The sequence below is a fragment of the Amphiura filiformis genome, chromosome 20 (assembly GCF_039555335.1).
Source record: "Amphiura filiformis chromosome 20, Afil_fr2py, whole genome shotgun sequence".
In the NCBI taxonomy this organism is placed as follows: Eukaryota; Metazoa; Echinodermata; class Ophiuroidea; order Amphilepidida; family Amphiuridae; genus Amphiura; species Amphiura filiformis.
This window is the reverse complement of record NC_092647.1, coordinates 40139868-40260896: the sequence shown is the minus strand read 5'-3', so window position 1 is coordinate 40260896 and position 121029 is coordinate 40139868. Positions and strand designations below refer to the sequence as shown.

General features: G+C 37.9%; 3 protein-coding genes across 4 annotated transcripts; 2 read left to right on the top strand and 1 right to left on the bottom strand.

The window, feature by feature from the left end:
• Nucleotides 1-5194: 5194 nt before the first annotated feature.
• LOC140142312 (disintegrin and metalloproteinase domain-containing protein 10-like) lies at nucleotides 5195-46317 on the bottom strand. The gene is given in 15 exon segments (XM_072164281.1): nucleotides 5195-5358; nucleotides 6403-6614; nucleotides 7423-7643; nucleotides 8341-8499; nucleotides 10142-10271; nucleotides 11252-11417; nucleotides 12051-12216; nucleotides 16178-16332; nucleotides 19667-19859; nucleotides 19861-19898; nucleotides 22187-22765; nucleotides 27923-28056; nucleotides 28753-28912; nucleotides 45095-45186; nucleotides 46292-46317. Coding segments are annotated over 15 exon segments (2595 nt in total).
• On the top strand, nucleotides 36685-65334 carry LOC140142989 (uncharacterized). 2 transcript variants are annotated; one of them, XM_072165017.1, is made up of 5 exons: nucleotides 36685-36809; nucleotides 45082-45219; nucleotides 51696-51790; nucleotides 63536-63719; nucleotides 65225-65334. In XM_072165017.1, the coding sequence occupies exons 2-5, from the start codon at nucleotides 45115-45117 to the stop codon at nucleotides 65291-65293; spliced, it is 453 nt and encodes a 150-aa protein (XP_072021118.1). In that variant the 5' UTR covers nucleotides 36685-36809; nucleotides 45082-45114; the 3' UTR covers nucleotides 65294-65334. The 2 variants fall into 2 exon arrangements, with proteins under 2 accessions (XP_072021118.1, XP_072021119.1); XM_072165018.1 differs by lacking the exons at nucleotides 36685-36809; nucleotides 45082-45219 and adding exons at nucleotides 48664-48850; nucleotides 49484-49617.
• LOC140142987 (uncharacterized) lies at nucleotides 65290-92650 on the top strand. The gene is made up of 19 exons (XM_072165014.1): nucleotides 65290-66091; nucleotides 67508-67663; nucleotides 70470-70609; nucleotides 71454-71654; nucleotides 72556-72703; nucleotides 73475-73718; nucleotides 74278-74467; nucleotides 74996-75276; nucleotides 76164-76292; nucleotides 77020-77155; nucleotides 82629-82778; nucleotides 83660-83798; nucleotides 84798-85351; nucleotides 86005-86109; nucleotides 86414-86731; nucleotides 87696-87780; nucleotides 89183-89327; nucleotides 90305-92311; nucleotides 92370-92650. Exons 1-18 carry the CDS (start codon nucleotides 65683-65685, stop codon nucleotides 92307-92309), a joined length of 5535 nt encoding a protein of 1844 aa, XP_072021115.1. The 5' UTR covers nucleotides 65290-65682; the 3' UTR covers nucleotides 92310-92311; nucleotides 92370-92650.
• The last annotated feature ends 28379 nt before the right edge of the window (nucleotides 92651-121029 follow it).

Here is a 121029-nt window from a genome sequence, read left to right as displayed (position 1 = left end):
TTTCAAATGGGGTTACCAGAATTGTGACTCCATTTGAAATCTACACCCCCTGTGTGGGAGATTAAGGTCATGTCTTCCATAGGGGTGTATGTTTTCAACTTGAATAGACCATTATGAAAGGCAGGTGACAGGGCAGTCTTTGGAACCCTGTGATCGGTTTGTAAAAGAAATATTTAACTTTTTGACAATCTGTGATTAAACTATTTGACAATCCATGATTATTATTTCATTCAAGTATCCAGTTGTAAGCTTGCGCATGTAAATTAAAATTGGCAGTAGATTGTATTCAGATTCTGTACTTAATTCAGCATGACTCTTATATAATTCTACATTAATCAGTAGTGGCTGATATTGCGTTATTACAGTTAAAATACATACACCCCCATGGATGACATGACATAGTGTTAATTTCAAATGGGGTTACCTGAAAGGGTGGCTGAATTTGAAATCTACACCCCCTGTGTGGAAGGTTAAGGTTATGTGTTGCATAGAGGGTGTATGGATTTCAACTGGAATAGCCCATTTGTACTTTTTCACCTTGATTGAGTAGAAAATATGTGTAGCAAAAACAAACACATTTCAGAATTTGTATAGCAATTGTGTATTTATATACAAATCAACATAAAACTGTGTAGCACTTTTCTTAAAATAAGGAGCATGTCATACCAGTTATATTTGGTCCTCTCTGTGAGGGGCTGTCATGTTTTGGGAAAACCACCCTAAACAAGCATGTAATATGTGCATTGTAGTTTTATCTTCGTATTATTTAAACATCAAGTTATGATACCCAGAAATGTTAATAAAATTGAGCATGACTGATATGTTAAAGATGTTCTGCACATAGTGTTTGACAATTTTGTTTGGTTTTGTTTTGATCATCAGATTTAATCAGTTTCGCAGGTGAAATAAATATCATACGAAGGCTAGAGAAGTGATACATTGAAAAATCTGGGGTTTCTTTGCTATGACTTTTGGTACAGGTCGGCAATAAAACTCGAAAAAAAAGCTTTACAACTATGATATCTACTAAACTGTTTTAGTATGCATCGATTCTATATACGGTATTACCAAGATTAACAATCTGGGGTTTCTATGACTTTTGGTACAGGTCGGCAATAAAACCCGAAAAAAAGCTTTACAACTACAATATCTACTAAACTGTTTTAGTATGCATCGATTCTATATATTACCATGATTGATTAAAAAAATTTCACATTCCATATCGTTCAGATGTTTTTCTATGGTACACCAAGTTCAAATTTCTTGTCTTCACTTCCACGTTTTGTTTTGGGAATGTTTTTCTTGTTATTTTGCGATAATGAAAGACAGAAAATGTGCCAAATAGTATTTGAATTGCAGTTTAGAATGTGTACTTTAGAATTTTGCCATTCTAGATTTATATTTGAAAGATAAAAGTCATAGAAAACATGGATTAAAAAGTGCAGTAGTGTAGGCTAACACTATGTGCTAACATAGCCTGCTAGTGATTCAGCTGAAGGCTGTTTATTTAATTTAAGACAAAATAAGGCATTTACATGACTCTGTAATTTATATACGGACAGTATATAAGTTAGCTACATGTATTTAATTGGGCTTCAACTTCGTCAATACTCACTGCTGTTTTTTGTTTGTTTTTTGCCAAATTTTTCATTTGCAAAATACCAAATGACAATTTGAATGACTTATACTTCACTTTCAAGCAATTTATAAACAATTTTTTTTTTTTTTATACTTGCGCTGGGATCACTGAATCAGAATGTAAATGTACATTTGATGTTATTTTTGCCACACAAATGACTCTGCAAGAAATGTTTTGGACATAAACATGATGTAGCTAGAGCTTTGCTGTGGTATAAAAAACTCAACTTTTGGTTAGAAAAGTGGGAGGATGAGGCTGTGGATCACAAAATGCTGCTCATTTCTTTGTAGCAGAAGCCTTTTGATACAAAAGTTAAGCATGGGCACTACCAACATCTCTAATTTTAGATTATTTATATCACATTAAATGTAGAAAAGGCTGAATTTTATGAAACCATATTACTGCTAACTACCCTTTTGATTTCATTTATTATCCAGCTGCACTGAGACGTAAATATTTATATTAATAATTGTACCCAATAAGCTAAAATAATTACAAGTACTAAAATATAAAATAAAAGTTAAAGCACACACAAACCACCTGTAATAACGTTTGTTTTTTGTTTAAAAAAGGTCAACTTATTTTATTTTTGTCTCGCCTGATAAAGCAGGAGACTATATGTGACTGAACACCAAGAATCAGTGGTAAAATCGGCCCCTGGTCAATTTGGTTTTATTTCGTGTTTAGAAAATATATACTAGTATCATAAGCTTTAAAATGGTATATCATTTGACTTCAAATGATATCCAGAAGCGGGGTTATGGTTTGTTGAACTCTTCTTCTTCAACAAAATGGTACCTTTTTTTCGGTTCTACATGTGTCTTTTTTTTCCACATTGCTGGTAATAAAGTCATAATTGGCGGTCATTTCAAATCACCCCCAAGTCAACGAGGTTCAGGAATCCTCTCATTGTTGTTGGTTATACATACCTAGACAAAATACAATGCAATTGTAACCCACCACTTGAACAGGATTTAGCCAAAGCAAACAAAGACTATAGCTATTTAATGATTCTATAGAAATAGGTAGAAGATTATTATCCTCTTCAGCAATAGAATTATTGATTGGTTAAAACGCTATCAAATGAGAAACATGTCGCACCAAATTGAGATACCTATGAATACGACCTTCACACACATTTTACACTGTATCTCAGAATACAATTTGCTGAGTTTACGGCTCATTCGTAGTGTACGCTCACATATAATCAATTTTCCGTATGTCCGGCTGTGTGTATGTTAATTGGAGCATTTAAAAATGATGATTTTAGTGTCAATCTGATTAAGTTTATCACCAAAGCTAGACTCCATGTCGCTGAATCAAATTCATTGCTCCATGTTTTTCAAAGAGGATATATAGGGTCCATAACTTATAAGTTCCCCCTAATACTTTTTAAAATAAGATAAAATGTAAAAAGGTACGTATAGCCCTATTTGTTTTACACATGTGGACCAATTTGTAGCGTCACACATCATTGCGTTCAATCACAATGGCTAATTGTGTAAGAAAAGAGGCAGTTTTAAAAGTTGCACCTGAGTACATAGCAGTCCGGGTTTCTTTAACAAACAACATGAATAAACCTGGCTGACTGTATTGTTTGAGAGTTGAATCCTATGGACTCAGATGCAACTTTTAGTACTGTTTAAAACATTTTTTTTTTACACAATGAACCATTGTGACTGAACGCAATGACGTGTGATGCTATAATTTGGTCCATATGTGTAAAGCAAATAAGGCTACCCATACCTTTTTACATGTTTGCATTTCTTCAAATATTTTTCGATTTATTCTCAAAAGTATTTAGGGGGGAACTTATAACTTGTGGCCCCTATACTAATACATCCAATTAAAGTGATTCTAGCATCCTCTTTTGATGACATTTTCAGTAGATATCCATGAAAAAAGCTTATTCCCAAAATTTCAGTTGATTCTAATTTTGTGTGTGCAAGTTATGCATGATTATGTGTATTAAACTGCTCCATTGGCCAATGTATTGTAATTTTGTTTTGTTAAGCCATGAGCCTTGTCAATGTCTCTAATTATTTTAGATTATTCATACAATGTAGAAATTACTGAATTTTATGAAACTATATTGCTACAGAGTACCCATTTTATTTCATTTATTGCCCAGCTGCACTGAGCTATAAACATTATGGTACCTAAAATAATTAAAAGTACAATAAAAGTTAAGCACACACAAAAACTACCCTTAATAACATTTGTTTTTTGCTTAAAAAAGGTAACTTATTTTATTTTATTTATTAATTGTAATTACAGTGAAAATACATTACAAGGGTTCAAATTCAATGAGAAAATCAGGGAATCAATTATTGCAATTGACAGATTTGAATCTCTTGATTCTGATTATATTCACCAGACAAAAAAACTTGATGAAATTCAACCTCAGAAAGTAATTAAAAGCTGTAAATGTTCTATTGTCTTTGCTGTTCATTATTCATAAGTGTGAACTGTGATTTGTCTAAATGTGTCACATGAGGGTACATACACTGTGCACAACTTATAAGTTCCCCCTAATACTTTTTAAAATAAGTCGAAAAATATTTTACGAAATGTAAAAAGATATGTATAGCCCTATTTGTTTTACCTCTGTGGACACACATTGCGTTCAGTCACAATGGTTAATTATGTAAGAAAACTAAGAGGCCGTTTTAAAAGTTGCACCTGAGCCCATAGCAGTCAGGTTTTCTTTAACAAACACATAAATAGGCCTGGCCTGCTGTATTGTTTGGGAGTTGACTCCTATGGACTTTACAACTTTTAACACAGTTTAAAACGGTCTCTTTTTTTTACATAATGAACCATTGTGACTGAACACAATGACGTATGACTATAATTTGGTCCATACAAGTTATTACAAGTTTGCATTTCGTTAAATATTTTTCGATTTATTTTACAATTCTGCAATAATTTACACTGGTTGCATTTGAAATGCATTTAAAAAGGGAAATAAGCATAGTGATTTATAGCTAATAAGATGGCTGCATCTTTTTTAAGAGGTGGAAGTCTTGTTTTATATGGATGGAAATGATTATATCTTAGAAGTGGAAGCATGAGTTTCTTCATATGGAAACCTTCAGACAGTTAGGGTCATCACCACTCCCTTCTCACTACTGGTGGCATATTGTGCTTCAGCTGATGGGAGCTGTTTATGGTTCAATCTATATGAAGATTGTCTATATTCTCAAGTTTTGAAAGCTTGAATTTCCTGAATTTCACTGCTGGTGGCACCTGTGTATCTCTAGCTTATGTATAGTTTATCCAGATAAAAATTGTAATATCCTTTCAAGAGGGGGTAGCCTAAGTTTCTTGATATGAAACCCTACAGATAGTAGCCCCACGACTTTCACTTCTCAATGCTAATCTTCAGTTGGTGGGAGCTGGTGTATGGTTAATCTAGATAAAAACCTAAGTATCTTGATATGAAAGTCTTCGACTAGCTGCATAACTTTTCCTTCTCAATGCTGTTGTCAACTGGTGTATCTCTTGTAACTTCGGATGATAGGAGTTGTTTATGGTTTATCTAGATGAAAGTGGTTATGTCTTTTTCAGAGATGGAAGCATAAGTTTCTTGATATGAAAGCCTTCAGATAGTAGCCTCAAGACTGCCTCCTTTTCGTTACTGGTGGCATCTATTGCTTCTCTTATGACACTACCACCAGCTGATGGGAAAAGTTGTCCAAGCCAAGACATTTCAGAGTCTGAAAAAAAATATACAGGCATGAGAATACATTAATAAAAAAAAAAAAGAGGAAAATTCTAAAAAGAAATGAGAAAAATAGAGCAATTCTTGTTTATAACATGAAAATATCATGCTTGGAGTCAAATTAGTTAACTTTCAAAGAGGGCTAAACTGGTAAATCATCCTGCTGATGCACTCATGAAACGTACTTCACCATGACAAATGTGCACAGAGAGAGTGTGAAAGGCTGCAGTTCTTTTAAGAACACTATTTAAAGTGTTTAAAAACACTTAACCTAACAGTTTTGGAAAGTAAAGAATATCTGGAACCAAATGTTGCAGTTCTTAGCTTTACCTAATATATAGGACATGGATAAGTATACAAGTTGAAGGTCTTTTACTTTTTCAGGTCATGATCATGCAGATCAGACAAAGACTTGAAACTCTTGACACAAGTAGCTACAAGTCAAACTTTGCTATAATCCCAGAACATATTGTTACTACAGGCTGTATCAAAATGATTGGTACCCATCAATATCAATTTTGATATTTATTGAAAAGCCTACCTCTTCCATTGTAACATTGGATACTCTTACAATGTCCAGAATGTATAGTTTATGACTTGTTATACAATTAATCTTCAAATTATTTGGATCTTATCATTTGTATATTGAATTTTGATGTGTCAGACTCCATTATCAATGAAATGGGTATCAATCATTTTGATACGTACAGCTTGTAACTAACTTGTCTTGGTTCGAGGCTTCTGGGCTCTGGGATGGTGTGTGTGCACAAGAAATAATTAGAAGGAGCCTACAATGCACTGAGAACTTTACAGTGTTGTGAGTAAGACATAAACACTGGTTGGAATCAGCAATTTTCTCGGGTTATTTTCTCAGACCCATGACAACGAAGAGGTAGTAAGAGGTAGTAATCTGATATTATCATGTACAGATCAGAGGTGGGTGCATGGACAGGATATGAAGACACATGAATAAAAAAATAAATCGAGAAGCAAAAAAAAAAAAAAAAAAAAAAAAAGCGAACAGAGGCTAGTAACTAACCTGCTTGAAGACTAATGTGCGAGTGCATATTCAGTACTTGTTGCCTCTGCTCTGCTACCTTAGCTTTCTGCCTCCTAGCTTCTTTCCACACTGCAGCTAATCTTGTGGCTCTTTGAGTCATATGCTTAGACTCTGATGACACCTGATTCTGTACAATCTTACCCACTGTAGATACCAGAACTAGCCCTAGACTAACTGCAAGGATATAGTACCTACATGTAAATAAGAAAGAACATGATATAAAAATAAACATATATCTTTATCAAAACTTTATACAAAAAGGTGAATAAAAGTTCCTTGGAATTTTCAATGGGAAGGGCAAAATTGGGCTATTCTAGTTGAAAACCACAGTGTGAATTTCGAATGGGTCTACCAGAATGGGTAACTCCATTCAAAATCTACACCCACTTGGCGGGAGATTAAGGCTATGAGTTCCATAGGAAGTGTATGGATTTCAATTGGAATTGCACATTTTCAAAACAAATAAATACAGTGGGAAAAATCAGTTGTGCAACTTCTGTTATTCCTGGAAAGTCTTGCAACCCTGGCTAGAATTTTGAGTTCACTACCCAATTTGTGGTCAAGAAATAGCTTTTTCTTCATGTCATGTGTACCCAAGTTATGGAACTCTCTTCCTTGTTCAATGTTATAGCTCACTGTGTGTTTTCAACAAAAATCTAGAAACTTACCTATTCAAATGTCCTAAATTAATCATGCTGGTTTGGTGTTAATGTATTTTGTTAATTTTGATATATTTTAAGTTTTGTTTTATGTGCTATGTCAGAAATACAGAAATAGGCTACCTAGATAGATGGCACAAATGCATTAATGCTCTGCCTGATACTAGTGATAGCCATAGGCCTCAACATAAAACATAAAACATCCAAGTTTCAAGTTCAAATATTTTCTTAAAATATCAAGAGCTATCTTCAAAACTACTGAACCAATAATAATTGAAACTTATTGTCTACAGACGACACCCTTGTAGAGAGAGTCAATTTATCTGCTTTTAGTACTAACCAGTTGATTTGCATCCATTCTCTGACATCATCAACTCCCTTCTTGGTGAATAATTGTCTCAGTCTGTGCAATGCACTGTCACTGTCCACTATGATACAGTTACCATCAACATCACAGTAACCTGTGTAGTTATTACATGCACTTCCTGTTGGTTGTATTATATCATGTACATGCAATATATCTGGAGCGATGGTCGATATTGGTATACAGGTGTCATCCACCTGACGAAAATAAATGAGCAAAGTGTCATTTATATGCTTTAATTTACAATCAAGAGGGTGCTGATGAGTGTATCTCATGGATTCAGGGATATAAAAGCCTGTATAAAATCTACAAAAACCATGTATTATTGGCCTAATTTGGTCTATGATAAGAGCAGGCTGGTATGTAGGGGTTGCAAGGTGCTGCAGCACGATGCTGCAACCCCCCTAAAAATAAGGCATTCAAAAATATAAGGCATTCAAAAAGTCGAAAAAGGATAATTTTTAGGGAGGTTAAGTCTACTTTTTGCAAAACAATGTATGCAAGTGCACTTTTCATTTGAAAAGGTCCACTTTTTGAAAGTTTGCACCACCAAAATAAATCCTGCATAATAGCGTCCTGGATGAGAGCCATGGAGTACAGTTTTTAATGAATAGAAAAACACCTGACAGTGTAAATTCCTTGATTTTGCCATGGGTGTTGAGATAACTTGGACCTGGCAAATTTCAGTAGCCCTAGTGATAGCTAGACTGTTGGCCGTTATAGTCAAACATTCCTCCAGCTAACATCTTTCCTTTATTATTGGAAGACAGAATTCAAAAGACTAGTTTGCGTCTGACGTCAGGGCAATGGTGTGATTGGTTGCTAACCTGCGCAGCACTGTATTTGAATCTTTTGAATTTGGTCTTCAATTATAGCAGATTTTAGCATGCTTACCTGACAACATACTTCACACATGTTATCCTCTACACATTGACATGCCAGTAGCCCTATAGTAGCACAGATTCCACGTTGACACACACCATTAAGACATGTCTTAGCACTACCGCAGTGTGTCCCGTTGGCTTTAGACTCCGCAACTGGGCAGGTGGTGTTCTCTCCAGTAAAATGGTATGGTTAAGGATGGTATTTGGGTAGTTCTTGTAGGAAACTGGTCATCATAGACATTCAAGAGGGGTTACTTGGACAAAATGGCTTTGCTTTGTATCTGAACATAGCGAATTGTCCTAAGAAATGCATCTTTAAAGGAAAATTTCATTTGGAACTGCATTTGGCTGACACAGTACCTGTTTAAAGCTATAATAGCTGTTAAAGTACGTACAGTTCCATCAAATTTTGATTTTGTTATTCTTTACTGAAATATACTGAAATACCATAAACGTTTGCCTAATGGCATTATGGGCTCCCTTTATATAACTGGAAATTTAGACACAAACTAAAAGTGCCCTCCCATAAAAATCCCACCAGCAAATAAGGGCACATACCCTTAATTCTTGTTGGCATTTTTAGAGGAGGGAGCTCTCATGAAATTTACCTCACTGAGCCAAAGGGGCCGAGATGCGCCATTAGGCAAACATTTACGGTATATGCCAAAAATTAGGTTTGAAAAAAACAACAACAAAAAATAATAATTTCATATTATAAGCAGGTCAAGATTTGGAACACTTTCCTGCTTGATGTACGCATTTATTACATATACGTTTGCAAGCCTACATTTGATAAATGCCTAGTTCTTTCAACACAGTGGTTTATTGGACAGTATAATGTTTTTACAATGAAAATTTGTCAACTTCTCAGCTTGTTACAAGGACTCAATAAAGGAATGAGTGATGCCATCAATTTGTAGGGGTACAGGTTGATAGTCTGAAGGGTCATTAGTCCAAACCCCCGAAAAGCTAATATAAATCCAAATCCAAATCCTGACCCAAACCCCAACCCTAAACCTAACCTATAATTGAAGCCCTAATGCTAACCCTAAACCCAAACATAACCCTCCATAAGCTTCCATAACCGTAGTATAACCCTGATTATTAAAATCCTAACTCTGACCCTAACCTGGCTTAACCCTATACCTAACACCAACCCAAACCCTATAATACTAACCTTAACATTAACCCTAACCAAAAGTACCTTAAACTTTATCTTAAACCCTTTCTGGACTGTGAACCTTTGGACAAACATGTTGTTCCCATTTATAGGAGTAGCTTTCATTTACCAGCCTGAGGTGTTGCAAGAGTTCTCCAAGGGGGCCAGGGTTATCTGGTCTGATGGTGAGGACAATGAGCTTGATAAATTGAGGGGCACCAGTAATTTTTAAGATAATTTTCAATGGAAATTTTCATATTTCACTTTGATTGGGCTACAACCATGAGCCTGCAACCAGCCTACAACAAGGCCAGTATATGCCTATTGAGTACCCATGGGCATATTTGGGGGGTAAAAGTGGAGGGGCGGGCAAAAGAGGAAGGTGTGGCAGAAGAAGAGGCAGCAAAAACAGTTACTAAAGAAAAAAACAGTCATTAAAGAAAAAAGGGTGCAAAATTGTCAAAAATGTTTGAAAAACTTTCTGACTATAATTGCTCTTCTATTTTGCTCTTCACTTTTTCAAACTACCGAAAAAATGGATCAACCTTTTGGGATGTTAAAGTGGAGCTAAGTGGGGCAGCAAAATTGCACCTTTTCAATTTTCTCCAGCCCCCAGGGTAGGAGCGGCCACAGAACGCCACTGGTAACAAACACATTTCTCAAAATGTAAAGGATATTTACAAATGGATGGTTCAGCACACTGTGTCTCCTCCAAGCATACAAAACCTTCAGATGCTTCTCTCACCTGGCAATCCTCACTGCAGCAACTTGAAGAAAAAGGACTGCAAAAGATATAACATAATTATTATTAATTATTATGAATTCATATGTTGCTCTAATTTATTAATAGAAGACAAATAGGGGCCTAACTTTTGTGTAGCGAGCACAATTTTGTGTAGCGAGTTTATCAGTGACTCTATCAGAGCTTATCAGGGGTAGATAGCAAACTTCTGTGTAGTGAGTGTATTGGTGGCTATATCAAGAGAAGATAGCAAACTTCTGTGTAGTGAGTTTATCAATGACTCTATCAGGTAGATAGCAAACTTCTGTGTAGTGAGTTTATCAATGACTCTATCAGGGGTAGATAGCAAACTTATGTATAATGCACAGGTAGATAGCAAACTTCTGTGTAGTAAGTTTATCAATGACTCTATCAGGGGTTGATTGCAAAACATCTGCGTAGTGAGTTTGTCAGTGGCTATATCAGGGTAGATAGCAAACTTCTGTGTAGTGAGTTTATCAATGACTATATCAGGGGTAGATAGCAAACTTCATATGTTGCTCTAATTTATTAAAAGAAGACAAATAGGGGCATAACCAGTTGGGCAGACTGCTCTCATAGAAAAATATGATGATGGAAATAATGCAAGTTTTATACAGCCATTTCAGATTGTGTTTCCCCTCCGTCTGGAATAAAGTCCTTAACAACAAGACTGTTGCCCCATCAGAATGTAACATGGAAAAAGAAAAAAGAAAAATGTGGACCCACACTGTCAAATCTTTGCTGCATGTTCCTTTATTTTTTCCCAAAAAAACCTACAAGTTTAATTCGAGGACTGTTGAATATAAAAAATAAAATAAAATAAAAATATAAATTTTTGATAATTTGCCATCAAATTTGTATTATATCTCAAATTTATTTGATATCATCAGGTCATTCCTCGCATTCAGACTGCAATTCGATATATCTGATGTGCTCTCATGTCCTACTAAAAATACTGTGAAAATGTTGCTATTTGATCCCTTAACTGCAAATAATTACCTGCAAACACTGCCAATTTCTCTAGCAAAAGTGCATTCCATGTCACTTGCCTCACCGCCTTGTGGTGTACAACATCTATCGCTGAGTATACATTGAGCTGCTGTACCACAGTCGCACTCCTCACCATCCTCTACTAATTGATTACCACAGTAGGGACCGGTATAAACTGTCATATGGAAAGATGAAAAACTTTGTGATGCTACCATAGTGCTAGTAAACTATAAACTTTAATAGCAAGCAAGTGGCTGATCCAAAATTTTAAAATAGAGACTCTAAATTATACATACAAACATTTGAGTCATAAATACACCAAATATTTTTGCATGAAAGGCATCTTAAACTAAACACACTTTATCTATCATTTTCTATATGAAACCAGGCTCAGATATTTCAAAGGGGGAACTATTTCACAGATAGTTTGACAGTTAGTCTTTGAAAAGTTTACTTTGAATTATTAATTTTCCCAAATCTAAATTTATAATGGGTCAGAAGAAAATTGAAATGATAACATTTGGTAAGTCCAAATGAAGGGTTCAAATACAAAATTTTGAGATATAGTCAAATATAGCTCTTCAAAAATAAAGAACATAATAGGAAAATATGTGCTGTTTTTTTTATCATAGTTTTAAAAATATACATTGGATATTTTAAAGTAGGGTGTCAATTTAAAGCTATTATGATAGGGAAGATATGTTGGTGGCCTTATCACAAAGAGCTTGAAAAGAGTATATCCTGTTTTGCATCTGAACGCTTCAAATGTTTCAAAAGAAGAACAGGAAGAGCACCTTTCATCACTTACATTGGAAGCACATAGGACCCTTAGCTGCAATCACTGGTGCCATATAAGATGTAGAACATGGTGAGAACTGTGTATTAAATGGTTTATCTCCATCTGTTGCCTTGGGAAACATGATGTAGTTACCATAGCTACCATCAGGTGCACATTCACTGGTTGAAGGATCATGCTGAAATATAATGGATATCAGAACATATGGTGTCACAATGGAATTAAAAAACAGGTTTATAGACTTTGTTCATAAATATTACTTGCTATGGGATATTATATGTAGGAATTTTATCAAACTCATTAGCGGTAAAGTTATCAATGGCTATATCAGTGGTAGATAGTAAATGTGTAGTGAGTTTATCAATGACTATATCAGGGGCAAATAGCGTTTATCAATGACTCTATCAGGGGTAGATAGCAAACTTATGTGTAGTGAGTTTATCAATGACTATATCAGGGGTAGATAGCAAACTTATGTATACTGAGTTTATCAATGACTATATCAGGGGTAGATAGTAAACTAATATGTATAGCGAGTTTATCAATGACTATCATGGGTAAATAGCGAATGTATGTGTAATGAGTATATCAATGACTATATCAGGGATAGTAACAATCAAGTTTATCAATACCATGTCAGGAGTATACAGCAAACCTATGTGTAGTGAGTTCATCAATGACTCTATCAGGGGTAGATAGCAAATGTATGTGTAGTGAATTCATCAATGACTCTATCAGAGGTAGATAGCAAGTCCGAATGAACAGGTTTAAGATTCATTTTATTATGTGTAGTGAGTTCATCAATGTCTCTATCATGGATAGATAGCAATCTTATAATGTATAGTGAGTTTATCAGGGACTCGTATCAGGGGTAGATAGCAAACTTATGTGTAGTGAGTTCATCAATGACTCTATCAGAGGTAGATAGCAAACTTATGTGTAATGAGTTTATATATCAGGGGTTGATAGGAAACAAGTTTATGTGTAGTGAGTTTGTTAGTGGCTATATCAGGGGCAGGGTTGATAGCAAATTTGTAATGTATAGTGAGTTTATCAGTGACTATATCAGGGGTAGATAGCAAGCTGTTGTGCAGTGAGTTCATCAAACACTCTAACATGGGTAGATAGCAAACTTATGTGTAGTGAGTTTATCAGTGACTCCATCAGGGGTAGATAGCAATCTTTTGTGTAGCGAGTTACCAGTGACTCTATCAGAGCTTATCAGGGGCAGATAGCAAACGTATGTGTAATGAGTTTATTAGTGGCTATATCAGGGGAAGATAGCAAACTTCTGTGTAGTGAGTTTATCAGTGGTTTTATCAGGGGTAGATAGCAAATTTGTAATGTATAGTGAGTTTATCAGTGATTATATCCTTCATTCATAGATTCTTGTTCATTGATTGGTTAAAAGTGTGTCACATGATCAAAAATAAACACACTATTCTATTTACGTCCGTAAATAGTACCTTCAAGCCGTAAATAGTATTTCTGGATATTTACTATTTACGGATAGCAGCATACCCACGTCGCTGTCAATAAAGCCTAACAATAACATTGAACGTCGACATTGACTATGAGAGTATTTTGTCACTGCCGAGAAACGACAACACAAAAATGGCGAAATATAAATCAAGCTGGAGTGGGCTGCTACTGCTGAAGAAAATTCACGATTTCAGCTGTTTAATTTGAAATGTTACCAGTTCTAGCGCAGGAATATGTTTTAGACCAACACAGTCAGATTCAGAGCAATACTGACATGGTAAGCTTAAAAACAAACACTGACAGTGCGAGACTAGTCTTGGACCGCCGGCCGCCTAGCTAGCCGGCCTAGTGCCGTGCGTACGGAGGCCTATCCCGATGCATGATGGCCTTAGAGTTTAGGCCTACATGTAAATCTTTTTACATGTACATCTTTTCACTAATCTTTGTACAAATAATCTATGAATGACATGAATGAAGGCAAAGTGGATTGAAGATACAACTTGAACAAATATACACTGACAATGAGTAAGCTTAAAAAACCATGAACACATGGACCGCCTAAACCTGGCCTACCGTGCATAGTCTACCTAGGCCTTTCTCGCAACATGGTGGAGTTTTCATGTAATCTTTTAACCAATCAATGAACAAAAAATCTATGAATGAAGGATATAAAACAAATTTATACTGCCTTCATTCGAGGTACTAGTTAAAACTATGGTCCCTCGCTGAGATCAATAGTACTATTTTCCTTGGGGCTGCGCCCTCAGGAAAATAGTACTATTGATCTCACCTCGGGCCCATAGTTTTAACCAGAACCTCTCATGGCAGTATATATTTGTATAATATATCAGGGGTAGATAGCAAGCTTCAAGCTTATATGCAATGAGTTTATCAAAGACTCTAACAGGGGTATATAGCAAACTTATGTGTAGTTAGTTTATCAGTGATTATATCAGGGGTAGACAGCAAACTTATGTGTAATGAGTTTATCAGTGGTTTTATCAGGGGCCGGGTAGATAGCAAATTTGTAATGTATAGTGAGTTTATCAGTGACTATATCAGGGGTAGGTAGCAAGCTTATATGCAGTGAGTTCATCAAAGACTCTAACAGGGGTATATAGCAAACTGATGTGTAGTTAGTTAATCAGTGATTGTATCAGGGGTAGAGAGCAAACTTATGTGCAATGAGCTTATCAGTGACTCTATCAGGGGTAGACGGCAAACTTTTGTGTAGCGAGTTTATTGGTGGCTTTATCAAGGGAAGATAGCAAACTTCTGTGTAGTGAGTTTATCAATGACTCTATCAGGGGTAGATTGCAAAACGTCTGTGTAGTGAGTTTGTCAGTGGCTTTATCAGGGGTAGATAGCAGTGCTGTACGGTGCAAAAACTGATTGAGGAGCCAATGGCTCCTAACTTTATAAATTTAGGCGCCCAAATTTTGCTCCCAGGTAAAACATCTGAGGTGCCAACGTAAACTGAACAGCCACGTGTGTTGAATGTTCATAGCTGCTGTACTCTGATCTACATATTCCCATTGAACGCTACATACTTCATACGCAGCATGTACAGTGTAGGCCTATATGTTTTCCAGGAAGTCCCCATTGAGACATGATGATAAATGCATATTCATAGCATACATTCGTACTCTTGAATGCGACATTACATACATGTTTTGTTTTGGGCGATTAAAAGCTTCAGCAGTTGGTCGCCATTGGCACCAGGGATTGAATATTTAGTCGCCATCAGCAAAAATCTAGTCGCCAATGCGCCTAAAATGGTCGCACCGTACAGCACTGGTAGATAGCTAACTTATGTGTAGTGAGTTTATCAATTACTATATCAGGGGTAGATAGCAAACTTCTGTGTAGTGAGTTTATTTATTTATTTTTTTAACGACATGGCATAACTGGGCATTAACAGCAGAGACAAAAAAATCATTTAGAAGCTGGTGACGAGGAAGCACCCAGAAAGCGATTAACCTCCCTGCTGAAGCTGGCCCTCGATCTAATGGCTGGAATTTGGGCAGGAAGATAATTCCATAATTGGGCTGTAGATGGTAGAAATGATCTTTCATGGCTGACAAGGTTTGATCTTGGGACTTCCACTGCTAGGTCATGGAATCTCACAGACCGTCGCAACCTGGGGTCATGGACATGGATGTCTGGCATCAGCTGGCATAATAACTCAGGGGCCTCCTTGTAGAACATACGATGACTATATCAGGGGTAGATAGCAAACTTATATGTAGCAATGTTATCAATGACTATATCAGGGGTAGATAGCAAACTCCTGTTTAGTGAGTGTATTAGTGGCTACATGTGTATCATGGGTAGATAGCAAATGTATGTGTAGTGAGTTTATGTAAGCAATGTTCTCCAGGGAATGTTCATTTGGAATAACTTTTGCAAACATTTTATGTTTAGCTTTTCATTTTAGTTAACATGTGTTTGTGCTTTATTTTGGGTGTATGATACATTTAAAATTTGTTATTAGGCTCAGTTTAGGGTGAGATACATATTATCACTAGTACAGACTATCATCTTTGGCTTGGCTCTGTACACCTTGCCATGTATGATTTCTTGACTAGAGATCACCTGTATCCCACGACCAACCATGTCTAACAAATAATATTATCAGTAACCATGGTAACACTTACCAGACTGCCGAATGAATGACCAATCTCATGCATGACAGTAACGGAAGTAACTTGTTTAGGAACCCTATTACCATAGTTGATTGTGGTGACTAAAGCTGTGTTAAGACTACTAGGCAGATCATCATCACGGTAGATAACACGCTGTTGACATACACCTACAGAAACGGAATGCATATATCAGATACAGGGTGAGACTAGAGGGCTTTATATTTGCACACAAATACGGCTATACCCACATGTCAAATATCGGTGTACATAAACTTACAGTCCTTATTTGCTGAGGACTTAAGTTGCTGTTGTCAGTCTCTAATTCACAGTGAAGCTATGCAATTTGATAGATTGAAATTCACAATATGCAATTTGATTAGGGGAAAGCTATTCCAGAGGGAGTATGTAAATTAAATGGAACAGCCATTTCAGAGGGAGTATGTAAATTAAATGGAACAGCTATTTTGCGACCATTTCAGAGGGAGTATGTAAATTAAATGGAACAGCCAAAGGTATGTAATTTAAATGGAATAGCCTTAACGCTTCACACTGGTATTTCCAATTATCATAATTTATAATTATTATAATACGCTACATTATGTGTTTGGTGGAGGAGGAGGAGGAGGAGGAGAAACCACAGGATGGCAATTACCCGTCCATGCTTCGCATGCGGGTATAAAAAGACCATTACCAGAAATAATGAGCACTGTTTGCAGATCTGGTGAGATGGTGGTTGGTTTGCGGTTGAGATCTGCTAGACCAAGCACACCATTTATGCTAGTAAACACAATACCAATTCAATTAGGTATTAAAGTTGTACCCTAACTCCCTTCCTATCTCACTGTTCTCATATCTTACCTCCAGGAAGTCCATATGGATCTGCATAGCCATCATTGAAGTCTACGCTAGTAAACACAATACCCATGCAATAGGCATCAAAGTTGTACCCTAACTCCCTCCCTGTCTCTCCATTCTCATCTTACCTCCAGGAGGTCCATATGGATCAGCATAGCCAACCCAAGCTAAACCAAGCACACCATCATTGAAGTCTACGCTAGTAAACACAATACCCAAGCAATAGGCATCAAAGTTGTAGCCTAACTCCCTCTTCTCAACTTACCTCCAGGAGGTCCATATGGATCAGAATAGCCAACCCAAGCTAAACCAAGCACACCATCATTGAAGTCTACGCTAGTAAACACAATACCCAAGCAATAGGCATCAAAGTTGTACCCTAACTCCCTTCCTGTCTCTCCATTCTCATCTTACCTCCAGGAGGTCCATATGGATCAGCATAGCCAACCCAAGCTAAACCAAGCACACCATCATTGAAGTCTACACTAGTAAACACAATACCCAAGCAATAGGCATCAAAGTTGTAGCCTAACTCCCTCCCTGTCTCTCCATTCTCATCTTACCTCCAGGAGGTTCATATGGATCAGCATAGCCAACCCAAGCTAAACCAAGCACACCATCATTGAAGTCTACACTAGTAAACACAATACCCATGCAATAGGCATCAAAGTTGTAGCCTAACTCCCTCCCTGTCTCTCTATTCTCATCTTACCTCCAGGAGGTCCATATGGATCAGCATAGCCAACCCAAGCTAAACCAAGCACACCATCATTGAAGCTTACACTAGTAAACACAATACCCAAGCAATAGGCATCAAAGTTGTACCCTAACTCCCTTCCTGTCTCTCCATTCTCATCTTACCTCCAGGAGGTCCATATGGATCAGCATAGCCAACCCAAGCTAAACCAAGCACACCATCATGAAATCTACGCTACTAAACACAATACCCAAGCAATAGGCATCAAAGTTGTACCCTAACTCCCTTCCTGTCTCTCCATTCTCATCTTACCTCCAGGAGGTCCATATGGATCAGCATAGCCAACCCAAGCTAAACCAAGCACACCATCATTGAAATCTACGCTAGTAAACACAATACCCAAGCAATAGGCATCAAAGTTGTAGCCTAACTCCCTTCCTGTCTCTCCATTCTCATCTTACCTCCAGGAGGTCCATATGGATCAGCATAGCCAACCCAAGCTAAACCAAGCACACCATCATTGAAGCTTACACTAGTAAACACGATACCCAAGCAATAGGCATCAAAGTTGTACCCTAACTCCCTTCCTGTCTCTCCATTCTCATCTTACCTCCAGGAGGTCCATATGGATCAGCATAGCCAACCCAAGCTAAACCAAGCACACCATCATTGAAGTCTACACTAGTAAACACAATACCTAAGCAATAGGCATCAAAGTTGTACCCTAACTCCCTCCCTGTATCTCCATTCTCATCTTACCTCCAGGAGGTCCATATGGATCAGCATAGCCAACCCAAGCTAAACCAAGCACACCATCATTGAAGTCTACACTAGTAAACACAATACCCATGCAATAGGCATCAAAGTTGTAGCCTAACTCCCTTCCTGTCTCTCTATTCTCATCTTACCTCCAGGAGGTCCATATGGATCAGCATAGCCAACCCAAGCTAAACCAAGCACACCATCATTGAAGTCTACGCTAGTAAACACAATACCCAAGCAATAGGCATCAAAGTTGTAGCCTAACTCCCTTCCTGTCTCTCTATTCTCATCTTACCTCCAGGAGGTCCATATGGATCAGCATAGCCAACCCAAGCTAAACCAAGCACACCATCATTCGAGGTCGACAGTAAACACAATACCCAAGCAATAGGCATCAAAGTTGTAGCCTAACTCCCTTCCTGTATCTCCATTCTCATCTTACCTCCAGGAGGTCCATATGGATCAGCATAGCCAACCCAAGCTAAACCAAGCACACCATCATTGAAGTCTACACTAGTAAACACAATACCCAAGCAATAGGCATCAAAGTTGTAGCCTAACTCCCTTCCTGTATCTCCATTCTCATCTTACCTCCAGGAGGTCCATATGGATCAGCATAGCCAACCCAAGCTAAACCAAGCACACCATCATTGAAGTCTACACTAGTAAACACAATACCCAAGCAATAGGCATCAAAGTTGTAGCCTAACTCCCTTCCTGTCTCTCGTTTCTCATCTTACCTCCAGGAGGTCCATATGGATCAGCATAGCCAACCCAAGCTAAACCAAGCACACCATCATTGAAGTCTACACTAGTAAACACAATACCCAAGCAATAGGCATCAAAGTTGTAGCCTAACTCCCTTCCTGTATCTCCATTCTCATCTTACCTCCAGGAGGTCCATATGGATCAGCATAGCCAACCCAAGCTAAACCAAGCACACCATCATTGAAGTCTACGCTAGTAAACACAATACCCATGCAATAGGCATCAAAGTTGTACCCTAACTCCCTCCCTGTCTCTCCATTCTCATCTTACCTCCAGGAGGTCCATATGGATCAGCATAGCCAACCCAAGCTAAACCAAGCACACCATCATTGAAGTCTACACTAGTAAACACAATACCCATGCAATAGGCATCAAAGTTGTACCCTAACTCCCTTCCTGTCTCTCCATTCTCATCTTACCTCCAGGAGGTCCATATGGATCAGCATAGCCAACCCAAGCTAAACCAAGCACACCATCATTGAAATCTACGCTAGTAAATACAATACCCAAGCAATAGGCATCAAAGTTGTACAGTGCAAATGTGGAGAGATAGTCATCTGCTTCGTGGAAGGTAGAATGTAGAATGTAGTTCTCAGCGGTGACGCTTTCAAAAAATTGTTACACCATCGATGGACAGACCTACATTGTCTCCTGCAAGATAATGAAAGAATAGATTTGAATCATTTGAAATAAGAGCACCATTAATTTTAAAACCCTTGGTTGAAGGTTGAGAGGATGAACCATGCCGAGAATCAATCTTGCATCAAGTCAACTCAAGTTTCCAGAGCGAGTTGGCGCAGCGGTAGTTCCCTCGCCTTGCCCCACTGAGGTCCCGGGTTCAAGCCCCAGCGTGGCCCAAGGACTCATGTGCACTTGGTTTATCCCGATTCCATGCTCGCTCTCGCAGGTTTTCTCCGGGATCTCCGGTTTCCTCCTGTATTACAAAAATCTGTGATTAGTTGTTTGGTTATCAAAAACTTCCTTCACCCAATGGAATTTGGGGAGCTGCACAGATAATTGGTGGATGTTACGATCTAAGTGCGGATAGGTTTGCGCCGTTCGGCAGCAACTGGCCCAGTTGATGCGATCTGATTGTGATGATTCACCATGGCAGCAAAATTACAGCGCTTTGAGTCCTCTAAGATCTGGAGAAAAGGCGCTATATAAATCCACAATTTAATTTTTTTCCAACTCAAAACATGTAACACTCATGTAAAATAAATTTCCTAATTGTTCAGAGCTATGTGTCGAGCATATATTTATGAGCATGAACACAAAAAGTGATAAACAATCATGCTGTTTGGCTGCTCAACAATATTATGACAACAACACAGGTGGCCCATTGAGACTTTAATTCTTCGTTTGATGATCACCATCAGTACTCAGAATGCAGACAAAATTGCAAAATTTGTTTGAGTCCTATTGGGCTATTCCAGTTGAAATCCACACACCCTCTATGGAAGACACAACCTTAATCTTCCACACAGGGGGTGTAGATTTCAAACGGAGTCATCCATTCAGGTAAGCCCATTTGAAATCTCACTCCCTGTGTGGAAGATTAAGGTCATGTCTTCCATGGGGGTGTGTGGATTTCATCTGGAATATCCCAATCTGACAACACCCAGGGCCGTCGCTAGACCATTTTCTCTGGGGGGGGGGGGGGGGAGAGAAATAAATTTTGCTGGTATCGGCCTGTAGCCTGATTTACCTTTTACTGGCACTTGCGCAACATGATTGCCACCCCTGGCGCTGACACCCCTTACCCTCCCCCACAACTGTAACCCAAGTTTTTCCAAGCTGTCCCCAGAATTCAATTACCGGGAAACTAAGTGAACCAAATATTGATAAATTGCGCGCGTAATGCACAAAAATTTGCTATTTTAATGCTAAAATTCAAAGGGGGATGTACCGGAGTCACCGGGCCAGGGGCAACATTTCCAAATTGTCCCACTGATCTGCTACGAAAAGAACATTAATTGGATAAATGCGCGCTAGGCGCGCGAAAGAATTGCAATTTCAATGCTAAAATGACTTGAACACAATGAGGACAATTGTGTCCTAAAATCGTGCTGAAGGAAGATGCATAGGCCTTTGTTTTGATCCAGCTCGTGAGCTTTATTCCAAACGTCAGAGGAGCTGCCCTACTAGTAGCACTCATTATGATTTACATAATAGAAAGGATGGAATTATAACTGTCATTTTTAAGACTTTGTGATCGTGTTCAAGTTTGAGGTGCAAAAAAGAAGGAATTTCCTATGGGGCGACTCACAGAATGGGTTTGCCAAAATAAATGCGCGCGTAGCGTGCGGCAATTTTGGCATTTTAATACTAAATTTCGCATTTTTAAACTAAACTGGTGAAGTACGGATCAAAAGTGGAATAAGTTCGCGCTAAGCGCGCAAAAATTTGCACTTTTAAGGTTTATGTCACAGAATTAGAGAATTTAATTCTGTGGTTTATATAGCCAAATATGAGGTTAATTTGGTCAGAAACAGGTGGCGGTGTCAACATGTTGGGGTGATTGTATGGACCATTTTGGGGGGATTTGTCCCCCATTCCCCCGGGATCTACGCCTATGCCCATGGCTAATTTCCATTGGTGCTGATGAAGGGCGCGGTGCGGAGGCCGTCATGGGATGCGCACATAATTTTGTCGATCTTGCAAAATCATTAGTTCTTTGTGCACATCACCTCAACGCACCTGGCCAACATCATTGTAGGCCCCATATACCGGCCCAATAGGGCCTATATTACGAACTGAATGTAGTTTTTCCCCTACCCTCTCCTCCTCCTCTCTCTCCTTCCCTCTCTCTCCTCTTTCTTCCCCTTCTCTCTCCCTTCCTTTCTTTCTTTTTTCCTTTTTTTAGGGATTGCCAGGGGGGTGTCGCACCCCCTACCCCATGGCGACGGGCCTGACAACACCAGCCACCAGCTACTTACCTACACCGTCTCCATTGAAATCTGTCCCTCTATACACTGTATCTGATTCTTCTACATGATAAGCCACCTCTGCTAATGCTCTCATTAAATCCCTTCCAACCATCTCAAAGAATGTATGGTCTATTACAACATACAAATTACATGTCCTTACAGTCTCATCACCAGAATCCACAGATCTTTTCCATCTTGTGTCATTAGCATTTGACACATGTTCTGTCGTTGTGTCAGTATCTAAAGTATCATTGAAGAATTCCTTTGAGTTGTTAAATATGGGCGAGGCAAAAATATTTGTGTCTTTGATCGGAGTATTGAATGGTCTGTGATCCAGATGTTGTATATGGTGAATTTTTTCAAAATGATCGAAGTCTCTGCTTGGTCTGCCAAATGGTTCATTTCCTTGGTGATGTTGATGAAATTGGAATATGACATCACTTTCTTTGTAGATGACAGAGTGGTAGGAGGAGGAGATGTTGGTGTAGTACCAAGCAGGTTCAAGGAAGAAGTTTTCATCACTGGTCTTTATTACACCATCAAATGTGCCATTGATAATGCACCCATGTACGTGTGAATGGGCATCACCTACAGACAATAAACATGGATAAAACTTATTACACAAAGGCTTGCTATCCCTTGATATAGCCATTGATTTAAAATGCATTACAGAAAATTAAATTTCATTACACAAAAATTAGCAATTTACCGCTGATATAGTCAAGGATAAACTTGCTGTGCATAAGTTTGCTATCTACCCCTGATATAGTCATTGAAAAAGTCATTATTTACACATAAGTTTACTATCTACTCCTGACATAGTCATGATAAACTTGCTGTGCAAAAGTTTGCTATCTCCCCTGATATAGTCATTGATAAACTCGCTATGCATAAGCTTGCTATCTACCCCTGGTATAGTCATTGATAAACCTGTTACACATAAGTTTGCTATCCACCCCTGACAGAGCCATTGCTAAACTCACTGCACATATTTTGCTATCTACCCCTGATATAGTCTTTGATAAATTCATTACATATAAGTTTGCTATCTACCCTTGATATAGTCATTGACGAACTCACTACACATAAATTTGCTCTCTACCCCTCACCCTGATAGAGTGAGTTTAGCAATGTGCGAGGGCACGGTGGCTCAGTGGTTACGGCCTTGGACTCATAATCTGAGAGCTTGCTCGACGTGCGTGGGTTCGATTCCCGTCCCACCACCGTGTTGCGCCCTTGGGCAAGGCGCTTTGCCTCGCTTGCCTCACCCCACCCAGGTGCAATGGGAAGCTGTTAGGGGTAGTCACAGTCGTTGTACTGATGGACCCTGCGCCACTTGTAGGCTGCAAACGTGGTTCCGACATATTCTAATGACGGCGGAATAAATGTAAAGCGCTTAGAGGCTGTTTACGGCATAAAGCGCTATATAAATGTCTACATTTATTTTATTTTAATAGAGGCTGTCAGCCTTTTTCGCAGGATCCGTTATCCGGGTACTACCGTTCTGCATGTCATGCGTTAGACATTACGCCCCTGATTATGCGGAAGTTGCAATGCGTGACGCACCTCTTCAGTCAAGCGTCAACGCGATGATCTTAGCAACAAGGCACTCCATACCCACAAGATGGCGGCGTTGACGTCACAATGACTACCTCTATTGATGCATTACACATAAGTTTGCTATTTACTCCTGATATAGTCATTGATAAACTCGTTGCGTACACATTAGTTTGCTATCTACCCCTGATATAATTATTGATAAACTCAGTCACTGCACATAAGTTTGCTACATACCCCTGATATAGTCATTGATGAAGTCACTACAAGTAAGTTTGCTATCTACCCCTGATCTAAGGCCAAAACAAATATTGTTGTGTTGCCCTCAAGTGGGAAAAATGGGAAAGTTGGGTCGGTCAGATTTTCTTTTTTTTTCTTTTTTTTTTTTACCTTCAGTTTTTAAAAATCCCCTCAAATATTAAATGATGCTTCTTCAATTAGGGGACACTTGTCAATTTTGACTTCTGGATACTTGTTAGACATGTTAGATAATCAATTACAGACTAGTCTTTCAATAAAATATTAATTTTAAGTGAAAAACATTGATTTTTTGAACAAATCTATATAAATCATTGTTCAAAAAGAAAAAAAAATCCAAACCTGATTTTTCAGGATTTAGGGTCTGTCGATTGAGGGCAACACAACATTATTTTTGCGCAATCGTGCTAAGGTCATTACATATAAAGTTTGCTATCTACCCCTGATATAGTTATTGATAAACTCACTACACATAAGTTTGCTATCTACCCCTGATATAATGATAAACTCAATGCACATAAGTTTTCTATCTACCCCTGATATAGTCATTGATATAATCACTACACATAACTTTACTATCTACCCCTGATATAATCATTGATTAAGTTTGCTATCTTCTCCTGATATAATAATTGAGGAACTCACTATGTTCACATAAGTTTGTTATCCACCCCTGATATAGTTATTGATAATCTCACTGCACATAAGTTTGCTATCTACCCCGGATAGAGTCATTGATAAAAGCATAAGCATTACACATAAGTTTGCTATCTACCCCGGATAGAGTCATTGATGAAAGCATTACACATAACTTTGCTATCTACCCCTGATAGAGTCACTGATAAACTCATTACACATAAGTTTCCTAAACTCATTACATATAAGTTTGCTATCTACCTCTGATAGAGTCATTGATAAACTCATTACACATAAGTTTGCTATCTACCCCTGATAGAGTCATTGATAAAAGTATTACAAATAAGTTTGCCATCTACCCCTGATAGAGTCATTAATAAACTCATTACACATAAGTTTGCTATCTACCCCTGATAGTCATTGATAAACTCATTACATATAAGTTTGCTATCTACCCCTGATAGAGTCATTAATAAACTCATTACACATAAGTTTGCTATCTACCCCTGATAGAGTCATTGATAAACTCATTACACATAAGTTTGCTATCTACCCCTGATAGAGTCATTGATAAACTCATTACACATAAGTTTGTTATCTACCCCTGATAGAGTCATTAATAAACTCATTACACATAAGGTTGCTATCTACCCCTGATAGAGTCATTGATAAACTCATTACACATAAGTTTGCTATCTACCCCTGATATAGTCATTGATAAACTCATTACACATAAGTTTGTTATCTACCCCTGATAGAGTCATTGATAAACTCATTACACATAAGTTTGCTATCTACCCCTGATATAGTCATTGATAAACTCATTACACATAAGTTTGCTATCTACCCCTGATAGAGTCATTGATAAACTCATTACACATAAGTTTGTTATCTACCCCTGATAGAGTCATTGATAAAAGCATTACACATAAGGTTGCTATCTACCCCTGATAGTCATTGATAAACTCATTACACATAAGTTTGTTATCTACCCCTGATAGAGTCATTGATAAACTCATTACACATAAGTTTGTTATCTACCCCTGATAGAGTCATTGATAAAAGCATTACACATAAGGTTGCTATCTACCCCTGATAGTCATTGATAAACTCATTACACATAAGTTTGCTATCTACCCCTGATAGAGTAAGGGATCATGTCACAAAATGCACGCAAATCTGTGTGGAATTCTGGTGGCAATATTGCACACAGCCTGCAAGCACTGATAAAAATATCCGCGTGCAATTGGGTTTTGTATCAAACCCACTGTAGGCTGCAATTATCTGGCCCAGTATGGTCCTTTTCCCAAAGGTAATCTGGAGTTGGAGGAGGAACTCGACCTTATACTTAACCCTCCCCATAAAAATATATTCCCAGTGCACATTCTCAGATTTGGCTGGCAAAGTTTATAAACAGTTTGCCTATGTTTTACAATAATATTATAGGGTCTATGATTTTACCACAGATGTGATATAATGTTATAATATAAATTTTGTTACAAAATAGAAAATGTGTGAATTATGCATTTTATTCTTTATATTATCCCACCAACAGTCTTTTTTGAGTTAGGTATTCCTTATATGTATTGCACTTGGACATAAACTATATCTTATTACAATAGCAATGCATTCATTAACATGAATTTGAGAAAGATGAAAATTTTCTTTTAATGCACAAGTGATACACAAAAATAAACAAGAGTCTTCCACTCTTCGAAGGTAAGACAATAGTATATATTTGGGTAAATTTTAATGTATCAACCAAATAAGTCTTATTCTTTAAAGTCAACAGAGGCAGCACTTAATTAATTTAAGTTTTTAATTAATAGGTTATAATTATAGAGGCACGGGCACTGAAACATTTCAGCATCCCATTATGATTATCAAGCAATATGTGTTCTCTGTTGATTAATATTTTATTTCAGATACTGACGGCTAACTTACAGTTACCATGTAAATACAGCCAAATTAAAAAATCGCCACTATAGTTCCATGAGTTTATGGCAAAATGATTTATATAATAATTTTCTATACACTTTCCTTCGAAGGTTGATGCCAAATTTGATATCAAAAGCTTAATCATCGTGAGCATTAGGAACCGTTGTTTGGAAATTAAGTACAATACCACATTGTCTTCAACATTGACTGGTATTAAAACCATTGCAATACTAATGAATAATAACACAAAATGCTATAAATATAAAGGAAACAATTTCATAAATATAAAATAGGACAAGGTCTATTGTACAGTACAGAGAGCTGTGCAAAAATTTGAGTGTCAAATATTATCCATCATTAGTTGTATTGGTAACTATTGTGGGTCAAGTATGATACTGTATGGAACCAAATTGCTGCCAATTAAAGTACCAATATCTGGACATATCATGGTTTTGGAATAAGTTTAATGCCATTTGTGCCTTATTATTTTAAAATGACTGAACACAAATCAAGAAAAACATTACGAAACTACATTTCAAGTATTAAAAAACTGTTAACAAAATACCAAAACATGTTTGCCATTTAGCATTATGCTAATAGGGGGGGGGGGCCCTATGTTTCCTCTAGTTTAATCAAAACTTACTCAATATGATTTTTGTTTTCTGGATCAAAATTCAAAGCTGTCAGCGGCGCACCAGATAGGACTGGTGGATTTTGTAATGTCAGAGAGGGTTGTTATCCCCATATAGGCCTATACTAGGCACTGAACAAGTGCTAATTAGTAGAGGCATATTCACATAAATATGTAATAAAATGGAATGGCAGAAGAAAATTATGAGAATGACAACATCACCACAAGCATGTGTCAAATATCACTGGTTTGTGTTGCACTGACTGTGAACTCCCTGAGGTAATTACTACGCTATTAGCATGGTTAGGGGAGAGACCAGTTCACAGTCATCAACAGGTCAACCTCCTCCAGCGTGCCAGTGCTAGGTCGCAATTTCCAGTGCAAGATGTTATTGCCTGCATGCAAATAGCATTATCCGTGTGTGCAATTTTGCACTCTAGCCAGCAAAATTGCACACAGAAACTGCGTGCATATTGTGACATGACCCCTAATTGATAAACTCATTACACATATAGTCATTGATAAAAGCATTACACATAAGGTTGCTATCTACCCCTGATAGAGTCATTGATAAACTCATTACACATAAGAGCTAAATTACCTTACATCCAAGCAAATAGATCAATGAAGCAGTATGACTTTCATCACATTTTACCAAAATAATATGCTGTGGGTGTAAGTGCCAGGATAGCTCAACATATTCTAAATGAGAAAGAACAACATACCCTGTATATAGCCTTGATAAAGATGAACAACTTGCAAACTTTGATCTCTTATTGTTCCTTCTGAACTAACAATTTGTAGAGTGGCATCACTGGTAAAGGGCCTCTGGTATTGATACATATGAATTTTAAAGAATCTGCAAGAAAGAAGAACAAGATTTTTACATGCACTGCATTCATTAAACTTTTTAAGTTAAGTTGGTGCACTGCAATTGCTAATTGGAAAGAGCACCATCCCATAATCTGTCTCGACTCAAGTAACGCCATGTTGGATTTCACAGATTGGCAGATTTGATTTCAGCACTACAGGCTAATCCCATGGCGGGTATACACATTAGGGCCTACACAAGTGTATTCACACGCTGTAGGGCAACTTGTGCATTATACAAAACACTTCTTTACCCATAAAAATCAAAATATACACTGCCAAACTACTGTAAAACCTTGTCTACAAGCATAAGCGATGCCTCTAAAAAAGGTTTTTTTGACGAAAGAGACAAGACACAGACACTCTCCAGGTACAAATGCATATTATTGTAAGACCAATCTATTGTGATGTGTTTGTGGGGGTATATGCGCAGTGGTTTTCCTTGTAAGATTTTGTAAGATTTTTAGGTGTTAGGGTTAATTAAAGTGATTTAACTTGACAAAAATAACCATGTTTCTAAAATATGGAAGAAAGTCATTTCATAATTGCTGGACCCAACTGGCTTGCTACCTTTAAAAAATATTTCAATACAAGCTCCACAATGTCAAGGTACCAGTTGTTTCCGATGTTGTTTTTTTGTGTGAAATTGAGGATATGAGATTTTTCATAATTTTTTTTTAATTACCTGCCAAATGCTGTGAACGACATGTGTAATGATGACCCATTGGTGAAAGTCTTTTCTTGGTATACATCCGATTGCCTTTTCTTTATATGAGATTTGCTGAGGATCAGCTGATCTACACCAAGCGGCTCATAATACCTGATGAAGCTGCTAGACTTTGTACCTAGAACATGTTTTAAAAGAAAAATGGGAGAAATTTGAGAGGATTTTAAAAAGTGTGGCTTCTTGATCAGGCATTCCATATCTAGGCATATTCAAAGAAAATTGAGCAACATTTTAATTTTGCCAAATTAAAAGATGTATGGAGTAGCATAGATTTTTTTTGACATTGGGTCATTTGGGGGATGGAAATTGGATCTTAGTTTGTGAAACATGGTGATTGTGAATGTCTTTTGCTCCCAGAAAAAATTGATTGATCGGCTTGATGCTCTGAAAACGGAAGTAAACAGTTACACATAGCATGCGTGAGAATCGTTTTTCTGCAAAAGCTATCAAGTACAAATTCAGCTTAAGGGTATTTGTGATAATTTGTCCAGTACATACAGGGTTTAATGTGCACCCCCCCCCCCGGACTCTACCAAACCAACATTTTTAGCTTCCTTTTATGGTCCTATAACACATTCAAGATGTTAACAAAAAGTAAATCCCGGCACTTCGGCCATATTCAAGGTTAGCGGTCAACACAGTGATCAAATTTCAAAGTTCCTCAAATCTGGTTTTAAACAAGCACACCAAATTATTCCTCTTATTGCAATTGCAAGAATTCAGAAAAAGTATAGTTTGACCTACCTGCGACATACCGTTCTTGATTTACAAGAAAAAAGGTTGAATCTTGGGGGGTTGTCAGTTTTTTTGCCAAACAGGGGCAAAAAATTAAAAATGCTCCCAATTTCAATGCAAATGGTCTCAAATTGCTCGTCATGTAAAAAATATTGTTTGCACTGTCTCAAATGCTTCGTTATTGACAAAATTGGCCAATAAATAAAGGTCTTTCCCCATACAGCCTATTGACCACAACCTATATTGTGATGTTTCCTAGGTAACGAAACATCCTACATGATTACAACTATTCCTTATTTGACTTGTTTTTACATGACAAGCAATTTGAGACCAATTTCATTGAAATCAGAGCATTTTTAATTTTGGCCCCTGTGTTGCCCCAAAAAACTGACCATCCCGGCCCCCAAGATTTGACCTTTTTGCTAATTCAAGAATGGTATATGTCACAGGTAGGTCAAACCATACTTTTTCTGAATCCTTGCATTGAGAGGAATCATTTGGTGTGCTTGTTAACCAGATTTGAGCAACTTTTGAAATTTGACCACTGTGTTGACCTACCTTGAATATGACCAGAGAATTGTTTTTGTTAACATTTTGAATGTGTTAAATATTATAGGACCACATCATAATATGAAGCTATAAATAAAGTTGGTTTGGCTGGTCCTGGGGATGTATGATTAAACCCTGGTATGTATGGACTAAATGGAATGCTGCTGTCCTGCTGTAATTTATAATGTGCGCAGAGCACAAGAAATATTGCATGAATGCTACCAATTTGGTTACATACAAAGGTACAATTTCAACAAAGGTCAATTTTGGTATTAAAAGTCAGACTTTCATTATCAATTATGGTTAAATATGCGGCTTTTTATGCGCACAAAGCAAAGCATGCATTTTTTTTTATCAATAATGGTTAAAACTTTTTTGACCCCCTTAAATAAGGATCGAGTCAAACTTTTTGGTCCCCCCTTTTGAAGACCTAAAACCTTTTTGAATTTATCCCCTCCAGTTTGCCCAGCCCCCTCACCAAAGTAATCATGGTAATAGGAACACTCACTCAGTGTTCTTAGTCGGTTAATTAACCTCAATCTTAGTCTTACCGGTTAATTAACCGGTTAATTAACCGCATCACATTTAACCGGCGGTAAAATAGGTTAATTATGAATTTTGAATTATTCTGATGCTTTGTAAAGTTTTAACATTTTAGTATCACTGGAAATATTAAAATAGTATTTTTCTTCTTGCTCTCTAGTCCTTGAGTGTCATGCAGCACATCATAGACCATGCAGATACATGTATGCAGACTATATCATGGTCTATGAGCACATGTACCGCAATGTACAAATCCGTGGGGGGGGGGTCTTTGACAAATTTTGTACAGGGATGTGCCACACAGACTTTTGGATGCTGACTTTCTCTACATGTATGTACCTACTTCCAATCAGAATTTGTTTAAATATCAAACAAAAGCTAACACTTTTACTCCCTAAAAACACTTTTCCCCATTAGATCAACTGATCACGCAATTCAATGTTATAGCAGGTGAATGTGGTAAATATGTTGAAAACTACCTATCCATTCCAAGCACATTTTTTGACCAAAATGTAGGTTTTAAAAGTCAAAACCTCAAGTGTTCCTTGCAATATTTTTCAAATTTTATGTCATCATTTGAGGAATCATTTGGTGTGCTTGTTAACCAGATTTGAGCAACTTTTGAAATTTGACCACTGTGTTGACCTACCTTGAATATGACCAGAGAATTGTTTTTGTTAACATTTTGAATGTGTTAAATATTATAGGACCACATCATAATATGAAGCTATAAATAAAGTTGGTTTGGCTGGTCCTGGGGGGATGTATGATTAAACCCTGGTATGTATGGACTAAATGGAATGCTGCTGTCCTGCTGTAATTTATAATGTGCGCAGAGCACAAGAAATATTGCATGAATGCTACCAATTTGGTTACATACAAAGGTACAATTTCAACAAAGGTCAATTTTGGTATTAAAAGTCAGACTTTCATTATCAATTATGGTTAAATATGCGGCTTTTTATGCGCACAAAGCAAAGCATGCATTTTTTTTTATCAATAATGGTTAAAACTTTTTTGACCCCTTAAATAAGGATCGAGTCAAACTTTTTGGTCCCCCCTTTTGAAGACCTAAAACCTTTTTGAATTTATCCCCTCCAGTTTGCCCAGCCCCCTCACCAAAGTAATCATGGTAATAGGAACACTCACTCAGTGTTCTTAGTCGGTTAATTAACCTCAATCTTAGTCTTACCGGTTAATTAACCGGTTAATTAACCGCATCACATTTAACCGGCGGTAAAATAGGTTAATTATGAATTTTGAATTATTCTGATGCTTTGTAAAGTTTTAACATTTTAGTATCACTGGAAATATTAAAATAGTATTTTTCTTCTTGCTCTCTAGTCCTTGAGTGTCATGCAGCACATCATAGACCATGCAGATACATGTATGCAGACTATATCATGGTCTATGAGCACATGTACCGCAATGTACAAATCCGTGGGGGGGGGGGCTTTGACAAATTTTGTACAGGGATGTGCCACACAGACTTTTGGATGCTGACTTTCTCTACATGTATGTACCTACTTCCAATCAGAATTTGTTTAAATATCAAACAAAAGCTAACACTTTTACTCGCTATAAACACTTTTCCCCATTAGATCAACTGATCACGCAATTCAATGTTATAGCAGGTGAATGTGGTAAATATGTTGAAAACTACCTATCCATTCCAAGCACATTTTTGACCAAAATGTAGGTTTTAAAAGTCAAAACCTCAAGTGTTCCTTGCAATATTTTTCAAATTTTATGTCATTTTAAATGAATATATTGTCCACACATGTATACTAGCCTCATTTTAATGAGCAATGGCCAATTCTCTTTTAAAAATTTGAAATTTGATACAAATTGATATGACCCAAAACGTGCAAATTTCGGCGTTTTTTGCGCATCGCACATTTTCCCTGTCCTTACCCATAGATATACCAAAATTGCTGAAAAGGTACCCCAAAACCATGGCACATCCCTGTATACCTTCAACCAGGCAGAATGCCACCCCCCCCCCCACCACCACCTGTTGTACAAGTACCCAAAAATCCACAGCAGAGTGAGCAGATTATACCATTTTTGCCCAGGATTGCTTCAATCAATAAGAAGTTGATAAAATTAAAAATGTATTCACAGACTTACTGTGTCAATGAGTGTAAATTTTTTTAAACAGGTTGAATTGACATTATAAGTTTATATGAAAAGAATTTGTTAATTTTAAAATTCTAAATTGGAATGTTTTAAAGTTAAAGGTGGACAAGAACACTTCATCTGCATGTTAAATACTTGCCCAATGTTCTTCATTATGATGGCATATTGAATTCCGAGCTCGGATTTATTATATCTTCCAACCATAATAAACCAATCTTACCGGTTAATTACCGGGTAACGTTAATTAACCGGTTAATTAACCGCCGTTTATAATTAACCGGTTAATTAAGAACACTGGGAACACTCGATATCCCTATCATTTATAAACACATTGACATTTTCATTACAAACACTTTCTTTGAGCTAGCATGCTAGGAGTAGGGCTTTGAAAATATATAGGGGCCTCCCCGTTTTTATGACAAAGTCACAAAGCTTTTGCAAGCTTTTGCAATTTACAATAGCTGTAAATCTAATTCTAACAAAAGCTAACAAATTTACCAAATTAGGGCCTCCCACCACCAAATTTTGAGAAAGTCCAGACGATATATGTATACATCATCCATGTTATTTATTTTACTTGGTGTGTGTTGGTCTAAATGGCTGCCCATGCAATCATGCTATACTGATTACTGTGCATGTATAGCATGATGGACACGGTAGAGCATGCAGTGCATGAGATTGCGAGAGCCAGCCTACATGGCCTAGCATTTTTCTACTACGACTAGCATCAGTGGCGTAACTAGGGTTAATTGGTAGCGCCCGGGGCAAGAAACAAAATTGGCGCCCCTACCCCCCCAAGAATATCTTGCCTCCCTCCCCCATTCTTGAAACAAATTTGGACAAATAAAAGGCCTATACACTACTAATTAATTTTGGTTACTAGCATGCTAGAAGTCAAGGGTGAAAATAAGATTATGATGAACCAGGGGCTCCTTTTTATGCAAAATGGCCCCTGGTTCACTTCATTCAACATGGAACCAGGGGCCACTTCTAACCAATATTTGTTCTGAATAAATTCATCATGCATTAATGGCTATGCCTCCGGGCTATGCCTCCGGGCTATGCCTATGCCATGGAATTGAATTTTTGGGTGTAGTGACCAGGTCCAGACCAGGGGCCAGTTTCTGAAGAAAAGTGTCCCATGGACATGGTCAGCTTAAATTTAGATGGGACCAGGGGTCATTTCAGGGTTTCTGGGGGCTAAACGGCTCCCGTCTCCCACTTATTTTTGCCCTTGCTAGAAGTTGAATATCGATCGGTCTTAAAAATGTTCTTTCAATTGATTTTGTGCTGAAATGCGTGCGAAGCGTGCAAAAATTTTGACTTTCATCGCTTGGTCCTTGGAGGGGTGCAAAATCGATGCTGAATTGGTTAATTTGGCGCCCCCCCTAAGGGTGGCACCCGGGGTATGTTTCCCCCCTCTGCCCCCCGGTAGTTAAGCGCCCGTCATACATGTACATACTTTCCTGCCGCTTGCCGCTGCGGCAAGCGGGAGGGTGTTTCAACCAATAATGACAAGCCTTTATTGTGTCCGTTTGTCTGCAATGCTGCGTGCATACGCCCGCTCAGCGGCAGGGTAGTATGAAACCAGCATTACGCCACTGACTAGCATGACTAGCTACTAGCTAGCCCCCAAGCCATTCTAGCCTAGCCTGGCTAGCCCTACAGCCTGCCTATAGTAAGAATTCCAAATGAATGAACGCAGCTATTAACAGCTGCACTCGATCCAACCGCGATCGTATATTGCGTATTTCAAACTACAACGCGAACACACGACCTTGGATACAATGCTATCCAATCACGAGTGCGTTGGCATGGTTGGGTTCACTTCCGTGTTACTCACGCACAGTCGCACACGCTGGCGTACATCGCGCAGTGTACGCACAAATTTGTCACGCTATTGAAAGCTGCGTTCATTCAATTGGAATTCCCACTATAAGTTAACGGTCATAAAATTCATGAATTGTAAGCTTGTCAATAATTGGAAATAACTTGCAAAATAAGTTTTACATTCAAGCTTAAATTTAATTGATCATTGTAATCATAGTGTCATGCATGCATCCATTGTTCATGTGTTTAAGCTTACCTGCACTAGGCCTACCCGAAGTCAATCGCACAGGCCTAGGCCTAGTCCTACTTCTTGCAGCAAGTACAGTACGACTACTTGAGATTGAGAATGCTGCAAAAATAATTATAGTGAAAATTAAACTTGTCTGTATTTGACCCAACATCATTTGAAGTCGAACAAAATTAAGTTTCAATGGTTTTGAGCTGCCTGTCAAAAATGTCTGTGGCAGGCCGCGGATCGCGATCGCGGCATCATCAATCAATAAGCCCAATCGGCATTGGAAGTTTGCAATGCATTGTGGGACAGTTTTTGCAGTTTTAGGACACTTTGTCCTTTGACCTATCAGGAAAATTGCTGTAATTATTAATAATTTATTTATTATTGTCATAATGTTATCATTAAAAATATTTAAATAATTTATTTATTTAATAATAATGTTTTTAAGTTTGTTTTTATTCTAGTAACACGTTTTAAATTATATTTTGTACGCACAAAACCCAATTTTTTCTGAATTTTCCAGATAGGTCAAAGGGCAAAGTGTCCTAAAAAAACCGGAAGTTACAATAGCGATTTGGCTTAATTGGCGACCGGCAATGTATGGCATGCCCATAAAGAAAATAAAGAGAAAGCGCACATGTGTCTATTTTCTATAAGGAAGTGTTCATGGGGTGTGTGTGTGTGGGGGGGGATATATGGGGACTCAAAGAGGGATAAAAAAAAGGGGAATACAAAAATTCAGTCCGGGGGGGTAATGGGGGGGTAATGGGGGGTAATGGGGGGTAAAACAATTGAGGGTAAAAGTCTGGGGTAAAATGTACCACAAACGGATAGCAATGTTTGCACAATATTTTTTGTGGGACATGAGAGCACATAATTATAGACATATCGAATTGTACGGGGAATGTCCTTCTGATATCAAATAATTTAGATTTTTTTTAAAATTAGAGATATAATAAAAATTTTAAGGCAAATTATTCTAATTTATTTTTGATATTCAACTGTCCTCGAGTAATGTACTTAAAGTGTATGTAGCTGGGAGTGGGAGGAAAAGCCAACCATCATTTGAAAGTTTTGACCTTTCATATTGAAGATATACATTTTTCCCCAAATACCTAAAAAAATGTTTGGCTTTTTGGGGAAAAATGTAAAAATGCTGAACAGCGCAAGTCAGCAGCCAATCACACCACGCCTTTGGCCTGACGTCAGAGGCAAACAAGTCTTTTTAATTCGGTCTTCAATTATAAGTACCATAGGCCTATCATTAGATTGATAAAGTTTACTTCGAGGACTGTTAAATGTCACTTTTTAATAATTTGCTATAAAATTATTTTGTATTGCGGTATTTCGCAAATTTCAAAAAATCAAAAGCCGTGCCCGTAATGTACCGGTAGGCCTACGATCTTATCATGAAATTGTTGGTTTTTTTTAAACCTGATTTTTTGGCATATTTGTAGGGCCTAATGTTTACACATGTCCCTACTTGCACCCAAATGGATTCAGCCAAATTTGTTGGTTTGTAGCTAGTCCAGCAAAGTCATGATGAAATGACTTCATGTCCTCTTACAGAAATAGGCCTAGGCCTACATGTCTTAAATGACCAGTAGGGTTTCTTTCACTTTACCTTGTTAATTTGAGCTCAAAATGAACAGAAACCATTCCCAACAATTTTATAGTAGCTTTTAGTATTTATTATTTCAGCATTTTGAGTATAAATTTGAGCTACAATAACAAATTTAAAAATTAAGTGATACGCGCCCTGAAACTTCTCTAGTACCAGGTGTTGCTTTAGCTTCGTTCACAACATACAGCTGAATACAGCTGAATTCAGTCCTTATCAGCAAAAATGTTACCGCTGTTTTGGAAAAAAATGGAGATTGTTTTGATCGGATTTCGCCGGCAGCTTTTATGTGATAGGAACACTAGTATTTGATGACAATTCCTTCCTTTCCTTCAACACCGCCAGCTCCAAATTTTTTTGAAGGTAAGGTACTATATAAAATGTTGCAAATTGAAATCCCAGCTTGAGCTGAGACTGGTTCATCTTCGAGACTTCGGGTCTATGTATGCATGCCTGTCGAATTCTGCAACTTTATTTTGCTGATTATCTTTACTGATCATGCTGATACTGTCCACGATACGGTCGGGGTTGTTCCATCTATTGCCCTTGCAGGAAAGTTATTTAATATGTGTTCAACCAAGAACTTAACACTTTGCATGATTGGCTAAAACAGGGCTGTCAACTTTTTGGAATTGCTGGTTGGCGTGAGTAGACTCGCTCGCCAGTCCTACGATACATACCGTACCTAAGGACTGGCTCACGCCAGTTTGTCTGTCTATGGAAAAAACACACTTAACGGTTTGCGCAGGTCAGATATACGAAAAATTTCTTCAAAATTTCATCAAATGTATATAAAATTGGTACCCACCTTATTCAGTTATTGTGCTTGCTAAATCAAGACTCGGTTGAAACAAAATTAAGGATCGAATGCATTTTAGTGTCCAAAAGGCAAAATTATCGTCAAAGTTCTGCGAATTCTTCACCCCTACGAAAAGTGCAGAATTGGAATCGGGAATAAAAATATCCGATCTTTGCGATCAAAAACAAAAATTACAACTTTGGACGTACTATTGGCAAAAGACATTATTGCCAAACAATATAGAATAGAACATTTGATGTCAACTTGTCAAAATATTGAAGAAATGTGCTACCTAAACTTGTGGCGAGTAGGCAAAATAATTCCCATTCAAACGCATGGGAAACAGAAAGTGCATAACACCGACTAGGCGTGAGCATTGCCTTATTGGGCCACTCAATCATTGTTTATTGGCCATTGTTAGTCCGAATAATCAGACCCAGAACAAAATATTAATTTCTAATTCTGACATGATCCTGTTCTGGGTCTGAACTGTTTCTATTCGAAATCTTGATGGCAAAGTGGACAAAAGAAGCACATGACCAGTCCTACTTAGTACTTCACAGTTTTTAATCTTCTTCTTCTTCTTCCTTATACATGTTATAAGTGCCTCCCTCATGTATGAGTATTGTCGCACTGCGTACAGACAAGCTGTACTTATTTTTTACTCTGGAACCTAGAGTACAATGTAGCTAGTAGATGAGTGTATTTTGAAGTACAGTCAACATGACCGGGATGATCCCCTGCTCTTTTCGAATAGCCTGTGACGTTCTTTAACGTGCACACTACATTAATGTGAGAAAATATGCATGTACACGGGACCGACAGCTTAAAGTGCCCTCCGAAGCACTAAGCAAGTAGAATGAAGTGTCTTGCTCAAGGACACAAAGAGCCAGACCTGGGATTCGAACCCTTGACCCTTGGGTTCACAGTCCTATGCCTTAACCGCTAGGCCACGCTCTCCTCTTCAATCGTTGCGTGAATCACTCTATTGTGGACCATCCTTTTGATACTTGAGTGTTTGGACAAGCGGAACAGTTTTGACAGACCCTTTGTCTACCTCTCTGTTTGTAAACAAACGAGGAGGTCGAAATCACCCTCCTCGCCGAATAGGAAAGTCAGCGTAATACATGTAGTACGGCACTGGAGCATCGATCGTGTGAGAGGAAATTTGTGTGAGACACAGGCGTAACGGGATGTTGTGCATTTATTCTCGACCAAATGAGAGCTGCACAGTAATATGGAAGGAAGAAAGGAAGGAAGATTTGCCGGGATCTAGCTTTTTGCGTGAGATTTATATATGGCCATGCGTTTTGAGTTGGGCCGGTAATGCGTTACATGTTTTTGCAAGATGAAAATTGCATGTTTTTTCATTTAGATATGAATATCTTTCACATATTATACCTAACATATATAAAAGTATACATTTTCTGGCTGCAAATGAACCAAGGAATCCAAAAATGCACTTTAAAATGACACAGGGTGTAACACTAAGGAGCTATGAAACTGAAAATACCAAATATTTTAGGGATAAAATGTAAAATTTGACAAATTAAAAAAAAAAGTTAGCTTCACTCCACATATTTAAAAGTTCCATATTTGAATTCCTCTCAGTCAGAGCTTTAAATACATATATAACATCATAGGGTTCAATAAAATTAAAATGATTTTGCGCCAGCCTCTTTCAAGGCATATTTTCCCATTGACTTCAATGTGTAACCCGAATATGCAAAATTGCTTCTCAAAGCAAATTAAATTACCTGGAATATGATTGTATGGTGTTATAGTATGCAGTTTAAAGTGAATTGTAAAAATGTGAAAAAAGAAATGTACCTCTTGCATCATATGACCCCTGGGGTCACTTTTATTAAATTTGCTCCTCCTGATCCTCCTCCTCCTGATCCTCCTCCACCCCGCACATTATGCTAATTAGATGCAAATTATTCAAATGTTAATAACTTTTACAACTTTTTAAGGTTTACTGTATTGGTCTCATCACAAGCTTTAATTTGACACCAAATTTAACTACATAGGCTGCATATTAACTGAGAAAATTAAAAAGATGAACCCTAACATGTCGCGCGCATGTAACATCTCCACCTATTTACTGGCCCAACTCAAAACGCATGGCCATATACCGTACTAAAATTTTTTTTTAAAACTTCTGTGGTCCGGGTACGCGCTGGTGAATTGCGATAGCGTAGAACTTAGTGACAAGGTCGCATACTACGCGCCGCGCCGAAGACCAATGGGTCAGCCGGCTTGTTGTCAAGTGCATTGATCAGCCAATTGACAGCGTGATTGTTTATTGCTTTTGCGTTTACGCTCGTGTACGCGATACGCACAGGCACAACCACAGAAGTTTAAAAAAAACAACTTTACCTTGGCGTGAGACCGGGAGAAAGTGACACAATGCGTGAGACTCACGGCCAATGCGTGAGATTTGACAGCCCTGGGCTAAAACGTCAACGACATCGGGTCCCTGCATGCAGACACAAGTCTAATTAATTCTACAGCGGGCAGCCTTATTTCTATAGATCTGCTGCGCATTCAAATTGCATTGTATTGCATCATAATTTCATTTGTGTCCATGCTAATTATGTTTACACAACATTAATTCACATGTTTTCAAGCAAATTCGCCGATAATACATTGTAGGTGATCAAAACAAGCGATCAGAATGTTACAAACTTTGTGTTGATTACGTAATAATGTGTTATGGCAAGTTGCAATACATTTGTAAGTACCGGTACAATGAAATAATGAGTAGGGCGGGTTCCAGGACGGGTTTCTTAGAACTTTGTCTTATCATAACAGTATTGTTCTCCAAAAAAACCCGGGTTCTCTACCATAGATGGCGCTCTAGCTGAAATACAGCAAGATAATGTAAGATAGTAAATTGTCATTTTCACGGTAAAGGGTGTAACTTTGGATTTTTAACATTTTAATCCGTAGTGTTCTAATAAAGCCACAGAATTCCATGATTTTTGGCCACATAAGTCATCTAGTTAGCAGCTACCTTGGGTAGCATAATCAGCTTTGGGAGTTACTGCGTTCAGTTTTAGCAGGCTTAAATGTACTTAATATTGCCATTTTGAAAAACTATAAAAAACAGTAACATTTGTGTAAAACCCTGTGTTTTCTTCAGTTAGTTCATGGATAATTTTTCTTATCCTGAAAGTACAGTCATATGTTCAGTAAACACTGCCACATTAGATTTAACTGTGAACAGCCCTGTATTTTTGAGAACCGGACTTGATATTTGTCGTTTGGAGGCTTCATTTTCCGTTAACAATTGTTAACAAACTTTGTGGGTGTAGCTTTGGTTCATAATTCTTGGTTATTTCTTCACTTCTTCTTGATTCATAACAGTTGTTATCTTAACTTGAAATGGGTAACAAAAATTAGTTGATTTGCAAGCTTTTAAAATTTTATAAAATCTTGACTTCAAAGAGCCGTTTTCTGTTAACTTTTTGAAGCCTCGAAACAAACTGTTCAGCAAGCTTGTGCAAATATAAATAAAAGAGCTCATCCAATCTATTTATCAAAATGTAGCAAAGTAGATCCTCAAGTCACATGTTTTTAAATCGTGGAGATATATCACTGTTTGAAAATGGGACCCAATACAAACTTTCCGTTAACAATTGAAGCCTCCGAAACAAATGAAGCCTCCGAAACAACAATAAGATTAATTATCATCTATGCATATCTAAATTGGTGTGTTTCATACTGATATCTGCATTGTAATTATTACTTGATATGTGCAGAATGTCATAAATTTAAAATTTTTTTGACATTATGGTTAATGTTTGAAAAATATACTGATACCCAAAAAAGCCTGTTTCGGAGGCTTCACATGCAAAAAACACCATACTTAACCAATGGGTGAAAAAATTAACATGTGATAAATCTACAATATCTGCCGCATAGAATCATTGATTCAATGCACACAAGAAAATAACAGCTTAGATGATCCCAACACTGTTGTTTTCAAAAAAACTACTTCTGCAATGTTTAACAATTGTTAACATGAAGCCTCCGAAACAAAAAAAATGACTTGCTGTGATAATTTAATTTTTTTTTTATTTTAAATTCAATACTTAGAATCAAATCATGATAATTGGTAATTGTGATATTTTTTACCTATTTTTATGTCAACTTGTAGTAGTTAGCCAAATATTTTACTTTTATGATCACCTGTGTTGTTAACTGAAGCCTCCGAAACACACATCGCTTGAATTGCCGATTCTAAAAAATATCTCCAACTTCTGTGAAACTTGGCTGGGACGGTTCTTTCATCTAGTAGTTTTTGTACATGAAGTTAGACATTCAAATTATTTTAGGAACCCAATTAAAACTTAAAAAATATGTTTAAGGTTTGGAAATTTCCATTGTAAATGACACTTGATGTTAAAAATTTCAAAACTGCAATTACAAACATAGCAAAACATGGTATAAAATTTAACTTATATCTGTTGACTTACTTTGGAATGGGATTTCACATGTATTCCCGCTTTCATGTCATAATTTTCTGAGGTTATGTAAAATACATTTTTTCTTAGATTTTAACCAAAATGTTATGGAAATGTCAAATTTTTTATTAGAAATCAAAAGGTTTAAGCCTTGAAACATTATTTTACTGGAATTTAAGTTACTTCTATGCATGATTTCAGTAAACAGAAACATATTTGGTCCCGTGTCATATGGTGGGACCCCAAAATAGTGGGAGGCGTTACATTTTTCTCTCCTCTTTCAGATTTCACTTGTTGGTACAGAGCTATTCTTTGTCCAATTGCATTAAGTTTGGGCTCACTATACAGCTTGATTATTCTACTTTTCAAATATATTTCACAATTTGAAATTATCATTTGTTTAATTTGTGAAAAATATTAAAATGTTAACGAGGATAAACCTGGAGGATAAGCGGTGGAGGATAAGCGGTGGAGGAGTATATGCAATCTCTATGAGAAATATTGTGGAAACATAATATCTTTTTGATTTTTAAATTTTATCATTGCCAAATTCTGTGCTATTCATGTAAATCATATCTCAAATCAAAGCTTGTTCATTATTATATTATTATATATTATTCATATTCAACTATTAGTTTGATCTATTTCATGTTCACAAGTACTCACTGAGAACCGCAAGTCACAAGACCCACAATTTTTCCCTATTGACTACACACAAATGCCAAGATTTTCAGTCACAACACGCGTTTTGGCTTAAAAAATTGTTTATCTTGAGAATTATACATCCTAAGATAGGAAAAGTATACATTTTTGGAAAGCATTTTACCCCAGGAATCTAAATATGCAGTTAAGATAAATTAGGGGTTCATTCATATATTTTCATGACTAAACGGTTGTTTATGCCCGAGGGGCCGCTTGCGGCGCATAAACAACCGTTTAGTCATGAAAATATATGAATGAACCCCGCTCATACATACCAGAACAATTTGTGATTCTTATTTCATCAAAATATTAACAAAAAACCAAGAAACATCATTAAAACCATGAATTTCGTTCGTTCTCCCTACCACTGCAATCGCACATCCGGGCCACCGGGCATAAACGCTGTTTATGCCCGGCTCTCGACCAATCACGCGCGCCGTTATATAGCGTGTATTTATGAATGTAGATACACTCTAAAGAAAATATTTTCAAAAATGTAATCACCATTTTAACACCCTGTATCACCACTTTGGTCAATCATAACATAGCAAAAGTATACATTTTATTAAAGCTCATAGTGTTGCCTACCACAAAATTAGATTACATTAGAGGTATTCCATATCAGTAGCAAATGCAATAAATTATCAATTTACTAGTAAAATTAATTTTTTTCATGGTATCACCCTATATATTTTCTTACACACCCTGTATACCAACATCAATTTTGCATTGATGGATTCCTTGAAACATAAGCTTTCCGAAAATGTATAGTTTTGTTGGTGTGAGATGTATAGTTTTAGACATGTATTAATTTAAGTGAAAATGAGGACAAATTATCAAAATCAGTGCCTGTAACGCAAATGTGCCCCACCATATGACACATGACCATTTAAGTGGTTTGAAATTTTGACCCTAAAAATCAAAAGTTACACCCTTTACTGTGAAAATGACCAAATGTAAACCTGTATTTTAGCTAGAGTATCTCGAGAGCTACATGTAGGTCCCCGGGTCACAAACCAACCAGTTAAAGAAGTAATGTGTGATTTGCATAACGAATAGATTCTTATTTAAATGTTTGTTTTCACTGATCATATTATCCCCTTTTAATTTGGAGCCAAACAAATGAGGTATAATGAAGAAAATTGCGATTCATTCCAACTTCTACAATCATCATATTAAACAGTCAATGCGTGTACTACATGTACACTCTCCGATAACTGCACGGAGCATCGACGCATTGTGCTTGACGTGTGTCGGTGTGTACACGGTACATGCTAGCAAGTACTTGATCGTTGAACTCTGAATAAAACCGGGTCGACCCGGTTTTCATACAAAAAGTTAAATAGCAATCCAAGTAAAATTGAGGGCATCGCTATGAAGCAAATCACACATATGGCTTTAAGTTTACAATTACACAGGGTCAGAAATTTGATTCTTAAACTTTGAAGAATAAATTTGTGGGAATCATTTGGTTCTTGCAAATCAACTTATGTGTAAGTAAACTACAAAAGTTTGCAAGAATCGTTAGGCCCTTTGCACTTGATTATTAGTTTCCTGTTTACCGCCCGCATCCAAAATTGCAAATCTCAAAATAATTAATTATTTTATTTTTATTTTTAATTTGCTCCTGTAAAATAACTTTCAACTACTTCTACTTGTCATTTTCCGACTTATAATATCAACTATAATGATGAATGAGCAAAGAGTACAACTCCACCTTCACTTATTTATAAAATCAAATATTGTTGTGAAATAATTAAATACCCGCTCTAGTCAAAATGAGTTTAAAATAGTTGCTTGTTATAGAACTATAGTTCACACTAAATAAAGAAAATAATAATTAATAATTAAAAGTCACCTCGTCCTTTTTTCAAAATCTTTAACAGGAAACTAATAATCAAGTGCGAAGGGCCTTATTGAAAATTTTGCCTTGGTGGAATGTGCATGGGTGCGCTGCCTTTTTGAAAGCAACCAAAGGCAAAACTGCCATGCTCCCCATTGCTCCTTTGAGCATAAACTTTGTTCCCTGTTAAGGGATATCAACAAGCGTGTTCATGGTCAATCATGGATGCCGCCAGGTAATTGAGGTTTCTGTGTTTGCAGCGAATAGGTGTACTTTTATTTCTAATTTTTAAAACTTAGATTTTGATAGCAGTTTGAAGATATAGAAAACATTGTTTTTTATGTGAAAGTGGCATTTCAATTTCATTGTTCTAAATCTTTAAAAAATTTTTATCATGTTTAAACTTAAGTTCAAACATAGGTGACCCCTCTGGCATAAACAACCGTTTAGTCATGAAACTATATTACAAAGTTCAATGAACCCCTAATTAACACCTCAGTTTTAATATCAACCAAAATACTTGTCACCTGTACTGTACAATATGTATTAGAGATTTGTCCAAAGTAGGCCTACTGTTTGATGTGAATTCAACTGTACAGTACTTACATGTATCAAATCCATTTTTTGGTGACAACAGTTTCAAGCTATAGGCTACTTTATAATAGCCTTGTTTGAACTTCTTTTTTTCTAGTGCCACCAACGACCTAGGAAAGAAAAAAGCAAGGTAGGCAGGGTTGTCGGTCTGATGAAGAGCTGCATAGCAGCTGCTGTGACATTTGTGAATTCACTGAATTCACATGAATACCATTTCTTATTTCACAGATACTAGGCTAACCTCCTATAGGCTCCCAGAAGATGTCCATGCTGAATCCAGGGACAAGTATTAACTTTGATGGCCATGTATTGGAGGAGCAAGCAGAAGCGGAACTGGAAAAAGAAGATCAAAGATGTCAGCAAGAGGTATTATTGTAGGCTTATGTTATAACCACTGACCAGTAAGGCTGTGATTTACGGGTTTACAAGTTTGTGCATGGGTACCTTATTTAATTTACAGGTACCTGAGGTACAAGTATCACCAGGGATAATGCTGGTTTCATACTTTCCTGCCGCTCTGACACAGGGTTCGCAGGTTTGTTAAAACCACTTGGCAAAAACAGTTTTTGCCGGTAAATATGGCAAAAACTAAAAAAGTGATCTATAGTTCAGTTTTTTCGTCTCAAAACAAATTATTAAGTTACGAAAATTATTTCCTGAGTGTAACAAGGTCAGATTTTGTAATTATAAGTAACATATTAAAAGAAATTAAAGATATGGGTTTTCATTGCTCAAGTGCATTTAACCGATATGTGGCAAAAATCAAATTTTAAACTTGTTCCTTTTAAGGACTTGATAAGACAAAAAACTATTGAATGATTCACTAAAAGTTTTGTGATACTGTTTATGAGCTTTCTATGTTGCTTTTTAATATTTGAGTGACTATATGTGGGTTTTTGCCGGTTTAAACCAGGCAAAAACAGGTTTTTGCCAGTTTTTGCCACTTTGCCGGCAGGCAAAAAACGAACCCTGGAGCCTCTGAAGATGATTTTGCTTCACTATGCAGTTGCACCAGAAACGCCGGCGGTGACCAGCGGCAACCCGATATATTGATCACTCCACCGCTCTTTCCTTTCTTTTTTTTCTTTTTTAAAGAAAAAGGCTTAGTGGTACGACGGTTGTTGTTTTCAATTACATTTTTTGACCACTTTTTTACTGCTAAATTTTCAAGCACTTTGATAACATGGGAAGGGGGTAAAAATATGTTCTCAAGCAAGTGCATTATTTTAGAGAAGCAGTAGGGCCCTACACACAGGCACACTGAGACCCGGGCTGAGACCACCCTCCCCATTAACCTCAACATACTTGACTCCTACACCATGTAAAACTTATAACACTTGAAATAAATCACAGTTCTGTACATGTAAATATAAAAATTTTGTATGGTAGGTCAGCTCATTTAACTCTTCCTGTATTAACTCACCTTTTTTGAACTCACCCTTGACCCACTCCTTGCTTCTTCATAGCAAATTATACTATAAATAGCCACTTAGAGATCAAGATTGGCGAACAAAAGAAACTATTTTCAATACACTAATCCTGTAATATCATTGCTTTGAAGATCTAGAATATTAAATATCATTGATCTAGGCCTATTAATTATGTAATAGTTTGCCAAATGCGTGCAAGTACATGTGCCATTATGTTTATTTTTGTTTTGATGGAAATACAGTGATGCCAATACCTATCATGGCAAGATAGGTGATCAGTAATTCAAAAACTTTTTTGCTGTTCAAACAACTTACATTTTCTACCTGAGATGAGATGAAAATACCTTACATGTAGGTATCAACTATTTTTTCTTCCATGGTATCAACAAGTAAGCTGTTTATTTTTTTGAGAAAAACTTTATCAAAAAAAAATTGAAAAAACTTACCATTAGATTTTTCCTACAAAATGTTTTGTCTTTTCAATAAACAATATAATGTTTGTCTATTGAAGAACTTCTATGCCAAATGCTCAGTAATAAACTTTACTTCAGTGAATTCATTAGGTTTGTACTTCAAATTTTAAAAATATTAATTAGAAAATACTTACTGGTTTTGTCAAGCAAAAATTACCATTAAATGATAGATAAACTTTTGTTTGAAAACTGAAGTTTATTGATAACTGAAAAAGTAAGCTTAAAGCATGGCTTATTTCCTTCCAAATGCCAAATATTCCTGGGAGGGAGCAATGAGGGAACCCGAGCAATGATGTGTACTCAATACATTCACTGGCAGCAAGTTGGCTCATCTTCTCTGCTTTGAACAACAACTCTAGTACTATAGCCAAAATAATTAATTCTCGATCATGAGAGCCAACTTGGGTACGCAGAGTTATTTGCGTCGAGCGTACTACGCAAATACCGGCGCTTACTGCGCAAACACAGCTTCTGAGAATTGACCAATCACACGGTCGTTGCTAGGCAAGGTCAAGGTTCGGTCATGCAGGTCGTGTGATCTTGTTATTCTATGAAAAGTACGCTGACGCAGAAGGTACATCCTATCATGATCAAGAATTTGTTGTTTTGACTATAGTATTATCTCGATGGTAGTTTACTAATATTATATTCTGCTTTATTCATCTTCTAATATCAATATAAAAAAGCACACTTCTATTTCATAGTTATTGCCAGATTCATAATTTCTGGATCATTAAGCTTTAAAATGGTATGGTATGTAACTCAGGAGTCAGGATTGCTCCTTCAATTGGAGTATGAGAGTCAATATCTCAATTCTTTTGTTTTCTAGTATGTTCAATGAACCATATCTCCTTTTCTTCCCAGACAAATTTCCGCTCATTTTGTGAGAACGGGTCTCATTAAATCATGATCAGGTTTGCCAAAACTTTTCACCCCATTGAAAATCCACCCAAAATATAACTGTCCAGAAATCAGTAATACTATACTTTGATCAGCTCGTAATTGACAGGAATTATAGCGTTTTACCACTTCGCCAAAAAGTAGACCCACATATAATTGATCTACCTTGGCTATATTTTGCGTGTTAACCCCCTGAGCACTACCTGCTGATCTAACAACATTGTCTCTGATTGGTGAATTACATGATATCTTTACTTTAAACACCAATCAGAATGGAACTTTGCAAATAATTCACCCCAATTTTTTTGTGTGGTGAAATTATTCTTACAATGTTGCTGATTGGTCTTATTGATAATGAAAACTTTTTTTTGGCCAATCAGCATGTAGTTCTCATGGGGTTAAAAAAGTACAGTACCGTAGTCAAAGTATGGGACTTCAAATAGTAATCTGTAATACTTCTGGTGAAATGTACATGTCACAAGACAATTCTCCAAATAAAATATATTATTAATATTAATCCGCGATGTTTTAAGGCCCGCAGATTACGAACTGACCAAACTATAATCAAGCATTTTGAGAGACAAAATTGGTGTAAATTATATTAATTATTATTAGTTTTATGTTAAAATAAATTCAAAACTTTCTGATTTCAGTTGTGATCTTTGTTGCAAAATTTTGTAAAATGGGTTAAAATTAATGCTTATCAGCTCAAAAGTAGCTCAAAAGTCGCAAATCGCAGTGGCCACTTTCTGGTCTTGGGACAGTTAAAAGTAGCCTATTTGGGCTAGAAAATTGCACATTTGGCAACCCTGAATGTGCTATTCAAAGACCTGAATCATTAAAATTACATCAAGGTAAGAACTTCCTAGTTTAGTTCAAAAGAAATCTTGAAAATACTTGAACGAGTTGGTATTGATTACCTGAAAAGAAGAGGAGGTGCTGTCATATGTCAAGCTTATGAATAGATATGGATTAGTTATTGATATTGTTTGGTAGGGGTTGGTAGGGGGTGGTAACAATGGATCAGAGCTATTTCAAGTATGGAGTTCAAGGAAAGGTCATTATCTAAAAGGACACTGGAAGAAGGTGACATTATAAGGCAGGGGCAGTAGAATACTACTGTCCCTGAAATCAGGAAGGAATATTGAATTCTATCCCAGATGTTTTTTTGAGGATTTTCTGTTTGCATTAGGGGTAAGTTAAATTTTGTGATTTTACTTTTTTTAGTACAAAAGTTGAATTTACTATTTATTTTATTTATCTTTTTTATTTTTGTTTCAAATCAATTATGACTAAGCATTTTGCATATATACATGTAGTGTAGGCCTATGTATTTGGTATACCATTTTGTATTTTTGATGTAGCTCATTTTGTATTTTTAGTATAATAAACTTTCAATGATTTTTTTATTATAAATTATTTTGTGTGTATTTGAAGTTGTTTTTTGTTTTTTGTTTTAAATAAAATATTGAATTCAGTAACTGCATATTATAATAACATTATTTAAAATGTGTAAATTGTTGTTTTTATATATTTAAATGTATCTATCTATCTCTACATGTATAATTAATGTTTTATAGGATAGTAAATTAGGTTAATTTTTTGTTTAAAAAAACAAACATTTTTTTATACATGCATAAGATTTTCAGGTTGGGTGAAGTTCTGGTTCTATTTATTACTAGTTTAAAGTTTTTTTAAACAACTGCTATTTTACAATTTATTTAGGCCTACTTTTATTGCTTGAAAATATGTTTAAAAAAAGAAAAGAATTTCCATGAATTGCTTAAATTTTTAAGACTAAAACAATTAGGGTCCTTTTAACCACAGTATGATAAAACTAGGCTAGACGACTCTCCCAAAAGATGTGTGGCGATGAACTCGGAGTTACGATGAACATCGGTGAGTTTGATTTTCGCTCTCCATTTGAAGATCTTCACGATATCGAATCGCTCATATGCAAGGTATGTATTCCCAATGTGTAGATATCAAATCTTTCTTGAGGTGGAAACATGTTATAAAGAGTATAGTTTGCTGTACTAGCAAGTTTGTTGCTGTTCAGATGGAAATATATGGGTCTAGGTTTTTGGGTGACAGATCTAAGGGGTCTTTGGGTGACACAGCATGTGCTGGTAATGGGGGTCCTTGGGTGACAGCGATGATGAAAAAGGGGTCTTAACAGTCCTACATACGCGTCACCTCCAAAGTGAGAGTGCCCCACCCCCCCTAGATTTCAGCACATCACATTAAAGGTCCCATTGGGCGCCCCATTCCTTTTTTAAAGGAATTTTTATTTATGGTGGTTCGTACAGATAATTGATTGTTTATAGAAACACTAAAAACAGCTTGTGAGTGAATTTTCTAAATTTGATTTTTATAAATGTGACTTGACCTTGACCATGATGACGTTTAAAAAATGGCTTTAAAATCGAAATTTTAGCTTCCATTTTCTCCCTCCTCTCAAGATGTGTGTGATAACGGATATTTGTGATGAGTGAATTTTGTCAACAACTTACGGAACATTCAAAAGATCAAGCACAATGATAATATTATCATCATATCCTATGTTTTCAAAAATGCTGATATATTCATCTGATACTTTAATTCTTTTGGGGAGTGCAGTCTACCACAGTACCACTATGATAAAATGTCTCATCATCAGTCAGCTGCGGAGCAGGCGACTACAAGCTTTCCCCAACTGTTGCGATCTTAGGCAAGCAAAACAATTTTGTTTGGCTGTAGCATCCCTTCAGTATCTCCCAGGAGGTGCTGGACACACTGTAAGTACAGTGTGTGCGGCCGTCCAGGTTTCCACTTCCGGTGTGGTGAAATATAAAGGGCATATTCTTTGACAGGCTCGTCATCTTCAAGATGCAGTATATAGCCGAGAAATTTGACTTTGGCAACCAGTGGAATTAATAGTGTTGGTCAGATTGTAGATGGTTTCATTTGGAATCTGATTCACATGCTTGGTGTTTAACATGACTCTGTAGCAAGATGTTGCAAAGGCATTGATCTTGTTTTCCATCCGGGGGTACTGAAGTTTGGTTTTGGTAGGGACGTGCCGCTGAGATTTTGGAAGTAGACCCATAAATATACCAATTTTTCAAGAAATTTGGACCCATTGGTATACCAAAAGTCAAAAATTTCAGCCGAATTTACCCAAAATTGTCTTAGTTTTTACAAATTTTCCCAAAATTTTGGGAAAATTTTGGCTAGATTAAGGAAAAATTGGGCTGTTTTCCGAAAAAATTGAGAAAATTGTGAAAAAGGACCCATTCATATACCAAAATAGGCTTTGAAAAAGGGGTCATTGATATACCAGAAGGCTGAAAATGCTACCCATGTTTGCGTGCACGTCCCAGTATGGTCATTTGTACTGAGTACCCCCGGGTTTCCATGTCCTTGGTGATTACCCATGACTCACACCCGTACAGAAAGACAGTAACACAAGTTGTCTCAAACAGCTTGATTCACAATGTTTGCGCATAAAGTTACTGAAACCCAAAAATGGACCAAACTGGTAACATTTTACCCTTGATCTTTGTGCCAACAAGATCCCAGCCCATCAATTGTTTAATCGAACGCAAGTCTGTCATAATGGGATCTTGGTGGCACTCCGACCTTTCACAAACACTTGTTAGGGGGCTTGATGTAAAAAGAAAAAAAAGTTTATTTAGATATTAAATCCATGAGTGATGATGAACCGTCGATGTCAGGATGTAAAAAAATTGCCACTCAATATACATGTAGATAAAAATTGATTTTCCTCCCAATTTTACTCATATCTTCTACATCTATACCTGATAACCATCAGCTATTAGTTTATCCCTCAGTGTTTCATTTGTTGGAACCCCAGTATTACGATATCATCACATGACCCGGACACTTGCACAATTTTAGTCCTTTTTTCCTGATTTTTCGTCAGAAAGTGATATCGGCTCTATCGATATTATTGGATAGTCGATTTATCGATAATAGTACCGATATATTGACGGTCCTTAGTTAGTGATACAAGTTTTGTGATTTATTTCTCCCTTAGCTTCGAGATCTTCTGACTACAGCTCTTCCAGATGACCTCTTGGATGATGAGAGCTCCTCTTTGTCTTCATCTTTGTCACCGGACAAAAACTCAAGGTGAGGCTTACAAAAAATTATCTTTGATTTGATGAAGAAATGTGATGAATCTATTTTACCCCTAGATGAAATGAGGCACATTTTGGCATACTGTCAGGAGTATCTCCATTTATTTGTAAGCCAGAATTGGATTTAACTTCAGCTTATATCCAATAAAATACGGACCCAGAGGGTACCGTTATAATACATCAAACTTGGCTTAACTTTTCAAGAGAAAACTTCTCAAGAGAAGTTTACATACATTTATTGAGTCAATCCTTTAATATAAATTCCTTAGAAAAGTGCATATACATTAATCCTACTTTCCTGAAGCCGGAAACATTCAGGAAAGTAATCTGGATAATTGACATGACTCAGTACACCGGTCGATCTTACCGTTTCCGATGTTGATTAAGATACTTCTTGCATCGATCCCGAGATGCGGAAAAACCAATAGTCATTTTGTCCCACATAAATGAATAAATAACAAAAACCCCGATCCCCGAGTGGACTCACCCATTCGGTGACGTCACACTACGATAATCACCCTTATCCTCCTTGGTTTCTAGATGAGATAGACGTGTGGATTTTTCTTTACCAACGCTAAGTATCATTACGAACCAAAGGGCGAGATATACAGTTTGTTTGTTACACTGAGGTAAAAACCAACCAGTATAGTCGCTAGGGAGATAGTTTTGACGACATTTTTTCGCTAGAAAAGTGACAAAAACGATCCAAAAACTTAGCTTGTATGTGTGTTTCCGTTCATATACGGGACACACGTTTTCAAAATGGCCGCCCTTAGGATGCCATTTTATTTTTGTTCTCACGTAAAACAACTATAACAGACTAGTAAGTTACAATAGATGTTTGTACAGTACTGTGTATACATGTATGGTGAGTGATTATCGCTATGTTTATGGTGTGCTCTATCGTTATATCTTTCAGTGCGCGTCTGATGACGAGTTACTGCTAAGAGTTCGGTGGGTTTCGAAGGACCAGCCTGACAAATCTTCCCCAAAAGGTTTTCAGTTTTTCATCCCTTTGTATATATATTTTTATATCATACCACTACATCAGCGTCAGCCACTGTGCGTGTGGGTCTGTTTATTGGGCTTGAGCTTGTGTTCGGGGGTAGTGCTGTACGCTCCCGATTACTACAATGTCTAGGCCTTGTCAATCATGCCCTTCCCTTGTGCCAGAGTGGGACCCGCATCCACTCTGCTACTCCCACAGGGATTGCTCTAAATCAAATAAGTGTGCTTCCTTTTGCATAGGCTTATCGGACATCCACTTGAGGATTTAGAAAGTAGCGCTTCGTTTAGGTCTTGACACAGACAGAAGACGAAGACTAAGAAACAGAAGCCTACAGGTAAGATTGATATGGTAGGTACTAGCGAGGCGGCAAGGGCCACGCTAAGGTAACCTCTGGGGCTCCGGTCCCGGGCAAGCAGGCGGACCCTCCGGGACTGCTAGCGAGCCCGAAGGCCTAGCAGCCAGCGAAAGCACTGACTTTACGTCTAAGCTAGTAGCAGGCAGCAGGGCGGTACTTGCCCTAACAGGCGAGTACCAGTCTACCAGTGAGATCTCTAGCGAGCTTCTTGCAGGTGGACACCCGTCTATTGCTGGCGAACGAGCGGGTCTAGCACCCGCGAAGTAGCCGGCGACGGACAGTATGCCAAGGGTACCCGGGCTTGCCTGGGTTGAATCTAGCATACAGCGTGCAGCGGACTTGCCTCGGCGGTCTGCAGCACGCAGCGTGCGTGCAGTGGAACCCCGGCTTGCCTGGGTTGATCCACGCACACGCAGCACGCCTTTCGCCCCGCAAGGGTCGAATGAAAACGTGCATGGGTTTAGCAGAGACGATACCGGGGCTAACGCTTCAGGTGTAGTCTTAGCAGAACCAACTGGGGTTGTCACACGGCAGCGTTCCATGGTGGGACCGCCGAGTGATTCCCTGGGCCTTGGAATGGCTGCCGGCTGTCCTCCGGGACTGGCTAGCGGCTATACGGGGTTGGGCTCGCAGTCTCTCACGGGACAGCGACCCAAGTGCAAACAGTGGCAGCTACCGAGGCGAGCTACGGCTTGACTTCAGTGGTAGCCACTATGCACGCAGCCCATAGCTGCCGTGAGTGGTCCGCCACACACAGCGACCTTGGGCGAGGCTCAAGAGGTTAGGGTAGGTAGTTTGAACAGCCTGGCTGATCAACAACCCACTTATGTCCTCGAGAGCCAGCAGAGCGTGGGTGATCCATTACAGTCAATGGGTCAATTACCCTCTTATGATCGATCACTATCTATTCAGCGGAGCATGGCTCCATTGATTGATACTGCCTATTCAGGTAGCGAGGTGACTGATCGAGGGTATACACGCTCAGCTACCCGTGATACTAGGCAAGCTCCTTTTAGCCAAGGGACAGCCAGTATAGCGGGGCACCCATACACACGGCTTGATCCTCTAGCGGGGAACGCTGTGAGGCCTGGGTACAGTGGTACGCATCCGGGGGCCCTACCGGGCACCTACGCTACAACCACGCAGGTACCGCAGTACTCGTCCTGGTTACCACAGTCTCTGTGGCAACAGGGGAGGCGGTACTGGTACTGCCGTTCCATGGGGTTTCCCTGGTGGCGGATCCTTTCAGGGTCAGCTACCAACAGGGTATGCCCCGTGGTATCCGCCGCAGGGTGGTTTCTTCCACGGTCTTCCACCGTGGCAAGTGCCGCCTAGCGTTGGGCAAGTAGTACCACCAGTTGTTACCCAACCCGGGCGGCGAGTGGCTAACCCTGATACAGCTCAGGGTAGGCCGCACACTGCTATGGCTAGGGCGACAGCAGCGAGAGCGTGCGGATCCCGGGGTGCTATAGCTAGCATCTCGGGGTCTAGCGGGAGTACTCCCTCTTCTGCTGGTGTTCAGTTGGCTAGCCACACGGTGGCGACACCTCCCTGTCCACCTTCAGATGCCCGTCGTCAGATCTCTTCCTCATCAGAGAGTGAGTCAGAGTCTGAAGGCGAGGGAAAGGAGTCGGAAGATGAAACCAGTAGCGACTCACAGTCTGATGAGACTGTGCAGCTAGCTTCAGGTATCCTTCCCCGCTTCCCGTGAGGAACTCGCTAGCAATGGTCTGCCTGCGGACACCGCTGAGGTGATGAGCCGTGTGGCCCAAGGTTTGGGCCTGGCTTTCTCTCAGGAGGAGTCCGTTCAGGAGGACCAGGGCATCTTTTCAGTAGGATGCCCAGCTAGCGCGTCCACACAAGGGTCGCCTGCACTTGCATTCCCGGCGGACCTCAAGGGTAGGTTTCGTGGGGCTGTCAGGCTCGCTGGAGCTTCGGCGCCAGCGTGCTTGCACGCTTCCACTGCGTGTTTCGCAGGAGGACTCTGAAACCTACCTCAGGGTCCCTGACATGGATCAGAGTCTCTAGCGTTGCCAGCGCCTGCCGCTAAGCGGCCAAGGCGCCGCATGGGTTAAGCCAGTTCTCCCCAGTGGGAGGAGGAGCTAAAGCTCATCGATAGCGAGCACGCAGCGCTTATCAAATGGTAAACTCTAAGCGTCGCTACCACGCTTGCCGAGCACCTCGGTAGGAAGGTAGCGAATGATTTGATGAAAAAGCGACCACGAAACGTCGGAACTCTTCAAAAAAAAATTTTGAGGTTAGAGGTCAAAGATCCAGTCTCCTGTATTATGTACCCAAATCAGGGGTTGTGATACAAAAAAAAATAGGTAATTTTCTCTAAAAATAATTTTGGTATATTAGACCAACAATTTTTCTGATTTTAGAAAATGGACTTATATTTTGGAGGTCAATTTGACCTTTTTTCCCACTCGCTGCACAATGTGGGCTTTTACTGCATCATAAAAGATTCAACTTGAAAAATTCTTTTTCAGCCTCTCTGAGCCTTACTTGCAAATGCAAACTTTGGAGGTGCATAACATGAGGTCAATGTCATCATTTGTGCCAACCTGCATTTTGCATTTTTAAAAGTACCAAATGGTTGACATTAATAAAAACCAAGAAGAAAAATTTTTGGGATCTTGATGTATAACTGATAACAAGTAAAAAAAAAGTGGAATCATGTAAACTAATTTGATGGTCAAAGTTCATACTTTGCGCCCTTGGCAAACTTCAAAGCATCATAAAAGTAGAACTTTGACCATCAAAATCCCAAGATCCCATCTTAGTTTGAAATTAAACTTCCATGGCATTTCTGATTTTCAAGTAAAAAAAAGTGGGATCATGTTGGCGCTAATTCATTAACAGAGGTCAAAGTTCATACTTCCTACAAAATTAAACAATTTTTAGCCTAAATTAATTCAGCAACCTTTCACTCAAATTTTGCAAAATATGACTAAGTATTTTGACAAAAATTTTTTTCACTCTCACCAACTACCATGATGGAATCAGCATCATCTGAAATGCACTCACACAAGTTTCTATGAGACATGTCTGGTGATCCCTCTTTGAAAAAAATTCGCACAAAGTATGAACTTTGACTCTATTGAATTAGTGCTACCACATGATCCCATTTTTTTTTTTACTTGTTATTAGTTATACATAAGCCCTTTATCCAATCATCCAAAAAGTAAGATGGGATCTTGTTGGCGACATTTATATTATGGGTCAAAGTTCCACTTTTGTGCTGCACATAGGCAAAATAATGCCAATTCGCAACAAAGTATGAACTTTGACCTCTATTGAATTAGTGCGCCCACATGATCCCACTTTTTTTTACTTGTTATCAGTTATACATAAGCCCTTTTATCCAATCATCCAAAAAGTAAGATGGGATCTTGTTGGCGCACATTTTTATTGCGGGTCAAAGTTCCACTTTCGTGCTGCACATAGGCAAATATGCATCACTTTGGCACAAAGCGTGAGCTTTGACCTCTTTTATATTAGTGCGCCCACATGATCCCAATTAGCTGTTGCTTGTTTTTTGTCTACTGGTCGCCAAAGAAGCTAGACGATGAAAAATAAAATTGGGATCTTGTTGGCGCATCTTTTGTGATGCAGTAAAAGCCCACATTGTGCAGCTTAGTGGGAAAAAGAGGTCAAATTGACCTCCAAAATGAGGCTAAGTCCATTTTCAAAAATCAGAAAAATATGAAGATCAAGAGATCCCAAGCTAATTTTATCAGTTATAGAAGAGAATTACCTCTTCTTTGATGAAATCCTATTCGGAGAGTCAGGTGACATTGGCGCGCAATAATACAAGCGCGCAAAAATGTGCAAAAATAGGAAATTTTGACCTTTGACCTCTGTTAACTCTGTGCGCCAACGAAATCCCAAAAATTTTTTTGCTGAAAAATGAAACTTGCCATGGAGGTCTTTAATTTCAAACTTGTTCGGACTTGGGATCTTGATGGCGCAGCCCGTTATGATGCTTTGAAGTTTGCACGAGGGCGCTTTTCATCAAATCATTGGATGTGCTGATTTTGTGCGCCATCAAGATCCCAATTTTTTTTCTTGGTTTTTGTAATGTAACCATTTGGTACTTTAAAAAAATGCAAAATGCAGGTTGGGATGATGATGGCGCATGATGTTATGCACCTCCAAAGTTTACCATTTGCAAGTAAGGCTCAGAGAGGCTGAAATTTCAAGAATTTTTTTAAGCTGAACGAGGGCGCTGTGCAAGCTCATATTTTACATGTGAGTTGTTGGTGCTAATATGTACCAAAATAATTTTTTAGAGAAAATTCTATTTTTTTTTGTATCACAGATGGGTACATAATAAGGGAGATTGGCTCTTAATCTGTTAGCGGTGCTAACAGCTAACCTCAACGAGAGTTCTATGGGCCTAGCCCATAGGATGTCATCTCGCCGCCGGGAGAATGCCTGTCTGTCCCTCCAGTCAACTTACGGCTCCGACGGTGCTGATGCAATGAAGAAGTCAGACTCGGTGGGACAGGGGCTACTCTTTGGACAGGCCTTTGCGCTACGGTTGAGGACCGGCAAAGAAGGCCACCAATGAGAGCACTCTGAAGAAGTCGGAGGCTGCCCTGACCAAGGGGAAGGGCAGTAAGGCGAAGAAGAAGCACAAGAAGAAGAAGTCTTCTAAGCGTTCTTCAGCGCCAGCTCCGGCTTCAGCAGGACGCGCACCACAGACTACACCCGAGCCCGAGGCTACTCCAGCACCTCCCACAAAAACTGGGAAGCGCAAGAGTAGTGCTGGAGCGTATGGCAAGCCCCCGAAGAAGCGCAGTTCTTCTAAGGGTGGCAAACCAGATCGGTCCTGAGGGCACGGCGGTCGACAGTCCATGCCGGCAGGCCTTGGACTTCCACAGGATTCCCCTGTGGGCGGCCGCTGTGCATTACGCCCAGAGATGGCATGCCATCTCACCGGCGCCTGGGTATTGTCAGTGGTCAGTGGGGTTACAGGCTGGAATTTACCAGCCACCCTCGTGCGCCTGCACGATTCAGAGGTCCACGGTAGTGCCGCCAGACGGCCCCCAGCGTCGGGCACTACTGTCAGAGGTCACTCAGCTTCTCACGAAGCAAGCGATTGTCCCGGCCTACCCCCCCTTTCACCAAGGGGTTTTGGAGCACGTCTTTTCTGGCTCCAAAGAAGACCGGCGACTGAGGCCCATTCTGAACCTCAAGCCGTTGAGCGAGTTCATCAGGCCCAAGAGGTTCAGAATGGAGACTCTCGCCGGTGCTAGCCTGCCCCATCAAGGGTATGTGGGCGGCATCGCTAGATCTCTCGGACGCATATCTGCATGTTCCGATCGCACCTCAAGATCAGAGGTTTCTACGCTTCAAGGTACAGGGTCAAACTTACCAGTTTCGATGCCTGCCATTCGCTTGTCCACCTCCCCAGAGTGTTTACACTCCTGGTCAGGGCGGTGGCAGCGTACCTGAAGCGCAGGGGAGTCAACATGTGTTGCTACCTGGACGATTGGTTCATTTACGGACGCACCCGCTGGAGACACAGTGTCTCGTGGAGTTAGTAGTCCGGACGGTGCGGTACCTGGGATTTCTGATCAACGTCAAGAAATCCAATTTGGTCCCGACGCAGACACCACTATTCTTAGGGGCCCAGATCAACCTCAAGGAGGGGATCGCGGTGCCCTCACCCGAGAGGGTGACGAACATGGCGAGTGTGCCCGACTCTTGGCGAGTCAGAGGGGCACCCGCTGTGGCATGGATGAAGGTTTTGGGCCTTATGGCCAGTATGGTAGACCTCGTGCCGTACTGCCGCTTTCACATGAGGCCTATACAACTACACCTTCTAGCCTTTTACAGGCCCAGTCGTCACCCAATATCCCTCGCGGTTCCGATGTCGGAGATCGCGCGAGAGGCACTCTGGTGGTGGACCCATCAGCCCAATTTGACTCAAGGTGTCAGGTTTCCTGCACCAGCGGTGCGTCACGTAGTGACGACCGACGCGTCAAAGCTGGGCTGGGGGGCCACATCCACGGGACTCAGTCTCGGGCCTATGGTCGGCCACGGAGGCGGAGTTCCATATCAACCTTCTCGAACTTTGGGCAGTGGAGAGAACTCTCCAGCATTTCGAGAAGGTGATCGTGGATCTCATATCGTTGTCCAAACAGACAACACAACCGTGGTGGCCTACCTCAACAGACAAGGGGCACCAGGTCACCACGGTTATGCCTGCACGCACTACCCCAGATAGGGTGGTGCAAGGCCAGGCAGATTACGTTGAGAGCGATGCACATAGCGGGAGTCACCAACATCCTCGCGGACGATCTGTCACGAGGAAAGGTGTCGGGACCTACAGAATGGTCCCTTGCTCCGCAGGTCGCCCAGACGATCTTCGAGGTGATGTACCACCCCTCGATAGATTTGTTCGCATCTCATCGAAATCATCAGCTGCCGGTGTATTGCTCGAGGGTCGCAGACCCACAGGCATTCGCCGTGGACGCTCTGTCCGTAGACTGGGGAGGAATGACTGCTTACGCTTTCCCCGATCTCACTGCTCGCAAGGGTGGTGACCAAGATCGGGAGGAGGATTGCAACGTCATTCTGATAGCACCGTTCTGGCGAAACACCTGTGGTTTCGACCGATGGTGGATCTACTAGCGGCTCAGCCGCGAGTACTCCCCGAGTTACCAAATCTACTCCGGATGCCCGGGGGAGAGGTACCAAGTCTACCACTAGAGCACCTGCAGTTAGCTGCATGGCCCTTATCAGGGAACGTGCGGCGGAGGGAGGCTTTTCATCAGAAGCTGCTTCTCTCATCGCCGGGGTAGACGAGTCTACCCTCCGTGCGTATAGTCAGCGTTTGGCTCCCTACTACGCATGGTGCGATGAGAGAAATACATCTCCTACTAGAGCCCCTGTGCCTCTAGTGGCAGATTTTCTGACAGAAAAGTTCAGGTCAGGACTTCAGCAGGCAACGATAGCCAACTATAAGTCAGCCATTCTCTCGATTCATCGGGATTTGAAGACGGGTCGACTATCAATTCAGATGGGTCCCTAAGTCTTCTTCTCGACGGTATGTTCAACGGCGCCGCCCGGAAAGGAAGGTGGTCCCTCCATGGGACCTCAACACAGTCTTGGAGTATATTAAGGGTCCCCTTTTGAGCCCCTGTCAAAAGCGACCCTTAAATACGCACTCTTAAGCGGCCTTTCTTCTGGCGTTGGCTTGGAGACGGCGCTGCTCAGAGTTGCACGCAGTCTCGAAGTCAGCCTCCGTGTTACTAACAACGGAGCGACGCTGTTTCTTCGCCCGGATTTCCTTGCAAAAATGAGCGAAGTACATTCCGACACTCGCCCTCTTCCTCCCCAATATTGGGCAGGGTTCGTCAATAGCCGAAGACAGGTTGTGGTGCCCGGTGAGGGCGCTACAGCACTACCTTGGCCGAACACAAACCTTAAGAGGGGCTCATGACCGCTTATTTATCACGCACGCAGAACCGCACGGTCCAGCCGCTAAACAGACTCTGGCACGGTGGCTGGTCCAGGTGTTGGTGGACTCGGGGCGGCAAAAGACGCCGCCTTCAAGGCCCACTCAACCAGATCTATCTCATCTTCGAGGGCCTACCATAGGGGGAACCCCATAGAAGAGATTTGTCAGGCTGTGTCTTGGAAGAACCCGTCGTCCTTTTCCACGGTTTACTACAAAAACGTAAACCAACGACCAGGCGATAAGTTCTCCAGGGCTATTCTGCGGAGATAATATGGTGGTTGGGTATCAGGTGTTTTATGGACAATCAGAATTCCAACATGGTAAGAACCAGTGTTTCTATTCTTAACCACTGAACTTTCAGTTCAGGGGTTTTTGTCTGTTCACGTAGTCTTTCTGTTTCCAGGCCGTGAGGGGGGGGAGATAGTTTGACCTCGCGATTACCATGCTACCCACTCTCCCGATCCTTATCAGATGCTGGCCAATCTTGTACCTCCATCCGTCGGTTACTTGCTAGATCGATCTTTCAGATGTTGATGCAAGAAGTATCTTAATCAACATCGGAACGGTAAGATCGACCGGTGTACTGAGTCTAGTCCCAAACAAAAATGTTTGGTAGACTCATAACCGGTGCGATCTTACCTTTCCGATGTTGATTATCCCGACCCCGCCCCTACAAGTTTGGCGAGTATGGGCTGCCCAAGTCGGATAAGGGGTGATTATCGTGTGTGACGTCACCGAATGGGTGAGTCCACTCGGGGATCGGGGTTTTTGTTATTTATTCATTTATGTGGGACAAAATGACTATTGGTTTTTTCCGCATCTCGGGATCGATGCAAGAAGTATCTTAATCAACATCGGAAAGGTAAGATCGCACCGGTTATGAGTCTACCAAACATTTTTGTTTGGGACTAATTTCGTTCAACTTCTCATGCACTATTTTTCAAATTTATTAGTTACGAATTATTACTATTTGTAAACACTTATGCAATTACCTATGGTGATCCAATTATTTTCATATAATTGGATTCAAGATTAAATTTGTGGCCCTGTCCCTTTTTTACCGCCACAATTTTCGACCTGGATAGTCTTTACTTTCCCCATAAATACAGAGTCTGTTCCCATCTACACACAGTGTTGGCTCACCCGTAAGATACAGGACCCTCCCGGGAATTTTCCGAGCCAATTCCTACACTACTTACCCGTAAGGTACGGAGCCTCTCTGGAACAAAGTGTGGCCCAACTTATCACAGAGAAGTTAACCCAACTTAATTTTTTGTATAAGGTACCGACCCTCCAGGGAATTTTCCCGGGCCCTTTTGCACACACACAAGAGAAGTTAACCAAAATTAATTCCTTGTAAGATACATAAATGAAATGCAATGAAGAATGAATGAATGAATGAATGAAAATGAATGAATTGAATACGGGGTCAACTTCTCAGAGAGAAGTTAACCCAAGTTTTAACTTGGGTTAACTTCCTTGTACAATACATTTTAAATGCATGAAAGAAATGAATTAATGAAAATGAATTAATGAATATGGGGCCCTCCAGGGTATTACCCCAAGCCCTTTTACACACACGCAAGTGTGGCCCCACTTCTTGTCTCGCAAAGAAGTTAACCCAAATTCCTCGTGAGATACGGGGCCCTCCAGGAATTTCCTCGGCCCTTTGCACACATGCAAGTGTGGCCCAACTTCTCTTTTCGCATAAGTTAACCCAAATTAATAAATTCCTCATAAGATATGGGGCCCTCCGGGAAATTTCCCTGGCCCACACATAAGTGTGGCTCAACTACTCTTCTTGCAGAGAAGTTAACCCAAATTAATTTCTTGTAAGATACGGGGCCCTCCAGGGTATTCTCAAGCCCTTTCCACACTCGCCAAGTGTGGCCCAACTTCTTAAAGAAGTTAACAGCAATGTATTAACCGGCAAGCTACAGAACCCTTTTTAAAGGGATTTCCTGAACACCTAGATCTGTATACCCAAATGTGGCCTAACCTCTCCAAGAGAAGTTAAAATGTGCACTTATTGAATCCTCTCCCTTGGTCAGCTTAACCGCCCTCTTCCTGGTAATTTGCCCATGCCCAGGAGCTACCATTAAAACGCAGACTGCAATACCCTTTAGGTCTAGATGTACCTCTATACCCCGTACGATATGGAAGCCTTCCCAGCCAACTACTGCTCCCAAGTGACTGTTTACAAAGGTATTGAATACTGGGATATGACCTAAATTTTTGGGTGTGGTGGGTGGGAAAATTTTCTTCACATTGGAGACCCAACCTTCTCCATCCATGACAGATAAAAATGTGCTTAATCCCTGACCAACTGGCAGTGTCAGAAGGTTATTAACCACTTTCCATTGGCTACTTCAAACAATAGACCCTAAACTTCATTGGCCCTTACATAAAGCCATTACTAGGCAACCAATCAATAAATCAATCATATTGATTTGTCCAAGCACAAGGTAAAAGTTTGTTTATTGTATAGATACAATAAACTTCATTATGGAGGGGAAGGGGTACTGGTCATTAACCAGGGGTCTCATGCATGACTAAATGTTCACATAAAATGGTCTTTTACATACTCCGGTACTTTACATAGTATTGTGAATATGCTATCTAAAACAAAGACTCTAAGAAAATGGATATACTTTGCACAATAAATCTCAGTATTTAGGGTCCTTTGATGAAAATGCAACTTTTTCCTTCCTCTTTTCATAGATTATCTGTTTGTACTTGCATTAATCAATGAATATGAGGACAAGCATGGATCGGCACACAAACTCACATGTGGCAATTTGTGGAAGTGAAACCCAAGCCGAAGTGGTAGAAGACCACGACATTCACCTGCATAACCTCAACCCGTATAATCACACTTCTTTTTATTGTGATTTTTCAGTCCAGAACCATGGCAAGATGATGATGAGCAACATGAGCAGCGTAGACACCAGGAACAGTTCCCAGATTGGGTCAACAATTTGGAAAGGTTAAGGAATAACTTACAGCATGGTCTACATCATCAGACTTCAACTCCACAAGTCGGTGTTAATTTACCCCCTCTGAAAACACCTGCCGCATATCAGGTTTGTATTATGTCTTAGCAATCTGCAGTCTTTAAGTTCCAAGTAACAACAACAACATGTTTACAACTAATGCAGAAAATCATAATTATAATGCTAGATATGCTTCTGACTTTGAATATCCAAATAATAAGCTTGAATTTTGTAATAAATCTATATATTTGCTACCAGGGTGTGAAGATTTGGAACAATATTCCAAATCAAGTTAAAAACTCCAGAAATCTGAACTCTTTTAAATGCACTTATAAAGATTCTTTTATTTCAGATTATAAAAAGTTAGAGTAATAATATTTATAATGGAGTATGGGACTTGAGGCCTCTGATTTATTTCTCACTTTCTCCTCCACTATGTTTTTCAGTAATTATATACTATTAATTTCTTGTGTTTTTAATGTACATTGTACTTTGCACATGTGGAAAGAATAAATTATGTTATGTTATGTTATAAATCTATCTAATGTAATTGACAACACAAAGTTTATACAGCTTCAAGTTATGGTGAGTCTTTAGAAATGCATAGCCAACATCAAGTGGAGATATTGACTTTTGGATCAAAATAAAAGCAGTTTATTAGGAATTGCATTGTGTAAAAACTTGTTAAAGTTCTTGTTAAGGGTGTATTCAAACTTTGACCTACCTAGCTCAAACAGGACAATCATATTAATAGGGAGTCTATTAAGTTATTGTATAGTAACATTTAAGGGTTGCCACTATCTGGGTTGCCAAACCCACCAATTTGGCTAGTACATTTAAACAGTGATGCCAGTACCATGCCTTAGGCACACAATTGGGCTACTTGGCGATCACTTGCCGCCAGTGTCAGGCCATGGCAGTAATTGGAAGTGTTTTCCTTTCAATTTAGCCGATTTATAAAGGTTTTGAATCTCTGAAGCTCCAAATTGCAATTACAATGGGTTTTGTGACCATTTATGGATCGGTCCGTAACTTAACATTGTACATGTATACCGGAAGTTTTTTTTAAAAAGTCAAACTGCTTTTCCGCCCAATTGGGTGATTTGCACTATAAATTCAGGTAAATTCGCTCAAATATCCGGTATTGGGAGCTTTTTTTTGGAAGCTTAAAAATTGGGCTACTTGAGAGGGCACTTTTTCAAATGGCTGCCAAAATCCTGCATAACGGCATTTGTACAGAGCAGAGCTGAACTAAAATGACTTTTATCCACTGATCTGATATCTATTTTTTTTTAACAAAAAAAAGAGTTATAAAACTATGGCAGTATTTCTCCACTTTAATAACAAGTAGTTATGGGTATATAACTTCTTTTTTTACCGATCTGATATTTTACTGATGACAGGCAGATGGGTACCGATCTGGTATCCAATCGGTTCAATAATAGAGAGCTTTTTATCAATTGACTGACAAATGTCTAGTTTGATGATTCCCAATAATTTAAACTAGAATTAAGCAACAGCAGTATCATGTAGTAGTGATGTTTCAAAATTAGCCAAAAGTTATGTTCAAAACAATTGTTTTATTTCTTTTTTAGGAATATGATTATTTCCGGGAGCTCCAAATGGAAATGGTTTTTCTGTGCCTACTAATGGAGCCAACATAGAAATACAACGATATGAGAACACCGACATTGCTAGGTATGACAGGGGTGAAGTAGAGGGTGCCGATAGTGACGACCAAGAATACAACCATCAAGAAGTCAACGACAACAACAATATACCCCACCAAAAACAAAGGCAAGATTATTATAGTGATATTGAGAAAGATTTACATCGTAAACCGAGCCAGGATTATTACAGTGACAGTGTGGCATATACAACTTGTACGGAAAATACCGATTATGAAGAGCAGCAATATGGCGATGTGTCGGGTCATGAAAATCAAAACGGTGGAAACTATGTTCCAGCGCAACAACAAAATGGTGTTGCTCAAAACGGCATTGCTCAACAAGGTTTTGCTCAAAATGGGGCCTCCCAGCAACATTATGGACCTATGGGGGATACAGGTCATGGGAGTCATGCTGCAGATGGGAAAGAATTCCTCATTGATCAAAATTGGACAGAAACACAGCAGTTACGACAGCAAAGCCAACAGTCCAGACAGGCTAATGGGATTAAAGGGAATGGCCAAGGTCATGATGGTCACGATTATAATCCACGATCATCTGTTCCAAGGCAAATTCAATACAGAGGGGATGGTGCTGTTGATTTACAGCAAAATGGAAGTTTACAGCAGAATGGGTCAGCACTACATCATCAGCAGTGGGGTGAAATGAGCAGCGGAAATAGGGTGGAAAATGGAGTGGAACAAAAGAAGTTTCGCATCAATCCAATTCCAGAGAATCAAGTCCTACAGGGAAATACCAATTCTGGAAATGCGCAGCAACAGTTCTTACAAACAGGTTAGTGACAGCTTGGTAGTGTTGCCATCAATGGTTAGTGATTTTTGGTAGTGTATGTACTCGATATTCAATGATCGTTGTTGCTGTTATTCCATCTATATAATGTGGCATATTGGAAATCATTCCTTTGTGGTTGCATATTTGTCACTTCACTGGTTTGCTTTAGGATTATAGTTCAGGATCAAAGTGAGGAAGTTGGTAATCAATTGGCAACATTCAATAAATCAAAGAGTGGGGTGTGAAGTTTTTTAGCTTGTAGCAACAAGTCAACAATAATAGTTAGTTAACGGTGACTGAGTTACAGCATTCCCAGGCCTGAAGATTTGATTTTTAAACAACAACAAAAAACAAAACAAAACAAGGAAATATGGAAGAATCTTTGGAAGGAAATGATAATCACTTTGACAACATAAAACAAATGAAAAATAATGGGGGTTAAGCCTACATTGTAATATGTGACCCGCTCTGACAAAACCAGGAACAAGTCGCATATTTGACATTTCATGATTTGAATAAAAATGTAAGCACTAGATAATAAGCTTTAGAATGATACCAAAATTATATAAATAGCATCAATATATTTCAAGATATGGAAAATTTTATAATGATACATTGATTTTTTGCCAAATTGATATTCTGAGTAATGAGCCAATTAGTTTTCTGCCTTACATAGGATTGAATAGGGATTGTCATGGTACAACAATGTTAATTTATTGATTAAATAAACCTTTTTTTAATAAGTACTTTCAAGGATTTGAAAGTCCACTTAGTCCCACAGTCAAATACCATGAAAGTAAGATTTCCAAAATTTCATTTTTTTATGGGAATGGTGTCTTCAAAGGTCTATGTAAATAACTCAAAAACATGCCTGACGACTTGTTCCAGGTTTTGTTGCAGCTGGTCGCATATATGGTTTAAGTACTGCAAACAACGGCTAAAGAGGAAGAATTTAGGGATTTATTCACACCTCACAACAGCAAGCAAAAGTCAATTGGTGTTAAACTTCACAGGTTATAAATTGTTTTTCCATTTAATGTTTAGCCTACATGTATATGATGGACAAATATTTGCTGCTAATACCATTTAAGAAAATAACAATACAGCCTATACAAAATCATGTTACTGTATTGAACATTACATGTTAGCTACAACATTTAAATTATGTTATGTCAAAATCTTTTGCAACAGATATTAAAACTTGTTCTACATGTACCCTGTATTAGATGATAAAACTTAGATGACCCTGCTACATTAGTTTTACAGAACTGTTTCGTAAGGGCCGTAGCCCTCACTCCTCAGAAACTTCTTTTGTGTATGCTGTGATATTTGCGATGTTTATGAAATAAGATTGAGCTGTTAATTGCACTTATTTGTACACAAATAATGCAACTTTATTTCATTTTTTTTCATCTTTAGTCAACAATGAGCAGAATCGCCAAACAGCTCAGTTGGAAATCTTGTACAAAGCCAAGTCTAGGGAACTTGAACAAATCAACAGGCAGCTGGAAATGCTCAAAGATGAAAGTGCCAAGGAAAAACGCATTCTCAATCACCAGCTTGCCATGATTACTAGTAAGTACACAGTAGGGTTGTCACTAGAGTCATATTAATGCCATTTTGGGAGGGGTGGTGGAAAATTTTTCATATTTCAACTACAAAATACTACATTTTAAGGATTCTAGACCAAATGTTGAATATGTGGATTGTTGAGCCAAATTTAGTGACGGTTGGGAAGGCTTCAAGGAAGGCTAAGTGCCGGTCATTAGCACTGAGTGCTGGCTGTGCCTGTGGCCTGCTGATGTGGTGACATTGCGTGAAGTATATGGTTATGATTTAAAAAAAAATTGTGTTGCCAAGACCAGCGTCAGTCTCCAGACCATCTTCAGGCTGTCCTCATTTTGGTCTTGGTTTTGGATTTGGTCTTGGTCCTGACTTTCAAGGTCATAAAACTTTTAAGGATGTAACAGTAACTTTATGAAGATGAGACAAAAAATATGTTTACAAGCTTTCTGTGTTACTTTGTTTATGAGTTTCTTATAGTTTGTCCAATTTTTGCCATACTTTTGCCAGTTTAAACCAGGCAAAAATTGGCAATTACCAGGTTTTGCCACTTACCAGCAAAACCGGTTTAAATTTAACACTGCTCAGAGCTGGCAATTACTTCAAAGCTTCACAAGTTTGTCAAATCTAAAATTCAATAACTGTCATTTTAAAAACCACAAACATGCAAATTGTTATATTTATTGAATCCTAGAGATGTTGATCCAGATCAATGAAAAAGGGTGCTTATAACTTTAGAGGCATGCAACTCTCAAGTGTATCAATACCAAATCAGTCAAGGGGCTATTTTAACACCAATTATACTAGTGATTACTCCCCATTCCAGAAAAATACAGCACTAAGTTTTTTGGATGAAAAAAATATTATCCTGTTCTTCCAAATGAAACATAGCTAAATCCAAAGTCCTAACTGGCAATAAAAGTTAAAATTCACTATTTGGCCAAATTTATGAATTAAGGGCCAAAAACATGCATTTTCTGGGTGTTTTTCACGTGTTGTGACAATCAAGTCTAAAAACTACAAGTCTAATTTAAATTTACACATTCTAATATTTTGAAAAGGCATGCTTCATTCGTATAATCAATCATTTAATTAAAGTAACACAAAAAAGTGACAATTTCAGGAAAATTTTGTCATATATACTATAAGATTTTGAATGCTTAGATTGTTCCAAGTGATCAGCCTTTGATTTTTATGACTCAATTGTCAGAAAACATGCCGAAATGCAGGAAATTAGTAAAATAATGAACTTTTTCTTTTATCTCCATCCAGTTAGTACTAAATGAATGATTAGGATTTTAAAAGCTATGTTTCATTTGGCAGAACTTGATAATATTTTTTAATCCCAAAAAATTAGTGCTGTATTTTTCTGGAAATCAGGAATAGGTTGTACTTCAGAAAAACAAAAAGCACCCAAAGTTTGTATCTAAAAATATTTACTATCTAAAAAAATGTTGCTAGTTTTTTGTTGGCATGTTGGTACTTTTATGGCCATTTCCTGTTGCTTTTCTTCAGTCATTTGATTGATCATGGATGCTTTGTTCGCTAAGAAATCTTTTGTGTGTTCAATCTTGTGAGTTCAATAAATGTAATTTGATTAAAAATGGTTGGTGATTTTTATCCCCTTGGTTTGCAATTTAAGCAAATGGGGGGGGGGGTGATCTTACAATTGCGTATTCACTCTTTATGGCTGTAGGGGTGGATATATATACGTGTGTAATCCTGCTCCGTTTTGCTAATTAAGTAGCTGATTTGCATATATTTTTTTTCCAATTTATTTTTTTCCAATCTTTTTGTGAACCGTGAACTTGCCAGGGGTTATACTTGCTGTACATTTTATTTGATGGAGTTTTGTCTGCTTGCCACCACCACTCTGCTCACCATCTTTATGTGATATATGTTGCCGTATTGTACTGGTATAAAACATGCAGCAACTGTGATACAAGGAAAGCATGAAAATACAATATTGCTAAAGCAAGTATTGCATAAGGAGAAAAAATTACATTTTAGCTTTTTCCAAAATATGTACTGTATGAGGTTTATTAACTTAAATGAGGATGCATAGCATGATAAAGTGGGGAATATGAGAATTTCCTTCCCAGGAAATTTGGTATTTGGAGTGAAATTTTGATATTTGGAAAAAAATATTTGATATTTAGAGTGAAATTTTGCTTTTTTTGTACATACAGCATAGTGGGAAATTTGATGTCTTTCCCACTTGCTTCCAGGGAAATAAACATTTTTTCATGCTCTGTGAGGATGGTCAGAATATTTTTATATTTTAAAAATCATTGGGAAAAAGTAAGGACATTCAGGCACAATGCAGACTCCCAAACAAAATGGTTAAAATATAATGGAAAAAGAATCCAGCATGTTGCTTTGTTTATGCTTGCTTCAAAAACAACAGGTCGGCGAGTAGATTTTTCCGGCCTCTATTTTTGACCAGTATATTATTTCTAGACATAATATTGTCCAAAATGATGCAAACATCCTGCAAAGATTAGCAGTATCTTTGGGACTACATGTTGTATAACAACAGTTACTGGTCTCTGATAATGAGTGATATACTGTATTTGACTTCTGCAGTTCTATATTTATCCAATATTTTCATTCAAAATATTCCTTTATTATTCCTATATTTTTGCTGGCTTGAAGCCCTGTCTGTGAATCCATTGTCACTTAGGACACTTATAAAATTGCATTCACTAATTTCACTTGCAGTGTTCCCACAGTCTGGAAAAATCATGGAAGAATTGAATAGTCTGTTGATAGATGATATGTTGTTTGAACCACTTGTATTTGATTGTCTCTAATCTAGGTGAGAAGGATGGTGTAACAGCCAATTTTGAACAGAGCAGAGAGCTACTAGTGGCATGCAAACAAGAGAAAACAAGACTAGAGGAACAGTATCAGGCTCAAGGGGAACAGATGAAGGCACTGACTGCAAGTCAACAGGAGGTAAAACATCAAGAGTTTTCTATGTTTCAGTGGGGGACCTCAAGCCATATATCACAGGGGATTACAGACATGCCAACTACTAGTACAGTTTCACCGTATTTAGTATGGTAAAACATGAGGAATACGCTGGTATAGGGGAAATAATTCATTGGCAGAGCACCAGCGCAGTCACCTTCGGAGCCTTAGGGTGATAATACAGATGAGCACTCCATTATAATGCCTCTTTGAAGGCGTCTCGGGAAGTATTTCTTGACCTGCATATCTCCTTGTCTTAGGTAGGCATCAAACAATTCTCTGAGGTCTCTGGACTTAGGACCAGACTCTGGTGGGTTAAACCGGTTTTGAGGGATCCCAACCATCCCGCTTCCCTCAGATGTAGATGTAATTAAACCATCATCAGAGATTGGGCGCTCCGTCTTCAGGCTACATGTAGGAACAGCTGGTATGAGTGGCGTAAAGCAGCGTGCCAAGTCAATGCCCCTATATTACCCAGCAGACCCTTGAGCTAGAGTCAGTAAACTCCCGAAAAATACGGTATTTGATAATCTTGACCAAAATAGTAATAAGTCATACCTCAAAAAGATAAAAGGCTCCAAAAAGGCCTTAATCTGGACTACAGCACAGGACACACACAAACATATGGGATTTTACACTACTTGGGCCCAATAATGCACTGGGCAATTTATGTAAATTTTCTGCCGTACAGATTTTCTGAGCTGGGTCTGCCTAGTAAAAACTGTCCGAGGGTCACTTTTCCCCACCACAGGACTAATACGCCAAGTATGAGGCGCAGTAACCCCTTGACCACTGATGTTGAAGTTATTTTTCCCTGTTCTTGTTTCAGTTAATGGAGAAGTTACAGACAGCCCAGTGCACCATTGAGAATTTGGCTCAGCAATTACAAGCCGTACAGATGGGTGACCCACATTCCAAGTTTAGTCGAGATCGTGAGGATCTGCTAGCTAGCATTCAAGAGAAAAACCAAGAGGAAGTCAACATGTACAGGGAGAGGCTTGACAAAGCTAACAGGACAGCAGATGAAAAGGTACAACACCGCTATTCCATTTAAAATCCATACTACCCCCTATGGAAGATTTTGGAAATATCTTCCACAGGTGGAGTATGGTTACATTAGGTGGCTCCATTTGATACACACCCTCCCTCTTTGGAAGATTCAGGTTGAATCTTCTCAGAAGGCGTAAGAAATTCTAATAGAGCTGCCTAATGTGCTCATTCCATTTGAAATTCATACTCCCCCTGTGTAAGATATTTCCAAAATCTTTTCCAAAATCTTCCACAGGGGTAGCCCAGTTATTACACTTACTCAAAAATGTTTAAAGGATCAGAATCTCACAATCATGATTTTACCTTAACTTTCTATTTGTCCTTAAAGTGCCAACCAAGGTGTTTTTAGTGTCACAGGAGATCAGTACTTGGTAGTGCAGGTGTTCTGTTGCTTTTCCATTACTGAATGAAATGATACTCATCTGGTTTACAAGGATAAGTCTGATCCTTCAAATTTAGTAGTGTACTACCTAACATACATACACATTTAAAGTTTAATTTGTCAAAACTAATTGAAAGTTTAACCCTAGAAATACTGAGCCAAATTTTGTAACACAGACTACGAAGGGGGATTGTTACTACCCCCGTAATTTTCCATTATAAACATTGTATACTGTTATATTTGGTACTAATGTATAGCTATGGGTCTCCTCTATCCAGTGATACCAAAATAAGTACAAACACTTATTGTCTTGGAGGAATGCCAATGGAAAAAATCTTGCCCTGCAGGGCATTCATAGTTATACTCAGTTATTTTGCTGTGGTTTTTCTGTTTATTTCTTTTTTGTTTCCTGTGTCTTTTCATAGTTGTGGCTTCATTGCCATAGTCTTGGTATGTAGTCACTTTTGAAATAACAAAGATTCTGCATGTTTCTTCTTAGGATACCGAGTTGAAGTCCTTACAAGAGGAGTTGAGTACACTGAGAAAAATGCTGGATCAGACCAGGGTGGAACATGCTGAAGTTGTTAACAAACTATCCAAAAGTCTGGAAGAAAGTCAAGGGCAGTGTAGACAATATTTAGAGTCTGGTAAGTACACTAAGATGAACTCTGTAAACAGTGTTGGCATAGGAATAGGAGATGAGAAGCGGAGGGATTTGGACAGTTGGCGTAATGTCACCCACAATAGATCACTTCATCACATTGGTTCTTTTAGCTGGTGTGTTCCATCTTGCCCCCTCTGACATGAAGGGGACACTTACTGTTGCACTCGATAAGGGAAATCACAAAACATTCCAGATATTTTATCTGGGAAATCAACTTCTAAATTACAAAAGAAAAGGCAAGTTGGTATTTTCTATGCTGAGAAAATTGACTGGAACTGAAAGGCACTGTACAAACCAATAGGGATTTTGCAAGGGTGTCCCCTTTGACATGTGAGAAATGGGTTAGTGCAATTAGATCCGACCGACAAAATGTATCTTATGCCCCCACCTCCAATTGGTGTTGCCACTGTCTGGAAGGGGAAGTATGTTATCCTAGATTTAATTCAATTGGGGATCAAATTCTCTATGCAAAATTTGTGGAACTGAGTTTACTATACTATACAGTTGATCTTTTCAAATCAGGATTTTTGATGCACCATGACTAGATGTGTTGAACATGTACGCCATCAACATATGCCCTAAACAAGTATGGAAACAACTGAAGTGTATGTCATCATGAAAATTTACTACATGTAGATGCTGATAAGTTTTCAATTATTATCTAGAAAGAAAATCAAATAAATTAGCACATCTTGTGCTTCTCATTGGCAACAGATAGAGTAACCCAAAGTATTATCATACTATTTTATAACAGGTGCTGTTGATGAAATCAGTCAACTCAAACTTGAGTTAAAACAGACAAGTACCGCCCGTAATATGAGTCAGGATATGTGTAATAGTCTCCAGGAGGAGTTACAAGACCTCAAGGAACAGGTACATATGTATGAGTCTGCTGCTAGCCTAGGTGTGATGTCCAATAAGGCATCCCCTACACAGTCAGAATCATTTGGTGTTCGAAATCTTAACAAGGAAGATTGGGAGACACCTAAAACCTCAAGGTGAGTTAAAAGTCATTCTTATATTATCAATTTTAAAGCCAGTTGTTTAATTTGATATTAGTATAGGAATTTGCTAAGGGTGCAATGGCACAGCAGATGCATCATTTTGGGTTGTTCCAGTTGAAATCTATATACCCACCTATCGAAGACACAACCTTAATCTCTCACTCAGGGAGTGTGAATTTTAAATGGAGCCACCAGAAGTTACTTGGTCTAAAACATTCACAGATTTAAAACAATTTTGTACAATTCTTCAGTGTTTGGCCAAAAAAGTAAGGTGCAGAAATATGTGAAAGCCATCCTAGCGTGTAATCCTTTGCGCTGGACCCTTTTTTACAGGTTTTTTAGTTATTAAAAAAGGAACAAAAAAGTGGTCGCATAACAGCAAAAACAAGAAAAGGTGAGCTAAAAAGAAACCTGTGTAGTACTTGGCCCATTCATTTATTTAAAAAAAAGCATAGCATAGAATAAAACTTTTTTGCAAAATATTTTGAGAGACAAACCTTCTTTTGACCTTAGATATCATGTTCTATGTTATACCTGTGGTTTCTTACAACAGAACTGACACAAGCAACAATGGTGACATGATCGAGAAGTTAAGACAAGAACTGAATAGAGCTATTGCTAACAATAGGAGCAAGAGGACGCAAGTGAAACAACTGCAAGATAACCTGAAAGCTGCCCAGGAAAAATGCGAGGATCACAAGGAACAGGTGGAAGAATTACAATTTCAGAAGAAGGATTTACAGGTATGGACAAGATATGTAACATGGTATATTGAAAGCAGGCACTTTTGGGCAGGATTGTAAATAGCCAAAAATCTGCCTGGGGGTTATTTTGTTCACAATTTGGGTTTTTTTGCAAATTTGTGATGCTAATAATGTTTAAAATATTGTCTGATAGTTTTAGACCGGAATATAACTGGCATCAAAGATTGGTGCAATTTACTGGAACAAATCAACAACACCAATTTAATAATGATTTATAGAGTTATCACTTTTTTCCTAGTCGACTAGTCGGCAGCAAATAGTCACGACTACAACTATAGTTGCGACTATCTGTGGTCAAAATTGGACCTAAATTTGGCTGAAAGATTGGTGCAAATTTACTGTAACAAATCAACAACACCAATTTAATGATGTTTTCATTAGTTGTAGTTGCGACTACCAGTATGAGTCACGACTAACGACTATTGGCGACTTAGTCACCCAAGCCTAGCCTATACAGTGGTAAAATCTAATAAATATTTGATACATGTGCAATTTTGTGTGCTGCAGGTTCATATTAAAATGTTGCAGTCTCAAAGCAATGGACAATTGAGTGGTCAACGTTTAAGCCTCGGTAGAAGGCGATCTTCATGCGCTGAAGAAGGTCGCCGTGTGTCTTTTGGTTCCATTGAAGCTCGTAGAAATACATCAGAACTTGAAAGTCTGAAAGAAGATTGCAAGGATTTGAAGATGACGATAGAGACAAAAGTGAAGGAGAATGCTGACTTGAAACAACATATGATGGAGATGATCAGTGAACATGATGAGGATAAACAATCAACATTAGACAGGTACATATAGGGAGCCCCAGGACTCAAATTTCAGGGAATCTGCAGAGGCCATTGCCTGCAGTTTTTCAGTTTTGGCCTTGGTGCCCCAGATCATTTCTACTGACCAAGGCATTCTTCATGTTGTTGGCCTCGGTGCCCTTTTTGTCTTTGCCCAGTGGCCTTGAAAATGGGTGCCCTAACAAATTAAAATTTGAGGCCTGGGGAGCCCTTTTAGAGAGGTATGATTAGAGATGTTTTTTTTACTGCAATGCTAACTGTGATGGGGGATGATGTGTGTACCTTGTTGAATCAATTGAAAATCACTCTACTGTGACTGATTTTTCATTGGATGTAATTGATGTACACACATAAGCATTGGGCTATTCCAGTTGAAATTCAGACACCCCAAGTGGAAGACATGACCTTAATCTCTCCCACACAGGGGGTGTAGATTTCACATGGAGTTGCCCATTCAGGTAACCCCATTTGAAATCCACACTCCTTGTGTGGAAGATTAAGGTCATGTCTTCCATAGGGGTGTATTCATTTCAACTGGAATAGCCCATTTCTTTCATGACTTCAATTTGTTTTGTTTTTCTGGGCACTTGAATCATATCCTTGGATCTGCACTGATGAAGTCTTGGATCTGGTTCTCATCAAGGTACCCACAAACATGCTCTTGTCATTCTCCAGTAACTTGAATTTCCCCAAGGAACTAACTGCTGGGAGCTGATCCTGGCTGCAGTGGTTTATTGTGGTTTGTAAAAGGCATGCGATTCTTAGCTTGGTTTCTATGGTGTATCTTGGGACAAAATGGTCAGCAAATTCCTGTAAACTATTCTGAAGCTTGTGGGTTTATGCTTGTGCATAGTGCACTATAAATCAATTTTTTTTTTTTACAATTTCAGGGTGCAAAACACATGTATTCAGCTCCATGAGGATCGTTCCAAACAGATGAGAGAGAATCTAGCGAGTGAATGGGAAGCAGAGAGAGACATGCTGAAGGAAGCACATCAACATCAGCTACAAGAAATCAGGTAATGAAGCCATTGGAAACATTGAGATATGATAGTGTGTACCTTATGTGGGAGGTAAATTGAGTTATTACAATGGGCCATTTCAGTCAATAAATAAATTATTTTATTTTGGATTTATACACCCCCCTATGGAAGACATGACCTTGAATTTCCACAGAGGATGAAATTATTTCAAATGGGTTTACCTGAATGGGTGACTCCCATTTGAAATCTACACCCCCTGTGTGGGAGATTAAGGTCATGTTTTCCATAGGGGGTGGATGGGTTTCAACAGGAATAGCCCAATAAGTATTTTCTTTGAGGTAGCCTAAAAAATGAGATCAAATGTATCTAACAAGTCAATTCAATTCAATCCATAGGCTCATCCCCAACATTAAAAAGTTGAGATTTATACCAGAACCTGACTGAGAAAACTTGTTCAAAAACAATCAGAACATATTTCTACATTCCTGCATCTTATGAGCTGCATTAGCATAATAGTGTGAACAATTGTGTTGGCCACTTTCAAAGATGCCACTTTTCAGGTTTTAGCCTGAAATCAGGGTTTTTTTGTAAGTCCAAATTCCTGTCTTTTTTTGTGTCTATTTTCAGCCCTTTTGGGGGCTTTTTGGCCTGCATTCACATGCTTTTTCAGGGTTTTCTCACCAGTTACAGGTTTTTTGAGTGAAACTGAGTGGCATCTCTGCACTTAAAGTAGCCATGGTTATTTATCTATTTTTTATAATAGGAGTGAGCTGGAAGCAGTGCAGAAGGAGTTATGCAATGTAAAAGAAGATTATCTCAGGGTGTGTGAAGAAAAGAATCAAATAGAAGATGATTTGACTAAGAAACTCAACTCTGATGCAGAAAACCAACTCACTAAGGTAAGTGAATACAAAGATAATGAATAATAAAGAGGACAGTGAAAGATGATGTGACTAAGAAACTCAACTCTGATGCAGAAAACCAACTCACTAAGGTAAGTGAATACAAAGATAATGAATAATAAAGAGGACAGTGAAAGATGATGTGACTAAGAAACTCAACTCTGATGCGGAAAACCAACTCACTAAGGTAAGTGAATACAAAGATAATGAATAATAAAGAGGACAGTGAAAGATGTTGTGACTAAGAAACTCAACTCTGATGCGGAAAACCAACTCACTAAGGTAAGTGAATACAAAGATAATGAATAATAAAGAGGACAGTGAAAGATGATGTGACTAAGAAACTCAACTCTGATGCGGAAAACCAACTCACTAAGGTAAGTGAATACAAAGATAATGAATAATAAAGAGGACAGTGAAAGATGATGTGACTAAGAAACTCAACTCTGATGCGGAAAACCAACTCACTAAGGTAAGTGAATACAAAGATAATGAATAATAAAGAGGACAGTGAAAGATGATGTGACTAAGAAACTCAACTCTGATGCGGAAAACCAACTCACTAAGGTAAGTGAATACAAAGATAATGAATAATAAAGAGGAAAGTGAAAGATGATGTGACTAAGAAACTCAACTCTGATGCGGAAAACCAACTCACTAAGGTAAGTGAATACAAAGATAATGAATAATAAAGAGGACAGTGAAAGATGTTGTGACTAAGAAACTCAACTCTGATGCGGAAAACCAACTCACTAAGGTAAGTGAATACAAAGATAATGAATAATAAAGAGGAGAGTGAAAGATGATGTGACTAAGAAACTCAACTCTGATGCGGAAAACCAACTCACTAAAGTAAGTGAATACAAAGATAATGAATAATAAAGAGGACAGTGAAAGATGATGTGACTAAGAAACTAAACTCTGATGCAGAAAACCAACTCACTAAGGTAAGTGAATACAAAGATAATGAATAATAAAGAGGATAGTGAAAGATGATGTGACTAAGAAACTCAACTCTGATGCGGAAAACCAACTCACTAAGGTAAGTGAATACAAAGATAATGAATAATAAAGAGGAGAGATGACAGGGGAGGAGTATCGGCTCCATTATTAGTAGCATCCTTCAAACATGTTTGGCTCGAAAACATATTTTGTCCTTCACATACGCCATTATATCCTTCATTAATAGATTCTTGTTCATTGATTGGTTAAAAGTGTGTCACGTGATCAAAAATAAACACACTATTCTGTAAAGAAGTGAGAAAAAGTACTATTTACGTCCGTAAATAGTACCTCCAAGCCGTAATAGTACTTCTGGATATTTACTATCTACGGATAGCAGCATACCCCAGTCGCAGTCCATAAAGCATAAAAATAATATTGAACGTCAACATTGACAATGAGAATATTTTGTCACTGCCGTGAAACGACAACACAAACATGACGAAATATTAAATCAAGCTGGAGTGGCTGCTCTGATGAAAAAGATTCATGATTTCAGCTGTTTAATTTGAACTTTTTTACCAGTTCTAGCGCAGGAATATTTACTGTATTCAGACCAACACTGACATCATAATCAGCTGACATGGTAAGCTTAAAAACAAACACTGACAGTGCGAGACAAGTCTAGGACCGGCTAGGCCATGAATGATGAAGGCGGCTGGCCTAGGCCTACCGTGCGTACGGACAATGAAGGAGGCCAATCCTGATGCACAGGGGTAGCGCTGGGTTTTCAAACAAGGGGTCAAAAATTAGAAATTTTGTGAAATATGGATCCAAAACAATAGAAATAAAGGGTTCAAATGACCCTTTAACAGGTAATTTTGTGTGCCAAAAGCTAAAGAATGCGCCTATGACCCCATGGCGCAGGTTAGCGCTACCCCTGCTGATGCATGATGGCCTTCAAGTTTACATGTAAATCTTTTTTACATGTAAATCTTTTAACTAATCAATAAACAAAAAATCTATGAAAGAAGGCACAGTGGAATGAAGATACAACTTGAACAAATAAACACTGACAATGAGCAGTCAATGATGAGTAAGCTTTAAAAACCAACACATGAACATGACAGTGCGAGTCCTTGCCTTGGACCGCCTAAACCGGCCTACCGTGCATCATGTGCATATGCCCTACCTACAATCCAGGAAAAAAAGGTTGGCACAGTTTGCTTGTCTTTTGGTATATCGCTGCCCCTGCTCCCCCAATTCAATGTTGGACCAAGCCATGTTGTCAACAGGTCCGTGAGACCCTCCAACATTGAATGATGGGGAGTGGGGAAGGGTGAGATATAGGGGGGAGTCTGTACTTCACATATATCGCATGCATGTTTCCCTCGCCTCCCCAATTTTAATAGGGCACGCATTTCCATTGTTTAGTGCAAGTGTGCCAACTATTAATTTCGCGGATTGTCCGAATCAATTCCAAAAATATGCATCTAATTTCATATTTTGGCTTGTAAAATAAAAACCATTAAAGGTATGGCCACCATATTTTCGGGGAATAATCCTCACATTCATATCAATATAAGAAATTAATATTAACAAAAATTATTGTGAAATAAGGTATAAGTCAAAAGAATATTATATAATTGCCGATTATTTTCGAAGTTTAAAGCTATGATAACTCGTCCAAAATATGCATCTAATTTCATATTTTGGTTTATAAAATAAAAACCATAAAAGGTATGCCAACCACATTTTCAGGGAGTAATCCTCACATTCATATCAATATGTAAAGTTCATATATTGTGAAATAGTCAAAAGAATATTATATGATTGCCGATTATTTTCGTAGTTTAAAGCTATGATAATTCTTCCAAAAATGCATCTAATTTCATATTTTGGCTTATAAAATATAAAGCATTAAGCATATGGCCACCAAATTTTCAGGGATTAATCCCCATATTCGTTTCAATATGCAAAAATTAAAATTAATCAAAAATATTATCGATAATCAATTATTATCGATTATCGATAATCAATAAATCCTTTTTTAATATTCAATGTTTAAAAATGTATAGACCTACGCAACCAAAAAAACTGTATATCTGCAGTAATTTGAAAATATGACTTTCTCCTAAGTGCTATAAAAGCATCATTTTTTTACCATTTATATGCACATCATATCTCATGCAACCTGAAGGAACGAAACTTGTTTCCGGTTTGGATTGTAACACCTTAAAATTCACATTTTTCGTAAAATACGGTTCAAATATTTTTTTCTGAATTGAAAAATCTCTCATGGTATATAATGGCCATATTAGGCATTGTGATTGTCAACTTCAAACTTTTTTTTAGTTCAATCATCATGGCCGTGGACATGTGATGCTCTGTTTTGAAAGCCATCCGAGTTTCCATTTTGACAAACAACTCGGTGCGGCAATTATGGTGATATTTGTACAGTGCAGTAAAATAAAGGTGGAAATACAGAAAAAAAAGAAGGACGGACATTGGCAAAAATTAATAGAATGACGAATATAATATGATGAAGGATATTGTAAAATAATAACAAAAAAGAAAAGAAAAAGAAATCTAAATATATTCAGGGGCTCGAACCCGTGTTCCACTGCGGCTGTGGCAGATGCCGTATCCATTGCACCACAGAGCTGTGTTACTTCAACAGGCTTAAACTATAATATAATGCTATTCAAGATGCATGTATATAAATATACGCTCTACAGACGATAAACAGTCAAACAAATCACACTTTTACGGCATTTGTTTCATTAACTGAATATTTATCATATAGCAGTTGTTGGCTGACATTGTGCTCCACAGTTTCAGTTTCAGCTTCAGTTTTGGGCCGGGGTTAAATGACTTTGGGACAAAAACGAACGATATACACGTTTGTATAGATAATAAAGAAAGTAATATTATATTAAAATTCTTTACTCTTTAAAGACGTGTATGCCGTCCGATATTGTCCCGTAGTCATTTATCCCGGACAAAAACTGAACTAAATGTGAAGCACAATGTCAGCCAGCACCTGTTATATGATAAATATTCAGTTCATGAAACAAATGCCGTAAAAATGTAATTTTTTTGGACTGTATATCGCCTGTAGAGCGATATTTATATACATGCATCTTGAATAGCATTATATTATAGTTTAAGCCTGTTGAAGTTACACAGCTCTTTGGCTTAATTGATACGCATCTGCCTCAGGCTGTGGAACACGGGTTCGAGCCCCTGAATGTATTTAGATTTCTTTTTCATTATTATTTTACAATATTCTTCATCATATTATAATTGTCATAAGCCAATGTCCGTCTTTTTTCTGTATGTCTACCTATATTTTACGGCACTGTACAAATATCATCGTAATTTCCGCACTGATGATGTTTTTATATAAACATACGTAAAATTGCCCTATCTATGATACAGGTGCAATTACATTAATTTGATGCAATAATAGCTAATTGCTCATTCAGTTCTTTTTATTTATCATTTGAATTAGAAGCAATTCGATGTAATACTGCATTTAAAAATCATTCTTTCTTTTTTTTTTCAAAGAGTTTTCGCTTAATTCAGACCCAAGCCAAGACGCAAAACCAGGCATTAGCGACGTTTTTAATGACCACCCCCTAAATAAACAAATACATTTTTTTGTATTTTGTTTTATTTATCGTAAAGCCCTATCACTTATATGTTTTTTGTGTGAAATATGAAGATAATACAACATTCCGTTGCAAAGTAAATGAGTAAAACGGAAAACAGATGCAATATTTAGGACTCGACTCGGACAATCCAGGAAAAAAAAAGGTTGGCACAGTTTGCTTGTCTTTTGGTATATCTCTGCCCCTGCTCCCCCAATTCAATGTTGGACCAAGCCATGTTGTCAACTGGTCCGTGAGACCCTCCAACATTGAATGATGGGGAGTGGGGAAGGGTGAGATATAGGGGGGAGTCTGTACTTCACATATATTGCATGCATGTTTCCCTCGCCTCCCCAATTTTAATAGGGCACGCATTTCCATTGTTTAGTGCAAGTGTGCCAACTATTAATTTCGCGGATTATAGGCCCATTTCGAAGCATGGTGGAGTTTTCATGTAATCTTTTAACCAATCATTGAACAAAAAATCTATGAATGAAGGATATAAAACAAATATATACTGCCTTCATTCGAGGTTCTGGTTAAAACTATGGTCCCTCGGTGAGATCAATAGTACTATTGATCTCACCTCGGGCCCATAGTTTTAACCAGAACCTCTCATGGCAGTATGTATTTGTATACTATGTGTTGCGACCGACGAAATTAGAAGATATTTTAACTGAAAAAGTCAACTCAATCGCAATTGGACATACAGTTCCAGAGATATTATGGTAGTTTAAGTTGTGCTGACAACAAGAAAATACAAAGGAAGATGAATACTATTATTAGCTGTATCTGAAATTCAATATTAGAGACAAGCGACTCATTTACTAATTTTTGTTTGTAATATATACATATTTGTTTTTCTTATTTCACAGACTACAGAAGAACTGATTGCTGCCAAGGAAAAGGCTTTAGAGGATTTGAAACTGAGTCTGGAGAATGAGTATAGAGTGAAGCTAATGAATGCCAAGGCAGACTGGCAACAAGAAGCAAAACAACAAGCTGAAACTCAACTTCAGATTAAGGTTTGTAACATAAGGTGGGGCTTTCAAACTAGTGGGTCACCATGGCAAGACTACCATATGTGACCTATTTAGGGCATTGTCGTAGCCATGAGGAGCCGGGGGACAAACAGCCGGTCACTGCCCATCACAAGGAATTTTCAGGGGTGACTAAAATGAGACAAATTATGACCTCTAAATTGTCGTCAATAGTCGTCTTGTCACGATTATTTGGTGTCAACTACTAAAAAAGCTGAATTTATTCAACCCTAATGATGTGATTGGTCAAACTTTAAAGAGACAAGGTTGTGTTCCAAAAAAAGACTGGGCACCTGTGATATAAGTCCTTTTGCATTTTGTTTTTGCATAAATATCAAGTCAGTTTAGGCCCCAAGATTCAACAAATCACCAAAATATTTCCATTCTCACCTGAGCAACCCATCACAAAATTAGGCCCTGACTGCATCCTTACTATTGCTTTGTATTACGTGCTTCATTTGAAGCAGCGCTGGACATTTCAGATTTGTCAGTGCTACAGTCTTTGGCAGAAAAGAACAGCTTTTGTTTGCATTTTGAGAGTGTGTACAGTGTAAACACGGAAGTGAGGTTCTGATTGGCTGATTCAATCATCTGACAGTCATAACAACAAACCGATAATCTGATCGGTCAATTACGCATGAAAGCATTGGTCTGCACCAAGGCTGGCATTTTTGGGCGGAAATGACACCCCTAGCCTGCGCTGAGCAGCACCCTTGAAGAGAGCATAAAGCTCTATGTATGTCATTCATTAACGAACGCTTGCGTCAATCAGAGCCAACGACTGCCATACTTCTGTGGAAGCTAGTATAGAAATCCAAACTGATGCAGTTTTTAAAATTGATATCTATATAATAATTTTATTTTAGCTTTCTGATGCTCGTGTGGAATGGAATGCAACAGCTCGTAAACAAGCAACAGAGAGTGTTAAGCAGACCTTGGAAGCTGAATGGCAGACTAAACTAGAAGCAGAAGTTGACAGTAAACTCACAGAACAATTGATCCAAGGTAATGTCAGTTCATAACATACCTTAGAATTCCGTCTAGAAGCATATATGCCTCTAAACGAGGGTTTTTTTAACGAAAGTTATGAAAGGCCAATACCCTTCTCAAAAACATTGCAATAGATTGGTCTTACAAATATACATGTTTGTACAGCCGCCTTTATCAGTAATATAGTTGTTCAAACTCCAAATAATGTTTTTGTTGAGAGTGTCTGCCTCTTGTCTCTTGTGTCAAAAAAAACCTCGATTTAGAGGCATATATATGCTTGTAGACGGAATTTTACGGTACTAGCTTTGCTTCATATAGTTTCCCTTTCAGACTCTACCGTCCGTATGCACAAAAAAATTAGACCGGGTCTACAGTTAGACCTGGTCTAAGTGGAACTTAGTCCCAGGAAGAAAGGACATTTTCCTTTACATTTGCTTAAGTTATTTTGTATTATTTTTGAACTTGGCATTTTAATCTTTAAAATTTGCTAGCTACTCTAGGAAGGAAATGAGAGTGAAGGACCATTCCCGATGGAACAAAAATCCACTTAGACCAGGTCTAACTTTAGACCTGGTCTAACTCTTTTGTGCATACGGACCTACATCTGTACTAAATACTCCTTTTACAAGCCCTTGACACTTGTTTGCAATGAAAATCCTAGCATATGCTGCCAGAATTTTAAAACAGATGTTGTTCTTTTGGAGTAGGTATTGACCAGTTAAAGACCCTTAGTATTTACTCACTTTTTGAGATAGTAAAAATAGGGTTGAACTTTACCAGCAAACGCATTCATGTTTTGGGCATTATTTGCAAAATGTTAGAAAAGGTTGCAAGAAAATGTTTAAATGTCATTTGAAATATGACAGACTGTCCCTTTAAAGAGTGAGTGACATTCCTGGGGATTGAGTGAGTGAGTGACATTCCTTATTGTAGGCTGGACCTCAGGGCCAGGAAAAACTGGGTGATAAATGCCAGTTTGTGGTAACTTTTCAATGCATTTTCAATTGTTTTCAGCTAAGAAAGACCTAGAACTTAAACACAAAGAAGACAAAGATGAAGAATGTCGTAAAATCCAAACAGCTTGTGAAGAGAAACACATGTCTACTCTAGAAGCCGCTCTCGCCAAATCTGAGTCAGAATGGCAAGAAAAACTAAACCTTGTCACAAAGCAGAAAGTTCAAGAAGCCATCAAAGAATGTAACCAAAAGTGGCTGGCAGGAGATACGAACACAAGGCAACTGGTGAAGGAGCGTGTCGCCAACGAGCGCACAAAATGGCTGGCAGAAACCGTTGATTGGGAAGAGGTACGGATGACGTGGATGGATAAAGAAGGCACAAGTTTGATTGAAAGAGAAGTTACGCAAGCTAGAGATGAACTTCACCAAAAGTATGCTGAAGAGATTGCTAAGTTAGAAAACAAGTATGAGCATCTGGACAACGAAAGAAGAAAGTTGATGAAAGAGGCTGCTGATAAATTGGAAACTGAGCACGAGGAATTTCTGAAGGAACACGAGGAGACTATGACAAAGGCAATTCAAGCTGCGAAGACTGCGTGTGAAAAAGACAAGGTAAATTGTCAGCGATTATTTAGAGGGTTTCCAGCCACTCTGGCAAATCGGGGAAAATAAGAATTTATTTTCAAGACATGGAAAATTCTGAATTTTTCAAGACATGGAAAACTCGGAATTTGAGAAAAACAGCTAAAATGAGGGACAACGCAAGGATTGTTTTTTACACATTGGTTCGTGGTGGATGGTTATAAGGAGTGTAGGTATTTTCATACAAGTTGCCATGTGTATCTATCAGTAAATCAGTTCCTTTATTGTAACCACATCATGCTGTCCAAACAACCTTGGTACAGTTGAAATTTGTCATAAAATATGGAATTTCGGAAAATAATTCCTATGGGAAAACTCTATGAATTATGTTTATGTAAAATGCTGGGAACCATGATTTATAATATTTTGCAGTAAACCTTTGATAAGCGCGTACTAATGTGATGTTGCAAAGTCAGCGCTAACAACACGTACGGCACAAAGTTCATAAATTTTTACTCGGCCGGGCACTCAGCAACAGCAGATCACCTCAGCAAAATCCAAAGATTCCAAATTTGGATGAATTTTAGTGAATTTACGAGTGTTCTGGTTTAACAAATTGCTGAATAGACCTTTAATGATGATGGGTGAGTTGACATTGAAGTTCTTGTCTGTTTTACAATCAGGTTGAACGGATGCATCAGCAGTCGTTGGAATTTGAACAAAATCTGGCCGAGAAGGAGAGGCTTTGGGAGGGTGAGAAACAGGGACTTCTGGATAGACTTGAAAAGGTTAGTTACATCATCCCTATACTGTCTCACAACATACTGTGACTTGTGACTGCTATAATGTTAGTGTACAAGCAGAAGATATTGCTAGTTATTGTTTCTATAGTCTACACCAACATTTAATACTTCATAATAGTCGGACCCTTGAAAATTGATGAGGAAAGCCTGATGATGATGCAATCGCATGATGATGCATTCGTATCATGTGGGATACCCACACTTGCAGATGCTTTGTGAATAGAACTTTTTTGACGTTTGATCGGTTAGGGTTAATATTACACATATAATTACTTGTTTCTTTTTGCAGGTTAAAGGTCAACACCAGAAGACGCAACAACAAACTGAAGAAGAATTATGCAACCTTCGCAAGCAGCTGCGGAACAGCCACAATGAGTTACAGCAGACTGAACATCGTTTGAAACAAGAATTGAAACACATGCAGAGTCAGCTCACAAGTACAAACAGCGCTACCATGGAAGCGTTGGAAGGACGTTTGACAGAGATGCAGCGTAAACATGCTGCGTTTGTGGCAAAGTTGAAAGAACAATATGAACAGGAGAGATTGGAATGGAATGAAGGACACAGGGATCATGGCAATGTGGAAGCTGTATGTCAAGCAGTGCAGGTATGCAGTGGCAGTATCAGGAATTTTGTTTTTGGGGGATTGGAGGCAATGGGGGTAAACTGAATGGGGGGAGGATCAGAAAATTTGCCTAAAAGTTGGTATTTTTTGCCCCTAATTGTTTATACTACATAAACCACTTTCACTTGAGAGTCTCCCAAGAAATATCACGTTTGGAAACGGCAGATTGTTTCAAAATGAAATATTAGAGGTAGCCTTACATTATGTACTTGTGGAGGCATTGAAAATCTTGACAGGAATGTTTGTCACCACAATGCCTGCACCAATAATCTCCAAACCTCCTTTTAAAGTTTTAAAAGTTTATCTACTAATTTATATAAAAGTATATCTACTACTTTTATTTGGTTTGCCTCAAGTTCGGTAGTGCGTAGTTTGCTAGTCGCAGTATCAAATCATGTGCGTAAAGTTAATCTCGCAGAATGTACATGTACATGAGCTGTTTATTGGCACGCTTGCAGGGCAGACGCGAAAAAGCATTGATGTCACTACAAAACTTGAGGTGAACCAAAGAATAGCATCATTTCACTTACACATGCTTTCCATTTTAATTTACCTTCCATTCATTGTTCATTCATTCCACCTTTATCCCACACTAAAGTCTTGCGTTAACAGATCATGCAGCTTTCACCTATTTGCAAAGACCTTTCGCACTGCCAGAGTTGGCACAATTCACAGTGTAAACATGAAGTTGGGGTTCTAATTGGCTAATTGAATCATGTCATCATCACATCAGCACCTCATTTGCCAAGCAATCTGCATAGCATCATATGACGCAGGTTTGGCCTAGTTGTTTCTAGTGCAAAAGGTCTTTGCAAAATAGTGAAGGAACATAAAATATAATGATTTTATGATAAACAGGGTTATGTGGAAAGTGTCACATGTCCAAAACATGTAGCTAATAGATGACACTAAAATTATTTTAAAATATTTTGTCACATTCTTGCAGACTGATACAGTAGAAGAGGACACATCCCGTAATGGCTTAAATGAATTGAGGTCTCACTATCTCAGCACAGTAGATAAGATTAGAAGTAAGTAACAGTAGGGCCTTAAAAGATGTTGCTTTTGCAAACGAAGCAATTTTCATTAAGTCTCAAGCTGGTTGATTGATAACCATTGCCTTTGCAAAAGCAACATCACTTTTTTTCTTCCCTGGAGTTAATGTTGCCCGTCATATGTCCTGCGTTGTCTCATACCTACCTACCAGTCAGCTCTATTGTTTTGCAATTTGTGTACATCCATATCAAAAGGATGCACTTGTTGATTGGTACATACATCTCGTTTTACATAATACTAGGAATAAATACCAGACTCATCTCAAGTAGAGGTCACTTCAAATCATCCCAAAGTCACATGGTTTAGGAATGTTCTCTGTACCATGACTTGGGAATGATTTGAAATGGACTCCATTAGAGATTTTATTTATTCCTAGCTTATATGTGATTAGAGACACATGTAGCAGCCGACAAGTGCATCCTTTTGATATGGATGTACACATAATTATGCTATTCTTTATCAACTTTTCATACACTCCTAGATAATATGAACCAATCAGAGCAAGCGTTAGTAAATTACTAGCTGTGCATAAATATTGTATAATTGTACGGGCGGGCACTCCGCATAGTACGTGCAGTGCTTTCAGACGCGTTCATTTTTCTTGCAAGTGGAGGCATTTATATTTGTTTGTATTTTCCAACATTTTTAGTGACAATTTTGTTATGAAAATTACAAAAATCACAGGATTTTTTAGTCGTGTATGAAATGCGTATCACTTATTGCTCGAGAAATTGTACAAAATAATGCACTTGTACTGAGATGTTGATGCGTCTTATGCACTCCACCCTTCGGGGCTTGTGCATTAGACGCATCAACATTTCAGTGCGCGTGCAATATTTTGTACAATTTCACTCCCAACAAGTGATACGCATTTATTAACCTATAAACAAAAGTGAATTCGGTCATGGCAATTGTAAGTCAAGAGAATATGTATATTACAAGATGCAGAAAGGCAAAAGTACTAAGTCATAAATTTGATGGTAGCACTAGAAAAAGTTTTTGAATCAATATGGGGAACCTTGTGATAAGTGTTAGTGAGCCACAACATGTTTTTTAAAGCTTTATCGGGCATGCCCAAGGATACATCTATACAGGGTGTATCAAAAGGAATTGTACCCATCAATATCCAGTGAAAATGGCCAAGACTGCCACATCAAAATGCAGCACAACAGCCACTTTATTTGTAGATTTCATAAAAGATCATTAAACAAATTGTAATAAGTTCAAGAGGATCTAATGTTGAATGTGGAAGAGACAGGCGTTTTATATTAGACAACAAAGCTGATGGGTACCAATCATTTTGATACAGCCTGTAATAAACTAACAAATATGTTTGGGAATATGTTGTTATTGTTAATATCTTGCTATTACTTGCAGGTGATGTCCTCAAGTATGTGTCAGACATGAGAGAACAGTGTAGACGTACAGTACATGAGGAGGTGAAGAAGGAACGTATTGCAACAGCCAAGAAACTACGCCAGTATTATCTGAGATGTCTGCATCAGTTGATGCAAGAAGACAAGTAAGTCAATTCAATATATTCCCACAAAATAAGAAAGATGTCAGCAGACTGTATTCAGCAGGAATGAGACTCTTCTTCAGATTAGAGAAATTCTTCCGAAGTTTATATTCAGCAGGCACCCAGGCTTTTTTACCCCATTTCTGCCCTGTACAAAAGTATTGGAGATTCATTAGATTTCCTCCTTTTTGGTGCTTTCCCATTTTTTGATTGAACATCAATCTCATGTCTGATACAGGTCTATAAAAGATATTATATGCTACATAATAAAAATTTGTCCAAATGTATTATTTATTGTGAACTTTTTGATGATTTTGGTTGTGGTACTTAAAATTCTTATAAATTAGTACAAATGTCTTGAAGAAACAGAGTACTATCAATCAATACTTGCCTGTTGATGTTATTATGCTGGTTTCATACTTGTCTGCCGCTCTGATGATGATTTTGCTTCACTGCGCAGTCGCACTACAAATGCTAGCAGCGACCAGTGCCAAGCCGATATATCAATAACTCCACCACTTTGCCCAAAGCGACAGATTGCTAGGAGTTTAATTCAAGTCAATTTGGGAGCGATATCGCTCTGGCTGACGTATGAGAACAGGATACGATTTTTGATCAATGAGCATAAGAGTGGCAACATTGGCTTTCAGTGTCATGCTCAGCCGCGTGCCGCTGGGTGACTGCCGCTTGCTGGAAAGTGCAAGCAGCAGGATGAAACATCACATCACTTGTCAGGAAAGTATGAAACTAGCAATAATCCCCAGACAGTACTATATAATTGGAGGAATTCATTGCTTTATTTGGCAGAATTGTAACATCTTCCCAGAAAAATTTAAAAACATTGGCTAGACCTAGGACAAATATGACCCCCTGTAAATGGCTCATATTTTTGTTATATAAAATGACAGATATTTTGCTTGTTTTTTACCCAGATGTTTACTTGCTGTTATGTAATCATTCCATGTTTTGTTGAATTACAGATCCAGTGGAAGTGCTACCCTTAACAAATTTATTGCCATGGCAACAGCACTAGAATTACCAGAAGGGAATGTGAATGCAAAAGATAAGCCCAGTGTTCAAACTAGACAAGATAACATATCATCATCTACCCAAGGAAGTAGGTGTTCCTCAAGGCAGAGCAGTAGGTCCACATCCCCTATAGAAATGATTACACATCATGACCCTTCTCAGAGAAGACGAGATAGTGGAACATCTTCAACCCAAAGTAGCAGATGTTCCTCAAGGCAGAGCAGTAGGTCCTCTTCTCCAATGGAAATGATCACACAACAGGAATCTTCTAATAGAAATGAGTCTGCTTTTAAACCAATCACAAAACCAGATCAAGTGACACAAACAGCTTACGATAATGCTGCTACTGTTCATAGTAACATCAGGACACATCCAAATAGGGAAATATCCAACCAAGATGAATTCCATGAGCGCAATTTATATCATCCTACTGAAATTCTCGAAGCGGAAACTTTCAGACTTTCAAGGCAGCCTAGAGAGTTCAATCCTTCCCCTGAGAGGCTTCAACCAGTTCCTCAATCTCCTACCACTAATCGTTCATCAATCAGAAATAAATCGGTGCCAAGTACAATTACAGTCAGGAAGCCAAAAGTAATTGTAACTGAAGCAGGTGGCTTCAGTAAACAAAGTAAGGATGCAAGAAAAATGGAAGATGTACATGCTAAGTCAAATAATCTATCAAATGATAGCCGTGTCTATAATGCCGGATCAATAACAAGAGAACAACATCCTAATAGTGAGAATCAATCATCGTACCTTTCACTGCCCACATCAAATAGAGATTATGAAGCTAATTATCAGGGTATTGTTGATGGTCAAAAACAGATTCCAAGAACTGACATATCCACTGTCTCCTTGGCAACCGAATACAATGAACTACCTGAGTCGCTGGATTTTGGAGATGAGTCATCTGTGAATCGTCCCATAAGTTTAAATGAAACAAGTCCTGTGAAGACTCAAGAACGGAAGCAGTCGCATGAGTCGGGACAAAGAAGGAATGTGCCATATTACAGCAATAGTGATAGAGCACAACTTTTGAGTAGAAGATCCGGTTTCAGTGAAACGGAGGGTGTGGTGACTGGCTCCAAATCAAAAATCAATGTACCAAGTGGTGGGTATGGAAGAAGTAAAACAGTGTCTGTTAATGCTAGTACTTTGCCGTCATCATTAAACAGGAGTGATCCACGTAGACAAGACAATGTCATGTCCAGATCACAGAGAGAGAAGTTGAGACAGGATGTGTCGCTCTCTAAATCACAAAGGGACAATTCTAGATGGGATAATATCACATCAAGGTCATCAGATGAGGGTAGATCTTATAGAGATAGATCTAGACGAGATATTTCTAGATCTCAAAGAGATAAGGCAGGAGAAGATAGAGATTCATTGATATCACAGGGAGACAGGTCAAGACAAGATGACTTGTCAAGAACTCACAGGGACATATCTAGACAAAAGTATGTGCCTGGAGCGCAAAAAGTTAAGTCTAGAGAAGCCAATGAGTTGTTGAGATCACAAAAGGACAGATCCAGACAGGATGACCTGTCAGGATCTCACAGTGACATGTCTAGACAAGATTATGTGTCTAGATCTCATGGAGATAAGTCAAGAGAGGACAACGTGTTATTGAGGTCGCAGAGACTCGGCGACCGGTCAAGACAAGACGAAGATTTGTCAAAATCTCTCAGGGACACTCATAGACAAGATTTGTCTAGATTTCAAAGAGATAAGTCTGGAGAAGATAATTTATTATTGAGGTCACAGGGAAACAGATCAAGACAAGATAAAGACTTGTCAAGAACTAGCACGGACATGTCTAGACAAGATGTGTTGTCTAGATCACAATCAGACAGGTCTAGAGTATCACATCTTGCATCAAATATTCCAGGAGCAAGTAAACGTTACAAAACAGCACAATATCAAGATAGTGGTTTTGATAGTCCAAACATTGAGTAAACGTTACAAAACAGCACAATATCAAGATAGTGGTTTTGATAGTCCAAACATTGAGTAAAGTGATGCTGCCTGCAACCCAGCAAACACAAAACCTTTTCGATATTATTCGCAAAAGGTTAGAAAATATTGCTAGAAAATATTTAAATGTAGGATTATATGAAGTGTATATAAAGGGTATAAATGTTTTGAAAACTTACTGCAAAATATTTTAACATAAGTGTTGATGAAATATTTGGCAAAACATTTTTGCAATTGTACAATAACAATTTTGATGTTATAGTATGTTTTCATACAAAACGTTTAAAAAATGTTTTTATGACCTTTATAAAACCCGCCATTCATTTTTACCAAAACCAAAATCCCACAATATAACCCATTTAAAATGTTTTTTGTTTGCTTGGAATGCAAGTAAATGTGTTTTTCTTCCACAATGATATATCATTTGACTTCAAACAATATCCAGAAGCGGAGTTATGGCTTGTTAACCTTTGCTCCTTCAGTTAAAGGGTAAATTATCTTATTCAGTTCAAGGTATATACATGAAGATTTTGTTATAACATATTATATATTTTTCAAAGTAGATATAAAATCAGTGAAAAAAATCACCGAAATCTGAAACAAGTGACTCTGTCCAAGGTAATTCCACTGATCACTTATCCAACTGAAGTAATCAAATTGTCAGTGGTGTTTTGGTGATCATTTCAGTATTACAATGTTGCTCATTTCAATGTTCATTTCTGATATCAGTGATTTGTTTCCAGTGATTTTATTTCATAGTGATGATGTGAAACATTGTCAAGAAAGGCTATGATCAGTGTTCTGGTTAAAGCCATATTATGGCACCAAATTGGCCCAGTATGTAGTAAACAATGGCTCGGAAGAATTGGAAAGAAAAGCAAAAGAAAAGATTTACAATTGAATTACTTTTAATTTGTCAGGAACCATGTTTGATATAAAATTGGATTGATTGAGCCCATATTTATTGGTCGAGCTATGAGTTTTAAAATATTGGACGAGACGTAGTCGAGTCCAATATTCTAAAACTCATAGCAAGACCAATAAATATTGGGCGTAAAGCATCCAATTTTATCATTATTATGTGTGGGATCCAATATTTTCACACACTTGGATTCATCAAAACATAATAATGAATGAAATAGTAATGTTTTGAGGTTCCCCCTCTAATTAGCCCAATAGTATGGGCGCAGTGCCTAATTGCAATGATATTGCCAACATTCCATGTGCAGCTAATTTGAATGTGTGTCTGATAAACAGATTTGTGCCAAATGTCTGGCTCAGAATGGCCCAACATCACCCATGTGCCAGATTGGGACTGGTGACATCCCATTTTGTTAAGCATTCAATTTTGTGAGAAATAAGAAACTATAAATCCACTATGCAATTTTTTTTAATTATCATCATGATCAAAATATATTTTTATTATCATCAAAAGGACAAAATATGTTTCACAACACCAATACTCGAGTGTGTGTCAGTAATTGCGACTTGGAATACGTAGGTAGTAATGTGGGTAGTTTTGAAAATGGGTATTCCATTTAAAATCAGATGAGTATGAATTTCAAATGGAATGAACACATTAGCAGCTCCAGTTGAAACACACCCTCCCTCTGTGGAAGATTCAGGTTGAATCTTTCTCAGAGGGTGTATGAAATTCATGTGTTCATTCCATTTGAAATTCAAACTCCCACTGTGGAAGATATTTTCAAAATCTTCCACAGTGGTAGTGTGGATTTTAAATGGACTAGCCCAGTAAGCCATTCAGGTCTTTGGGTCCTCAATCCTCATCAATTTTGATGTGCTTGAACTCAAATTTTATTTAAAAATAAATGTTATACTGGTCCACTTTTTGTGACACTTTCTATGAGCTATAAATTAATGATCAACATGTAGGTTCTAATGGGGAAGCACTGAAATAATGATGTTTAGGTCAGCATTAAGTTTGTACTTGCTGAATTTAGTAAAATATTTTCACCCAGGCTGGCAGCGTGCCCCACAGTGAATTTCACTGGCTTTGGGCCAGATGATTTATGGGAGGATATGGGAGCTCCTGTGTATTTCTTCAAGGCTCACCATCAATGATGCCATTGACTTTCAAATATTGCTATTTTCCGCTTCTAATCTTTCTTCCTTGTATTGATCAAAATGGTGCTGAAAATATTTGGTTGTTCTAAATCAGGCCTTCTCAACTGGCGGCGCGCGCACCACTTGTGGCGCTTGGAGTCAGTCGAAGTGGCGCACAAAGTGGCTCACGGTAATTTTAATATTTTTTTCACATAAATCTTGAACAAGAAAGAGGTGAAAATACTCAATCTGGGCCTTTAAAAAACCTTAAAATCCATGAGCTTCTGGGGGCATATCCCCCTGGACCCCCGACAAAACTTCATCACTACACCGTACCCGCTATGCGCCCACTCTAACTCACAAAGTCCTCAGGCGCCCTTAAACATTTTGGCACTTCATGATCACAGAAATTTTCCAGTTGGCGCTTCAAATAAACTAGTTGAGAAGGCCTGTTCTAAATACACTGTGAAATCCTTTGTTTAGATGTACCTTGATGTAAATGATTGATTTTTTTCCTTTCCGATTCTATTTATATCTTGAGCCCCTATATTACCAAGTGGTTACGGCACAGGCCTTGTAAACATCAGGTACTTGTTTTGATTCCCAGGTGGTATAAATGTTCCTGTTTGCTCCTTCAAAAAACTACTGTATATGCTGAAATTTTCGCGGTTGTTTTAATTTCGTGTATTAATATGTGCCTGCAAAAATAATAACCTGTGAATATGTTAGAATGAAGAAATTTCTTATGTATTTTATTATATAAGTTGCCAACAACCGCAAATTTAACACCTCGCGATATTGACAGTAATACTTGCAACCGCGAAAATATCTGTACGCGAAAATATTAGCGTATACAGTATGTTACAACAGCAAAACTGTTAAAACTTTGTGAAATGAGGACTGGTATAGAGATGCACAAGTGCACAATTTGTGTTTTATGCCTCAAATATTTATATACTTCTAGAAGTAGATGCGTCCACCAGTAATGAGGCAATAAAGGCTATATTTATTTATTCGATTGTTTTTGTACATAAAATGAAAAAGCAATAAAGTATTCAACTGAATGAAATGAAAGTCAAATTGAAGTAAGTGACCATTTTTGTCCGTCTACAATTGTCTTTTAATGCTTTGCATCCTGGTCATAGGTTCGAGATATTTTCTTTCAAAATACCAAGAGCTAACTCAAAATCACTGAACAAATACATGGCTTGTTTGTATTCATTTTAATGCATTTTTCATGCTGATTCAAAATATGGTCATTCAAATGAACAATTATGATTTTTTAAAGAAAATGTGGAACTTGTCGTCGAGAGGGGTGGGGTGGTGGCAACTGACAGGTTGACAACCCCAAAGATGGATGCTCTATTCACTACTTGCACGGTTCCGCCATCATGTACTATTGTGTAAGGAGAGCCTCGAACTGATAATTACATGAAAAGAATAATTACATAACGTTACAATGTAATACGACTGGTTCGCTTCTCATTCATGTGTGCTGCCAGTTTGAGGCTCTCCTCGCACATTGTGCATTAGGCTGCGATCACATAGATGTAAACGATATTCGCTATACGAAATACGCTCATTCGATCAGGCGAGTTCACATAGTATACTCCTATGTGAACTCGGCCTGATCGAATGAGCGTATTTCGTAGCCTAATGGCTGAATAGTAGTGAATAAACAGGTTTAGTTTCATTATTATAGTACACATGGAACTGTTAATTCAGGTACAAACTTGGCACCAACATTTTTCTAGAACAAAATTGAGAATTTCCAATTGTTGGTGCTTCTTTTACAAGTGGTGTCTTGGGTGTTTTTGTCCGTTTCTTTTTGGATTTCAAGGGGCCAAATTATTCCTCTTCTAGTCCTAATTATTCCTCTCCTAAGGATTCAAAAATGTATAGTTAGACCTGCAACATACCTCTATCTTCAGGAGTATCTTCAGTAAATAGCTAAGTGCCTGTATTAGCGAGCTTCAGGAGACGTCAAGGTACCAGCTGTATAAGCTATCTTCAGGAGATATCAAGATGCCAGCTGTATAAGCTATCTTCAGATAATATCTAGGTGCCAGCTACATGAGCTATCTTCAGTAGATAGCAAAGTTCCTGTATAACTGTACAAGGCCTAAAAAAAAGTTTGATTGGCGTAACCCGACCAACCCTAAACCTTTTTTGTTATATTTTTGTAAAAACAAATGTAAAAAAAAAAAAAAAATTGAAATTAAAAAAAAAGAAGTTCCAATTTACAGAACTTAAAATGTGTGTAAAATTTTTTTTTTAATGTTGACCGACCTACCGTATTTTTTTTTTATTTATGTTACGCCAATCAAACAATTGTTTTTAGGCCTAAGCTATCTTCAGTAGTTAAGAAAGGTGTCTGTATAAGCTATCTTCTGCAGATGGCAAGGTGCCAGCAATATTTCAGTTGATAGGTGTCAGCTATATACCGTTTTGTTCCCAATAAGCACCTATGGGCCATGAGATTTCATGACAGGTGGGCGTTTATTATAAGGGATCAATTGTTTGTATACATTTTGACATTAAATGACACCACCCATTCGTCTTGTTAAAGCCAAACTACCCGTTCACCAAAACGACCACAATTTATTTGAAGCCTAAAATTTTACTGGGGTTATCAGAAAAATGAGTTTTCAACTGAAACCAAAAATCTGCATTTTCATGTGGTAAAGTAGGGGTGAGACCGTTAATTGCGTCATTCACCTTGAAGATAGTCTGCCGATTAGGACCTGTTTTTCCTTAGTTACCAGATTATTTACCTGAAAAAGAATCAATAATGTCAATTGGCTTCCTCACTGAGCTTTTTCGGGCAGGTGTTGAGTGGACCCCGGGGAGTGGACTTTCATGGTTATCTTGAGTGATCAAGAGTCTAAATAGATAGCCTGGTAACTAAGAAAAAAATAGGTCCGACTCGTCACACTACTTGAAGAAGGTATTCTTGAAACAGGATTCCATTTTGAATATTCCTGAACACACCAATACAAAAATACACACAAAATGCTAACAAGGAATTAAATGAGAATACTGACAAATTTAATGCTCACTAAACACATAAAAAACTAAACACTAAAGGTATGAAAATAAACTAACAGAAAACAATTCTTATAGCAATGATATTCATGTAATACAGTATGTAAACAAAAGGGATGCCAGTGGCCTAAAGTGACTTTGCAGGAAAAGACTGAAAAAGTGTGTGAATTTGAGCTATAAAACTTCAAAACGGGCTGAAAATAAATAAAAGTGCAGAAATTTGGAGTAACAAAAAGTAGGAAAATCAGGCAATTGCTTAAAAACTGGCATCCCTGAAACAAAATCTGGAACTTGAAACATTGGTTGAGTTTAACCCAAAGTGTATAGACACGAAAAATCAAACTCAAAGCCAGGAGGTCTGATGCAATCCACCAAAATGCTAATCAGAAAAAGAAGTCCATTTTTTTTTAAATCCACCATATTGGTTTGTCGCTTGTGGAGGGCAAAAAGTGTACCTCCAGCATTTATCGGCTAAAGCCTGAAATGGAACAATTGGCATCTTTAAGCTTGAGCAGTCCAAAACTTTGTGCATGCAGTGCTTTTTTTGGCCAATGAATCTGCACGCAGAACACCAACAACTACAGAATTTGAATCAAATGAAATAATCCAGCGGTACATTATTTTGCCCTCCTTAATTGACATGCAAATATGGCAGAGTATGTTACGACCAGAAAACATCAAAATCTATCTGGTCAATGTACAAACTGTATCAAAATGATTGAAACTGGGATATTTGACATTTTCAAAAAAACGTTATTATTGTAATGTTTGTGCTAGAAAGAGGCATAATGTGAACTTAATGATAATCTGACGCCAATAGGATGTTGCATCTGGGAGCTAAATTGTAATTCAAATGAAGAATGATGTATTCATAGATATACTTACGCAACACAATTTGAATCTAACTTCTGAACAGAATGTATTATTTTCATGACCCAAAAGTCTTAGGGCTGATATCTCGAAAGCAATCGCTAGTGGTCAGGCTTCCTAAGCCATCAGGCTTAAGTCAATTAGTCCTATATATCAGTGTGTGCTTACAATTTCACATGATACATCGCCTAGAAAGATAAATCAATAAAATGGATCCACATTGTTAGCGCTAGCCAACTGGCTGAGGAAGCCCGACCACTAGCCAAGCTTTGAGAAATTGGACCTAAGAGAAGATAAAACTACTATAATTGGGTTCACCTCAAGTTTGGTAGTCACTTATGTGCGTATTTCGTTGGCCTAAGCAGTGAATCGCGCGCGTCAAATTAATTACGCATAGTGTAACTCACGTGCACAAAAGCGATTTGTCAGCACACTTACGGCGCAATCGCGAAAAAGCATTGACGTCACTACCAAACTTGAAGTGAACCAAATTATATAATTTCAATGACATGTAATTGTGAAAGCGTGCTGGTTCGAATCCTAACGGTTCTGATTTTTTTCTCTGATTTTGTTTGCCTGAGCTCCATTTCTTTATTTATAATTTCAAATATTTAGAAAAAAATTGAGCCCAAACTATTTTATAACATGATACAAAAAATCTGCAAAAATGACAAGTCATCAGTACCAATCATTTTGATACAGTTTATATTAGAAATTTTGACAACCATTTGTTTCTTTGGTTACAATCTAGCAAAAAATATAACTTTACTTTATACATCTTAAGCATGTTACATAACTATCAGAAGCATGATTTTTGATTCTATAATGTATAATTCAAGACTGAATTACAAGGACTAGTTTGCGTATGACATTTTGTCAACCAAAAATGCCGTATTGCGCAGGTCACCAACCAACCATACTGCATCTGCCCTGATGTCAGACAGTCAAGATTAATAGGTAAATTTTCACGGGAAAATTTTCTGGACACGTGACCAATGCGTATCAATGTGAGTGTAACCTCGAGCCTGATCTCTGACCCCCGGCGGTGACCTCGCTATTCAAGTCTTGGTAATTTTGAATTGGAATAGTATTTTTGACCGCAATTTTGATAGAAATTAGTACATTGCAAATTTTTTAAATATCATGTGATCTTAATTTTTTCACAATATCATCAAAACGTAATTTCAAAAATATTTATCTACGGAAAAAAAATATTTATCTACGGAAACTCTTACCATAACATTATTAACTTACGACAAGTAACTTATTTTGCCTCAAAGGAGGAATTCTTCCTATTCAAATACATTGGAAGAACACCGCTGTGCTCGGGGTCACATTCCATAATGCTAATATGTCTGCGCCCATGGGCGTCACGTGTCCAGAAAATTTTCCCGTGAAAATTTACCTATTAATTCTGACTGTCAGATGCAAACTAGTCTTTTTAATTCGGTCTTTGATAATAGCAACAACAAGGTGGTACTACACCCCTGATAAATTTTGTGACTTATTTTATATTTTTCTCAAAAAATAACTACACACTGGTAACAAAATGTATGTATATTATAGAAGCAAGGAATCCAATTACTTCACTGAAATTTCAGTGATTCAAGACCAATGGTTCATTATTTATGTTAAAAAATGAAGTACATTCTAGTGATACCCCTTTCCTTACCATGCATAAATAACGTACTGCTTGTCTTGAGTCACTGAAATTCCAGTGTAGTATCTGGATTCCTTGCCCCTATAATATACATCATACTTTTCTTTTCAGTGTGTTATTATTTTTCAGCAAAATCCAAAAATAGTCCAAATTTATCAAGGGGTGTAGTACCACCTTAACAGCTACAGTGTTAACATTATCCCCATCATCTTACCATTACTTTTCTTTACACAAGCAAAGAAGTACCACACATGATTTAAGTTTAACACAGATATTATCTAAATATTTCAGTTTAAGTTTTTTTCACATGGGTAAAAAGTATCAAAACATGATTTTAGTATATAAAATAGTAAAATATTTTTATCAGGAAACTTTTAACATCTAGCTGCTTGGTAATGATGTCAAAATCATTTAATCTTTTGCATGAGTAAAGGCCAGGCTTTGGTCAGACGTCTTGCTGTTGTGACAGACGCAGCAGGTAATTTTGCGCCAGTATCATACACACAAAACATTTTGAAATAACAAAGTTAATCACTTGAGAGCGCAATACCAAGACTGAGATTATGTGGCGTGTCGCACCAATAACTCATCCGTAAAGAGGTTGGACTATTATAGCTCAGCCTCAACAGATATTAGAAACATGATTATCAGAGTAGCTAGTCATACAAAATATTTTAATTAGAAAAATTGGGACTACTAAGTACAGTATTATCAGAATCATTGGTATATTAGAAAAACATGATTCAATGTGAATAAACAAATCTAGCTCCATAATATTGTTCAATATTTATCACACTTTTTGTCATTGTGACAAATGTATTGCAACAGCAGCAGTAATTATGAACAGCTTTTCCATGGCAGAAAAATAGGAAAGTACAAAGAAGCCTTTTATAGTTTCAGGGGAAAACGTAAGAAAATAACAGAAAATCACAGCATTCATGACATTTGATGCTAGGAAAATTTACATGCAAAAACTTTGTCTGGCCTTTCAGATTACTTTGTAAAATTAACTTCTTTTAATCTTGTTATCCTGGGCAGGGGTTTCTTGCAATTTAGTTGGGTTCCCTTGCTATTCAATATCCAGGAATAGCAGTTAAATAAGTTGCCATATCCATTGACATCATGAAGAGTTCCGATGCAAAAACCGATATATCCATTTTTCTTAATTTAAAATATTGGCTAATACTGGCCAAATATATAAAAAAAGAAGAAAATATGTGCTATTTTGATCATATTTTCACAAAATTACCTTGGAAGTTTAAAAATAGGCCAAAATTATAGGGGAAAGATGGTTGTTTTAATCGTCTAAAAAAAGTTGAGAAAATGGTGTTTAGGTGACAAAACAAAAACAACTACACTGTTCTACTGGCCCAATTGATCCCAAATTAGAGTTTTGGAGATTTTTTTTAAATTTTCCTAAAATCATTTAAAATCAGCCATTTTGGGGCCATAATTGTATTGGCTGAAAATGTTTAGAAAATGTTTGCAAAAATCTTCAGATTTGTCAGATTTTGGTGAAATTTTAGGGCAATTTTAGCCTCCATGAAAAAAAAAACCAAACGACTGACCCTACTTGGAAGGTCCTGAACACTTCAAATAAAGTGTATTATTGACATGCTTAATGTGATGCTATGAGTGTGATAGGTGCTTACAACCAATCATTCTGTAACAGAATTATCATTATTTAAAGATGAGGAACTTATGATACTATCAGTAAATTCTTCCTAAATTTCTCTTATTGTATGATGATTTAATGACCATGTTTGATATGAAATAGTAAACACAAATTCTGTAAAATAAGGAAACAATAAGCTATTCCAGTTGAAATCCATACACCCCTATGGAAGACATGACCTTAATCTTCCACACAGGGGTGTAGTTAATTTCAAATGAGGTTACCTGAAGTCCATGGGTGTGAAAAGCCAAGTCCAGACCAAAAAAGAGGAAAAACGCCAAATATGGGCCGAATTTTTTGTTTTAAAGCGGAAATTCTGGCAACAATGAAAGAGGATATTAGCTGAAAAGAGGAACTCTCACCCCCCCCCCCGACTAAACAGTGACTCCCATTTGAAATCTACACCCCCTGTGTGGGAGATTAAGGCTAGTCTTCAATGGGGGTGTATGGATTTCAACTGAAATAGCCCAATATAAATAAGAACTGAAATACTAAAAACTAAGGTACCACCTTACTTTTGGTCAACTAGCGCGATCATTACTCCGATATTTACAGTACCGATGGATAAAGAAGCCACGTGAGGTTGATGATCCGCACAGTGAACTCTTAACTGATATATTGCGCATATTGGGCTATTCCATTTAAATCCACACCACCCCTGTGGAAGATTTTCGAAATATCTTCCAGAGGGAGTATGAATTTCAAATGGAATTAACACATTAGCATCTCCATTTGAAATTCACTCTCCCTCAGGGAAGATTCAGGTTGAATATTTTTCAGAGGGTGTATGAAATTCAAATGGAGCTACCTAATGTGCTTATTCCATTTGAAATTCATACTCCCCCTGTGGGAGATATTTCCAAAATCTTCCACAGGGGTAGTGTGGATTTTAGATGGAATAGCACAATTTGGAGAAATAAGCTGACACCTGTTGCTGTATCATCAGAAGAATGTGATGGTACATTTAGAGTCCACACAGCTGGCTCTAACAGGACCTGCACAGTGACAAAAAAATATCATCCAAGTGCCTTAAAAGGTCAGGCTCAGCTCTGCAATTCTAAAAGCACAGACGGTACACTCTCGACCAACCGATATATCGTTTGTCGTCCATGTGGTCCTAACCTAACTTTAAATCCAAACCATTGCTAATGTTTTCTCTCCAATTTCAGACACAAGTATACTAGCTCCTCTCAGGATGTAAAAGACACAAGTATGTGGCATGCTAGGCCCTGCATCCCTGGTATTGGCATTATGACTACATGATACTCTTAAGTACCATTGCTGCCCTCTTGTGTGACCGAACATGAGAAGTAATCCTTCAGTGGGGCTAGAAGATGTTTAATGACTGGCACACTCCATGCTTGACCCAACAATTGGTGGCGCTTTGTGCGGTTGAGGTTAGCAACGTCTGTGTAGTGTTCTGGAAACCCAAATATGCTGTGTAAAAAGAAAATAGAAATTAGGAGGAATATTGGTTGATGTATTAAAAGAAAATTGTGTCACGTACGTAACACTGCCAGATTTCTATTGCTGCTGCCCCCAAAGGTACACTCCTGCCCAGTTACTTCACTGGTACTCTAGAGTACCTGTGTACGGCAGTGCATCATTTGTGTAATTTGGGTGGGAAGAAAAATTCTGGGCAAGATTTTTCTCACAATCAGTCAGTCAGTAAAGAGCCAATACAGGGCAAATAACCTTTCCTACGTCCTTAGCCAAACGTTACAGCCTGTCACTAAAATGAAGCCTAAATCTAAAGTTTGCATATCTTATAATTGGCAAAAATAATTTGGTTACTGCGAGCATTAAAGTCCCAAAATATGCTTGCATAAATTCACATTAAGCGCACTCCAGTCATACATGTACATTAAGCAAACACGTAACTAGCATAATTGCTGCACCAAATGGCACGCACGTCATTCAATATAAATTAAAGACGTTATGAGTCCAATTGTTTTTGCCAATTATATGCTAAACAAATTATAATTTGAGTAATCCATTATCTTAAATCTAGTCAAGATAATTGCACACAGGCCAAATGAAAGTGTCTAGGCCTAGCTTAAGGCCCGCTGTATTTTTCTTATTTGACAAAGAATATTCGATGCACCATGTCTTTCACCATAGAGCGCTATATAAATATCTACATTTATTTTATTATTTGATAAATGTGGTTGTTTCATTGTTCATGTAGTGTGGTTTGACATTTAGGTCTGAGAAACTATTTTAGGAGTTTTTGGGTGGTTCTTAAAGAGAGCTGCTCTTTACATCTAAACATCCTCTCCATGCTATAAAATTTTACCAAGTGCTTGTCCATTTATAAAATATCCTTGACTGCACCATGCTCTTAATACAAAATAACAAAAATATTGCCTGTGGGAGCAAGTACATTAGCCTAATAGTTAAAACATTTGACTCATGATCGCAAGGTTGTAGGTTCAAGACCCCACCAGGACCAACATGTTGTGTCCTTGGGTAAGACATTTGTTGTCCTGTTACTTACCGTTCCATTTCCGTGCACCACAGCGTGTCTTCTTGGCCATCCATAATGACAGGCAAGAACTGTTCCTTCTGCCTGATAGAGTTACTCCTTGTGGTGATGGTCCTTACCTTAACAAACTACAGATGAAATAAAACATATTCCATTAGGCCGAGTAAAAAAACAACATGTTTAGCGTCCCCTCCCGCTTCCATTTTTTGAAGATTCTTATAACTTTTTAATGAAGATGTTTGAGAAGTTTTACAGCCTCCTATAGCCATAAAAAGGTATAAGAAGCACTTCAGGAAAGTTTTGTGATCAGTAGAGGGGCATAACCTACCAGAGAAACAAGAAGCCTCCTTTTTTCCAGATAACATAGTGTATATAAATATGGACCAAATAGGGGTTTTGCACCATTTTTTTTAAATCCCCCTCCTTCTGAGTTGGTACTCTTAGGTCTAATCTCTCTTTTAAAATCAGACATGAATGCCTACCTGTGCTTGTCTGTTGCAATTTCTCTCTAATACATCTTGTAACTCCAGTGTGTTCTCTGCTGCAGCAATGCTGGGTCTACAACAAAATGACATGATATATGCTCATATTAGTCAGGTAATACGGTAAAAACATAAGAAACAAAACCAAAGTCAAAAAGATGATAACAGGTCAGAGATGACTTGCACTTCCCACAATGCATTTCTCCCATTATAATTTACTATCTAGCGCAACATGGGTCGACTCGATAGTGACAAAAAGTACATTGATGAACAGAGCACATCCAGATCTTGCAAAATATGTTTATTTCTTGACTATCGACCCATGTTCAAAAATATTTGTCTATATTTTATAGTAACATTTATTTTGACAACATCTTTAAAATATAGTTGCAGTGATTTTTCATAAAACATTCTACAAATACTTTCATGACCTTCATATACATACATGTTGATAATGTTTAATAAAAATATATTTGTTTTTGATGGGTACAAACTTCAGGCTTAGGTGATCATACGTCATCTGTATAAAATTTGCCTATCAAACGAGACTACATATTCATTTGTACTTCAAAGTTGAAAACAGTATTAAAAAACAATCATAAAATTCTACTGTTGTTTCATTCATCAGATATCATACAATTTTATGAAGATAAATAGTCTCTTACCATAAATGAAGAAAAAAATACATTAAGTTCTTTAAATGTAATTGCAAATGAGTTTTTATTATGTGTGTTTGCAAAAGCTGGCAGCAACTTTGGTACTTATAACTCATTTTTTCCCACAGAGCAACATTATATCTTGTAACTCCAATATCACTTATTATTGAAGGACAACCAAGAAATTGAGGAGATGAAGGCAAAAAAAACCCCAGAAACTATGTGACAATGATCTATTCCAATTGAAATCCATCCAGGAAATCCATACTGCCCCTCCACGGCAAAAGGGCGCCTAACTAACATTTTTTTGAGAAATGGAGTTTTCACCTCAGGAAGCTCAATGGATACTATATCTACCTATTAAAAACATATTTCACTTCTATTCTAACCCGCAAACACTAATAAATACCCAAATTAGGATGGATTACCCTGTACAAGTCAGTAAGTTAGCCCTTTTGCCGTGGAGGGGCAGTATTACACACCCTATCGAAAACATGACCTTGATCTCCACCATTTATGTGCGAATTTCAAATGGGGTTAACTGAATGGGTGACTCCATTTGAAATCTACACCTCCTGTATGGGAGAGTAAGGTCATGTCTTCCATAGGGGGTGTATGGATTTTAACTGGTATAGCCCAATATAACAGGGGAGTGGGTGGGTTGAGGGTAATACTAACCTGCTCATACCAGGCAGATTCCCCCAGAAGTACCGTGCTCTGTGTGCTGGTGACAAGTCTTTAGCATCAATCATTACAGGGTTACACTGTAAATAAAACAAAGGTTAGATTATTGTATTGAAAGAAATAGTATACACATATATACAGGTTGTATCATGTCATACTTGATTGAATTAAAGACAAATTGCTTGATTGTCAAACAGTAGTGCCTTAGTTCTAGCCATTGTCTACCCCAATTGTCATCTGCAATCACTATGATGATTAATATTCATTTAGTGTTGTACTTGAGTAAAATCAGTATACTAAATACTGAGAATTAGTACTAGTTGACAGCTCTGATGAAATTGAAATAATAAGACTGAATCAAAAAGACTAGTTTGCGTCTGACATCATCTGTCAATAAAACTCAGAAATGATTTGTTTGATATGATTAGTTGTGATGATTCAAATTTCTGATTGCAACAGGAAAACAACATGCCATTCAAACATACAAACAAACCATCTACATGTACAAGGAAACTTTCTTTCTGAAGGCACTTTTATCAACAATGCCTAGAAAAGTTGGTTTTTACAACATTATTTGTAATTTTCTGTGATTCCAATGAAGGCACCAGATGATTCAACCTTCCTTTTATGCACTACTAACCGGTCACAGGCTGTGGGGAGTTGGTCGTCAGATGCAATCTAATATTTTTATATCTGATCTCGCTCCGGGTATACGTACACACTACAGAATTAGAGAAGGAGAACCAGGACTCGACCGCCATCTTGATACATGCATGGAGCAAAAATTGGGGGTATTCGGTTTCCCTCAGAATGTTCTTGAGGCATTCGTTGTCATGCAAGCGCAAGATGGATGATGGGCGTATTTAAGAGATGCACTTGATACAACCTACACATGAGTACCCAGATGCTTCAGATGAGATGCAGAATTGTTTTCGTTCGTCTCCGCGCATCGTCGTCGGACTGTATGTGGCGGTATAGGGAGTCCTGGTTCTCCTTCTCTAATTCAGTGGTACATTACACACCCAAGATATTTTAGCTTGCATACACACCAAAGAATCGACAGACAAACACAAACACACCCCTGTCTGTGTTTGCCTCCAAACGTGGACATTGTGTTTTGCTATCTAACCGAGGACGTGTGTATGATGTTTTCATCGCCTAACCGTGGACTAAAATGGCGGATGTTTTGTGTGTTTTAGCCATCACCCTGCGGACGGTAGCGTGTGGTCCTCGGTTTCAGGCAAATAGCATTTAAAGCATCTAGCATGCATTTGAGGTCTTTTGCAGCAGTTTGAGACCGAGGACAGTCCTCGGTTGGAAGTAGGTCCACAGTTTAGGGTGAAAAATCTTGTGTGTGTCCTCGTTTGTCGGCAAACACGTACGCACACATAAAAGAGGTTTCGTGGATTATTGACATGAGCACCCATGCACAAAGGGACTTTTAGAGATCTGTTGAAGACCAAAAAAATCTGTTTCTAATGTCGCTTACAAATGGTTAATTAATCCAGTGAATACCCTTAAACAAGTTTCTCTTCAGAAGTATCAACAAAAATACCACAGTGTCTACCATTGAAGGGGTTATTTGCAATCGTAAATATTTCTAACTGTGGAAACAAAATGACACATGCGGTGGATAGTGTAATTTGGGAGTGATAGATCTCTAAATGTCCCTTTCCTTGGTTTTATGAATGATGATGGTTATGACATTGGGTTATACTACAATCACAGAGGAGAAAGAAATAGAGCGTGTGCAACCAGTCAAAGTCCCTGTGTGTTGTATGATGTGAGTTCTCGCATATTCATGAGGGCCGATTGTTCGATCGTGCCGTGTCTAACAATCACACCAGCGCTGTGTGCCTTCGCGTGTACGCGATAGAGCGTTACGTGCTTTCGCGATAGACCGTGAAAATACACGGTAATTGCGTAGCAGTCTCGTCTGTCGCATTTCATGGAACAATCGGCCCTCATTATTGGGTGATGCTGAGACTTTGACTGGTTGCATGCACTCTGTTTCTTTCTCCTCTGTGATTACAATGCAATATTTAAGGTGTGCATATCTATTATTCATTGTTGGGCAGGTAAAACCTCCTGTCATTGGCCCCTGAACAGGTTTAAAGCAAAACCCTCCATGTAACCTCTTGGCAGCTTTGTTTTAAACATGTTCAAGGGCCACAACAAGTACATAGGTTTTTCCTACCCAACGATGTATTGCTATTTATTATGCCTTTCTAGATGGGCATACAGGTACATTAGCCAATAATGCTTTAAACACAGGCAGAGATGAACTCAGAATGTTGCATCTGATGCCAGGCATGATGTGATTGGTTGTTGACCAGTGCAGTACATCATATGTGGTCTGATTCTCAAGGCCCATGCATTGTATTTTTGGTTGTTTTTGCAAAAAAGCATCATGAGCATCATTTATTTCTATTTTGAACGCAACATTCTGAGTTTATTTCTGGTGGCAACTACAGTTTTACTTTGCTATGTAAGTTCTACAGTATGGCTGAATAGGTTAGGGTTAAAGTGCAGTTGCTCCCAATTCCATTACAAAACTCATTTCTCTAAAAGGGGCAGGGGCAAAATAAATGTGGGGGAGGGGGCAAAGTAAATGCAGGGAGGGGTTGGGGTGCAAAATTGCTGTAACTTTTTTTTGTCCTGATGGGGGAGACAAAGAATAACTGGGGGATGTTTTGCCATCACTGAGTATATTGAAAAATGTACACACATTCTTTTTGTGAACAAATTTAAATCTATATATTAGTATATAATTTTCAGATTCTTTTTGTACTTTTCTCAAAAGGTTGACAGGGGGCAAAGTTAAATGGGGGGGTATTGTCACCACTGAGCATATTGAAAACTTTATTATACACATTCTTTTCATGTGTATTTTTTTCCAAAAAGTTGGCTATGCTGAAAAAAGGTCTACCTGAAGGATTTGTATTATTGTAACTGAACAAAATTGTACCACCCTCGTTATGAAATATTTAGAAAAATAAGTTTTGCAGTTTTTTGGAATCAGGAGTAGTGTCCACTACACACAAGCTTACGTTAGATCAAAGATAAGATAATTTTATACCTTGAATCCAAGTTTGGATTTCCTGAAGAAAAGCATGAAATAACATTAGAACAATAATATGAACAGGATGAGTAGTTTGGTTGAATATATTACACCCACCCCACAGATTATAATACAAATGAAATTACATTTTATCTACCTGTTGACATGTGAATATAATATAAATTTATAAGTTTGTCATGTGAAATGTGCATTATGATTATTTAATCATGGATTTGAATCATGTTGTTAGAGAGGTATCATTCGTGATTTTAACACTCTCTTTTTAGGGTATAATAGATATCCATAAAGAAAGCCGATTTCCAAAATTTCATTTGATTCATTCATTGAATTTGAAAGTTATGCATATTGTATTACAGTGCCTGATAGGCCACCATGTTGTAATTTTGCATTGTCAAAAGCCTGACAATACAAATTAGACAATATCTTTGTAAAACAACCAAATCTGCAAGAAATTTTATGCACTCAATCATTAGGTTGTCATAAATCGCATTAAGTTATCATAGTGCAGCCAAGGCTTAGTCCCATCATGCTCGGGTCGGGCTCAGGTGTTGGGATATTCCATTTAAAATTCACACTGCCCCTGTGGAAGATTTTTGAAATGCCTCCCATAGGTGAAGTATGGAATGAACACATTAGGCAGCTCCGTTTAAATTTCATACACCCTTTGAGAAAGCTACAACCTGCATGAATCTTCTACAGAGGGAGAGCGATTTTAAAATAGAATTGGTTAATGTGCTAATTCTATTTGAAATTCATACTCCCCCTATGGACAATATTTCCAAAATCTTCTACAGGAGGTGTGTGGATCGACTTTAAATAGAACAACCCATTGTGAGGTTGGATTGTACTCCATTTTTAAGAATCACTTGAAGAAACAATATTCTTATTTTTAACTTCAACTTTTTCTGATTTTTTTCCAAACAAGTAAATTGTTCAGTGTCAGACAACATTTGTATGGACCTCTAAGCTTACCTCAAGGAAGTGTGAGATGGTGACTTTGTCCTGGTGACCCATGAAGACAACATTCTCAAACAACCAAAAAAATGGCCGACTATCATTATGACAATTGTGACACGGGCTCAGCTGCTGAAGCACTTTGTGGAAGTTGAAGAACAGTACTCCAGTGCCCTCTGTGAAGAAGATGCAGATTTAAGAGCATTAAAGGGGGATCCAGTTGACCAGGCAAACTTTCAAGGACAACCTAATTAAGTAGGCTTAAAATATAATCAAGTCAATGTTCACCTCTATGCCACCAAACTTTGTACAGCTCCCAACTTAATGTGTTTTCCAGATATTTATAGCGGCCTTTAAAGCAATAATATGTGATTTGCATAGAGTAGATTCATATTTAAATGTTAGTTTTCACTGATCACATTGTCCCCTTTTAATTTTGAGCTAAACAAATAAGGTAAAACAAAGAAAATTGTTGTATTTGATGTATTTTTCTGGAAAGGAGAGTGGTTACCTTCAAAAAGTACACAGCCAACTTCTCAATTATGGTGTACAACCATTGCCAACTACAACCTGGTTGTACACCTGGTGTACAACCAGGTGTACAACCAGGTTGGTGGTACACCAGGTGTACCACCATTGGTAGCCCACCTGGTGTACCACTGCAATGAGCACTCCGTTGCAATGGTACACCTGGTGTACCACCGCTTTGTTGCACACCAGGTGTACAACCAGGTGTACAACCAGGTGGGCCACCTAAGGTATCCCATAACAGTGGTACACCAGGTGGTACACCAAATGAAGGAAAACCTGGTGTACCACCATTGCCGAGTACCACCTGGTTGTACACCTGGTGTACAACCAGGTGTACAACCAACAATTGGTGCGATGGTTGTACACCCTGCGGCGATGCCACTGTCTGTCTGCAGCGTGACGTTACCATGGGAATAGAATTTCAGCAGAATCAAAATGTCCGGCGTCTCAAGTTTATCACACGGAAACGTGCGGAAAGAGCCCGATTTAAGCGGAAAATTGTAAGTTGTGATATATTTTCAAGTGAACTTTTTATTCTTTATATGGTAGGGATTGTTGAAATCGAGAAACAACAACAATCAATTGAGGATTTTGCGTGTTACAGAATTGTGTGTGTGAGGTACGTTTTTAAGCTTCCCTGCTTTCGTATTTTAAGCTTTCATCAATCCACAAAGTTGAAGTACGCACTGTCATACTCATGACTGTAGAAATTCCACGAAATATAGTCCATAAATAAAATGTTAATTTATTGTTCATTATTTACTATATTGTCTGTTAAAACCTACGGAAATAAAAGATCGTATTGTCGTGACTCGTGATTGTCATCAGATTCAGAATCATTCATGTCTCATGATAATTTAAAATGACTCAAATCCCAACGCATGAACCATGTCATGAACGTAAACAAAAACAAAATACAGTTTTTTTTTACATAATTATTTTATCTGGATCTGGATCTGGATTAGTTACTGCCCAACGCCCCTGGGGAGGGGTCACACGAGCAGGGTGGTGCTAATCTGCAGATGCTTTGGTTGCCTATTTCTTGCTTTCTTTATCTTTGATGTGCTGTTTGACTGATGATTTAAACTTGTCCTTGTCTTCTATGTCTGTGATTTGGTATGGTAGGTTGTTCCAGTCCTTAATTGTGCGGTTCATGAATGAGAATTTTAAACAGTTTTTTGATGCTGGTAGTTGTGTAAATCTACTATGTCGTGAGGCGCGTTGGACGGGGCGCAGGATATTATGCATTGGAATGGCGAGGTGACCCATCAGAGCTTGCTGGAAGACTGAAATTCTTGTTGTCTTCCTCCGATCTTCAAGAGGCTCAATAAAATTGAATTGACTATGGTACCACGCAGGCCAGTACGCAGGATTTTTTTTTGGGGGTGCTGATTTTGAAAAAGTGGATTTTTTTTCCAAAAAAAGGGGGGAGATTTTGGGAAAGTGGACTTTTCCCCCATATTTGGACCTTTTTGACCAAAAAAAAAAATTTAAGGGGTACTACACCCCTGGCCAATTGTATGCCTATTTTTGCAGTTTCTCAAATATTATAGCACATTGATGACAAGTAAGATATGTAAATTATAGGGCAAGGACTACAACTACTGTACTGAAAATTCAGCAACTCAAAGCAAGTAGTTATTGATTTATTGATCAAATATTGGTTTTCCCTCATTTTTGACTGTAACCCCACAACTGTTATATGTGCTGAAATAAAATTTACAGTGCGGTGGTTCTAGTCCTTGCCCTATAATAATACACTATCTTATTTGTCCCCAATGTGCTATAATTTGTAAGAAATATGCAAAAATAGGCACATATTTAGGCAGGGGTGTAGTACCCCCTTAAAATGACTCATAATCCCAACGCATGAACCATGCCATGAACGTAAACAAAAACAAACTACAGGTTTTTTTTACATAATTATTTTATCAATAAAATTGAATTGACTATGGTACCACGCAGGCCCGTGCACGCAGGATTTTTTTTGGGGTGCTGATTTTGAAAAAGTGGATTTTTTTCCAAAAGGGGGGGGGGGAGATTTTGGGAAAAGTGGACTTTTCCCCCCATATTTGGACCTTTTTTGACCAAAAACCATTGATAAAAACCTGATTCTTACATTTTGGGACTTAATATACTTTGCTAATTTGGGGACGTGTGGTCGCACCACCCCCCGCATCATTTTGCATTGAAACACTCATAAGGTCATGTTTTTTATACTGGGTACCAATGGCGTGACATGCATTTTTCAAGCAAATCACATGCTTTTACAGGTTTGGTGCTATAACTCCATAAGTCTACACTAGAACCCAATAAAAGTATATATATTCTGAGAGCATATACTCAGATGATTTCAGAAACGATACAATGAGAGTCATTATACAGGGTGACTCATAATAATACAGGGTGTAACAAACAAAATTAGGTCAAAAATATTAATTCAGTTATGGGGGTCACTGTCACACCTGAACATACATCATATAATGTAAAGTTTTGACACATATTTGATATATTTAACTTAATTGCCCACCCAGCCATACGGAATTTTTACTGGTCAAGTACTTCGATTATGTAGATACAGGGTGGTCAAAAATCTATCATATATTTATATGAATTTCTTCAAAACACCCCTTATCTGGCACTGGAGATGCAAATTTTCATGATTGAGGTGTGTAACTAGATGTAAAATAAGCTCAACAATCCAATTTTGAAAGGTAAAAGAAAATTTGACAAAGCGTTTTCATAAAAATTGACTTTTCGGATCAAATTTGAGCATGAGGGCGCTCTTTCAGATTTGTCGCAAACTTTCTACGTTTGAATAGATATTAGTTTACCAAAGTAACAAGGATTACATTACAACCAAGGCCTGCTTACAAAATTTGAGGCTTTTATCATGTTGCATTCAACTGTAGCACCCATTTCAATATTCCCTACATGAAATCCCTATTTAAATACACAGAGGTCAATGAACTTCATTCATGTAGCAACAACAAGTACCGTACTGACGCGAGTATAGTCCCACCCCGTTTTTGGGTGAACATTTTTCAAAATTGGGGGGTGAATTTGAATGCATTTTGAAATCATAGAGTATGACATGAATACAAAGTATCAATTTTCATATTAAAAATACAAAACATCTTGAAATTTTTTTTTTTTAAGGTCAACCATGAATGATAGCATTTAGGTCTAGGTCCTGGGACACTTCAAAGCCGAAAAAATAAATAACTTACAAAAAAAATTTAATTTCTGAAATTTTTCGAAAATTTGGGGGTGGGACTTTACTCGAAGGTGGGACTATACTCGCGTCAGTAGTAATTTTCAATTGTCCAATTAACAAATTCTGAGGCAGTGAATGCTATTAAGTGGTATCACTTGGCTAATATCAGGTACGGTACCGAAACAAGTAGAAACCCATCAATAATGTTTATCGAGACAATGCGTACTAATTACCATTGTACAGCATTGTCCTGCTCTGCCTCCGGCTCCGTCACCTCCTGCTCCGCCACATTTCATCTTTATTTCATTCAAAATACAACAATACAATAACAGCAAAACATAGACATTTGAATGAGGAGATGCTCAGAAGGCCAAAAAGGCCTGAACAAACACCCCCTTAACCTAATAACCTAAGTTTCATAATTTATCTAATAAAAAAACAATTACATACATACAAACACCCCCCACCACCCTGAATAGGACAAAAATATTAGTATTTATGCATCATTATCATCATCATTAAGTTAGGCGGGCAGCCTAACTTATTTCTTTCTTGCCATTTCTTTCTTCTCACAATTTGCTACTACTTCTACATCCTTGATCGGATTTCGACCAAACTCAGTCACAAGCAGTATTGGGTGGCTGGCTACAAAAGTTATGGTTTGTTTAACGTCAGAGGTCATCCAAGGGGTCACAGGGGTCAAAAAAGGCCATTTTAACCGAAAATGCTCTGAGCTGAAATTTAAATGCAATGATCCTTACGACATTCTAAACATGTTTAAAATATTTTAAAATGCATTTAAGGTCATTAAGGGGTCATAAATGGGTCAAAGGTCAAGTTTTTCAAAATGCTCCAATTGAGCTGAAATTTAAATGCAATCATCCTTGTGGCATTCTTAACATTTTAAAAATATTTTAAAAATTCATTTAAGGTCATTAAGGGGGTACTACACCCCTGTCCAATTTTGCGCCTATTTTTGCAATTTTCTCAAAAATTATAGCACATTGGTGACAAGTAAGATATGTATATTATAGGGGCAAGGACTATAACTACCGTTTTGAAAATACAGCAACACAAAGCAAGTAGTTATTGATTTATTGATCAAATATTGGTTTTCCCTCATTTTTGACTGTAACTCCACAACTGTTGGCTGTGCTGAAATAAAATTTCCAGTGCAGTAGTTGTAGTCCTTGCCCCTATAATATACATATCTTACTTGTCCCCAATGCGCCATAATTTTTGAGAAAAATGCAAAAATAGGCACACAATTGGGCAGGGGTGTAGTACCCCCTTAAGGGGTCATAAAGGGGGTCAAAGGTCAAGTTTTTCAAAATGCTCTAATTGAGCTGCAATTTAAATGCAATAATCCTTATGACATTCTTAACATTTTAAAAATATTTTAAATTCATTTAAGGTCATTAAGGGGTCATAAAGGGGTCAAATGTCAAGTTTTTCAAAATTCTCCAATTGAGCTGAAATTTAAATGCAATCATCCTTATGACATTCTTAACATTTTAAAAATATTTTAAAATTCATTTAAGGTCATTAAGGGGTCATAAAGGGATCAAAGGTCAAGTTTTCTAAAAACCAGATCAAGGTATATTTTAAACAAGGCAATTAATGAAACAGTGTTATTAAAATTAATCCTATCCAGCACATTATTGTTGCTTGATCAGATCGTCACAGTCATCTGCCTAAGTTACCTCGTGCCCTTGCAAAGGGCACAGTTGCTCCAGTTAATATTTTTATCTATCATCTCTTTTATCAAACAGGTGCATCCCTGAGGTCAACTCTTTTGTTATTATCTTGGTCACCTTATTATCTTAACTAGTGGTCAAATGCTGACATCTGTTGGGCCATATTTTTTACCTGGCTGGCAAACTCGATCAGTATGGTTATCTGTCACTTCTGTACAACAACTCGACAATATATTCTCCTTTGGTAAAAAGTAAGTGAATTGTATTTTAAAATGTTATTTTAATCAACATTTAATAAGAGATAATTGAAGCAAAAATAAGATGCCAGCTTGATTTTGGACATGTGAAATATTTTGGTGTGGTACTAATAAATGATGATGATGATCCAAACAATTTTCTCTCAATCTCTTTCAGATTTACTCTGGTCTATAATGGCTCCCGTGGAGAAATGGATGGTGAAGTAACATGGTCTGAAGGAACTAGAGTAATAACACCAACAGCCCAGGACAAAAAGCCAGACAGGTACATCATCATAGATATGTAAGTTTTTTTGTTTGCACCTGGTCCCATCTGAACCCAAGCGTGTCTCTGCTGGCAAATCACACCAACTGAATGCATGCAAATGATTTATATCAGCTTTTATTAATGTTTTTTTTTAAATAGATATTTGCATGCATTTTTTTATGTTTATTTTTACATGACCAGCAAATCACACCAACTGAATATGCATGCAAATGATCATCAGCCATTTTGTTTATGTTTATTATTATAATATTAAAATAAATTATTAAGTGCATGCATTCTTTTTATGTTAAATATTTGTTTTAGTATTAATATAATCCCAGATTTAGTTCATCTCAGTGCATTTCTGTTCATCCTGGATTCCTGGTTCATCAACCCCAGCTCATCTCCCGGGCTCATCTTGGTTCATTCTAGTTTATTCTGGTTCATCTTAGCAGGCTCCCAGTTCATTAGTTAACCACAGCTCATATATCCTCATTTCTTCATGGTTCAGCCCAGTTCATACTTAATACTTTGCTGGTTGTTAACGGTCCATCCAGGCCCAGACTCATTCACAGTTTATTATGATGGTGACAGGATGAACTAAAAATGAACTGGAATAAACCGTGATGAACTGTAGTGAACCAAGATGAGCCAGGACGAATTGAAATGACTGTGCATGAAATAGTGGAACAAATGAACTGCGATGAACCGAAATGTACTGGATCAGATGAATCCAGATGAACCATAAATGAAGGGATGATGTACTGAGAGTAGGAGGAACCACGATGCAATGAGATGAATCTGGTTCAATTTGATTCATCCCAGTTCATTCAGGCTCAGCCCGTCAATTCATATTGAACTGGAATGAACATAAATGAACTGGGATATTGAACCATGAGGTGAACTGGGATGCACCAAAATGAATTTAAATAAACCAGGATAAACCAAAATGAACAAGGATGAACTTTGCTGCACTGTGAGATGAACTGAGATGAACTTGATCATCCAAATTCATCCCAATTCTTTTTTGTTCATCACAGTTCAGGTTGGTTTATTTCAATTAATTTCAGTTCATCCCAGTTCATTTGGTTAATGTCCGTTTATCCCAGTTCATTTTGGTTCATCACAGTTCATTTTAGTTCATCCTAGTTCATTTTGGCTCATACTGAGCACAGAATGAACATAAATGAACTGGGCTATTGAACCATGAACCAAGGTGGACTGGGATGAACCAAAATAAACAAGTTCATGTTCATCCCAATTCATCTTGGTTCAGTTTGGTTCATCCTGGTTCATCTTAATTGCTTTCAGTTCATCCCAATTCATTTGGTTTATCATGTTTATTTCAAGGTATCCCAGTTCATGTTGGTTTTCCTAGTTCATCCCAGTTCATTTTTGTTTTCCATCCAGGATTATCCGTAAGCTGAACTGGGATGAACCGAGATGAACTAAAATAAACTAGTTTGGTTCATCCAAGTTCATTTTGGTTCCTACCAGTTCAGATTGGTTCATCTCATTAATTTGGGTTCATCCGGCTCATCGTTTCAGTTCATATTGATCTGGAATGAACACAAATGAACTGTGATGAATTGGGTTATTGAACAATAATGAACTGAGGTGAACTGGGCATGGATGAACCAAAATGAATTCAGATAAACCAGGATGAAACAAAATGAATCAGGATGAACCACAATGAACTGGGATGGACTGCCAGATGCACCAAAATGAATTAAGATGAACTAGTTCATCCTAGGGAGAGCGTGGCGCAGAGCAGTGGCGCAGAGCAGTGGCGCAATGGTTAAGAGTAGGGAGAGCGTGGCGCAATGGTTAGAGTACTTGCCTTTAGTGCATGAGGTCCCGGGTTCGATTCCCGGCGGTGGCGATTTGCTGGGATATTGACTTAGAAAAAAAAGTCTGAAATTAATTGGCAACATCTGTAGATTAAATTCAGACTTCCGCTCCCCATGGTTCATTTAGAATTGGGTAAATGAATCATGAAAGTACTCCGTCCTTCGGAGGGGCGTTAAGCCGTGTGCAGAGAGTCATACCTGTACATGTATCTCGCAGCCAGTTTCGAAAAGAGTAGGGTGTTAACCCCTGACAAATGGACCCCAATGGAAATAAGCTTCAATAGAGGCTTTCTTGGGTTATCCAGGGTTGTTAAAACCCGAACAAATCAAATCAAATCAAAATTCATCTCGGTTCAGTTTGGTTCATTTCAATTTGTTTCAGTTTATCGATCCCGATTCATTTTGTTTATCATGGTTAATTTCAAGGTATCCCAGTTCATTTTTTTTTCTAGTTCATCTCAGCCCATCCAAGCTAACTTTGGATCATCCACAGGGTTCATCCCAGTTCATAATGAATTGAGATGAACCAGGATGAATGGGATGAAATGGGTTATTGAACCATGAGTTTACTTTGGTTCATATTAGTTCAGTTTGATTCATCCCGGTTCATTGTAGTTCATGCCATCAGTTCATCATGAACTGGAATGAACAGAAAGAAAGGAACCGGGATGCGTGAGTTATTGGCTTGATGTTGAACTAATTCTACCAGATCAAAAAAATAACTTGTGGATCAAGCCACCATTTTATAACATACATATATCTGAAAGAGTCAATTTCATTTGTTGGTTTTTAAAATGTTAATGTTGCAAACACCTCCTGTTTTACACAATCAGTTCTATTCTTGAAACATTGTTTTGTTTTTTATTGTTCATTTCAGGTTCACCTTGTCTACTTCAACATTTAAATACAACTTTGAAATCACCAGTATCATCTTGGATTCCTGGTAGTGCTGGTACATGTATCTTGCACCAAACATTTAACAACAATGAACTTATTTAAAGCAATGACACTATGACCGTCTGCAGTAGCAATATATGTTTTTATCATATTTTCTATGTCAACTATTTCACCCACTGTACACACTGTTCTGAACTTCAACATTTGCAGTGCACATTGGTTGATCACACTTTAGCTCCAAATTTGTTGGGAATTGTCGTTTTCAAAACAATGAGGTTATTGGACCAGATGACTTTCACTGCATCTATGCATCCAGTTAATTAGGGACCATTCACAAACACTTGTTACGGGGGGCCTGATGCAAAAAAGTTTCATTACAAAAACTTTTCAGCCTCCCCCTTTTCAGATCTCCAAAATTTCAGGCCCCCCTTTTTTGACATGAAAATTATCGGTCAACTCCATAGAAAAGCAATTTTCCCAGGAACATTTGTGGTCATTGTTTTCAGCCCCCTTAGGAGAGTCAAAACTTTTAAGGCCCCTTTTTTGCATCAGGCCCCCCTAACAAGTGTTAGATGTTGAAATTTGTTGACAACCCTTAGGAGAGTCAAAACTTTTAAGGCCCCCTTTTTGCATCAGTCCCCCTAACAAGTGTTAGATCTTGAAATTTGTTGACAACACAACAAACCACTGTGTGCGTATGACTGTTTTGTGTGATCTATCATCTATTATTTTTGCTTCATGTGTTGCTGGGCATTGTTCCCTGCATTCTTAAAATTATCCAGTCAAAATGTGACTAGAAATAGATAGTCCAGGAGCAAGATCCCACAGGGGGCCTAAATAAGGACTTGGTTCATCCCCCACTACATACAAGGTTTGACACCATAGGTAGTTAGTATGGACCCTCTAGATCACTGCTAGGTAGGTAGTGGACTCAAATTGTGGTATCACTTTTTTTTTACAGGTCATTTTATGTATGGACGTATAATCGCATAAAATCACCAAAAATAGGACAAAATTAAGGGGTAGAGGAAATATAAACTCCAAGAACTCAACCTTTACTCATAATAATGAATTTATTTTGGTATGAATATGTAGCTAATTGATTGTTCTAACTGCTTAGTATTATTTGAAAGCAAACCTAGGTTTCATTTGATCATGATTTGAAGTGGCCAGTCCATACACTAGTGAAAAATCAGATTTTTCACAACAATGCGTAGGGTGGGTGTTTTTGTGACATTGGCTTCAAATTTTACTATTGTGTCAATTTCTATTTTCAAAATTAATTAAGTTTCCATTTTTAATTTTGTTTTTAATATCAAGCATATCTAGGCAAACTTTGATGTTCTGGTTCAAATATTTATGTATGTGCATGTTTGCTTGCATGTTGGTTTGTGTTGTGTGGGTTTGGGGTAGGTGGGGTTGGGTATGTGGGGGTGGGTGCGGGGTGTGTATAGGGTTCAGGGTTGGGGTGTTTTACATGTCTTAATATGTCACTCGGCTGAACTATATAAGTTCTATTAACAAAATTTGTTTGGTAAGTTGCCATTCATGTAATATTTTGAATATTTATATGTGTGGGGTGAGATCAACCGCTGTTTGTCAGGAAAATAGACTGAAAATGTAAACAAATAGTTACTTTTCCACATGTAGCAGCGTGTGTATATAACAATATTATGGGGTAGGGGAAATATAAACCATCATAACTCAACTTCAACTCATGATAATGAATTCATTTTGGAATAAATATGTAGCTCATTGATTGTTCAAACGTGTTAGTATTATTTTAAAGCAAAGCAAACATTAATTGTCAGGTAGATAGCCATAAAATGCGAGAAAAGGTTACTTTTCTATGTATAACCATGTCAAATATGGCATTATTAAGGGTAGGGGAAATAAAAACCACCATAACTCAACCTTTACTCATAATAATGAATTCATTTTGGTATCAACATGTAGCTAATTGATTGCTCTAACAGAAAAACCATAAGATAGACATAAAATATGATAAAAATGTTAATTTTCCAATGTGTAACAGCGTAAAATTTGACAATATTAAAGGTTAGGGGACGTACAAACCAACGTAACTCGACATTTATTCATTATGATTCATTCATTTTGGCATTAATATATAACTGTTTGGTTGTTGTAATCTTTTAAAGCAAAATAACCATTAATTGTTAGCGGGAAAGACATAAAATGTTTTAAAAATGTCAATTTTTCATGTGTAGTACCGTAAAATATGACAATATTAAGGTGTAGGGGACATTCAAATCACCAAAACTCAAGTTTTACTGATGAAAATGAATTCATTTTGGTATCAATATGTAGCTATTTGATTGTTCTCATTTC

Bases quoted from the DNA above. Each gene is read 5' to 3' on its own strand.
- LOC140142987 (XM_072165014.1), top strand. From the start codon at position 65,683: ATGGGGGATACAGGTCATGGGAGTCATGCTGCAGATGGGAAAGAATTC. The intron at 77,156-82,628 runs GTAAGTGAATAC...CTTATTTCACAG, and splicing joins CAGAAAACCAACTCACTAAG to ACTACAGAAGAACTGATTGC. The intron at 82,779-83,659 runs GTTTGTAACATA...ATTTTATTTTAG, and splicing joins AAACTCAACTTCAGATTAAG to CTTTCTGATGCTCGTGTGGA.
- LOC140142989 (XM_072165017.1), top strand. From the start codon at position 45,115: ATGTCCATGCTGAATCCAGGGACAAGTATTAACTTTGATGGCCATGTA. The intron at 45,220-51,695 runs GTATTATTGTAG...TTTCTCCCTTAG, and splicing joins ATCAAAGATGTCAGCAAGAG to CTTCGAGATCTTCTGACTAC. The intron at 63,720-65,224 runs GTTTGTATTATG...TTTCTTTTTTAG, and splicing joins AAACACCTGCCGCATATCAG to GAATATGATTATTTCCGGGA.